Source organism: Mastigoproctus giganteus, chromosome 1, assembly GCF_048544385.1.
Source record: "Mastigoproctus giganteus isolate SK-2022 chromosome 1, ASM4854438v1, whole genome shotgun sequence".
NCBI classification, from domain to species: Eukaryota; Metazoa; Arthropoda; class Arachnida; order Uropygi; family Thelyphonidae; genus Mastigoproctus; species Mastigoproctus giganteus.
Window position 1 is genome coordinate 22,191,463 of NC_143575.1, and position 144,179 is coordinate 22,335,641.

A 144,179-nucleotide genomic window follows, 5' to 3' on the forward strand; every position below is an offset into this window, starting at 1 on the left:
ATTTTGATATTAAAAATATTTTACAGAATTTTAAAATCAAGAAACAATTATTTCAAAATCTGTTTCATGTTCTGTTCATTACAGAAGTCAACTTTGTGTAAATTAGTTTCTTTTTGCATTTATTAGGACACAGCCAGTCCACCATTCTTAAATCCATTTTGACGGTGTTCCCAGGGTCCGATTTTGTTGGATTTTGGATATGTTATTCAGCAATAATTCTTGAGCTGGAAACTGTTTAGAAAGCTTCTGAAGAAATTTTGTCCAGGTCTAAATGCAAAGAGCCTGGGCTATATCTTGTCTCTGCTGTCAAGCATGCATATTTTGAAGGAATGAAAATCTACCTTCATTTTCTTACTGCAAAAAAAAAAAAAAAAAAATGTAAATTTAGTTTGAATTAGACTGTAAACAAATGAATTCTAAACAGGTGGTACTTAAATTAAACACTGGCTGCCTTCTTTCAAGGTGGTGGGTAAAAATTAATTACCCCACAATTAGGATGCTTGTGTATCCTAATAGAATGATAAATTTGGCTTTGATCAAAGTAAACAGAAATTTATTAGAGTAGAGTGAGGAGGTGGGGAACATAGACACACAGGACGATCTCATAAGCAAATCAGTTTTTAGAAAGTAGACTGAAAAACAGACGAAAAAAGGCAATGCATCTAGTTGACGTGGGTGACGAGCGCAATGTTGAGTCAGTTTGGTGTGATATAGCACTAGGAAAACAAAATTGAGAGTAGGAGTGTTTTATAGGCCGAATGAGTGTGATGAGCATACCAAACAACAGCTATACATGGAAATATAGTTGGAAACAAATTGGAATCTCATAATGGGAGATTTTAACTTTCCAGATGTTAACTGGAATTTGTGTGTTAGCATTAGCAGCGGCATATGATATAAGAAAGCAAACTTATACAGCATTAGCTAAAAAAAAAAAAAAAAAAAAAAAAAAAAAATCCCATTTCATCCATTCATTCACTCTAAAAAGTCTGTCTACTTCTTTCAATTTATTTAAACTGTTGTTGTTGTTGTTGCTTGGGTTTTATGGGCGCATTAGCAACTAAGGCTAATTATTTACACTATCAACTTCCAGAACAACTGATGGTAGTTTGTTCGAGCAATCAACCACCTGCAGGCTAAAGGCAAATTTCTGCAATTTTCCATTCTACAACTGTCTTTCCTCAATTTGACTTTATGCCCCCTCAGGTGCGTAATCTGAGAAAGAGGACAAATCCCATCAGCACTGAGCTTTCTCAAACCATTCAAGGTCATATACACCTCAATCAGATCATCTCACAGGTACCTGGTCTCCAGACGTTGCAATTTGCAGAACTTAAGCCTTTCTTGGATGACTGTTTTCTATAGCAGCATGTTATAGAGGCAACAAGAGGAAGCAATACTCTTGATCTGGTTAGCAGCAGCAGTGATTCTCCATGCATAAATAATGTGCAGGTAAAAGACCTACTGGGGGCAGTAATCACAGTGTAGTAATGTGGAATTTAATTAAAGACATACCTAGTGTCAAGGGTAAAGGCTTTTGCTTTCATAAGGATGACTACAGAGGTCTCAGACAATTTTTAAATTATGTGCAGTGGGACCAATTATGATGTTACCAACAGCAAATTTTAAATGGGAAGTATTCAAAGAAACTACTATGATTTTCATACCAACAAAGAAATACTCTTGAAGGGTTGGAGCTATGTAGCATAGAAAAAAAGTACATGGGATGCATATAAATTATCAGGCGGTACAGAAGTCTATGGTAGATATAAATTAGTCTGTAATCAAGTCACAAAGGAGGTTAGGCAAGCTAAGGCAGATTATGAGAAGTGTTTGGCAAAGAAAGAAAAGAAAACAGCAAAGACTTCTATGCTTATATTAACAGTACAAGAAAGGAGATGAATTATATTGGGCCACTGGATGTCTATGGGTTAACTGTTGAGGACCCTGCTCAAGTTGCAACCAAATTGAATAGGTATTTTGCATCTACATTCACAAATGAGGAATTTTTAGGGAAGGGAATACTAGAGTTTTATCAAACCCTAATGAGGAGCTAAATGACTTTATGACAACTGAATGAAAGTCTCATCTAGGAGGAAAAATTGTTGAGGATGGACATAAAAAAGCACCTGTGGGAGATGGAATCTATCCAATTATATTAAGAGAAACAGCAAAGGGGGTAAGCAAACCCTTAGCCATGATTATGAGTGCATCCTTGGATTCAGGAAAGGCCCCTATGGACTGGAGAAGTATGAATATATCCCCAATTCATAAAGGGGATCAAAAGGAAACATGAGGTAATTACAGACCTGTTAGCTTAACATCTGTTCCAGGGAAAATAATGGAATCACTGGTTAAAGAAGTAATGCAGGACCATTTGGACAGGCATACAATTATAATGCAATCACAGCAATCTGACAGGTTACTATGATGCAGTGACCAAGGAACTGGATGCAAAAAATAATTTTGACCCCATGTACTTGGATTTCAGAAAGGCTTTTGATACTGTTGCACATAAAAGACGGTTGTACAAACTGGAGCAATGTGGCATTAAGGGCAAGTTACTGCTATTGATAAAGGAATGGTTAAGTGGAAAAAGACAGAGTGGTTATCAATGGGCACTGCTCTTTGTGGACTAATGTTATTAGTGTCATTCCCCAGGGTTCAGTGCTGGGTGGGTCCAATGCTGTTTTCAATATTTATCAATGGCACTGATGAAAGTATATCACACTTAATGTCTAAATTTGCAGATGATACAAAGGTTGGCAGGGTAGTTAATGACAGTTATCAGGGTGAGCTAAAGCAACAAGATCTAGGAAAATTGGGTCGATGGGCTGAGAAATGGCAGATGAAGTTTAATATTGACAAATGTAAGGTACTATACATGGGTAGCAGTAACCCCTCAAAAACTTATCAACTGTGTGGTACTACACTCAAAGTAGTAGAGAAAAGACCCAGGGGTAATTGTGCAGTCAGAAATGAAATTCTCTGAACAGTGCAGACATGCTGCCAGGACAGCACATAAGGTTTTGTCAAGATATACGGAAACTTTGCTAGCAGGGATAAGGAAGTGATTATCCCTTTGTATAAGGCCATGGTTAGGCCACATCTTGAGTACTGTATACAGGTCTGTGGGCCTTGCTTTAGGAAGGATGTAGATCTGTTGGAACAGGCACAGAGAAGGGCAATCAGATTGGTGAAGGGGACAAAAGGATGCTCTTATAAAAAACGGCTTCAGTTCTTACGAAGGCCACATCTTGAGTACTGCTTACAGGTTTTGAAGTTTCATTTTAAGAAAGATGCAGAGCTGCTGGAATGCGTACAGAGGACAAGATTAGTGAGGTAAAAAAGGGGTGCTCTTACCAAGAAAGGCTTCTGCAAATTGCAGTGTCTTGAGACCAGACACCTGCGGGAAGATCTGATTGAGGTGTTTAAAGCACTGAATGGATTGAGTAAGCTGAATGTTATTGGTAGTATTTTACTTGCTGAGGCTACACACGAGGGGGTCATAAATTGAATTTGAGGAAGGATGGTTGCAGGATAGATATACAGAAGTTGGCCTTCAGCCAGAGAGTGGTTGATTGTTGGAAAAGACTTCCATCTGTTGTTGTGGAAGTGGATTGGTTGAATAAATTGACAGAAGAACAAGACAAATTCTTGGAGGATACAGATGGGTGAACTGTGTTTTTTTTTTTTTTTTTTGCCTGATGGTATATAAGTTTGCTTTCTTGCATTATTTTCCATTACTACTAATATTAAAAAAAGTTATTTAACTCTATTTTATTAAATAAGGATATAAAATATTGGATCTTAATTAGTATGTTAGTATCTTAATTAGTATGAGACTTACCCATTCTGAAACTGCCAAATAAAGTTATATTTACTGATGTATCAACAATGAACAGTTGTTTGCATATAGTCCACAGATGCAAACCTTATGTAGGCTAAAACAGTTAAATCAACCTAACAAAAACTTTGTTTTTATAGCAATTTCAATTAACTACAAATAAAGCATGTGTTATGTTTTCTAAATATTACGTCAGCAGTGTACAGGTAACCCCTGTTCAATGTGGAGCACATTTTTACTGATAACCAACTGTGTTTGCTGGTTTTTATTTATTTATTTTTTTTTTTTTTGTTTGTTTGCAAAATCCAAAATAAAATATACCACTAGATTTAAAAAAAAAAAAAAAAAAAAAAATCACACATTCTGTATGTAGCAATTAAGCAAACTAGGTTTGCTACTTAGTACATTGATCTCATAATGTGGTAGCACTCAGCCATGAGTTGCCTCAGTATTTCACTGCTCTAAATGAAAAGCACTGCTCCAATGGAGAATTATATTGCTATTTATTTAATAGTGTAAGCCACAACCCAGACTGCCAGTTTTGATTCTGCTTAGTCTCACTGGCACGTGCAATCAGTATCAACCATATAGTGAAAGGAAGCCACAGGCTTCTGCTGTACTAGCCAAAAAAATAAATATATAGAAATAATAATAACTAAATAAAAATATATAAAATAAATAATAAAAATAAAAAATAAAAAGAAAACCTATGTTTCCTTCTCCATATAAGTAACTATCTAATGACTTTTGAATTTCTATAAGCTGTCTGCTGAACTACCCCGCAAAGGTAATTCGAATAATTAACTCCTCACTGGTTAAAAGAGTACTTCCTACAGGTATGGACTGTGAAGAGTAGAACAACTCAATGACTAGATATATCCACAACAGGTTTAGTGGCAAACCTAGTTTGCTAACTGCAGTGTATAGAATGAAGTTATGCCCTACTTGTATGTTTTATAAATCTTAGTAATACATCTAAATTCACTTAGTATAAATTCTTAATTTCTTAGTATAAATCTAAATTCCTTTGAGTTTATTTTACCTGTTGCATCACCTCACATATGTGGATATGTGACCTCACATATGTGGATATGTGAGGTCACATATCACATATCACTAGTCACTGAGTTGTTTAGGTCGCCACAGTATCCACCTGCACACCAATGAGATTCCAAGCAGAAATGAAACTGGCAATCTGGGTAGTGTCACATACCTCTCCATCAGAGCTACACTTTTTATTTAGGGTACTGCAAAACTAAAGCAAACGTGAAAACATATGACACTGATGCACTAAGTAACAAACCTAATCTGCTCACTGCTACATACAAAATTGGGCTATGTCCTACTTGCACAATCATGTTTAATAAAACTCACAGCATGAGGCCCTTGCCCTAAATTTACTTGAGTATCTTAGAAATATATAACACATTGTTTCCAAAGACCTCTGCATTACAATTGTGAACCTGCATGTCCCCCCCCCCCAGTTATTGTACAAAATGTGTCATTTTCATGCTTCTACCACAAATTCATGCACTGATTATGTAGGGAAAGTATCTCTTCAATAACTTTAATAGCCAAAATCCACATGGAAGCAGGCCCACACTTGTATTTTCTCAAAGTAACATGGAAATTAATTCCTGTAGTTCATTGCTGGTAAGGAATTCCCTGTGGGAGATTAGAAATTCCTCTACACATCCCATCACAGACTCCCTTGATCCCCGCTATGCGGTTCTGATATCTTAAATTTCATCAGGCAACTCATCTTCAAAACCAGGGAAGTCTTGTATAATTTCTGAGTACAGTTACTGCCAAATGGGGATATGTCACTTCAGGCCTCATCTATGTTATGCTGCCTTCACTATGTGGAAATTTTTTCATCAGTCCCACATGCTTTGTCTATCCTAGCCATCAGTAATGCTTTAACAATGAAACTATGTAGGAAAAATAATTTCCAGTTAGTGCAAGAGACAACCTCTTGACACATGAACTTGATAATGAAGCAAGAGGTGGTGATGGTGAATTTGTTGCACATCAAATGTATATGCCTAGCTTGGAGGGATTACACCCAACTATATACATCTATGGCTCCTGACAGATATGTTTTCACAAAAAAAAATATTTACTTTTAAATTATTAAAATATAAACTATTATAATGAACTAGTAATGGCTAGTAGCATGTTAAGCAGGGGTTACCTGTATTAAATAAGTGTTGTATTAGTATTGCTCAGATAGTGGGTATCTATTTCTCAGTGCAACTCTATAATCTAATATTTCCCCTGAGGAATCCAATTTATTTCTAGGATAAGAATTAAATTTATATTTTGTGTTTAAATTTCTTTTGCAACCAGAAACTTGAACATGAAGGATGCTAATAGAACAACAGATTAAGGGAATCAATATTGAAATGAATGAAAAATTTCAGTTATCAATCACAACTAATAAAATTATAGTAGAATCTCATAAATTTGGTAGCATTCAGGACATAGCCCTTTCCAGATTTTTGAGACCTAATACTGTATTGAATGGCTGGCACTAAAGTACCCAAAATTATTACCTATTCCAGAAAGATTATGCAACATTCTGACAGACTAGTAAAGTAACAATGACACTAGAACAATTATAAAGCATGGAGCTCACTCCAGGAAACTTTTCAGAGCATCACATTCAGCTTTATGTTAAAAAATAAACTGCTATATACTGGGTAACTGAAAATTATATATGACCATGGAAAACATGGCTGTAACCTTCCTGAAGCAGAGTCCCCCTCTGATATTAATTGAACCCCATGATATATATGGTTAAACAGTTCACTGATAATCAAAGGTAATTAACCTAATTATGACTAAAGCTATACAATATATCCTTATGGACTTTTTAAATAAAAATGGACTGTTGACAAAAATTATTTTCACAAAAAATGCATACATAAATTAAAAATTGTAAACTTTGTTCATATCTTTTATTCAATCATATAGACTGAACAATTTTTTTATTTTCCAGCAGGAAAGAACAGAAACAGTTGAATAACCTAGATATTAATAATAGCAAACACTTTTTCCCCCAAATTTTTACTAAGTAATTTATCTGCACTATTAGCAATGTCTATTCACAAAAAAAAAAAAAAAAAAAAAAAAAGAATTTTAGACAGGTATGATTAGACTGATTAGGAGCTGCCAGAGTATTATAAACAACTTTTAATTTTTACATACTGAATATAATTTCTGATGTAGATTTTGTAGTCAAACAATAATATTATTGGGCCCACTTCTCAAATTAAGCATCCACTTTGCTTATACAGGGCGTCCATAAATTATTGACCACATTACAAATGATTATTAAGTGCAAACTACAGCTAATGAATGAATAATGTTTGTCATTTGACAGAGCAGCTCAAAGAGTTTTATATAGCATTGTGTAGATTTGCTAGTGTTTTGTAAGTTGCACCTCACAATAACCTTTAAAATGGCAATGGAACAACAGAAAGCAATGCGTGTATTGTGGTTTGCAGAATTTAAATCTGCAGTTAATGCAAAGGCACTGTAACAGCGAGGTACCAATGAAAATGTGGAAGTGGGGTACTACCACGCAAGTCCATTAAATGATGGGTAGAATAGTTTAAGGGAACTGGCAATGTTCTGCATAAGAAGGGTGCAAGTCAGGCTGCAGTAGTGTTGAGAATGTTGAGTGCTTTGTGAAAGTTTTACATGCAGCTCAAGTAAATCTATCTATCATGCTAGCAGAGAACTATAAATATCCTGATTGACCATTCACAAAATTTTTTGCCACTGCCTGAAACTTCATGCATACAAAATCCAGTTTGTGCAAGCACTGAAACCAGATGATCCGCTATCCACAGCAAATGTTGGAGAACATTTGCTGTGGATATGCTCAATTGGATTGAAAACAATGATGACTCCCTGATCAAAGCTATCTTTAGTGCCAGGTCCACCTTCCACCTGTCCAGCAAGATCAACTGCCACAACTGCAGGATCTGGGGGAGCAAAACCCCTCATCTCTTTAGAGAGTGTGAATGGATTCCCCAATATTGAACATGTGACCCTTTCCTGTAATCAGATGATTGTCCTATTTTTCTTCGCTGAAACTATCGTAAACAGTAACAGTTACTTGGACATGCTAGAGCATTTTGTGATTCCAAAGGTTGCAGAACACCAACTGAACATGTTTCAGCAAGGTGGCACTCCTCCTCATTGGGCTTTGACTGTGCAACAATTTCTCAATGGACTTTTTTTTTCTTTGGGGGTTAGGTGAAGGACTGAGTGTATCATATTCCCACTGCAAATCTTGATGAAATTCGTGAGTGAATCAGCGACGCAACTGCTTTCACAACATCTGAAGTGTTAGAAAACACTTGGTGCTAAACAGTAAACCATTTGGATGTCCTATGTGCTATAAATGATGCCCATGTGAAAACATTAACTTTTTGAGTTGTCCTTTCCATTGAAAACATTTTTTTGCTGATATCGCTTGTAGTTCCTGTTATATAATAATTTCTAATGTGGTCAATAATTTATGGACGCCTAGTATAGCCCAACACAGAATTAATCCACAAAAGGGAATGTTAATTTTTTTAAAATTTTTTTTTATAAGGCATGCTGGAACATTTATTACCACCCAAATAGTGGAGTATTCATGAATACTTCTCATTTTTTCTGCTAGCAATTACACCTCTCTGAAACAGAACTGGGCCCAGGTGGGAACAGTTCTGTTTCAGAGAGAGAGAGAGAGAGAGAGGCATTTTCAGAACTGGCTCCACCTGGACCCAAAAAAATGAGAAGTATTCATAAATACTCCACTTTTTGGGTGGTAATAAATGTTCCAGCATGGCCAGTTCTGTTTCAGAGGGAGGTGTAATGGCTAGCAGGAAAAATGAGAAGTATTCATAATTGTTAAGAATATACATTATCATGAACAACTAGGAATTAAAATAATGCAGTCAATTTTTCTGAAGTATTTTATTTATTTATTATTATTTTTTAAATACCAGTATTAAATTTGTAATAAAAGTTGATATTACAATAAAGTATAAATCAATTCATACTCGTGCCTTTAAAGGATTTGTTTTCTTCATGAGTTATCTTTATGTGGTAATTAAACCATAATAAAATATGTATTTTATCAAGGTTTAATTATGCTTACAAGCACTAATTAAAACATGAAAATATTTTTATTTTACAGCATAATATTACACTTTTCAGGGCTTGGTTCATGCAAAGCAGAATGAGGACTGGTTTGAACAGCTTTTGGATAATGTAGATTATGTTACCTTTACCTTTCTTCTGCTATAATCTTTCTAGATTATGGCAGGAGAAAGACAGTTTGAAAATAATCCTCATTCTAGTATACATGTGACAAAGGTGCTGGAAAAAAGCACTTTAATTTCAAGTCTAATTTTTAAACTGATATTTGCCAAAAAAAAATCAGTGAAATTAAATAAAATAAAGGGACAAAAAGGATACTTATAAATCACAAGGATGAACAGATAACTCAAAAATACCAAAAACAAATTTTTAAGAAAAATCACCCCCCCCCATTAAATTTCAATTATATAACTGGGAAAGTTTTGATTTACTATAATTTTTTTCAATGGTACTTGTGTGCCTGAACTCAGAATATATATATATATAAAATAACACTATATATATATATATATATATATATATATATATAAAATAACACTGACTTTATTTATAGTTCATCTGTTCACTGCTTCATCTTTATTACTTTCTTTCAATGATTTAAAGATTCTATAAGATAAATAAATAATCTGTTACAACATTCTATAAATCAACTAACTATATTTAACAATGATAAAAATTAAATCAAATCTGAGATTTCTGTACCTTCCATTACATTTCAGTTTCACACAAAACCCTACCTGATCTTTATCATATTACTAAACAATCAAAGTGTAAATCTGATTTTAAATTAAGAATACTTTTTTTTTTTGATTATACACAAAACATTCATTTCAACCTTCAGTTTTAAGCCCATATGTGCTAATTGAGTGCAAGTTCAGTTGCAGAGAGCTTGATTCAGTTTTTAATACAAATATTTTATTCCAGAACGATTAGAATTAAAACAAATTTGCTAATTAGTTTTAAATATTTTCTAGGAATTTATAAAATCAGGAAAGAAAAGTCTCAGTTATTTTAATAAATATAATTTGAAAAATAAATATAAAAAAAAACTAAATTCTTGAGTTTATATTAAAAGTTGTCACGAACTAAGTTACACATTAACCAGTATTCTTACAGCCTATATGAAGGATCATGTTAATACTAATGTTAAATCAGTTTCAAATAGCATTTGTGGTTTTTGCAGCTATACTATAATGAAATTTAGGCATGGGAAAGTCTTATCATATTTAGAATTCTGTTTGTACAAATTACATGCACAAGGTAAGAAATTTTCTCTTGGGAGCTCAGCTTACAATAACACATTCATTACCAATACACAGGAATGAGTGACTGTTTATATTCCAGTTCTTTTTCTTAAATTTTTTTTGAAGTTTTTAAAAATGTATTTTAATTATCTAGCAAGTGTATCAAAATAGTTACACCAACAGGTGTGTTAGTGTATACTGGTAACCATTTAGCTTTACTGCCATAAAACGCAAAATGGAGCATTCCATAATTTTATTGTGATGCTATTATCGGACAATGGCTTCAAGGTAGATAATATAGTTGAATACTCATTAGAATATGGATTTTTAAGGTTATCTCCTGGTACTAGGCGAAGATTGAATATTACAGTAGAGATAGTACCTTTAAATCCAACAGATGACCAGAGTTTTGGAGATGAATTTTTTGGATATGATGATATATTAATTGACAACTTAAAAATGTAACTGGGAAAGAAGATAATGAAAAAACAATTATCTTCAGTAACAATCTTATTACTATTTAATAAATATATTTCATAGCTACCTCACTTTCAATGCATGCCAAAACACAGAGCAAGAGAAACCAATGTTGAGACCAAAACCTATGGAACATTAATACAGGAAAGAGCACACAGCACATTTTGTACATCACAGCCACAAAGTGTTTTTTTTTTTGGCTGTGATCAGCTACACATTTTCAATTAAAAATAATCAATGATGTAGAGCAAACTGAAAAGTGCACTGGAAATACTAAAAATCAACCTAACAATTCTGATCAGGAACTAAGTTTTCCTTTCATTTTTGATTGTTAAAATACTGTTAAAAACCCACTATATGGTTTAAGTAAGACAATAAGCAAATTTTCCTGACCTGTACTGACCAAAGAAAAAGAATTTTGACCTTGTCTGCAGCGTTACTGAAATATATATATATATATATATAACAAACATGCAACCAGTAACCATTAACAACAAAATGAAGAAAAGTCTTAACAGCACTAGTCTGATAACTGAATATGAAGTCAAAAATCAACAGCCTCACTATACATGAACTGAATGAAAAATTGGTGTAGATTCAGAGCTTAAAGCCAATGCATATTGGCTGAGGGAATTTAAATATAGATATAGGATTGGGCAGTTGCAAATTTCTAATAAGTTTGGTTAGCATCCCACTATATATAAAAAGTGAACTAGAGAAAAAATAATTAGGTCTGGTAACATATTCAGAATAATTTAAATTTACTCACCCACCTCATTTAACCTACACTGTTTCAGCATACCATAACTAATCAACATCCAGCAAAAGATTCTTAATGACCAGAATCAATACTAATTTCATGACTGCACTTTACGATACAAGGCAGGTCATCCCCAGTAATAACTATATCAGATAAAAATTTTTTTTTTTTTTTTTTCATCAGCATACTGGTAAACAAGGAGAATGTTAATAATCAGGCATTTTGCTAAAACTGTGTTTGCATATTTACTAACTTGCTGCATAAGCTAAAGTTTTTTTTTTTTTTTTTTTTGCTTATAATGAATACTTTAAAGTCATAGTACTTATGTCCATATTTTATTGGCAAATAATATAAAACAAAAGTCTGCTTACTGCACAGATCTCTTATATTATGGGGGCTATCACTACAAAATACCTTGGTGCAACATTAAATTAAAAAACATTAGAAAGTAAATTAGAAAACCACTACAACTTTTTATTTTGTTAAATCCCAAAAAGACAATCAAAGGTAGACTGCTTTATTTCAAATTATATTATACTGAATTTAAAATATTATATTTAATTAAATTTCAAGATTTTATCTTAATAAAAATGTTATCGAACAAACATTTTAATATTAAATTTTAAATTACAATTTATTTAATTGTGTAACATTATTAGCAAATCTTTATTTGGTGCAAACAAAAATACATAAATTCTTTTAGCAAACCAATAACAAAACAATGTCTCCATTTTTTTTCTTTCTTTTTCAAACCAGCAATCTTTATATATTCTGCATTTGCAACCCCACATTTGACTCACATGTTAAAAGGAAGCATATTCTAGAAATTTTCAACCATAACTACCAAAACATTTAAAGCTATAAAGCTCCTTCTTTCAGAAATACAATTTCTTTTACAGGCTGTTAGTTTACATATAGTTGTCAGTTTCCCTGAAGGGTGAGAATGCAAATACACAAAAGTAGATTCCATTAAAGTACCTTAAAAATCCCTAACAGTAATTATGAACGGTAAATATATGCCAGTAGAATAACATGCAAGTTTTTGATATTTGGAAAAATATTTTAAGGAAGGCTATGACAAAGAGAAAAAAAAAGGGGTAGAATTCTATAACCAAATGCCATATTCAGTCAAACATGACAAAATTTCTTTACATAAACTAGTTGTTGTTCAGCTATTACAAGAACAAAAATTAATCTTGTAAATGTGATGCAGATTCCACAAAAAAAAAAAAAAAAAAGGAATTGGTTCTAGTCTGGTTAATCATAGTTTGAGTATATAAGAAGCTGGTGAATTATCTATTTAACTGCTAAGGCCTAACTTCAAATTAATTTCATGGTGCTTCACAATAATGTTTTTTTTGTGGGATACTTGTGTAAATAATTTAAAGTCAGTTCAGTGCTTCTCAAAAATTCTGCCAGTTTAGTATTCAAATTAATACTGAGAAAATGATGCACCAGACAATAATAAATGAAAAGAAATGTAAAATGAAACAAAACTAAGTTAACTGCACTTTTTGCTTTAGACTCAATGACAACATCTTAAAAGGTTATTTGTTTTCATTCCGACACAAAGTTGCTATAGTGCAGTGATAAAGCTTTTTTGGATATCATTTAAGAACCAGCTGAATTATCTACCATATTATATTATATGCTGTTTGTTTGTCATTTGGTTTTTAGGAGCATTAGCAACTGAGGCCATATTGCTCCGGGAATATGCAGTGGTCATTCCCTTGACCTTTCCGCATCCTCCACATTTGGTGGTGATGGGCTCGAACCCCGGTCAAATCAAGAAGCGTGTGTTACGCACTGCTGCTCCTTCCCACCTGGCTACGGAGGTGCCAATATATATATATTATATGCAAAATGCAAGAAGTAAATTAATAAAATAAAAATAAAGTATATTTCATTTTCCAAGTTTTAGTGAACTTACATATCAGGTTTGCTTCCTAGGTAACTGTAGAGTTATGCTAACTTAGAGCTATATATATATATATATATATATATATATATATATATATATATATATATATATATATATAAACCTTGAAAATATACAAATAGATGTAACATAAAAAATCCTCATAATAAACAAACTGATCAATTGTTGCTCTCTAAATATATGTCTGCAATGCAAACATTAGTTACTTTAAAAGTAGTTTATCATTTTTAATATAGTCATATTTAAAAATAAGTTAATATTTTATTTATGAAAATTTTTAACGATTAAATTGTAATAATATGCACCATCAATACAGTAGGTTATATAAATATTACTTACACTACTGAAAAATGCATGCAAGGAAACAAGGAGTGTTTTGGTAAATTAAAGCAGTGAAATTCAAATTCTTAAAAAATAAGTAGTGTGATTTTATACTCCCACGACTGATTGCAAGGATCTCAATACTGCAGAAAACAAATTGAAAACGATTAATATATATATAATATACTTTTAATTACAGTATATGAAAATTAATGTTTATTTGCCCTTTAGTCTCTACATACTTTCAGAGAGAAAAGAAGACAGGATAACATCTCTTTTAGGCCCATGTATACCTATCCAAAAATAATGGCACATTTTTTTCATTGTTTTTCTTTCTCAATCCAGTAAAAGACAAATCTGTATGTAATTCTCTCTTCAGAATTAAGTGAACAGAAAATGCCTATTGGTCCATGTTAATTTTTACATCTTGTAAATAAATGCCACTAGACCACTTAAAAAATGCTAAACAATACTCATTAAAACACATTTCACAGTATAAGCAAATGCTGCAAATCCTAATATTACAGCTACATTGGTTAGTGCACTGCCTAAAACATGGCCTGGATCACGGTAAACAGGATAAGGCTGCTGTTTATCTTTCCCTTCAGTTGTTAATCCTTTTTCTGGAAGCATCTTTCTTTTTGCCAAAGTCTTTTTGCATTCCTAAAAAAAATTTAAAATTAAATAAAGAAAATATTAAATACAGAATGGATTTTTTTGAAAATATATCACTTAACTTATGTATTATTAAACTGTCTGTACTACTGCTGTTATTATGGTTATTAAATGTCTGTATGTATTACAGGTGATCCCCACTTAACGGAGTGCTAAGTGAATCTGCGCTAAGCGAGCGCCGCATTCCCATAAGGTAATATATGCATTTGTGAGTTGTGGTCGGTGCCATAGGATATTTCCTAGTCAATAATAAACGGTAGTGAAAAGATGCATAAATGTCGGTCAAAATATTTAATATTCAAATATTCGTACATATAAAATATTCTGCATTACATGTGGTAACTACTTACGTATCAAAAGTAATTACATGTGGTAACTACTTACGTATTATGTAGTAACTACTTACGTATCAAAATTAAAATTAAAATCATGAATTTAATTGATCTAAATTGATTTAATTTAATTAATGAATTTAATCATGAAAAATGTGTCGATTTTGGGTTGAACTTTGGCCCTCTTCCAAATAAACTAAAAGGGGTATTAATTTTAAATCCCCCCGCAGCGTTACCATACTACAATAAAGTCAACCGATCCTTCGCCGCTTTGAAACCTGGCATGCTTTTTTCTTCTTTCAATATGAAACTTCTTTTAGGCATTCGTTTCCACAAAAGTCCTGCTTCATCTATGTTAAAAACTTGTTGAGAAGTATAACACATAATATCCCTCTTCAATAATTTTAACAAGTTCTTTTTTGAAAGTTTCGGCTCCTTCTGTTCTATTCAATCTATTCAACCAGCCCTTACTAGTTTTAAATGGTTCCACATTTTTTTTTTTTTTTTTTTAGGTGAGTTTTCTTAAGATCATCATATTGGCTAATCTCTCTCTCTCTTTTTTTTTTATAATATTTAACTTAACTGAATTCTGCATTGGATATTATCTTCAATAAAATTAAAGTCTTTCCATTTCAATCCAATAGCTGGCCTAGCCCTAGTTGCTTGCAGTGGAACAGCTATCTTTCCCGCTGCTAAAATTAATTCTTTATTTTTTTTTATAATTGTTCTTACAGTTAAACCTGCAAGTCCTAAATTATGGCACACTTTGTCTTTGACCGGAATCGATTCGCTTCAAAACGTCTAATTTAATTTTCAGTCTTTTTCTTACATTTATAGTCTTCGTACTGCGCCCAGACGTTGTTGCTTTTTCATTCTTATCAGCCATTATTAACTCTTCTAAAACGTAACTGCGTTGGTTGCATTAATTACGATACAATGTTCAAGTAAACTGTCCGTTACACACGATGTCTAATACAGTACTGAGTGATGACTAGACTTCGGATAAATGCATATAACGCAAATATTACAAGCTATATATTTGGTTGTTTTTTTAAAATGTTGATCTCGGAACTACGTAACAAGTCACTGTACTGCAATTAAATTAGCGTGCGAGAAAATTTCTCAAGTCGGCTGTGGGAACATTTTAATTCTGTTTTGCTATTCATTTTCAAGCTATCGACACTATCAAATGAAACGATTTCGTTAAATATGCCAAAAATGCAATCTGTAAAAGAGCATTATAGTGATCTGTGACAGCGTTATAGTCAGATAGGAGTTATAATATAAGAACAGCGTTATAGCGAATCAGCGTAAAGCAAACCGCATTATAACGGGGGCCTGCTGTACTGTTATTAATGGAGTGAGTTGAATTGAATGCAGCAAGTAGCATGCAACTTACAGAAAAACAACTAACAGACCTATGCCTTTTCCACACAGCATCCATGCTACCATACAAGGAAGATAAGTGAGCAAAAGCTTGACCTATGCAAATTGAAGGGCAACTGTAGGAAGCAAGTCTTTACTAGCAAGAAAATGAATGAAGGGAATATTATTAGTCGAATACGTGTAGAAAGAAAGAAAAAAAAAAAAAAAAAAACCAAGTGTTTCTTTTTTGGTGTTGTTATTGTTATGCCAAACAACATACTACTGAACAGAAAAAGAACCATGCCATTACTTTGTCACTACACTGCATTAGAAACTTCACTATCCATACTCATTCATAACAATGAATTGAAAGAAAAAAAAAGTTGTTGCTCAATAAAAACTATTACCAGTTGTAACAACCCTAAGTTACTACATTTGCCAATACAAGCAAATAAAAAAAAATAATCTTTTATGGCAAGAATGAGGACCCACACACCCATTTGTGAAATGGTTAGTCACAGGGCATCTTCAAGTACAGATATACAGGCAAGTAGTATTCCCTGATCATTATGTTCCAAACCAGAACCAAGAAAGTGTGTTGTAATCACATACCAAACCAAATAGTGCCTTTTGGTCTGGAATTCATTTTCACCATTCCTGGATCATAATCTTCCTAATAATGGACAATCAACTCCTTCAATATGGAACACTACTTTGTCTGACCAGAGAATGTTGCTGAACAAATTGGAGTAATCCTCTTTCCATGATAAGATTTGTTAAGCAAATTCCAAGCACCTTCAAGCAATTTTTGGGCATAATAAGACTTCCAAGTGCTTTGAGTAATACAGTTCATTTTCCAATGCGATATTTCATTATATTCCACTTTCTCTTGCAGCCTGTCTATATAAAACTTTTAATACTGTGGTTAACGTGATTTTTAATAGCTGCAATATTTTCTGCTCATGATACTGAAAGCTTCTCACATTTTTTTCTCATCTGTGATTGAACCCATGTGGTCTTCATGTGATAATTCTTAAAATTATTTTGGTGACATAGAGTACTGGATGTCTTCTGTGTGAAGCTGATCATCTTTGAACTACAGTGACACACTGTCACTTCATATCTTCCTTGGATTTCCATACACTTCTAGATGTTTAAGGGTTCACATCAATTCAATAAAAATTCAATATCAAAGGGAAATTCAGTGCTCTGCCACAATAGATAGGTTGTAGGATGGAATCTAGCAGAAGAGTCCTGAAAGTAAATGGATGTTACCATACTTCTTTTTTATTTAGCTGTTGAATCCCATATTATTCTAGTAGCTTGGAAAAGTAGATTTCCAAGTTAAAAGTAGAAAAGTAGGTTGGAAAACCAGAAGAAACTTCTCAGACAAAATTAACACAGAGATCACAAAGTAAAGAAATAATTATTTTTTTTTTATGGTAAACTTTTGTTGTTAAAGTTTGTATTACTCTAACACGCAACTAAGGCCATGAAGCATCACAGTGCATCTGTAATCCCACACAGCCCAAATCATTCCCAGTATGATAAAAGCATCATACATAATTTCCTCTTATTCATACAAGCACTAAACTTTTTTTTTTAATGGGTAGTTTGTTCAAAATTGCTGTTGCAATATTCTAATGGTATTGACAGCCTGAGGGTGAAAAAGCCAGTAGAAATTAGGTGGCACTAGTCTAATAGCATGACTGGTTGAGAATGTGGTTGGGAAGGGTCTTCTAGAAATTTATTGACATACAGATCATTTCTGGTTACTTTGTCAACTAGTTTCTTTTTGCTTCTGAATGCAGGAAGCTACTATGTTATTAGCATACCACTAACTTTCACAGCTTTCCATAAAAAAAAAAGTATGATGCAGGCTACTAAATGGACATCTACACATATAATACAACTACTAGGCAACAGACCCTAAATTTCTTCAAAATTTTACTTCTGGTCCCTGTAACAACTTTCCTCCATATATGTTTCCTAAAAATTGCAAGCTACAGATATGTAAGACTTTTTTGAACAAGTTGTTTCTCAACCTTCAACCTATCTCTGGTACATTTTAGGGGTTGCCATAACAGAAAAGTAGACTTATTGTAAAATGGAGACAGTCCACTTGGCATAAAATATATCAAGGACCACACGACATTAACTAAATTTACTGTTTTACAGCACAGCACAATAAAAGCTATATTTTTGGTATAGAAGTACCATATATCAAATTCTCACACAGAATACAATAAACTGACATGATGCAATTTAAGCAGTTAGTTATTCTAAACTTGAAAAATACAAAACAACAATTAGTAAACTTTATATCAATAGCAGTACTGTTGTTATATCTCAATTGTTTGAAGAGTTATATTAAACTTCTGCAGTTTAATATAACTGCAGAAGTTTAATATATTTAATATATTGTTATATTATATGAAGAGTTATATTAACCATATTCCTGTCTGCTGGGGTATGTTCCAGCCCCAACTGAGTTCAGCAAGTTAATTCTACAATTTTTACTCTAATTACAGAGCTGAAACTAGCTATAGTTGGAGCCAGAACTGTTTTCTTGAATTTTCCCACTAAAATTTTCAAAACCTATTGAATTTCACGCAAATGACAAAAATGTGACATCAAGTATGCATTTCTTTAGACCTTTTCAATTAATTTTTATACCCCGCCCTAACCAGCCTAGAACTTATGAAACCTGACACTTGATTCGTTTCTTGGTGTAAAGCACCCGAATTTCTTTTTACAGTGAGTAGCAGTTCTGATAAACAACTCCGCCTGAATACGAGTGAAGCGTGGGAAGTATATGCCACGTGATCTCGTCTCCCGTACAGCTACATCGAGACGGGAAGGGAGAAGTGTAAATAAACAAAAGAGGAACGGGAGCTACTGTTTTTGACATAAGAAGCAATAAAGCAATACAGTTGCAATAACTGTTTAAGAAAGGTGAACAGATCGTATTTCCTATCTTCAACGTGTATTGCTCCTACGAACAGAAGATCAAGGAAATTCATCTGTTGGAAACAGGAAAAACTGGTGTAAAACTGATAACATTGCAATGCGCATTTGATAAAAAAAAAAAAAAAGTTTGTTTTATTGTAATTGTTTTTAGTAAACAATATCGGAACAGCAGTTTCCTGGGTTTGATCTTCTAACCAAATTTCGAGAAAATATTTCTATTTATAGCTGCGTTATGAACTTCGAAAACTGATGCATCAAAAGAAAGGAAAAAAAAAAATCATCCGCTATGAATAACGGGTTCTTTCTTGAAATGTGTATTGTTCACATGACTGCAATATTTCTAACAATACAAAGCTAACAGATTACAAATAACGGCTGCTCAAAAAGTATTGTTAGAAGATATTTGCTTGTTACGCTTTGATGTCATCGCAAAGGGAGAAATTCTGTTTCAGTTCAGAAGCCAAATAAATTCACTATCCACGGTCATAAAGCTGTTCTGAGCTGCAATAAACAGATAAACTCCGCTGACAAATAGACTTACTCCCCATCACTTTTATTGTTTTACTGTGGTTTTTGGCAGATGAGTCGGTGACTGCTAAATGCAGTGTGGTTTCTTGTATTCTCTCTCTCTCGGGATCTCTGACCGTGTGGTCATCACTGAATATAAACAGAAAGCTGCCCACCAATTATCAACTCTTTTACCAACCTTCTAATGTATGTTGTGTTCAAATAATCCACTTTGCGAAATTCGAAAGTGCTACATCAATTAGGAACAAAAACGGTTTCCCCCAACATAATGAATTACTTTATAGGTATAATCAGTGCTTTTTTTTTCTAAAAAAATAGGTGCCAGTACTCATTCTTTGCTATCAGAAAAAATTCCATGCCGGCATGGGTGACACGGCTAGCACGCAGTGGGTGTCAGCTGCTTCCGTCTGTTAAGGAGATCACGTGACACTGGGCGGAGTCAGCACCCGTCAATCACGGCCGTATCGATAGCAGTGGGAATGCTGTATCCGATACTGAATCTAGACCATTAATTTTATTAACACACAGTTCATTAAGCATAAATTTTTTATACAAGTATATAAAAAATAAGTCAAAGGTGAGTCTTATTTAATAAATAAAAAATAATAAGTAAAATGTAAAAATACAGTAAGTACCAAGTAAAAAAAATTTCATAATGAAGTTTTGGTCAAATTCAGAAACAGGTACCTCTTGCAGACTGCTAGCGATACGGCCGTGATTGACGGGTGCTGACTCTGCCCATTGTCACGTGATCTCCTTAATAGATGGAAGCAGCTGGCATGGCTGACATCCACTGCGTGCCAGCCTTGTCACCCACGCTGGCATGCTGTAAAAAAGGTGCCGGTACACCGTACCGTTGCGTACCGTCACAAAAAAAGCCCTGGGTATAATAAAGGAGGACTACTGATGTGATTTTACTGACTGGAAGGAAGTAGTAGCAGCAGTAGTAGTAGTAGTAGTAGTAGTAGTAGTAGTAGCAGTGGCATGTGATGCAAGAAAGCAAGTGTATGAGCTTATGCAGCATCAGCCAAAAAGAAAAAAAAAAAAAAAACACACCATTCCCTCCAAATGCCTGTCCAGTTCCTCCTTAAATTTATTCAACCTATCAACTTCCACAACGACAGATAGAAGTTTCTTCCAGCAATTAACCACCCGCTGGCTAAAGGCAAATTTCCGCACATCTATTCTACATCCGTCTTTTCTTAATTTGAATTTATGCCCCCTTAGGCTCGTAATCTGAACAAGTGGAAGAATCCCATCAGAATTCAGCGTGCTCAACCCATTCAAGGCCTTATATACCTCAATCAGATCACCGTGCAGGTGCCTAGTCTCCAGCCACTGCAATTTGCAGAACTTAAGCCTCTCTTGGTAAGAGGATCCCTTTATTCCCCTCACCAATCTTGTTGCCTTTCTCTGTACACGCTCAAGTAAATCTACATCCTTCCTAAAATGAGGCCTCCAGACCTGTACGCAGTACTCAAGGTGTGGCCTGACCATTGCCTTATACAGAGGGATAATCACCTCCTTTTCCCTGCTAACAAAATTCCTATATATCATTGACAAAACCCCATGACCTGCCCTGGCAGCCTGTCTGCATTACTCAGAAAACTTCATATCTGCAGAATTATTCCCAGGTCTTTTTCATTTTCTACCACCTTAAGTGTAGTACCACACAGTTGGTACGTTTCTCTGGGGTTACTTCTACCCATATGCAGTACTTTGCATTTGTCAAGGTTAAACTTCAGTTGCCACTTCAGTTTCCACTTCATTATTGTGGAAAGTGTCCACAATAAAACATCTGTACAAGGCGGAAACATGCAGTCACTCAAAGGATGAGCAATACAGCAATGTTTGAAATTTATAATGTAGTTCACTAGCTAATATTTCCAGAGGAGTTATTCTGGATTTTTTCTCAAATGAGCATCAGACCAAATTCGGACTAATTAGTAATTCTGTATTCTAGGATGAACTGACTAATTAATTCTGCATCCTAGGATGAACCGACTAATTAGAACTTCAGCATCTGTGATGAAACGTCGCGCACACCGATATCGTTGGCTACAGCAATAATGTAAAGAAACGAAGCAAAATATTGTAACAGAGCTATAATGCAAAATAATGTTAGAAAGTAAAAATGCAAAATATTGTTCTCTAAAACAATTGTAGTTTTGGCATCCTAGAATGAAGCTGACTTAGAGCTGCAATGCTGTTTTTTTATTATTATTATTTATTTTGTGTTTTTGTATGGGCGGCTCCTAGAACAAAAGTTCATCTCGGCCTCGTTGCTCTGTTCAGTTTTTACGCACTGTCAAGGTAAGGCCAGTGTGTGTCATGAAAAAAAAAAAAAATATCATAGGAATATCCCATGTTGCATGAAGACATGAAAAGGAAAGCAAGAGAGAGAGAAAAATTTTTCATCCCGCACGGGAGAAAGTGACAGGAAAGAAAAACTGTTTGTGAGCTTATGTGTGTGTTCTGTATTGTGATGTGTTTGGGCATTTTGGCTACCTGGAAGCAGTGATCACCTGGACGACTGCCTCCAGGTACTTGTTCCTAGCAGGAGGGCAAGGCCTCCCCTACTATCTGCACGCCCTCCTCCCTGGGAAACTCGTTCCCCAGGGAGGAAAGAAAAACTTGTATAAGATGAAGAGAGGGAAGAAGAAAAGAGAAGAACAATCTTGGCCTAGGAAAGCCCCAATCCAGGATGGATTGCTAGAACAACACAATAAAAAAAAATAATAAAAATAATAATAAAATAAAAAAAAATAAATAATAATAAATTTTAAAAAATAATAATAATAAATAAAATAAATGAAAGTTAGCTCTCTGGACCTTTGACAATCTCTTGGCCTTCTCCCCACCAAAAGGGTATTTTTTTTATTTCTCTCTCTCCCTCTAGGGTCGGACTAGAAAGGGTGGACTCCCTCCCCTAAGGAGTTTTTTCCCTCAAGTGATAGAAGGGAATTGGAAATTTCATGAAAATTAACCGTTTTAGTTCATTCGGTGAACGGCTACTCTGTCAGTGCAAGAGAAGTGACTTTATTACAGTCACAGCTTAGAATGGAATTCAAGCATTGAAACACATGACATTTTATGGTGAATTTTTCGGACATTGTGTGATAATGAAAATTCAATTTTTTTTCTTGAAATTTTTTTGATAGTATCAAATGCATATCAAGGAAATATTGAAGTATTCAATAACAATTACTTACAATTTCCCAATCCCTCACTACGAGTAACAGACTGTTCTCACAATCTGTTACTAGCAGCGCATTTTTTTTTTTTCTTCGTTTGTACACCAGGTGAGATGCATGTGAAGTTCCTTCACATAAGTTTTCAAAGTTTATAATGCAGCTATGAATAGAAATATTTTCTTGAAAGTTCGTAAGAAGATCAAATATACATCCATGAAACTGCTGTTCCAATTTAGTCCTCTAGAAACAATTACAATAAAGTGAACTTTTTTTTTTTTTTTTTTATGAAATGCGCATTGTAGTGATCAGTTTTACGACAATAATTTTTTTTTCTCTTTTATTTTCCTTCTGTTTCCAGTATGGCTTCCAATAGATGAATTTCCTTGATTTTTTGTTACTAGATACAATACATATTGAAGAAAGGAAATTCGATATTTTAGTTTTTCAAAATCAATTTGTTGCAATTCTTTTGTACAGCAATTATGAAAAGCAGTAAAGCAACTGTTGTGAGTGAGCCATGAAAATTAGTGTTTGCAAGTAATGATGCTCAACTGTTTGTTTTCCACGAAATTTGTTTACAGTTTCATTTTATCCTTGGATCACCTTGGTAACGCTAATGACGTAAGCTTGACCAGTCAATTATCTCTCCGCGTGTGTCGATTCGTTTTAGCTAGAGGCGCTGAGCTGAGGTGTGAATTTTTGAACTAATGATGTAACACGTTTTATTTTCAAAGCTTGGATCTTGTTTTGCCCACATCAAAACTTAATAAATTAAAATGTGATCGTACATTTTTGCTGTTTTAGAGTGAATTAATAGTTTTTTCTGAGCACTAAAGGTAGGAAATCAAAGAATATACTTCTGTTTATGTATATTGAGAGTTTCAATTTTGTAAATTGAGTAGAAATTATGGAAATTATTAGTTTTCTTCAGGAGGGACAACTTTCAAGTTAGGGTTAAAAATTTTAGAAAAAAAACAGGATGGACCTGGCTCGGGTTAAACTTCTGCAGAAGTTTAATATATTTAATATATTGTTATATTATATGAAGAGTTATATTAAACTTCTGCAATTATTGTATTGTATCGATATGAATATTTGAATTTTTCTGCCATAGTTTTAGTATTGATATAGGAGAGGCACTTGGGAAGTTTCCACATAGTTTTGTAGCAGTAGTAATCAGTATTAGAAGACTTATAAATTATGATTTACAGCAATACATACATGTTTTAATAACTTAACTTTATCACATAGTACGCAACATACAATATTTATATTTGTAGAGATTTTTATGTCGGTGATTTGGCATAAATATAGTATCGCGTAGCTGGTAGTATAGTGCATATTAATGGAATTGCAGGTTTTCATTGTGCTAAACAAGTACTCATAGGGCTCTAATCATGTAGGCTGACGTATATTTTTTTGTTTTAGCTAATAAACATGTTTGTTACTTACCGTTTAGGATTGCTTAAGAAACCACAGTTGACTTCTGCTGCCACAGTTTTGTATCGATAAGAACATTCAAATTTGACACCACTGTTATAGTATTGAGTATGTGGTAGGGGAATTCTGGTGTTTTACTTGTGGCAAATAGGTAGCTTGAAAGTTCGAATCATGTAAGTTGGTTTTAGATAAATTTATGATCTATTATAATTATCAAACACTAGACATGTGGTCTTAAAACTTACAAATGTAATGATATAGCATAATATATATATATAACGTAAACTTGATAGGAGATATGAAACAAATATACCATAAGCTCGATATCGCTATATATATATATATTTATATAGTATGAATCAGAGCTGTAATACTTAATATGTTCTACGTTGATAATAATATTCGTAAATTAATAAGAGGAGTTTACCTCAATATAGTACGTGGAACACTTCCGTATGATACCCTCCAGAAATTAAAACGGAAAAAACGAAAAAAATCGACAACTTACCGGTACATTAAAGTAAAATATAAATAATTAAATAATTAAAGTAAAATTAGACTAAGGCGCATTTAGGGCTAGAGCCTCAAGCTGCGAACAAATTTAGACTATGTATATAAAGTGCTTAGCATTGAACGTTACGTTGAACGTTAAGTATTTTGGCCTCGTTAAATAAAAAAGTATGTTTTTCGTTAATGGCATGAAAGGCTAATTCTGACGCTGCTGAACGAGAAGCACGAATTTTCTGTTTATTCAGAAATGGCTGTGTATTATGATGCTAAGCACTTTATATACATAGTTTAAAGTAAAATATAAATAATTAAATAATTAAAGTAAAATATAAATAATTAAATAATCAATTTAACACAATTCAAAATCAATTTAAAACAATTAAAATTCAAAATAACGCAATTAAAAGAATCTAACGAAAATATTCAAAACGATTTTCCTTCCTGAAGCTGACAATGCTTTTCGACCGACTGTCGTGATCACAGGAATGAAAATTACCGAATCAGGCTAAACCTGCTACTTAAATAGTGATTATATGTCTTCGCGCATGCGCGTAAAGGTCCACGCATCAGAGATCAAATATGGCCGCCGAACATTAACAGAATTGTTGTGTAATTTAATTTCAACGGTTTCTGCAATTAATAGTCGCGTATAATTACGTTGAACGTTAAGTATTTTGGCCTCGTTAAATAAAAAAGTATGTTTTTCGTTAATGGCATGAAAGGCTAATTCTGACGCTGCTGAACGAGAAGCACGAACTGAGGCTTCGTGTTGATTTACACGAATATTAAGAGAAAACCACGTCGAACCCTGGTAAGACGAGTCGCAATCACCGCAAGAAATGTTGTATACTAGATCATTAATTTGTGTTGCGAACGCGGAAAGAACCGAGCGATTGTTCAGTATAGTGTGTAACTTCCGTATAGGCCTAGCTATAATTTTAAAATCGGTATCTTTAAAGAATCTGTTAAGCTGTTTGTGCCACTGTTCAACATATGGGACAGAAATAAAGTATTTTTTGATATTACTATTGTTGATTGGTGTAGTATTTTGTATCCTATCCTTAGCTTGTACCCTAATTCGATTTATTGTGTTAATAGGATAACCCCTGTTCAAGAATCTGCTAGTTAATATTTGTATTTCTGAGTCCAAAGCAGAATCCGTCGTTGAATATTTATAGGCATTTAGAAATTGATTAAAGATAATCGATCTTTTGTAGGTGAACGGGTGGTAGCTATTATAATGTAGAAGCATACCAGTGTTTGTGGGTTTTCGATAGATGCTAAATTGTATTTTGTCCGAGTCCCGGGTAAGCGTGAAATTTAGAAAGTTTAATGACTTAGTATCCGTATCTTCCCTTTCCAATGTAAATTTGAGTCTAGAATGAATATTATTAAATGAATGTAAAATGTCTTGGATAGTACTACTATCGGTAATAACTAGAACATCGTCTAAATACCTCCCATAGTATGTGATACGGGGACGAAAAGGTGTCAAATGTATCTGCTCAATCGTTGAGAGATAGATCTCTGACATTAAGCCACTCAGGCTCAAACCCATTGGTAATCCAAAAATTTGTTTGTACACCTTGTCTCGAAAGGTGATGTAGTTAGCCTCAACTAATTGGATGGATTGATGGAATGGATTGAGCAATCTCAATGCTGATGGGATTCTTTCTCTTGCTCAGACTGTGCACATGAGGGGGCACAAATTCAAATTGAGGAAGGACAGTTGCAGAATAGATATACAGAAGTTTGCCTTTAGCCAGCAGGTGGTTGACTGTTGGAACAAAACAAACTTCCATCTGTTGTGGAAGTTGATAGCTTGAATAAATTCAAGGAAGAATTAGATAAACTGTTGGAGGGAATGAGAAGTGATTTTTTTTTGCTGATGCTGTATAAGCTTGCTTTCTTGCATAATTTGGCACTACTAATGCTAATACTAAATGAAAACCTGGAGTTATCAGAGACCCTGTACATATTTTTCACATAAAAATAATTTATGCACTTTAACAAAATATATTTTAATGCAAAAACTATAAAATAGTAACACACTGTAATTATTAACTGACAATTTTAATGTTATTGTGTTTAATATGTAATCAAAAATATACGCAACTTACCTCAACTACTTCAGGAAACAATTCACAAAACACTGAATCCTTTAAATTATAATCGAGACTTTGGAGGGCTAACTGTCGCTTCTATGGAAAGCAAGAAAGCAAATATTCTCACATAATGTATACAAACAGATGATATTCTGCATATACTTGAATAATTCTTATAGAAATATTTGTAGAGAGAGAGAGAGAGAGAGATTAAAAATATAAAAAGGTGTCATACATGTTTATTTTCATAATTTTTTTGTTTAACACAGAGAACTTAATTACTGCAAAACAATTTTTTCTATTCTCTCTCTCTCTCTCTCTCTCTCTCTCTCTCTCTCTCTCTCTCTCTCTCAGTGTACACGATAAATGCACAAACTTCTACTCACTGACTTATAATGTAAAACCTTCTAGGTATGCAAATTGCATTTGTGGAAATCTTAAACATACAGTCAGTCCTCGTATAACACATGTTTACATTACATGAATTCGATCATACACGATTTATAAATAGGGGAACGATATCTTATATAATACGAACCGAATTCACTTATGCACGATTCGCCTTTGTGTTTACAAGAAATGACAGTCGAATGCGAAATCACCCCAATTGAACGCAACACGATAGGAATGAAGAGAAGATTCTGAAAATGTATTTATGTGTTTTATATCAGTGAAGGGGAAACATATTTCACCATAATAACGTAAAAACCAACACAATTCCAGCTATCGGTATAATCGCAAATGCAATTAGATCGAGTTTACTACCAGTTTACAACAGATTCCGCTAGCAGAAACGCATCTGGAAATTGTTTTTATTGTTTTATGGTAGTAACCCCTAGAAATGTGCTTTAGTAAAATGTGAGGTGTTAATAGTATATCTCTGCCTTTACGGTGTTGTTTATTCAGCTGATACAGGCATCAGTTTTGTTTATGTGTGTGTGTGTGTGTGTGTCGAGTGTGCCTCCTCATTTTGTAATTGTGCTTTATTCCCTAAAAATAAGTAAAATACTTAAAAGGTGTGAAAAGGAAGTGTCCTGGTGAAGACACTGCAGATTCAGAGAGAAAAAGAAAAGCTATATCGATAAACAGAGGCGGACTGGGTCAAAAATTCTTACTCGGGAAAATTTGTACTGGCCTCATACTAGTGTTTATGGCCAAAATCACATTGGCCTCCGGGGTTTCCCCGGTAAGGCTTATGGCCAGTCCGCCTCTGTCGATAGAGAAAAAATATGAAATTGTGAAACACTTTGAGCGAAATGAAAGACCATGCGATATTGCACGTGCTACAGACCTAAATGAGGCAATGCCGAGAATTAGAAAGAATGCAGAGAAAATAAAAACAATTTTGATAGCAGGAACAACTCAAAGTGTAATTAAAATCCAATAGATCAAGACACAAAGAATTGGAAGAGATAGAACGGCTGTCATCTGTTTGGAAAGAAAATCAAACGAAAAACAAGTTTGCTTACGATAGAAGCAAAAGCATTACCAAGAATAAATTTTATTATGTAATAGTCGTAATAAAATATGTAAGTATTTTTTTACGATTATTTATTGTGTTTGGTAATGTTTTGGTTAAAAATGTGTGTTCAATCTTGGGTGGCCGGCACCTAACCCTATTTTTCCCATAGGGCCTGTTGTTTGTATTGCACGAGGGTTTCTAGGAACACAACTATCGTGCTATACGAGGAATGACTGTACTTGCCAACTTTTAGAAATCTGAACCTGGAAAACATTTAATACAGATCTCTCTCTTTCAGCCAAAATGTGTCAAAACAACTTGATCATAATGGCCTGCAGGGCAGTTACAACAACACAACAGTTCTTCTAAATTGTGTAGAAAAGGCTTCACTTCAAACCTTGTTGATACCATTAATGATCTTCTATATACAGGGTGTCCGGGCTAACAGTATCCAAAAATACACACATATCTCAGCATCTATAAGGTATATTAAAATATTTTTTTTGTTATTATACAGAGTAACTTACCAAGTTTTTATGACAGTTAGTAAAGTTCAATGTGGGCACCTTTTATAGCTCGACAGATGTCAAAACGATACTCAGGCTCTTGCCAAGTGTTTTCCAGCATCTAAGGCGTTATTAGAGCAACTGCTTCAACGATACGCTGTTCAAAATCATCCAAATCCCGAATTTTTCTCTGGTACACAAGTTTTAATAAAGTCCATGCAAAAAAGTCCAATGGAGTCATATCCGGAGATCTAGGCGGCCAGGCAGTTGGGCCTCCACTTCTGATCCAGCGTCCAGGAAAAGTGTTGTTCAAAAACATGGTAACATCTCGATGGAAGTGTGGTGGAGCACCACACTTCTGAAACCTGGGGGAATCTGCAGAACAGCAAATCTGTGGAACACCAACTTGTGGAAACCTAAAACCTGGGGGAATCTGTGGAACAGCAAAGATCTGCAGCATGTCAAGGTAAGTGTATCCCATCACTGTTGGCTCTATGAAAAAAAAAATGGACCAATGATGCCATTTTTGTGCACTCCTAACCCAGACATTGACTTTTGGTGTGTCCCTTTCATTTTCGATCACCTGGTGAGGATTCTCTGTACCCCAAATGCGGCAATTGTATCTGTCAACTTTCCTCCAAATGTGAAAGGTCGATTCATCACTGAATAACAACAGATCAAGATAATTGGGATTGTCATCGATACGGCTGATCATCTCAGCAGCGAAATCAGCTCTTAAGCGATGATCATCTGGCTTAAGGTGTTGAAGAAGTTGAAGTTTGTATGCATGCAAACAGATATGTTTGTGAACAATGTCGTGAACTGTTGAACGAGGAATCTGCAGTTCATTACTAGCCAGTCTAAATGACTTACATGGGCTCCTAGAGAATGACTCATGCACCGGATCCACAGTCTCCCAGTTTGTGAAACCAAACTTCTCGTCTCTTTTAGAGTCTCATCCCACTGAAGAATGGATCTGGATGTGGGAGGATCCACATTCCATTCCCTTCGTGCACGCCGCCGAACACGTGTAACTGATTGAAATTCAGCTAACCAAAGCATGCACTGTGCCATTCTTATGCCGTTTTTGTGCATGCGTGACGACTGGTAACGCACCTGCACTAGTGACCTTGATAGTGTGATGAAACAAATCTTGGAGAGATTTCCTATCGACTGCGCTTTCGTTTGAGAAAATATAATGAATGGTTCTTGCATTATAAGCCGTTATTTTTGGATACCTCTAGCCTGGACACCCTGTATATATATTTTTGAAAACATGTTTTGTTTAGTTACATAGTTCTTATAGAAAAAGATGTATTATCTTTCATTAAACAAAGAAAAAAACTGGAAAGATATGCACTATCCTCCAATTTGCATGGGGACATTAAATTAAAAAAAATATTTAATTATAAAAAATAAATTTTTAATGAGACACTTTATACAAGTGTCCTTTATAAAGTTTCCCTCCAATGGAACACTTTGTACAAGTTTTTGATGGGTGGACTGAAATCATATGCTCTACTCATGCCATGAGGCTGCAACTAATTCTCTGTTTGACTGGGAAATCCTATTCTAGTTCTGCAGTGATGTTCTGGAACAGCCAAAAGGTATTCACAACTGGATTTATTTATGGACAGTGAGCTATAAAAGGCAAGTTCCACACATTATTCCCTTCAAATCACCATTGTGCTGACCACGCTTTGTGAACTCGAGCATTGTCATGCTGATACAAATATAGCCCCTCTTCAAAGAATAATGTGGCTGCCATAAATTCACAATGTGGCTGCCATAACATGAACTAAATTCATGGTTTTTATTAATGACAACCAGTGGACCAAGTTAAAACCACATAAAACAGGCCCATACCATCACACTACCACCATCAATTTTATTGCTGGTACAACACAATCTTGGTGAAGCCATTCTTTGGGCATGCACCAACACCAGATGCATTTATCTGCTGCCTGGACCATGAAGTATGATCATCAATCCCATCATTCTCTACTGCTACGATAATGCTACCATCTCTGTCATCTGTACAAGATTTATCACGTTCTCAGTGATGAATTCTGAAACTGAATTTTTTTTTTTTTTTTTTTTTGTATAATTCTTACGTGCCATAAGGATGAAACGTCTCCACAGTGTGCCTACCCGATATGAGAAATTTATTTCATTTAATATTCTCTGCTGATGCATCACAATAGATGAACTTTTAATTACAGCCACCATAAGGTGGAGAAATGAAAGAAGATACTTGTTGACATTAGACTTGTTTCTGTAGATTGTAATTTTCAGGGAATACAAATGAAGGGAGGTTGTTCCAGAAAATAGAAGCGGAAGGAAGAAATGAGGAAGAAAAGCTAGTTCTCTGAGTTTGAATTGAACAGTAAAAGGGTGCTGACTAGTTGTGGTATGTGTTTGGACTGGTTTGGAAGAGGGCAGGAATTATAGAAGCCAATTCAGAAGAACAGTGCACATAGAAGTATCTATAGAAAAGGCATACAGAAGAAATAGAATGTCTATAAGACAGAGTGGAGAGACTCTGTTAGAAATGGATCATTAATTAACCTAACTGCCCTCTTTTGAATGGAATCTAGAAGTCTGAGAGAAGTTTCTGGGGCATTGCCCCAGATGTGGGAAGAATATTCCATGGTAGGGTGGATTTGAGATTTGTACAGAGTGAGCAGCTGTCTGTAAGAAAAGTAACACTGAGAGAAAAGAGAGAAAACAGTTTTTTAGTTGCAGAGGAAAACATTTGTGATGTGCTTATGCCAAGGAGGGGGGGGGGGAGAGAGAGAGAGAGAGAGAGATTAGCAGTCAGAATAATCCCTAATAGAGATATGTGTGTTCTTGTCTAGAAATCTGAGTGTCATCAAAGATTAGAATAGGAGCAGAAGAATCCTTTGTGAGATATAAGACAGGACTGAGTTTTAAAAGGATTGAAATCAACTAAGTTATCTTTTGTCCCACTGGAGAATTACCTGGAGATCAGCATTTAGGGTAGTGGATATTTGAGAAGCTGAAGCTGTTTGTGCAGGACAAAGTGGAATGCAATGCGCCATCATCAACAAAACTATGGATAAAATTTCTGGTCAATGGAAGAAGGTGATTAATATACGAGAAGAAAAGAATGGAAGAAACAACTGAAACTTGGGAAACACCTGCATTAGTGGAGAACTTAGAAAACAGAGTCGGCTACCATCACACATGAGCAGTCAGAGAGAAAACTGAATACCCAATTACAAAAAACAGTTTGCAAATCATAAGATGGAAGCTTATTTAGAAGACCTTTATGCCAAACATGATCAAAAGCCTTTGAAATGTCAGCAACTGCTTGAGTTAAGCCATCCAAGAACTGGTTACTTAGTGATCGATTGGTTTCTTATTTTTTTTTTCTTCCACTTTTTGGACAATAAATCTAAATATGTACAGGTCAATAGAAAATGTACTGGTACCTTGCTGAGCGAGTACCTACTTTTGCCATTTTATGTATATGATTAAGTTTACTAATAATATTATTTATTCGTATTTATTATTTCATTCCTTTCAACTGTCGGCTAAAACTTGAAAATGAGAAGAGTGGTTAAAATTTGGAAACAAGGGCATAACAAAACTGCTGAGTAATTACAGACAAAAATTTCTTCAAATAATATTTATTTAAAAATATAATAAAAAAAGTAAGTGCTGCTGATTATGGTTTGTGTATAACAACTACATTTGCTCACTTTCCTTGGTTGTGAGCTTCTCATTCCTATATTTTTACTCACAATATATTTTGCATACAGGAATAAAAGTTAGTCATGTAGAAAAATTTATAAAAAGCAGGTTGTCCCCTGCTAGTTGTCCCCTCTGTTGGCAGTTTATAAAACTGCCAACAGAGGGGACTACTAGCATGTTCTCAGTTTGCTTCTGCTCAGATCTTTCTAGTTATTTATTATAATAAATATATTAAGTTTATTTTAATAAATACAGTATCAATATACAGATTAATGACATGTTACATACTCACAAAATGAAAACTTTCTTAATCCCTGTGTAATATTGTACTGGCTTCAGATATAAATTTAGTAATTGTGGTGTGCGTCTACACTGTACACTCCACTATATAAGAATGAGAATATAGTACATCTGATGGTCAGAAGACTTTCAACTGTGTGCCCATAAAAATGGTAGCACTTACTTATGGCAGTCTAAAGTCTGTCAGTCACTAAACACAAAATGTACTCAAAATGTACATATTGGAAACAGCGAACTAAATGTTATTTAACTTTTAATTAAATATGATTATATAAAAAGAATCAGTTAAGCCATTCAACAGCATCACTGTGCGAACAAATCTTATGCTAGCCGTGGAGGGGGGGGAATCTATCTTAATGTCCGGTTTTATAAACAATCCAGTTTCTGATGTTCTATATATATATATATATATATATATAATTATTTTTTGAGATTGAGAAATCTTCATATATATATAATCCAATCATTTTCTCTAATAAAATTATATATGATGAATAAGTCTGTATATGATGGAATTAAATATATCGATATTTAATGATATTCTCTAAAGAGCACAACACCTTCAGTGTGTTTCATTTCCTGAACAAGTTTGAGCACCACTGGCATATAAAATGTATACAAGAGCATACAATAAGACACTTATCTGAAAGTGAGAAGGTGCCATGCAATTTATAAATCTGATTGAAGAAATATTACTTACTTCATAATCTGATGTCTCAATACTTCCTAGTGTGAAGTTCTTTTCAACCTAGGGGAGAGGAGTTAAAAACAAATCAATTTTTTTTGTTCAATCATTTTATTTTTATGATAAATTCTCATTGTAATTAATTTATTCTTGCTATGGCAATAATCATATAATCAAATTGAATCAAAGCATTCAAATTTAAAGGAAAACAACTGCCACTGAAAATACTATTATCAATCATTATTACAATATCTTATTTTAATAAAGCATTCTCACCATGAAACTTAGCAACCCTGTTAAAATTGTTGAAACAGACCATGCAGGATTCCAAGTATCAGGATGAAAGTCACTAATACTCAGACATAACCTAGTGTTACACTTGAATCTTCCACTAGGAGTAATCATATAAATACTTGGGGGTTTAAATGGAAATTCACTAGGAAATACAAATTTTCCATGATAAACTCCTCCTGAAAATAATTTAAAAAAATACAGTAAGAATATTTTATTTAAAAGTTAGAAAAAAAAAATTAAAAAAACAATGAATAAAAATTGCTTTCATTTTTTTTTCTTTCCATAAATATTTTTAAAGATATAGGGAAATATGTAGGAAACATGTTTAAAATATAACAATAGCAGTACACCAATTTTTTTTTACTTGATTACCCTTTTGTCCGTTGCCTTCCTCCTAGGAGATGACACTACTGGTAATCTTGGAGTTCACTTACAGTTATTCATTTATCATTATCTATCATTTCCTTCCCATAAATTTTTTACTGAGTTATTTACCAACCATTTAAGCTTGTTTCATCTGATTTTATTATTGTAATTTATCATTTCTAAAATATGTTATTCCAATGGATTTACATGTCACTATGACAGTAAAAATCAGTCCTGGATTATTGGCTTTCCATTCACTATTCTCCTCCACACTATCCTATTTCCTATTATATCTTTAGCACCTAACCAATGTAAGCACTCTTTCCTCTAATGCATCATTGACAGCACTGACCCATCTAATACCATTCATTTTTGTTTTGAATATCTGTTTAGCAAAATATCTCTTCTCCCCTTTCTACATGCCCATGCCACCTTAAGTTTGCTTCAATTACTTTCAATCGGGTATTTCTTCCCAAAATTTCTTAATGGCTAATTTCTTTTTTGATCCAAATGAATTTGTTTAAATGGTTTCTTTAACTTCCTGCTTTGCTTATTGTGCTGTTTATTTCAATGTACAGTTAAAGTTCTTTATATAACAACTCTGTAGGGGAATGAGAAAAACGGTTGTTATATCGATCGTTCATAAAATCAGCAACAAAACAAGTAAAACCTTGAAAATTTAATATAATGCTACTAATACAATATAGTACAGCCACTCGCCGATTAACGTAAGGGTTGTGTTCCGCAGAACTCTATGTAAGTCGGATTTTAAGTAAGTTGAATCAACCCCATGCCTGTGCAGCACTCGCTGAATTGATTGAATCAAAAAAAAATGTTCCACGAACATTTGAATAGAATTATTTACTGTATTTATTCCATTTTTTTATCTCATGCGCAGGAAAAATTACAAAAGCGTGCAATTTAAAAAATTTCAAAAAAAAAAGACAGGCATGACATCAGTAAGTTTTACCTCTCAAGCATCGTTGCCAGAATCGACATTTTCAGCAGATAAGTACGCCGCTGCAGAGGTTGAGGGCTGTGGAGATTTAGAAAAGTTCGGCTGCTCAACTTTACGAAAGAACATGTTAATGGATGACTAGACGGTGGCTTTTTTATTTTCTTCGTAGATTTCTTTGTAACAAGCAAGCATATCATTCACCCCTCTGTTAACTTTTAAGAGCTGTTCGCTGTCGGGATCCATCTTCTCAAACCTCGCCATTGCCGATGCAATTTCACGAAATTCTTTCTCTCTGGTGATGAAGCGTCTCGGCTCTTCATTTGGTTCATCTTGAGCTTTGTCAGCATTTTCTTCTTTCACTATCGCTGCCTGCAAGTCAATAAGTTCTTCGTTAGATAATTCCTTCTCTTCTTCCTCTGTTAACTCCTCCACGTATTTGACAACAACCTCCAACTGAAGTAGCTCTGTAACCTTTAATCTTATCTGTAATCTCTTCATATGATTTGTCTTTATCAAGCCCTTCGAAGCCTTTTATGTGCCATGGACATATTGTCTTCCATGCGCCTAGGCCTTATTAATGTTTAAGATGGCGTAGTAAATATTGTAAGATTTCCAAAAGTCTCTTAACATAAAATTTTTCTCACCATCTAAAGTATACTATTTAAATAGTATGCTTTTAAATTCAAAATAACACCCCGATCCATAGGTTGGATAAGTGAAATAAGTACTCTCACATTTGAATTGAAATCATCAAGAAGCATAGGATGTCCAGGAGCATTATCTAATAGAAGCAAAATCTTGAAAGGAATTGTTGTCTTTACAATATTTTTCAACTTCAGGAATGAAGCAGCATTTAAACCTAGACTCTAAGAGAGATACTGTTATCCGTGCTCTCTGGTTTGATCGGAAATGCACGGGTAGGGTGGCTTTATTTATGCCCTTAAATGCATGAGGATTTCCAGATTGGTATACAAGCAGTGGTATTAATCTGTAATCTCCCGGTATATTAGCCCCAAGCAAAAGAATGTTCCTATCTTTTGAAGCCTTGAAACCTGGCATTGTCTTTTCCTTTTTGGCAATGTATGTCTAATCTGGCATTTTTTTTCAATACAGAGCAGTTTGTCAATGTTAAAAATTTTCTGCTGCATTGAACAGCTGCCTTCATCAATAATTTTTTCCAACAGATCACAAAATTTCTCTGCAACTGCAGAATCGGCACTGGTGACTTCACCACATACTTTAATGTTTTGGAAACCGGTGCAATGCTTGAACCTACTGTTGTTGTTGTTGTTTTGGTTTTTAGGAGCATTAGCAACTAAGGCCATATTGCTCCGCCTTGAACCTATTAAACCACCTGTTGCTTGCCATGAACTTGGCTTAGGGTTCGCCGTACTTATCCTTAATATGTTCATAAATATTTCTTGCTTTTGCTTGAATGGCCATTGGACTCAAGGGCACTTGCTTCTGAATCTGAGTTTTCATCCATATTATTAATAGCTGTTCCATCTTTGATATAGCACCCGAACACTGTTTTGTGACCATTGCTGATCTTAAGTGCATTGATCCTTTGGCACGTTCTTTTATACACGTACTGTCCCTTAAAATAGTATTCACTGTTGAAGCAGCGAGACCTAATTCTGTGCAATAGATGACAAACTTTGTCCTGCTTCGTATTTCTTCATTAATCATCTTCATTTCTAAAAAAATGAATAGCAAATGCTTAGAAAACGGTACTCACCTTGTATAAATCTGCAATCAATTTTTTGGTAGATGGTGGCTAAATTTAGGTTGGAAGAAGCATTAAAAAGAACTAAGGTGGGGAATGGGGTGAAAATATTTTAAACAGATTTTAAAATGAGCGCAAGGAAGTAAATTTTAAAATCTGTTTAAAATATTTTCGCCCCATTCCCCGCCTTAGTTCTTTTTAATGCTTCTTCGAGCTAAATTTAGCCACCATCTACCAAAAAATTTATTGCAGATTTATAAAAGGTGAGTACCGTTTTCTAAGCATTTGCTATTCATTTTTTAGTCAGATTTATCACGGTATTATAAGATTACTATATAATATAGGTGTTTAGATACATCATAGACAACTCTTAAAAAACTACAAAGTAGTTATTGTGGGCATCATTTGCTCTTTCTCATATTGTGCTCTGCTGAGGTAGTGCAATATCATGGCAACTCGTCGTGAAGGCAGAGCACAATATGAGAAAGAGCAAGTGATGCCCACAACAACTACTTTGTAGTTTTTTAAGAGATGTCTATAGTGTATCTAAACACCAATATTATATAGATATTAAACTCTTAATGTATTATGCCTTGTGCATTTAATTATTTTAAATATTATCTTATACACCTTTTGGCATCTCTCATATTGTGTGATTAACTATACAACTGGGTCGTCATGTCTGCAATACTAGGGTACCTGCCCACCCACTGATGATAGGCCAATAGCCTTGAAACATGTCTGGGTGGTGGTACTCACTGAGAATAAGTAACAATAGTCTTCTCTATTAGTGAAGCGTTACTTATTTGAGGTAGTGCAATATCATGGCAACTCGTCGTGAAGGCAGAGCACAATATGAGAAAGAGCAAATGATGCCCACAACAACTACTTTGTAGTTTTTTAAGAGTTGTCTATGGTGTATCTAAACACCGATATTATATTATATAGATATTAAACTCTTAATGTATTATGCCTTGTGCATTTAATTATTTTAAATATAAGATTACTATAATTTCACTATTGTCATCTTCATTTCTAAATCAGTTTTGTTTCATTTCCTAGCACTGTCAGCACTTGCACTTTCCATTGGTCCCTTTCCCTTCACCATTGTAATAAGTAAATAGGAATGAAGAGAAGATTCTGAAAATTTATTTGTTTTTTATATGATTAAAGATTTCAGTGAAGGGGAACTCATTTCACCATAATACCATAACGTAAAAACCCACAGAATTCCAGTTATCGGTATTATAGCAAATGCAATAAGATCAAGTTTACTACCCATTTATAATCGATTCCGCTAACAGAAAAGCTCAATAAACCAGAAAGTGCAAATTGTTTTTATTGTTTTTTGGTAGTGATCTCCAGAAATGTGTTTAATAAAAATATCACAAAGGTGTTCAAAATTGATTCTTATAATGGAACATATGATAACAATGAAAGTATAGTGCAATTTCCATTATAAAAATGACCTTTTAAAGAGATAAATAGCTTAGTTATATAGCAAAATTTTCAACTTCCAAAGACTTGGAATGAATTACAAAAGAAAAAAAAAAAAAAAAACACAATATGTTATTGGGTTCAACGTTATGATATTTTCACAATATCCCTACAGATGCAAAATACATTTCCATATTTTTTTTTATTTTACACCAGCCGGCAAAAACTTACGTAAAGTCGAATTTCCGTAAGTTGGGGAGTTCCTGTGTAATCTTATTTATAATATTTACTACAGTATTAAACAAGAAAATTACGATTGTAGAGAGCAGTAAGGTTACAATTAAATTGTAAATTTCACTGCATAGGCTACATATCCTATAAAGACAAAAAAATTATAACGGCTATCCATGACCTTACCTTTACCTCCCCAAGAAGATTTTTCAAATAAAACTGGAAAATGTGATACCATAACTAATAGCAGCAACTTAGTTTCCTGCCAAGGACTAATCAGAGTTGCCTCCAATGTGATGACCCACATGTATTCATTAATTCATTTTTAGGCGCAACTTTAATTCTCAGTTTCATTTTCACTTTCCATGATATTTTAATAACATTTAAAAAGAATATGTAAAAAAAAAAAAAAAAAAAAGAAAGAAGCCATATATTTATCTGAAACTTGTATAAAACATTGAAATTATTTCTTCAATCCCTAAACACAGAGTAACCCCCTACAGCTATTGATTATGCTGCAACTCATGTTTAACATGGCTGAAAAAAAAAAAAAAAAAAAATCAACATACAAGTTCTAATTCAAGCAGAATAAAAATCAATTCAATAGCCAAGGAAAACCAATTTGATTCTTCTTGTTTGTGGGAAATTTGCAAGTAAGTTATCAGTTACTGTAAAATGCAGATTTTTGCATGACAACAGCTAAGAACATTAGGAATATTTAATTCGGTCATGTACTACATGGAAATTTTTTACCAATGGCCCAGGGTGATACTTTACACATTGAAGGAACAAAAGCTAAAATGTAGGTATCCTCTTAGGCTGTTGGCAAAAATTTGAGAACATTCAGTGCATATATAGAGGAAATATAACACATTCTATTTCTATTCCAAATTTTCAAAAATACAGTAACAAAGAATAACAAAATCCCTCCTATCACCTTTCTTACATTTTCATATTTTGTCTTTATTAAATCCCACTCCTCACTGAAATGGCATAACTGACCTTCCTCATATCTTCATAAAGCAATTTCTTATCAACTATTAATGCTCTCTAAGGACAGTACTTCAAAAGCAATATATTATTTTTTTAGGGATGCATTTCTCTTCATTAGCATGTGTGGTCCCATTGGCAGGCCACACATCCTAATGTTATTAATACTAATGGGCATAACTGTTTATTTTTTTTTGTTTTGTTATTTGGTTTTTAGGAGCATTAGCAACTAAGGCCATATTGCTCCGGGGATATGCGGTGGTCAATCCCTGACCTTTCCGCATCCTCCGTATTTGGTGGTCACGGGCTCGAACCCTGGTCTAACCAAGAAGCATGTGCTGCTCCTGCCCACCTGGCTACGGAGGTGCCGGGCATAACTGTGCAGTCAGATATGAAGCAGAGTAGTGCAGACAGCTCATGGGGTTTTGTCAACGATATACAAGAATTTTTCAAGCAGGAGTAGGAATGTGATTATCCCATTGTATAAAGATATGGTCAGGCCACATCTTGAGTACTGCATACAGGTTTGGAGGATTCATTTTAAGAAGGGTGCAGAGCTGCTGGAATGCATACAGAGGACAAAGAGATTGGTGAGGGGGAACAAAGGGGGTGCTCTTACCTGTACTGTAGCTAGAGCTTTTGCTGCCCCTCTCAATACACACCAAAAATACTACAAAAAGTCAAAACGACGTATAGGGAAATAAATTAAAACACTATGTTTATTTTTGAAGTAAAACTTTAATTCCAACGCTCTAAAATGTTATTTTTCTTGCTTTTCTGTTAATTAAGTAATAAAAATTACTAAGTTAACATAAATAAAAGAATCATCGAAAAATAAAATTGTGTCTCACGTGAAAAGTGCCGCCTGGGATGGATCACCCCCTCCGCCCTCCCCTAGCTACTCCACTGGCTCTTACCAAGATGTGCTCAAGTTCTGCAACATGCAGCATCTCTACTCATGCTAATTTTGCATTATAGTTTTTGGTGGTTCCAGTAATTTTTTAATAATAGCATCAGGAGTAGCAGATACCAGTTTATAGGCTGAGTCACCAGCTATCTCATATAATAAGTTAGATGCATAAATTTTTTTATAAATAATAAGAAGCTTTATTAGCAGTGGTAATAGTAAATTTATCTTGTATATCGTTTAGTTGTTAGCATTAGAATTAGTAGAGGCATATGATGCAAGAAAGCAAGCTTTCTTGGTGATTCTTTACCCCTCTCTCTCTCTCACAGGGTAATAGGGAAATTTTTTTTTGGCTGATGCAGCATAAGCCTCAGGCTTCCTTGCACATGGCTAATAATAATAATAACAATAGCATCCCTCAAAAAAAAAAAAAAAAAAAAAAAACCCCTTCCCATTATACCCATCCATTCACTTCAAAAGTATGTGTTCTTCCTTGAATTTATTTAAGCTATCAACTTCCCCGACCAATGGAAATTTGTTCCAGCAATCCATCACCCATTGGCAAAAGGCAAATTTCCGCACATCTATTCTAACAACTGTCTTTCCTCAATTTGAATTTATACCTCCTTGGGTGCATAATCTGAACAAGCGGAAGAATCCCATCACCATTGAGCCTGCTCAAACCATTCAAGACCTTATACACCTCAATCAGATCACCTTGCAGGTGCCTAGTCTCTAGATGCTGCGATTTGCAGAACTTAAGCCTGTCTTGGTAAGAGCAACCCTTTGTTCCCCCCACCAATCTCATTGCCCTTCTCTGTACTCATTCCAGCAGCCCTACGTCCTTCTTAAAATGATGCCTCCAGACCTGTATGCAGTACTCAAGGTGTAGTCTGACCTTATACAAGGGAATAATCACCTCATTCTTGATAGCAAAATTCCTGTATATCGTTGACAATACCCCACAAGCTGCTTTGGCAGCCTGTCTGCAAATCTTGTTCCTAATCTGTTTCGCATTAACCATCTCGGCTGGTTGTTACATGTTATAGAAGCCATAGCAATGCTTTATAATAGCATCATAAGTGAGAGTTATCCACATAGTAAAGGCCTCAAATGGGATATTATATTTATAAGCCCTCTATTTAGGCAGAACTGTAATAAGTCCATATACAACTGCTCATTAAAAACATTCAAGTAAATTTTAGAACAGGGCCTACACTTAAAACCATATGACAGCAATGCATTCAATTCACTATGCAATTCACGAAGTCCGGACGGTCTGTGACAGCCAAATCCTCTGCTTGCACCTTCACGATGGTGGGACTGTTAGTAATCCTGGGTATAACCTCCATGCACAAGTACACGGCGGGTGACCACCCAGATGTGAACCAACGTAAGCAGGGGTCGAGGTGTGGTGCCCACACCACATGGAGGAATGCCACCCCTCTATGTTACCAGGCAGTACTAGGTGGTAGATGACTCTCATCAACTGGTGCAATACCACCACTTTGCTTATTGGAGGCTTAAAGTGGTGAAGTCTCTAGAGCTAAGTTCCGGTCAACCCTTCCCTATCTCTTCCATCATGCAGTATGGCTGATGACTTTTGAGGTACTGATGAACATTGTGGCGAGATCCAATATTCCTTACATTTCGAAGGTACAGCTCTAAAACGGTGTTCGCAGGCTGGCCGTTAGTTAGTTAGTACACTGGACCGAACCGATTGGTAACTCTCTAGGAGGCTTCTGGATCAGCTAGTGTATAATCTTGCTACCTCTACTCTGCCAGATAGTGAGACTGGAGGGAGTCCGAGTAGTGTGTAGGCCACATTATGTCAAGGATCTGGATATATTCTTACCATGTGTATGCCATATTCAAAAATTTCATTACTTCATATAGCTTGTCCCACCCACTTTTTCTTACTATTGAATACACCATGAATTAGCATTAGTATTTAGTATTAGTAATGGCTGCATGGTGCAAGAAAGCCTACGGCTTATGCTGCACCAGCCCAGAAAAAAAAAAAAAAAAAACCTGAACAAAACAATGATAAAAACAAAAAAAAAAAAAAAAAAAAATCATAATAATAATAATTACTTAAAAAAAAGGAAATTAACCTATCATCCTATGTGCTTCCCTTACCCACAAGTACTATCCAGATGACCTTTGAATTTCCCCAAACTGTAGGCCTCTACCACCAACGAAGGCAACTTATTCCAGTAATTTATAACTCACTGGCTAAAATAAAACTTCCTGCAGTCCAATCTAAACATTTCCCCCCGTAACTTGAATTTATGTCCCCTAGTTCTAGCTTCATTTATAATCTTGAAAATTTCGTCCTCATTCATTTTACTGATGCCTCTCGGAGCCTTAAACACCTCAATCAAATCTCCTCTAAGGTGTCTAGTTTCCAAACTCTGCAACCCACATAATCGAAGTCTTTCTTCATAAGAACGCCCTTTTGCCGATCTCACCAGGCGAGTTACCCGTCTTTACACCCTTTCAAGAAGCTTGATGTCTTTCTTTAGGTGCGATCTCCATATTTGAACACAGTATTCCAAGTGTGGTCTAACATAAGCCTTATATAATGGGATTATCACGTCCCTATCTCTATTTGCAAAAGTTCGATAGGACACCATGGACCTTCCTTGCAACCTGTTTAGAATGCTCAGAGAATTTTATGTCTGACCGTATCGCTTGACCCAAGTCCCTTTCCTCCAGTACTGGTTTTAGTTGAACTCCACCAAGTGAATAAGTTATTTTGGGATTACTGTTTCCCATTGTTTGGATTTGTTTTTGTTGGATTAAAGCATAGCTGCCATTTTTCTGACCATTCCTGAAGTCTATCTAGGCCTCTCTGAAGAAGCTCAGCTTGACAGTGATCATTAGCATTAGTAGAGGCATTTGATGCAAGAAAGCAAGCTTATGCAGCATCAGCCAAAAAAAAAAAAAAAAAACCCACTTCACCCCTCTGTTCGTTCAAAATACCTGTCCAGCTGAGCCATAAACTTATTTAGGCTATCAACCTCCACTACAAGGGATGGAAGTCTGTTCCACCAACCAACCACCCGCTGGCCTAAAGGCAAATTTCCGCACATCTATCCTACATCTGTCTTTCCTCAATTTGAATTTATGCCCTCTCAGGTGATTATTCTGAGCTAGAGGAAGAATCCCATCAGCATTGAGCATGCTCAAACCATTCAAGGCTTTATACACCTCTATCAGATCACCTCGCTGGTGCCTACTCTCCAGACACTGTAATTTGCAAAACTTAAGCCTTTAAGAGCACCCCCTTTGTTCCATTCACTAATCTTGTTGCCCTTCTCTGTACTCTTTCCAGCAGCTCTACATCCTTCTTGAAATGAGGCCTCCAGACCTGTATACAGTACTCTAGGTGTGGCCTGACCATTGCCTTATACAAGGAAAAATTCCTGTATATCATTGACAATACTCCATGAGCTACTCTTGCAGCCTGTCTGCACTGCTCAGAGAACTTCATATCTGCCTGCACAACCACCCCCAAGTCCCTTTCATTCTCTACCACTGTCAGTGTAGTACCACAGAGTTGATACGTTGCTCTGGAGTTGCTGTTTCCCATGTGTAGTACTTTACATTTGTCAATGTTAAACTTCATTTGCCACCTCTCAGCCCATCTGCTCAACCTTTCCAGATCCTGTTGCAGCAGCATAGTGTCAGTAGTGTCCTTGACAACCCTGCCAACCTTTGTATCGTCTGCAAACTTGGACATTAAGCTTGATATACCATCATCAATATCATTTATAAATACAGAAAACAATAATGGACCCAACACTGAGCCCTGAGGGACTCCACTAATAACATTAGTCCACGATGAGCAGTGTCCATTGATTACCACTCTGTCTTCTCCCCCTCAACCACCCCTTTATCCATAGCAGCAATTTGCCTCCAATGTCACACTGCTCCAATTTGTGTAGCAGTCTTCCATGTGCAACAGTATCAAAAGCCTTTCTAAGATCCAAGTATATAATATCAAAGCTATTCCCTGCATCCAGTTCTTTTGTGACTGCATCATAGTATCCAATCAAATTGGTCAGGCAAGACTTCCCCTTAACAAAACCATGCTGTGTCCGAGCTATAACTGAAGTCTTGTCTAAATGATCCTGCAGTGCTTCTTTAACCAGTGCCTCCATTAATTTTCCTGGAACAGAAGTTAAGCTCCCAGGTCTATAATTACTTGTGTCAGCCTTTGATCCTCCTTTGTGAATTGGGGTCACATTTGCACATTTCCAGTCTATGGGTACCTCCCCTGAGTCCAAGGAAGTTCTCATAATTATGGCTAAGGGTTTGCTTACTTCCTTTGCTGCCTCCTTTAATATAACTGGATAGATCCCATCCACCCCGGGTGCCTTTCTTGTGTTTATCTTCAACAGTTTCTCCTCCACTTTACTCCCAATTATTTCAAGATTCTGTAGCTTACTGCTAGAGTTGAATACACCTCTGGCATTCCCCTCGCTGAATAACTCCTCATGTGTGAATGTCGATGCAAAATATTCATTTAGTTTGTTAGCTACCTGAGCAGGATCAACAGTTGACCCATCAATATCAAGTGGACCAATCTGATTCATCCCCTTCCTTCTAGAGTTTACATAAGTAAAGAACTCTTTGCTGTTTTTCTTTGCATCCCTTGCCAAAGATTTCTCGTAATCTGCCTTCGCCTGCCTAACCTCCTTTGTAACTTGGTTGCATATCAACTTGTATCTATCATAGGCTTCTGTGTCACGTGTTAATTTGTATGTATCCTATGCATTTTTCTTCTCTGCCATATGTCTCATTAGTTCATCTGACATCCATTTTGCATCATTAACTACTCTACCAATTTTAACATCATCTGAAAATTTAGACATCACGCCCTCTATCCCTTCATCAATGTTGTTTATGAAAATTAAAAACAACAGTGGTCCTAATACTGATCCTTGGGGAACCTCACTTCTTACATCAACCCAATCTGAGGAATAGCCATTTATCACAACCCTCTGCCTCCTGCCCTGAAGCCATCCTTCTATCCATCTAAGGATTTTCCCAGTGATTCCAACCTGTTCCAGCTTATAAAGCAACCGCTCATGTGGGACTGAGTCAAAATCTTTGCTGAAATCTAAATAAACAATGTCGAAATTATTCCCTAAATCCAGCTCATGAGTGACCCTTTCGAAATAGCGAACCAGATTTGTTAAACATGATTTTTCCTTTACAAAATGCTGAGTATCCTTGAGAATTTCAATTCGATCCAAATGATCCTGAATTCCACCCTTGATCATTGCCTCCATGATTTTCCCTACTACTGAAGTCAGACTGGCAGGTCGATAATTTCCAACTTCACTTTTAGAGCCACCCTTATGTATGGGAGATACATTTGCACTTTTCCAATCCAAGGGAATCTCCCCAGAATCTAGTGATGCTCGCATAATTAGCCTCAATGGTTCAATGCACTCGCTTGCCACCTCCCTTAAGATTATAGGGTATATTCCATCAACTCCAGGAGCCTTACTAGTCTGTAGGCTCGAAAGTTTTTTCATTAAATAAATTTGCGAAATTTCAATATCATTAATTATATATTTTTTTAACTTCGCTCCCACAATTTCCCATTGCCACAAAAGTCTTTTCATTTGTAAATATTGATGCAAAATAACTGTTGAGTTCATCTGCAACGGCAGCTGGTGTATCTATTACTATCCCCTTTCCCTTACGTAAAGGTCCGATCTGGTTTGTCCTGCTCTTCTTGGCATTTATATATGTGAATAATTCTTTATCCCCCCTCTTTGCTCTGTTTGCTAGTGATTTCTCATAAACTGCCTTTGTCTGTCTAACCTTTTCTGTGGCTCTATTACACATCACCTTGTAGCTGTTATAGGCTTCAATACTTTTTATTGCTCTGTAACCTTTCCATGCCACCTTTTTCTGCTCAAGTAATATGGCAACTTCACTATTCATCCAACTTGGAACCGTCCTCGTGGAGTATTTTTTTAATGGTATATACGCATTCAAGGCATCTGTGATTAATGTTTTAAAAGCGTACCACAGTTCAAATGTATTCATTTTCTGCACGATATCTACCCAGTTAATAGAGGCCATGTAGTACCTTAAGGCATCGTAATTTCCTTTTCTGAAATTAAAACCCATTCCTTTGCCTTTTACTTCTGCTACCTCTCTCGTCATCATCCACCGTAGAACTCTGTGATCACTTCCTGCTACTGGTTCCTCTGCTGTCAGCCCTGTTATGTCATCTGATTCATGTGTGATGATGAGTTCTAGGATATTCTTTTCTCTAGTACTTTCCCTGATATGTTGATACAAATAACAGTCATCTAGTTGATTTAAAAATTTTGTTCCCCATGTCGAGTTTCCTTCCCATTTACTCCAATCAATTAGAGGCAAATTGAAATCACCCATAATAAGGCACTGATGATGTCACCAACAGATTGTCAGATTTTAAAGGGGGTAAAGAGAATATTATTATTCATGTGGGGACTAATGATATTAAACGTACACGATCTGACGATTTGTTGGAAAAATACAGGACCATGCTGAGGAAATGTCGCGAGCTAGGCCATAATGTCTATGTGTCTGCAATTCTGCCCAGACACGATAGGAGGGATTATATGTTAAGAGCCTTGTAAATTAACTCAAGACTTGAAGGACTCTGCAAGGCTTTAGGGGGGAAATTTCTATCAGCATGGCCCACACTTGTAGGTAGAAGGAATTTGTTTTGTAGAGACGGGATACACTTAAACAAAAGTGGTGCAAAAGTTTTTGCCAGTATTATTGAGGATACCTTAAAGGTTCAGGGAAACTGCTAGTTAGGGGGGGGGGATGTGGGTAATACTGACACGCATTCATCTGATAATATTGGTCAAAGTAACTCTTGCACATACCTTAAGAGTTCTTATCTGTTACCCCAACTGGACGTATTATCTAGATGTTCTGGGGGCAGAAACGTTTCACGTGAGAGGGTAGCTAATATCAAGGAAGAGAGCCTAAAAAACTTCAAGGGTTGTGTTAGGGTTGTTAAATATACAAGAACAGTAAATCTTAATTGTTTGTACAGTAACGTTAGAAGTGTCGTCAATAAAATGAGCGAATTTGAACTGCTGGTTAAAACATAACGTGGACATAACAGGGCTTACAAAGACATGGTGCCACCCAGAAATTGGGGATGATGAGTTTAAGTACGGCTTGTATAATGTATTTAGGAAGGATAGGGTAGATAGAAGGGGTGATGGGGTAATGCTTCTTATCAGAAGCAGTCTGAGTGCGAAGATAGCTTACCCAGATTCAGACATTTCACATGCTAGTATAGAGTCTGTATGGTGCGAGATAGTTGGAAACAAAGGTATAATGCGAGTAGGAGTAATGTACAGACCAGGTGATTGTGAAGATTATGACAAAACCCTCTATTTGTCAAAGTAATAGAGCAAGCTTATCTGCAAAAAGATCTAAACCTCCCAAACACTTCCTAATTCATTTCACAAATATATGCGATCTCAATTCTAATCTCAACGATGTCCATTTCCACTTGCAGTCTGCCAAACCCCCATGTACTTTTTCTGACAGAATCTGTTATCAGTTGATTCAACCACTGCTCATCTTAGATGGCCAAATTATTTGCTGTATGATTCCTTTTGCCTCAAAGGTGGTACTTGTGAATATGTCTGTTCTGATATTCCCTGTCAGAGACTTGGCAATTTGGAATCTCTTCTCTTTGATCTTCTCTGGCTTAAAATCTCTACCTCATTGTGTCAAATTCATCTGTTGTCTCTACCGTTCTCCCAACTCCACTAATCACTTGGAGCTGTTTGACTTCCTCCAGTCCAACTGTCCTAACAGTGAGGTAATTTTCCTTGGTTATTTTAATGTTCACAACTCCAGATGGCTTCTGCTTTTTAGTCACATCAACCCAGCTGGTTGAGATGCTGAGGCTTTTGCAATTAATAATGACCTTGCACAGATTGTTCATTTACCCACAAGAATACTGAACAATCCTAATCATACGGCCAGCACGCTTGATCTTTTTCTCAGAAACCACCCTTCTACGTACATGGTCGAAGTGAGAGGTTCTTTAGGCACTTCAGATCACAACTTGGTGATTGTCTCTTCTCCAATGGAGCCTTTATCTCATGGCTATTCCCAACCTAGTGTTGTTTGGCATTACAAGAATGCAAAATGGGATGACCTGCGAGATTTCTTTTCTTCTTTTCCTCGGTCGGATTGCTGTTTCAAAACTTCTGATGTCAACGTTTGCTCAGATCGTGTCAGTGAAATTATTCTTGTAGGAATGGAATCCTTTATCCCACACTCCACTTTGAAATCTCATCCTTTATCTAAACCTTGTTTTTCCAATAAATGTGCTAAGGCTGTTCAAGAGAAGAATGTTGCATATCGTAATTGGCTTGTTTCTAATTCTTCAGTTTCATTCCCTGACTACACCAAAGCTCGCAACAATTGTAAAGCAGTTATTAATCAGTTCAAACTAGAGTTTGAACAGGTTAAGAGTAGAAAACTTGCTTCTTGCCCTAATGGTAGCCAAGCATTTTGGTCTCTTGCCAAATCTATTGGCTGCAACTTTTGCCCATCTCTGCTCTCACCTCTGTCCAAACCAGATGGTCCTGTTGTCACTTCAGCCAAGAATAAAGCTGACCTGTTAGCATCCCATTTTCCTTCCAACTCATGTAATAACGATCTTAGTAAAACGCATCTTAATTTTATCATTGAAATCAGCTATGTAGGATGGATGGCCAGGGGCATTATCAAGCAGTAATAAAATTTTGAAGGGTAAATTTTTAGACACACAATACCCTTTCATTTTCACCACAAAATAGTTTTTAAACTAGTCTTCAAACAGTTCCATTGTCATCCAAGACTTCCTATTAGATTTTCAGATAACCAGAAGGGATGACTTCGTCATTCCTTTTAAAACCCTTGGGTTTTCTGATAAATACACAAGCAAAGGTTTAAGTTTATAATCACTGGCTGCGTTACCACAAAGTAAAAGAGTTAGTCTTTCTTTTGCAACTTTACGTTCAGGCGCACATTTTTCCTCTCTAGAAATGTATGTTCTGAAAGGCATTTTTTTTTCCAGAAAAGTCCCATTTCGTCAACATTGAACACTTGATGAGCACTGTAACCACCTTCTACTATTATTTTTTCTAGCGCCTTCGGGAATTCACTTGCAGCTTGAGTATCTGCACTCGCCAATTCACCCTGAAGTCTTAAATTGTGCAAGTTAGCCCTCATTTTAAAATGTGAAAACTACCCAGGCTAGCTGAGAAACAGTCATTTGCATATTCAGGTCCAGCTCTTTTCTTCAAATCTTCAAATAAACTCCTAGCCTTCTCCTGAATAATTAATAAGCTGAGAGGCACATAATCATGTGTTTGCCTCTCAATCCACAAAATTAAGAGTTTTTCCATCTTCCCCGGGGGCTCACATCTGGTGAGTATGGGCTTGGCAAACCCAGGGTCCTGAGCTGGATATCATCATTTTTCTCTTTCTTGGTGATTCCTTTGTACTTCTCTCTCTCTCTCTCCCTTTCTCTCTTTCTCCTCCTCTCTCTTCTTTCTTTCTCAGCGGGTAACTCAGGATTTTTTTTTTTTTTGGCTGGTGCAGCATAAGCCTCAGGCTTCCTTGTACCATATGGCTAATAATAATAATAATAATAATAATAATAATAATCTCGTGCAACAAAAAAACTTCTATTTTTACTATTCTACTCATTAAAGCAGAAGTTGTTTCCTTAACTGCCTCCACAATTCTTTCTTTATCATTAATAATTGTTGCAATACTCAATCGGTTCAAACCATAATGACGATCTATGTCCACCTGCTTCTGACCTCTTTCTGTCCTTTTTATGATGTCTAGCTTAGTTTCTTAAAGAATACCGCATCTTTTATTACTACCGCTATCAGCACCAGCACTACTACTATTTCGATTTGTACCCATGATCGCTTAATTAAAAATATATTTTTAAGTCACCAAATGCAGAACTATACTTAACAGTGTCTATAAAATGATGATTCTATTATATTATAAAGCGGGAATCACTGATTTCTTTCTCATGAGAAAACATTCTACGTGGCGTGGCATGTAAACCAACGTTTTTTTTACTGGCTAGATTAGTTTTATTAACCGTTCAGTACAATTATCATATAATAATTTTCTGATAATTATTGTAATAAATACATTTAAAAGTTTATTTATTTAAATCTTACAATTATATTCACTATACGTTTGGCATTTCGTTTTATAAGGAATTCTATCTATTGACGACTTTAAGAAATTTTGAATGAATTGTGACGTTCATTATAGAGAATGTTAGTAAATCGAATGTTCGCAAACCGGGAGTTGCCTGTAAAGGAAAATATTACAAGAGATCCAGAAATTCAGGTTATAAGAGAAATATAAATGAATTCCATTCTAAAGGATTAGAATATTTCAGTTTTAAAGTATTCAACAGTAATTATTCAAATTACTGTTTACATTGAATTCAAAGTATTCAATGAAAATTTTGTTTTTTTAATTACTGAAATAATTTTTCTAGAATTCTATACAAGAACAAGGCAGGAACATCTTTATAAGAATTTCTCAACAAGATCAAATATTTTGGCATTTCAAGAAGTCACAATGACAGCATTAAAATTAAAAGTAGTCAATGTTTGTTACATTTTCATCTGTGTTTCTAAAGAACCACACAGGCTTAAAAAGTTTGTTAATATACAGGTGCATTACCTTCCAAGTGTGTCAGATTTTTATTTCTTAAATTATTTTTTCCCTCTTTCTGACAAACTGATTATCATGTTACAAATTAATTAGTAATTGATTAACTAATAATTAAAAAGTAATTGTGTGTACATCTTTTTGAGATGCTCTGTATATCTGTAGAAAAGTTTTTTTTTTTTTTTTTTTTACAAATAAGGATTTTGATTTTACAAGATAAAAAAAAAGTATTATTGCGCAACACAGTAAAATTTAAATGTCTAAAATTCGTACTTATTCTATTCATATTAATTAAATATATTGATTAATGCAAATCTGAAGATTTCAAAACTGCATAAAAAAGAAAAACAGAATTCTTACCTTCATATAATGTATCTTCTGGGCCTTGCACAACAAAATGCCTATATTTAAAAATAATTTGTTTTGTCATAACTCAGAAGATACATTATATGTATCTTCTGAGCTTTAGAGCTACATATGAAAATTTTAATTTTCATTAAGCAACGAACTTAAATAAGCACGATGAATACACATTAATATATATATAAAATTCAACAATTTTTTTTGACAAAAACCAAAGAGCAGAACTTTTTTCAACAAATATTTTGTGTGAAATGAATGCTATAAATGCTTGAATCTTTTCTTTTGTATGAGGCCACATCATAAATTGAGGCAATGCTAAATTTCTTTAGGTAATATCATATTAAAAAATCCTTTATTCTGAGGCTGAAATTGAAAGCTATACAGATGCAAGATAATAATCATTTCATAAAGTTCTAGCCTCAATTAATAGCAAGATAAGTGATCTTGCCCTCAAGAATAATAAACTAAAGCAAGGCAAGTGATCATGAATGGAATCAGTTATTGTAACTTATCTTGCTATTAATTGTTTAATAAGTTGAATCATTACTTATATAAGACTGCTTCATACAATGGAATTTTTATATGGTTAGAGTAGAGTTTCCACTTTTCTTGGTTTCACATGGCTTCCCTAAGTATGCATTTTGTCAGCGTGAGGCTTTTCACTGATATTCTTCCATGTATGACACTAGGACCTCCTACCTGGGAGTTTATAAAACATTGATATAACCGATATTGAGGTCCCATTTTTAAGTCCAAAGGACTAAATTTCAGGAAAGTCCAATAAACCTGCACCAGCCAAATCCCTTGCTGACACCTTCACAATGGTGAGAGTATTAGTAACCCTGGGTATACCTCCAGATGCAAGGTCAGGAACATAGCACCGAATATACTGGAGGTGTCAAAGGATTGGCTGACCCTCCGTGTCCCACAGATAATACTAGGTGGTAGACAACTCTCATCACTGGTGCAATCCTACCTCTTTGCTCATTGGAGACTTAAAGCGTTGCTGCTTTAAGTCTTTAAGTGCACAGTGATACCTATGTTTAATCTCCAGAACCAAGCTCTAGAAACTTCTCCCCAGCACCTCTGTCATGTAGTATAAATCATGTCTTTTGAGATTATGATGGGCATTGCGGCAAGGTACAATATTCCACTTTGGTAGCTTTGAAACTGTTTTCACAGGCCAGCCAGTAGACATTTAGATCAGTTAGTATATAATCTTGATGCCTATGCTCTGCCAGCTAGTAGTGATTGGAGGAGGTCTTAAAAAATAAAAAAATATGCAGCATGTGCTGTCAATGTCATATTATTTTAAGGAGCTGGGTATGTTCTTGCTATGTGTATGACATATACAAAAATTTTCATTAATTCACGTTTCCCACCCCATCTACTTTTACTTTATCAACTCCAAGTATCATGAACAGTCAAACTAATAGAACAAACTTACCTGCAAAAGATCTAAACCTCCCAAAAACTTCCTCATTCATTTCACAAAAATATCAGTTTCAATTCCAATCTCAATGATGTTATTTACACCTATAATCTGCCCAGCTCCACTTTTCTGAACAGCACTCCAGTTATCAGTTACTTGATATAGATGAAGGGTGCACTGTTGAGTCAGTTTGGTGTGACATAAGCACTGCGAAAGCAAAAATAAGAGTAGGAGTGTGTTATAGGCCTAATGACTCGAATGAGTACAATGAACAATTGTACAGAGAAATAGAGTGGGCTAGTAAATCAGAATGTCTTATAATGGGGGATTTTAACTTCCCAGATATTGACTGGAACTTGTGGGTTGGCCACTCATACATTAGCCAGATTTTTGTGGATTTATTGGATGATTGTTTTCTGCAGCAGCATATTCGAGAGGCAACCAGAGAGAGTAATACTCTTGATCTGGTTATCATCAGTGATCATTCGTGTATTAAGAATTTGCAGATAAAGGAACCACTAGGTGGCAGTGATCACAGTGTACTGATGTGGGATTTACTTAAAGAATTAATTACCATCAGGGGTAAAGGAAAGGGTTTTTGCTTCCGTAAAGGTGAGTACAGTGGTCCCAGACAGTTTTTAAATTCTGTACAGTGGGATCAACTGACAATGTTACCAACAGTAAATTCTAAGTGGGAAGCATTCAAGGAATTAATCGTGGATGCTACTAAAAGTTTCATACCTATTAAGAAATATTGTTCAAGGTTTAGGCCTAAATGGTTATCAAACGAACTAATGAGACTCGTAACAGAGAAGAAAACTGCATGGGATGCATATAAATTATCAAGCGACTCAGAAGCCTATGGCAGATATAAACTAGTCTGTAATCAGGTCACAAAGGAGGTTAGGCAGGAGAAGGCAGATTACGAGAAATCCTTGGCAACAGATGCTAAAAACAGCAAGGATTTCTTTACTTATATAAACTCTAAAAGGAAGGGGATGAATCTGATTGGTCCACTTGACATTGATGGTTAGACTGTTGATGATCCTGCTCAGATAGCAAACAAACTGAATGAGTATTTTGCATCTACATTCACACATGAGGAATTATTAAGGTTTGAAAATGGCAGAAGGTTATCAAATTATAGCAGGGTACTTAATAATTTTGTAATAACTGAGAGCAAAGTGGAGGAGAAATTGTTGAAGTTAAACATAAGAAAAGCACCTGGGGTGGATGGGATCTATCCAGATCTATTAACGGAGGCGGCAAAGCAACTAAGCAAACCCTTAGCCATAATTATGAGAGAATCCTTGGACTCAGGGGAGGTTCCCACGGACTGGAGATGTGCAAATGTATCCCCAATTCACAAAGGGGGATCGAAGGATGACATGAGTAATTAGAGACCAGTTAGTTTAACTTCTGTTCTGGGTAAAATAATGGAGTCACTGATTAAAGATGCATTGCAGGATCATCTAGACAAGACTGCAGCAATAATTCAGACACAGCATGGGTTTGTTAAGGGAAAGTCTTGTCTGACAAATTTGATTGGTTGTTATGATATGGTTACAAAGGAACTTCAGGAAAGCTTTTGACACTGTTGCGCATGGAAGACTATTGTACAAATTGGAGCAGAATGGTATTAAGGGTAAGTTGCTACAATGGATAAAAGGATGGTTAAGTACAAGAAGACAGAGGGTGGTAATCAATGGGTGCTGCTCTTCGTGGACTAATGTTATTAGTGGAGTCCCACAGGGTTCAGTGTTGGGTCCACTGTTGTTTTGTATATTTATCAATGATATTGATGAAGGTATATCAGGCTTAGTGTCGAAGCTTGCAGATGATACAAAGGTTGGCAGGGTTGTTAATGACAATAATGGCAGTGTGCTACTGCAACAGGATCTAGATAATTTGGGTAGATGGGCTAAGAAGTGGCAACTGAATTTTAACCTTGACAAATGGAAAGTACTGCATATGGGTAGAAGTAACCCGAGAGAAAAGTACCAACTATGGGGTATTACACTTAAGGTGGTACAAAATGAAAAAGACCTGGGAGTAATTGTGCAGTCAGATATGAAGTTTTCTGAGCAATGCAGACAGGCTGCCAGGGCAGGTCATGGGGTTTTGTCAATGATATATAGGAATTTTGCTAGCAGGGAAAAGGAGGTGATTGTTCCTCTGTATAAGGCAATGGTCAGGCCATGCCTTGAGTACTGCGTACAGGTCTGGAGGCCTCATTTTAGGAAGGATGTCAATTTGCTTGAGCATGTACAGAGAAGGGTAATAAGATTAGTGAGGGGAATGAAGGGATCCTCTTACCACGATAGCCTTAAATTCTGCAAATTGCAGTGGCTGGAGACTAGGCACCTGCGCGGTGATCTGATTGAGGTGTATAAGGCCTTGAATGGGTTGAGCACGCTGAATTCTGATGGGATCCTTCCACTTGTTCAGATTACGAACCTAAGGGGGCATAAATGCAAATTAAGAAAAGTCAGATGTAGAATAGATGTGTGGAAATTTGCCTTTAGCCAGCGGGTGGTTAATTGCTGGAACAAACTTCCATCTGTCATGGAAGTTGATAGGTTGAATAAATTTAAGGAGGAACGGGACAGGCATTTGTAGGGAATAGTGTGATTTTTTTTTTTTTGGCTGATGCTGCATAAGCTCATACACTTTCTTTCTTGCATCAGATGCCACTACTACTTGAACCACCACTCATCTCAGCTGCCCTAATCACTCTATGCTTACTTTCACCTCAAAGTGATGGTTGTGCATATGTCTGATCTGATATTTTTTGTCAGAAGCTTCCTAATTCGGCGCCTCCGTAGCCAGGAGCAGCAGTGCATAGCACACAATTCTTGATTAGACTGGGGTTTGAGCCTGTGACAACCAAATACGGAGGATGCAGAAAGGTCAGGGAATGACCACCGCATATCCCCGGAGCAATATGGCCTTAGTTGCTAATGCTCCTAAAAACCAAACAACAACAAAAACCTTCCTAATCTGGAATCTCCTCTGCTTAAAATCTCTTTCACACCATTCTGTAAAATTTGCCTGTTGCCTCTGTTGTTCTCCCAAATATACAAATCACTTAAGGTGGTAGAAAATGAAAGACCTGGGAGTAATTGTGCAGTCAGATATGAAGTTTTCTGAGCAATGCAGACAGGCTGCCAGGGCAGGTCATGGGGTTTTGTCAATGATATATAGGAATTTTGCTAGCATGTAAAAGGAGGTGATTGTCCCTCTGGACAATCACCTCCTTTTCCCTCCTTTTCCCTGACCATAAGGCAATGGTCAGGCCACACCTTGAGTACTGCGTACAGGTCTGGAGGCCTCATTTTAGGAAGGATGGGATATATCTTGCACTTATCCTGAACTTTTTGAACTCCTCCCTTTAAAATTTTACCTCTCTTCAACATAATTTTCCTAAGAATGAAGTAATTTCTCTTGATTTTAATATCCATAACTCAAACTAGGTTCAATTTTTTAGTTACATAGACCTGGCTGGTCAAGATGCTGAAGTTTTTGAAATTACTAACAACCTTGATCGACTTCTTCATTTGCCTACCAGAATAAGACAATCCTAACCACACACCCAATGCTCTCAATTTTTTCTTCACCCTTCAAAATACATGGTCAGTGTTTGTGGTTTTCTAGGTACCTAATAACTTGGTGATGTCTCTTCCCAATGGAGTCACCTCCCTCACTCCTCATGGTCATTTTCAGCTTCAAGTCATTTGGCATTATAAGGATGAGAAATGGGAAGCCCCTATGTGATTTATATTACTCATTTCATTTGTTGGATTGCTGTTTACATGTTCCAACACTAAGGCTTGCTCAGATCATGTCAGTGTAATTATTCTTGTAGAAATGAAATCCTTTACTCCGTATTCCACCCTATGTCATTTATCTAAATCGTATTCCACCTATTGTCATTTATCTAAATGTTGGTTTTCCAATAAAATGTGCTAAAGCTGTTCCATATAAGAATGTAGCACATTGCACTTGCTTATGCAGAAATCTACAGCTTCATTTTTTGTCTACACTTAAAGCTCACAACAATTATCAATTCAAACTCAATTTTTGAATAGGCTAGGAGTAGAAAGCTTGCTTCTTGTCCAAATGGTAGTTGAACCTTCTGATCTCTTGCCAAAACATCTGTTCATCTGTTTACATGTTCCAACACTAAGTGTTACAACTTATGACAGGTATTGCTCAGGTGTGGTAGTGTTGGAACCCAGCATGCATAAACATATCATATGCAAATTGCATGGAGAATACCGTGTGTGTGCTTCCTACTGATATTCTTAACATCTGCCAGTTTCTTTATTGTTTGTTATACAACCTTCTCTTTCAAAATTATAGAAGCAGTATTCACAGTTTCTGTGGTGATAGCAGTAGTTGGAGCTCCAGGACTGCCAATTTTTGTGACTGAATCACATCCATCTTTATGGAAGCATAGATTCACCATAAGCTTCTTTTAACATTTCATACGCTTCACATGATGTTTTCTTAAGACAGAAACAAAATTTGAGAGCAACATATTGTTCTTCCTCACATGTCACATCCACTGTTATGCCTGTTCAGTTTTGAGCAGGCATAATAACTTGGCAGCTGTGCAGTTGCTATGTGATGCAGCTTGGTTTGGTCTAAATTCTGCAGCTCAGCTAAAAATAGCAAGCAGTACAGTTCATGAAAAATTATGATCATTTTTACTGAACAGCCCTTGTAATTATTGCCCTTTACTAATGAAATTATAGCATCCTTGGTTTTGGGGAAAAGTCCCTATAGACTGAAGGTGTGCAAATGTCTCTCCATTTTGAAAAGCAGTTGGTGGGGGATTGTTGGGCAAGCAAGTAACTACAGACATGTAAGCTTGACCTCTGTTCCAGGGAAAACAATGGAGTCAGAGGTTAAAGAAATACTGAAGGATCAACCCAACAGGAAGGGAGTTATACAGCAATCACAAATTAGAGCAGTGTGGCATCAGGGGCATGTTATGGATAAAGGGATGGTTGAGTGGCAAGAGACAGAGTGATTATAAATGAGCACTGCCCTTCTTGGATTAATGTTATTAGTGGAGTCTCTCAGAATTCAGTGATGGACTCCTTACTTTTTAATATTTATTAATGATACTGATGAAGGAATTTCAATCTTGTCCAAGTATGCAGATGATAAAAAGGTTGAGAAGGTGATAACAGGGATTAGCATTTAGCATTAGCAGAGGCATTTGATGCAAGAAAGCAAGCTTATGCAGCATCAGCCAAAAAAAAAAAAAAAAAAAACCACTTCCACTTCACCCCTCTGTTCGTTCAAAATACCTGTCCAGCTGAGCCTTAAACTTATTTAGGCTATCAACCTCCACCACAAGGGATGGAAGTCTGTTCCACCAACCAACCACCCGCTGGCTAAAGGCAAATTTCCGCACGTCTATCCTACATCTATCTTTCCTCAATTTGAATTTATGCCCTCTCAGGTGATTTTTCTGAGCTAGAGGAAGAATCCCATCAGCATTGAGCATGCTTAAACCATTCAAGGCTTTATACACCTCTATCAGATCACCTCGCTGGTGCCTAGTCTCCAGACACTGTAATTTGCAAAACTTAAGCCTTTCTTCGTAAGAGCACCCCTTTGTTCCATTCACTAATCTTGTTGCCCTTCTCTGTACTCGTTCCAGCAGCTCTACATCCTTCTTGAAATGAGGCCTCCAGACCTGTATACAGTACTCTAGGTGTGGCCTGACCATCGCCTTATACAATGGAATAATCACCTCCTTATCCCTGCTGGAAAAATTCCTGTATATCATTGACAATACTCCATGAGCTACTCTTGCAGCCCGTCTGCACTGCTCAGAGAACTTCATATCTGCCTGCACAACCACCCCCAAGTCCCTTTCATTCTCTACCACTGTCAGTGTAGTACCACAGAGTTGATATGTTGCTCTGGAGTTGCTGTTTCCCATGTGTAGTACTTTACATTTGTCAATGTTAAACTTCATTTGCCACCTCTCAGCCCATCTGCTCAACCTTTCCAGATCCTGTTGCAGCAGCATAGTGTCAGTAGTGTCCTTGACAACCCTGCCAACCTTTGTGTCATCTGCAAATTTGGACATTAAGCCCGATATACCATCATCAATATCATTTATAAATACAGAAAACAATAATGGACCCAACACTGAGCCCTGAGGGACTCCACTAATAACATGAAAGGTGTGCCACACAAAAAAGACAGAGAAAAATTATACAGATGGACTGAGATAGTAACTGAGGTTTAACACTGATAAATGAAAGGTACTGCACATGTGGGCAGCAGTAATACCATACCAACTGGGTGATACCACAATCAAGGCAATGGAGAACAAAAGAGACCTAGAAGTAATTGTACAGTCTGACATAGAAGTTCTAGTCAGCCTACTAAGTCAGCTCAGCAGGTTCTGTCAATGACATGCACAAATTTTGTCAGTAGGGACAAAAAGTTCATTATCCTGTAATAAGGCAACTGTAAAGTGAATCTTGAGTATTTCATACAGGTCTGAGCCTCATTTTAAGAAAGATATGGATCCGCTGGAACAACTACACAGAAGGGCAACAAGATTAGTCAAGGATTAGTCAATTTCTGCAAACTGCAGTGCACAGAAACCAGGACATGAACTAAATATGAACATAAACAAAATTAGGACACTTCATCAGCATTTTGTTCATTGAAATATGAACTAAATGATGATGACATCCTTACTCTTTCTTGGAAGACACACACATATAAGGAGACAAACTTGAATTGATAAAGGACAGATGCAGAATAGATGGGTGAAAATTTGCTTTCAGCTAGAGAGTGAGTGACTGTTGGAACAAACTTCTGTCTGGTGTTGTAGAAGTGGAGAGTTTGAATAAATTTAAATGAGAATTAAACAAATTATTAGAGGAGATAGATGATGAGGTAGGTAGTGATTATTAGAGGGGATAGATGTTTTTTTTTTTTTTTGTTTTTTTTGTTTTTGACTGATGTGCCATAAGCTCGCTTCCTTGCATCATTTGCCACTACTAATACTAATTTCAAGAGACAATGAAAGGTTTAATTGCAGTTCCATACAACAGAAACATCAAAAAGTTTTCAATGACAAATTTATATTGAAAGGAAGCACATTGCAATCCACATGTACATTTAGAAAATGCAAATTGCTCTGGTGTACTTGGACATCTAGTAGCCAGTGCATCCAGTCAACACCACTCCTATGAACAAGGACACCCCTGCACTTCCAAGAAATGTTATCCTCAAGTGCACACCTGCTGCAATGTTTAAATTAATGCTGCAATGTTTAAACTTGTGTTGGTTACTTGTTGGCACTGTCCCCTTCAAAGCAGTCCCCTGCAGAGTTTATACACCAATAACAGTGCTGCTTCCACAGTTTGGAGTGCCTCTGGAACTCCTGTTTTGTGATGCTATCTACTTTCTGTGATTCAGCATGAATGTCTATGATGTCTTCAAATATTCATCCTTTTAACTGAATTTTCCTTTTGGGGAACAGGAAGAAGTTGCAGGGGGCCAGGTCAGGAAAACAGGGAGAGTGTGGGATCATTGTCATTTCGTTCGTGGGTAAAAAAAACACCGAACTAACAAAACTATCTGGACTGGCATGCTGTCATGATGCAGGAAGTTAATCCTGAGTGTGCCATTTGTCTGGGCATTTTCTCCTAACATCCTCCCTCAAATGCCTTAGGACCCAAATGTGGAACTGGTGATTTACAGTGTGGTGTAGCAGAAGGAGTCCGTGATGAACAATTTTCTCACTGTCAAAAAGAAAACAATCGGCATGCTCTTGATGTTTAATCTGACCTGCCTTGCCTTTTGTTGGGCATGGAGCTGATGGACCTTTCCACTGAGAGGACTGCTTTGTTTCTGGGTCATAACCTTAAACCAGCTTTATGATTATGATGTTATGACCTTGGAAAGGAAGTTTCTGTCCTTTTTTTTTAGCCTATACTTGCAGGTCCCTGTACACAGACAGCTGGTTGTTTTTCATTGCCCAGCAAGAAGGTCACAAATTTTGAAGCATCCACCTTGTGTTTAAATTTTCAGTTAAAATATAATAATAGTAATAGTCATAAGGAAGCCACTGGTGTTTGCTGCATTGGCAAAAAAAAAAAAAAAAAAAAGAGTAGATAAGAAAATACAAATTATTTGCTTCCCTCCTTACAAGGTGACTATACAATTGATCTTTGAATTTATTCAAACTCTCAGCCTCAACCATCTGTGAAAGCAACCGACTCACTGGCTAAAAGAAAACTTCCTACAATTTAGTCTAAACCTCTTTCCCTGTAATTTGAATTTATGGACCCTATTTCTGTAATTTTTTATAAAAGTGAAAAATCCGCCTTCATTCATTTTACTAACCCTTCTCAGTGGCTTATAAACCTTAATCAGGTCACTTCTGAGGTGGCTGGTGGCCAAGCTCTGTAGCCCGAATATTCAATCTTTCCTCGTATAGTTACCCTTTTGTCAATCTCGCCATGCGAGATGCCCATTTTTGAACCCTTTCAAGAAGCTCAATGTTTTTTTTCATACAAAGTCTCTAAATTGAACACAGCATTCCAAATGTGGTCTTACAACTGCCTTATACATAGTGTTGAGGGTAAAGTGCCACCAGTGGTTTCCCACATCTGCACCATCTGTTCTCTTGTGTTAAATATAGACTCTGTAGATGCCAGAAGTGTGAGTAAAGTGTGGTTCGTGTAGTGTAATGTTCTGTTGTTTTTCTGGCACTTTGCTGCAGGGCTTCTGATGAAATCCCACGTTACCATACACAGCCACGGGAAGGCGGCCAGGTCAGTAGGGATTGGCTCTGGCTAGCTACAGTCCGGGGTCACCTGAGCTTCCTGACAGAAACCAAGTAAAAAAAAAAAAAAAAAAAAAAAAAATTGTTAAAGAGAGGCACTAGGTAAGAGAAGAAAAGCAGTCAGAATGAGGGGGAAAATCATGGGTGGACAGATAGGAGGGATTTCCCACCCTAAATAGGCAAAATGTGGGTTTAGGTATGGGATGAAAAGCTACAGGGGACAGCTGCTACTGTATGAATGGCAGAGGCCAGAGCACTCTACATCCCACACTTGAGGGAGTGCCCAGCAATCCTGCACCATACAGTGTCAGCAGTATTCTACCTTTTGTGAGTTTGCAGCTGTATCCTGCACCAAGACGGTACCAGCAAATCCTACCCTATGTGGGTTAGAACATGGATAATCTAGCAGGGATTGTTTTTAGGGGTTATTTTGTTGTCCAGCGCTGACAAGTTTGTTCCTTCTGGAAGTAGACACTGCTTGCGTAAAGTTGGTTAGGGCCTTGTAGGTGTTCTCGTCGAGAAGAAGAAAGTACTCTTGATAGAGGGTTGCCTTGGATTTCTGTCATAAATTTGAGTCTGCTGTTGTCGTAGTCAGAGCACTCATACATGAGATGTGCCCACGATCCTTGTTTGCCACAATGGCAGAGGGTTCCCTTCGATCCCCAAAGCAGTCAGCTTCTGTTTGAAGAGTTTGTGGCCAGTGATTATGAAGGTGGCCTGCAGTCCAGCCGAGTACCAGACACACCCCTCTGGTACTCGTAGCAAAGTGTCGTTATTCCACAGAAAGTTCATGCTAATTCAGAAATTCTAGAAAAGAGGAATAAGAAACTTTGCTCATTTATTAACTCATCAGTGTGATTATTATTTTTTAAGGATAAAAAAAAAAAAGAACAGTTTACATAAAGGAGTGATTATATTCATTTAAAATGGTTACGGGGGAAAAAAAAAAAACACTTGTTGGAGTGAGTTTTGCATTTCTGAGCTCAGAGGGCCATTAGTCCTGGGTAAGATGTTGGTTCTGTGAGCATATTGCCCCTTGGGAGTTTGGAGTTGTTTCTTTTAACTTTCTTGGTATCCAAAATGTAACCAACCCAGAAATTATGAAGAATTATGAAATGCAAGCTGAAAGTTTCCAGACTGGCTGCATGGAGTACTAACCATATGTAGCATAGCAGCATGCCATTATATACCACTGAACTAATTCATTGTGAGTTAGTGTGGCAAGTTTTGTGCCAATAGGACATTGTGCTTTTGTGCAATTGGTGTTTAAGTGTGTTTCTGTTGGTTATTGACAACAAATTTTGTCATTAACTTTGAAAAACAGCTTTGAAGGCTTATGAAATGTTTAAACAAGCATTTGGTGATGATGCTATGGGTAGAACAAACTTTTAAATGGTATTTGTGTTTCCAAGGTGGCAAAACTTCAGTTGAGGATTTTGTGTGCTCAAATTATCCATCATGAAGTTGGATTGATGAAAATATTGAAAAAGTGCATTTGGTTATCCATGAGGACAAGAAGGCATATAATTAATGATCTTTGTGACATTCTAGGCTTAATTGTGTATAGTACATGCCAATGCACTTTCGTTGGCATGCACTATATTAGGTTTTCAGTTTGTTGATTGGACGTCAACCAGTGCACTTGATTGTAGACAAAGGCTATGCATTTTGGTACCATGTTGCAGGTAAGTTTTGAATAATTTTGAGGGTTTTTTTATACTAAACTGTAGTTAATATATAGTTTGAATTCATATAGTCACATAGGGGTTAGTTTATTTTTGTATTTAGTTAAGTATTTATAAAGCCAGATCTTAATATTCAGGAGGCCTTTGTTATCAATATTTTGGCAGGAACTTCATAAATTGTTTGGTAACTTAAATTTAACTTCGCTAGTGGCTAAAGTTTTGTTAATAGTTTAATTTCTATAATATTTTGTTAATTTTAACTTCTCTAGTGGTTAAAGCTTTGTCAAAAGTTACATTTCTGCAATATTTTGGTAATTTAAATTCTGTAATATATTGTAATCATTCTAAAGTTTAAATTTTACCTTAATAACGGTTACTACAAGATCCACTTACAATGGCAAAGTCCAAGGGCATTATGACCCAGACAGAAATGTTTGCGGGCATTTCCAGTGTGAGTTATAAGTTTGTCATTCGTATAGCCTATGGCATGCATTCTAAGGTTGGTCGAGTGGACAAACCCAGCTCAACTGACAATTCTTTTCTTTGCACCTGATGTAAGGAATGTACCAATCTCAAATTAGAACTTGGTGCATTACGAGAAGAATTTGAGAAACGAGTACTTGCCCTAGAAACAAATGTAACTGAGTACTCGTCAGGAACTCTATCTCTTGATATGTCAAGTGATTGATGTACTCCCAGTTCGGGTCCCAGATAAGAATAGCCAAGTGCATACCATTCTGGTTGAAAGTGATCTGCTTTTATTAGGTGACTCAATTGCCAGGGAAAAAGGGTAATATTTTTTGTAATAAAGATAGGTGGACCAGAACCAGGGTGTGTTTGCCAGGGGCAAGTGGTGATGTTAACAACAAAGTGTCAGAATTTAAGGGGGGTAAAGAGAGCATTATAATTCATATGATGACTAACAACATTAAATGAATATGACCTGACCATTTGTTGGATAAATATAGGACCAAGCTGTAAAATTGCCATGAGTTAGGTCAGAATGTGTGTGTGTCTGCAGTTCTGCCCAGAAATGATAGGGGAAATTATATGCTGAAAGCCTTGTGGATTAACTCAAGTGAGGGAATCTGTGTGGCACCGGGTGGAAATTTTTATCAGCACTTGTAGGTAGAAGGAATCGATTTGGTAGAGATGATATTCATTTGAATAAAGGTGGTGCAAGGATTTTTGCCAGTATCATTGAAGATACCTTAAGGGTTCAGGGACCTACCAGTTGTGGGATAATATATATCTGAATTTATCTGATATGGGTCAAAGTAATGCTTGCACTCACCTCAACAGTTCTTTTTTTGTTGCCACAGCAGCAAGGTGTTCTGAGGGTAGCAACATTTCAAATGAGCATAAAAATGGGGAAACAAGCCTAAATAACTTCAAGGGGTGTGTCATGGTTGTAAACACTAGAAGAATACTTAGTCTTAACTGTGTCTACAGTAATATAAGGAGTGTTGTCAATAAAATGGCTGAATTTGAACAACTAATGCTGCCATAATAGTTTAGAACAACTAATGCTGACATAATAGGGCTAACAGAAACTAAGTGCCACTCAGAAATTGGGGATGATGAGTTCCACTATGGTATGTATAATGTATTTATAAAAGATAGAGAAGACAGAATGGTGGTGGTGGTGTCATACTTATCAAAACCAGCCTGAGTGCGAAAAGAGCTTTTGCTGAGTCTGAAGTTAAGTCTGCCAGCATAGAATTTGTGTAGTGTGAGTTAGTTGGAATCAAAGTAATCTACAGACCAGAAGATTGTGAAGAATATGATGGAATTCACTACATGTAGATGGAATAGGCAAGCAAGCATGAATATCTTATTATGGGAGACCACAATCTGCTCCAGATTGATTGGAATAAGTGGGAGGAAAGCTCACCTTGGGAAAAAAAATTTTTAAATAAAATAAATGATTATTATTTGTACTCAACATGTTAGAGAAAATACTAGGGATGAGAATTTTCTTGACCTCATCATTACTCATGAATTAGATAACATCACAGGTCTTAAAATACGGGAACTGTTGGCATGTAGCGCTCACACCATTGTCAGTTGGAAGATGATGTTGCAGTAGTCAAAGTCCCCTCTTCTGATTTAATATCAGAAGAGGGGACTTTCATAGTTTAAGGCATTATATAGCATCCATTAATTCGGTGGATTGCAGAGTGAGGGCGAATCCATTTGAATTATGGATAAAGAAAAAATCACAGAAGCCATGAATACATACCATTAAGAAAATATTGCAGGAGGAGGTTGCCAAAATGGATGAATGTGGAATTGGCCAGTCAAATAGAGCAGAAAATGATAGCATGGGATGTTACAAAGTGATGAAAAGTACTGAAGCCGACAACAGCTACAAGTTGATTTGTAATAGTACCACAGATAAGATTAGAGAGGCCAAGGCTGTGATGAGAAAGCACTGGCTAGGAGAGCAAAGAATGGAGAAAGGAATTTTTCATGTATGTGAATATAAGGAAGAAAAAAGTGAACCGATCAGATCCTTGTTCACTGGGTGTGAGAAAGTGTCAGACAACCCAGCTAATGTTGCAGATGAACTGTGAACAGATACTTTTCATCTGGCATTACTGAAGAGAGATGCTTCATGCTGAGAAGAGGCTGTGTGAATGCAATGGAGTCATATGAAATTAGTGATTTCAATATTTACAGATGACTGTTTATTCGAAAAACTTTTGAGCATAAAGGCACGCACAGCTCCTGGAGTTGATGGCATACACCCAGTAATTTTGACGTTGGTCACCCTGTATTGTATCGAACCATTGAAATTAATTATGAGGCCAACTCTGAAGAAATTTCTCTGCATTGGAGAAGTGTCAACACATCATCAATACATAATGGGAGTTCTAAGAGCCAAGTTAGTAACTACAGATTGGTTAGTCTGACTTCAGTGTAGGAAAAATCTTAGAGGCAATGATTAAGACTGCAATCCAAGGACATTTAGATAGATATGGCATTCTGAATAACACACATGGTTTTGTTAAGGGAATATCATGTTTAACTAACTTAGCTATTTTGATACAGTCACTCATGAGCTGGATGTATGGAACAATTTCAACATAGTTTATTTGAATTTAGCAAGGCATTTGACTCAGTTCCTTATGGGAAGTTACTGTATAAGCTGGAACATGTTGGTATTACTGGTATTACTAGAAAAATTCTAAGATAGATTTGCTGAGTGCCTGCAAAAGGCAGAGGGTTGTGATTAATGGATATTCTTCAGATTGGTGTAAAGTCAGAAGTGGAGTCACCCAAGGATCAGTTCTTGGACCACTATTGTTTCTGATTTTCATAAATGATATCAAAAAAGGGACAGAAAGTGTGATGACAAAATTTACTGTCCATGTAAAGATTGGTAGAGTAGATAATGATAAGTACCAAGCAGCACTCCTTCAGGATGACTTGAACTGGTTTCAAGAATGGCCAGAAAAGTGGCAACTGTGTTTTAATGCAGCAAAATGTAAGGTCTTCCAGTGGAATAATAACCCCAAAATAAATTATACAATTGGTGGGGTTGAATTAAAAACATTAGAGAAAGAAAGGGGTCTGGGAGTTATAATTCAGCCAGATATGTAGTTTTCTGAGCAGTGTAAACAGGCAGCGAGGAAAGCCCGTGGTATCGTAGTCCCACTTGTATACAGCAGTTGCCTTCTGTTATACCTCTAGGGCTATTCTCCCGGCTGAAGAAAGGAATCCCAACACAGTTGCCTGACCTACAGCTGGACCTAACAAACAACCCAAGACAGGAAAGAAGACTAATTACAAACCACCTTCTTGAACTATGGCAACAAGCATGTGAAACAACACCCAAGGGTGAGATCACAAGGTGCTTCCTCCCACAAGTAAATATGAGGCACCCCAAAGCCCCTTTGCTACATGTAAAAAAAATTATTAACCTGGTTGTAGTGTCAAGTTACCTGACAGGTGACTGACCATGGTCTTTGCAATTATTTGGCATTTTGCTTGAAGAGTGGTGTGATAGCAGGAAAGCACCAACACTGTTTATAGATTCAGGTTACTTGTTTTTCTTCTCCCATTAAGTCAATAACCATCTCTGAGTGCCTACCCTAGTTGTTTATAAAAGGCTTATTATTCCTTTCACATAGTAATGATGGGAAAACAAAACCCAATATTCTCTCAAGCCTACTCCGTTGTGGGAAACAAGATGTATAGATTCAAGTTTCATGTTCTGTGAAGCATGACAAATTCTAAATAAATTTTGAAATAAACCTGGAAAAGAAAGTAACTAATAATATTGCATACATCTAAAACATGCTTTTTAAATTTCTTCAATAATATTTATATAAATAATAAACAGAAATATATGCACACGCACATGTTTAAAATTTAGTGTGCACTTAACAGTTTTTCAAACTGGAAAATGGAAGAAAATGAGGGCGATGGTTCTATTTTATGTCTAAAAATTTTTTTTAACCTTTTTTTAGCAGAATTAATTTTATTTTTGTTTCTATCTAAAAATAAAGGGTGTAAACCAGAGCACATTTTAAAATTTTCAATTTTCCATTAAAACTGAAAAAAGTACACACAATTTAAGTACTGCAATTTGAATAACTAATTTAAATTTAAAATTTGGAATAAAATAATCTCCTCATGTTATGATTTCTTGTTCCCAAATTCTTTGCCAAAGGGAAAACAACACAAAAATTATGATTGCAGGGCTGTAAATCAGCCTTGCCAAAAGCATAAGTTTATCTTACGTGCATGTATAATTAGAATTTATTCAAATAATTTATTTATTCAATAATTAAATAATAAAATGGATTAATTTAATGGTTAATAAAATTTCAGGATTAAATAAATTTAAATTTAATTAGTTTTACTTAATTAAATTAATCTGTGCATGTTTAGATCCAACGAAAACAGAAATTTTTGACGTAATGCTGTTTCATTCTAAATTTTCAATGAAAATCAGACATGAATTACAGTTGAAGCTCTTTATAGCAACCCTCTTTTTAACATCCCAACACATTATAACATTCTATGTGGTTGTCCTGGCCAATTTCTCATTAAACTAATGCTATTATTTTACATTCAGTATAACAACATTAAAAATAAAAGGATTTCTCTACAACTATAAATTTCTACCTCTTAATCTGAATTTTTACTTTTTTATTACAATATTCGCATTTAAAATGACAGAACACTTGAAATACATTGAAGTAATTGCAGCCTGACCATGAGATATCATCTGTTCTTTTTTGCAATACAGTAATGAAATGAAATGAACATCGGCTAGAAGTTACTTTCATTACTTAGTGTATGTTTATTAGTATGGCTCCAAGAAAGTGGATAGCTTTACCAATCGCAGATAAAATTAGGATTTTGCAAGCGGCAGATAATGGTGTGCATTCTAAGAATAACATCACCAAGCTTGAATGGTGTAATGGTGTATCATATATAGTGTATGATACTACGCTATAAGAATTCACCTTCTGTTCAAATTTATCAATTTCTTTTACTGTTTTTAAGTTAATGCATTGTTAAAATGGAGAAGACAAAGCACAGAACTTGCATCAATCACCGAAACAACTTCTGCTATGTTTGTGGACACTTAACCCCAAAAACTCAGACGAAGAAAATATACAATGTCACAAAAGTTGTACATTCATTGTACTTTGGCTGCAAGATCGGTGACTAAGAAAAAAATTGGGCTCCACATATCTGTTGTATTACTTGTACAACAAACTTAAGGCTACGGTTATATGGCAAGCTGAGAGCATTACCTTTTGCCGTCCCTATGGTGTGGTGTGGTGTGGTGTGAGCCCAAGAATCATTTTGACAACTGCTATTTCTGCATGACAAAAATAAAAGGTATTTCCAAAAAAGAGCAAGCACTGCATCAAATATCCAAATATCTCATCAGCAATTAGGCCAGTGCCACACGGTAAAGAACTGCCAGTACCTGTGCCACCAAAATCTTGGGGTACTGGAAGTAGTGATGGAGGTACAGAAGAAATCGTTTTACCAGATGTTGCGGAACCATGTACTTCACATGATTTGGACTATGGGCTAGAAAAAGAAAAGGCCCCACATTACACTGAACAAGAAGAATTAAGCAACTTGATCTGAGACTTGGGCTTACCCAAAGAGAAGGCTGAATTACTCGGATCCAGACTACAACAGTGGAACTTATTCGCCAAAGGTACAAACATTACAATATACCATACACAAAATAAAGAGTTTTCAAGATATTCTGCAATGGAAAACAACATGTGTCTGCAAAGACGTTGTTAGTCTTATGCACAAACTGAACATTGATCACAATACCTCTGAATGGTGTTTGTTCATTGATGTGTCAAAGCTAAGTTTGAAAGCAGTATTGCTTCATAATGGAAATACTTAACCATCAATTCCTCTTGTTCATGCTGCTGGCCTGAAAGAAACTTACGACAGTATGTCCCAGATTCTTGCTGCTATAAATTACAATGACTATGGTTGAAATATTTATGGTGATCTCAAAGTGATTGGGCTGGTTGTTGGGTTTCAAGATGGTTTCACTAAATACTGTTGTTTCCTGTGTTTGTGGGATAGTCATGCAACAGCCAAACACTGGAACAAGAGAGATTAATATACTCCCGACAAAAGCAATGTAAAGTATGTTCCATTGGTTGATCCACAAAAGATTCTTCTTCTCCCTTTACACATTAAGCTTGGACTGATTAAGAATTTCACTAAGGCACTGGATAAAGAAAGCAGAGGATTCGCATATTTACTGAACATGTTTCCAAATTTATCTCATGCAAAGCTGAATGAAGGAATTTTCATAGGTCCTCAAAGAAGAAAACTCCTAAAAGATGAAGAATTTAAACCTGAATGATGTCGAACTGGCTACATGGAGATCTTTCAAGGCTGTGGTATACGGATTCCTTGGAAAGAGAAAAAAAGAGAACTATGAGCAACTGGTGACAAACTTGCTGAAATTTTACAAGAACATGGGGTTCTGAATGTCATTGAAAATGCATTTCCTTCATTCCCATCTGGATTTCTTTCCTGAAAACTTAGCAGTCAGTGATGAACAAGGAGAGCGATTCCACCAGGCCATATCTGCAATGGAAAAACGATACCAAAGTCGCTGGGACTCTGCCATAATGGGAGATTACCATTGGTTCCTTAAACGGGTAAGCATTCTGGAGTATAAAAGGGAATCGTTGAGTGGGAAACATGTCTAAGTAACATATATTGTGTGTAATAATTACAACCATGTATGCTGATATTGTATAAAAATAAGGAATTTAAAAAATGCATATATCTTTTAATGTAGATGTGACAGAAGTAAAAGATTGATATTTTCATAATCAGGACATTAATTTTGTTCAGAATAACCAACTTTTGTTCCAGAGGTATGACGGAAAAAAACTTTTGTCGGATAGTGTAATTAAAAGGGAAATCACTGACACCTTTTCCGATGACCCTGTATTATACTATATTGTATTAGTAGAATTACATAAAATGTTCAAGCTTTTACTTGTTTTGTTGCTGATTTTATGAATGATTGATATGTCCTTCCGATTTTTCTCATTCCCCTGGGGGGGTCGTTATATAGAGCTTCAACTGTAATATAGAGCTTCAACTTCCATTCGTTCCACTGTTTAAGTTACAAGTATCTGCAACATAAAGAATGCCTTTCACATCTACATTAGAAATACAAACTTTTCTTTCCATTCCATGAACAAATATACATTAAAAAAAAAAAAGGGTTTTTTTTTTTTTTTTGACTATGCCTCATTTATCTACCACTCTGTAAAAAATATTCCAAAAAACAAGTACTGAGGCTTAAAAAAAGTGGAATGAAAAGCTGGTATAATCCCTTATATTTTATACTTACCATTCTAATATATTCGTAGGCAATGGATGTGCTTTTACATAAGGCACTGGATCTTTCATTATCCTTATATAGTCTTGCTTTAACCTCTGTGTTGCCATATTTCCCCTTCTGCTCATTTTTGTATTACAGTGCTCCTATCAGAAAAATAAATACACTTAAAACAATTTTCTACAAACTCGTTTTGCAATTATAACAAACTAGAACTGATATTCTAGAGAAATCTATTCAAAGAAGTGGTATGTTCATGCATTACTGGCATGAACATACCACTTTGCCTACTTGAAGGCTTGAAGTAGTGAAAGCCATATTTAGTCCCCGGAGTAAAGTTTCTGGCATCCCCTCCAACTAATGCATGGTAACAGTACTAATACTAACCAGCCGCTAAAAATATAATATAACACCACTAATATAATAGTAGTATAATACTAATACTAGGTGGTAGATGACCTTATCAACTAGTGCAATACTACCACTTTGATTAATGGAGGCTTGAAGTGGTGAAACTCATGTTTAGTCTCCAGAGCAATTCTAGAATCCTCCCCATCTCCTTCAACCCACATAAAATACTAAGTATATACTTTTTTGATACTTTTCATGTTTGTGATTTTCATTAAAAAAAATCAGTACTATTATCCTTTTATGTTAATACATAAAATTTTGTTTTTGCAACCTTTCTCTAATCTGATTTTCACATCAGTCAGCTATAAGGAAAACTTATAGCTGTGGATGACTATTCTTATAAATAAAGAAATGAGGTTGTATAAGTAATGTACTTGAATATACCACAATGCCTGGGTGCGAGGTTAGCCTGTGCAGACATTGCTCCTTAAAGCTCTTCAAACAGAGAAGTTTTTCCTGATTTATTTTCTGCTTTATTAGTTTAAATTGTCATATTAACTTATTTTCTAGAGTAGCTTTATATTCCTAGTTACGATACTTAGTTTAAAGTTTAACTTAGACAGAGATTTCGTAGATATTACTTAGTATCGGTAACGGTATCAAATCCACGTGTCACAAATTGAACGAGAGGTCTTTTAACCAAATTTAGTCGATTTATTAACCAATTGTTATATCAAATTATCTTCTATAAGTAGATTATAGACCTAGTCAGGATCCTTAGTTTATTCTAAATTGAGATAGCGAGATTTCGAAGCTAATCAATACTTACGAGTCCGTAGAAATACCGTTCGTGAATTCCTGCCATTTTTACACGATAGCATAAGCTTAGTGTAGTATACTGCATAATATAATATTGTCAATTAATCAGTAAATCTATTAATCTTGATAAACTTTATTGTCAATTAAATTGTATTTTTAACTCTATAAATATATATAACGACTTAATCGTAACAAATAATTAATACATAACTATAGTGGTACACGTGATACGGAAGTTGTATAAAGGGAACACTAGATACCGAAAAAAAAAAATATATATATATATATATATAACATAACTGTTTTGGGATATAACTTAAGGATTTAATTTTTGTTTTAAATTTTATTGAATTAAATTGGAATCATGACTCTGACCAGAGCAGCAAAGCAAAAGGCTCAAGCTAATGGGAGTGCTGTGGTTCAGGGGAGAACTGAGGGGGGCAGTTGCCCTCTGAATCACAGTCTATTAAAATGCACTGTTTGCTTGATGTTTGCGGAGCAGTCGGGTACGGGACATGATACTGCCAAGGGGGATGTCTTTGTGTGTGCACGATGTAAGGAGTGCAAGGAAATCAGGCGACAACTCAGCGTTGTTATGGGCCTTTATGAGACCTTGAAGGACAGGGTGGATGCCCTCGAAGGAAATAAATTGAGGGGCCCATCAAGCTCTCAGCTGCCCACATCAACGCCAGAGCTTGCACTTGGTCATCAGGCAAAACAGGGGCAGCCCCCTAGGCAGAATGCACTGGTCCCACAGGAACTAGTAGTTGTTGGTGACTCTATTGTCAGGGAAACGGGGAACATGCTTTGTAAAAAGGATAGGTGGAATAGGACCAGGGTATGTCTGCCAGGGGCAAAGGTTGATGACGTTGTAGAGCGGATATCATCTTTTAAGGGCACAAAAGGTGATATAGTTGTACACGTTGGCACTAATGATATTAAGAGTAGGAGACCGGCGGAATTACTTAGCAAGTACAGGTCACTGTTGAAAAAAAGCCGTGAATTAGGGTTGAACTTGAAAGTGTCTGCAATTCTGCCCAGACACGATAGGAGGGAGTATATGATGAGAGCCTTGTCGATCAATTCGGCCCTGGAGGGATTGTGCAAGGCTCAAGGGGTAGAATTTTTTTCAGCCTGGACTGTACTTGTTAACAGGAGAGATTGCTTCTACAGGGATGGGATACACTTAAATAGAAAGGGTGCAAGAATTTTTGCTGATGCTGTCGAGGCAGTGTTAGGTGGGTCGGAAAACTGCTAGTTGGGGGGGATACAAGGACTAATAGATTAACAGTAGCCACTGGCAGAGGTGGAAGTGATTCTTGCACTGCTTCTATTCAAATGAGCAGAAGTCTGAAAAACAAGATGCAGGATATTTCAGAGACTGCTGGTAGTCATTGCGTTACAAGTAAACACATGGGTTGTGTTAGGGTAGCTAAGAATAGAAACAGGTGCATGTATACCTGCGTGTACACCAATGCTAGGAGTTTGGTAAATAAATTTGATGAATTTGAGGTATTGCTCAGAACATCAAGGGAAGATATTGTTGGGATATCAGAGACGTGGTGTCACACAGATATAAGTAATGCGGAACTGGAATTTGGGGAATACAATGTATATAGAAAGGATAGACAGAACAGGAGGGGAGGAGAGGTTATGCTATTAATTAAGAAACACATAAAGTCAAAGGAAGTGAAGCCAGATGACATCGATGGACAGGGCAGTGTCGAGTCAGTTTGGTGTGACATAAGCATAGGGAAATCAAAATTGAGAGTAGGAGTGTGCTATAGGCCTAATGACTCTGATGAGTATAATAATATATTGTACAGGGAAATAGAGTGGGCCAGTAAATCAGAGAGTCTTATAATGGGGGATTTTAATTTCCCAGATATTGACTGGAATTTGTGGGTTGGTCACTCGCACACTAGCAAGGCTTTTGTGGATTTATTGGATGATTGTTTTCTACATCAGCATGTTCGTGAGGCAACAAGAGGGAGCAATACTCTTGATCTGATTATCAGTAGTGATTCTTCATGCATTAAGAACCTGCAGATAAATGAACCACTAGGTGGCAGTGATCACAGTGTGTTGAAGTGGGATTTACTCAAGGAGGTAACTACCATCAGAGGTAAAGGGAAGGGTTTTTGTTTTCGTAAAGGCGACTATGATGGTCTGAGACAGTATTTAAATTCTATACAGTGGGACCAACTGATGATGTTACCAACAGCAAACTCAAAATGGGAAGCATTCAAGGAACTAATCTTGGTGGCTACCAGGCTTTACATACCAACTAAGAAATATTGTTCAAGGTTTAGGCCTAAATGGTTGTCAGATGGACTAATGAGACATGTGGCAGAGAAGAAAAATGCATGGGATACATACAAATTAATGGGTGACATGGAAGCCTATGATAGATATAAGTTGGTCTGTAACCAAGTCACAAAGGAGATTAGGCAGGCAAAGGCAGACTACGAAAAATCCTTGGCAAAGGATGCAAATAAAAACAGAAAGGAGTTCTTTACATACTTGAACTCGAGAAGGAAAGGGATGAATCAGATTGGTCCACTGGATATTGATGGTTCAACAGTTGAGGATCCTGCTCAGGTGGCTAACAATCTAAACGAGTATTTTGCATCTACATTCACGCATGAGGAGTTATTCAGGAAGGAGAATGATGTAGGTAAAGTAAACATTGGCAGTGAGCTGGATGATTTTGTAATAACTGAGAGGAAAGTGGAGGAGAGATTGTTGAGGATAAACATAAAAAAGGCACCTGGGGTGGATGGGATCTATCCAGTTATATTAAAGGAGGCAGCAAAGGAAGTATGCAAACCCCTAGCCATAATTATAAGAGCTTCTTTGGACTCAGGGGAGGTACCCATAGACTGGAGATGTGCAAATGTAACCCCAATTCACAAAGGAGGATCAAAGGCTGACACAAGTAATTATAGACCTGTTAGTTTAACTTCTGTTCCAGGTAAATTAATGGAGGCACTGGTTAAAGAAGCACTGCAGGCTCATCTAGACAAGAATTCAGTTATAGCTCAGACGCAGCATGGTTTTGTTAAGGGCAGGTCTTGCCTGACCAATTTGATTGGATACTATGATGTAGTCACAAAAGAACTGGATGCAGGGAATAACTTTGATATTATATATTTGGATCTTAGAAAGGCTTTTGATACTGTTGCACATGGAAGACTGCTGCACAAATTGGAGCAGTGTGGCATTGGAGGCAAATTGCTGCTATGGATAAGGGGATGGTTGAGTGGCAGAAGACAGAGTGGTAATCAATGGACACTGCTCAACGTGGACTAATGTTATTAGTGGAGTTCCTCAAGGTTCAGTGTTGGGTCCATTGTTGTTTTCGGTGTTTATGAATGATATTGATGATGGGATATCAAGTTTAATGTCTAAGTTTGCAGATGATACAAAGGTTGGCAGGGTCGTTAAGGACACTACTGACGCTATGCTGCTGCAACAGGATCTGGAAAGGTTGAACAGATGGGCTGAGAAGTGGCAAATGAAGTTTAACATTGACAAATGTAAAGTACTACATATGGGTAACAGTAACCCCAGAGCAATGTATCAACTCTGCGGTACTACACTGACAGTGGTGGAGAATGAAAAGGACCTGGGGGTAATTGTGCAGGCAGATATGAAGTTCTCTGAGCAGTGCAGACGAGCTGCAAGAGTAGCTCATTGTTGTTGTTATTTGGTTTTTAGGAGCATTAGCAACTAAGGCCATATTGCTCCGGGATATACGGTGGTCATTCCATGACCTTTCCGCATTCTCCATATTTGGTGGTGACGGGCTCGAACCCCGGTCTAATCAAGAAGCGTGTGCTACGCACTGCTGCTCCTTCCCACCTGGCAAGAGTAGCTCATGGTGTCTTGTCAATGATATACAGGAATTTTTCTAGCAGGGATAAGGAGGTGATTATTCCCTTGTATAAGGCAATGGTTAGGCCACATCTTGAGTACTGTATACAGGTCTGGAGGCCTCATTTCAAGAAGGATGTAGAGCTGCTGGAACGGGTACAGAGAAGGGCAACAAGATTAGTAAATGGAACAAAGGGTTGCTCTTACGAAGAAAGGCTTAAGTTTTGCAAATTACAGAGTCTGGAGACTAGGCACCGGCGAGGTGATCTGATAGAGGTGTATAAGGCTTTGAATGGTTTGAGCATGCTCAATGCCAATGGGATTCTTCATCTTTCTCAGAATAATCACCTCAGAGGGCATAAATTCAAATTGAGGAAGGACGGATGTCGGATAGATGTGCGGAAATTTGCCTTTGGCCAGCGGGTGGTTGGTTGGTGGAACCGACTTCCATCACTTGTTGTTGAAGTTGATAGCCTAAACAAATTTAAAGCTCAACTGGACAGGTATTTCGAACGAACGGAGGGGTGAAATGGGAGAGGGTTTTTTTTTTTTTTTTTTTTTTTTGGCTGATGCTGAATAAGCTTGCTTTCTTGCATCATATGCCTCTACTAATGCTAATGCTAATGCCAGACAAACCGATAGCAATTTACCAATTTCAACCTTTTTTTTTTTTTTTCTCACTCAAAAATAAGTGTAATTTTTTAATGAAAAAAGAGGCTGTGAGCACTATCAAATTCATATTTTTAGCTGATACTGACTGAAGAAAATGGAGATTTTGGTGAAAATATAAAAATTCAGTCATGCATTAATAATATACTAATGGACAAAATAACAGCAACTATTGCTGTTAATTACTTTGATTTTCTCTTAAACCTGTAGGAAATCAGTGGGGACAGTTAATAAGCATCAGTCACATTCCATAAATTTAATGCTCTGAAAAGTGGTAGTCAACTGAATTGTATTGCACTGGGAGTAATCATTTGGCAGAGGGAACTTATAATTTTGCTGTTGTGATTCAGTCCTTCAAAAGTTGCAAAAATAGGGGATGGGGAAGTAATATTACTCCTAGGATGGTATTAAATTTAACTCTGAAGATATGCGAGGAAAACAGTACAATTGCCAAATTTGTTGGCATACAAATCAACAGTTCAGTACAAATTAAAGAAATAGCAAAACTGGGAAAGAATCACAATGGAAGAATTCACAAATATGGAAAAAACATGTCAACTCTAAGAACAGAAAATCACCTTCCAAATTCACTGCATCTACACTCGAGACGCTGACTGGGCTAGCTGGGTGGGTAAAGTACCTGCCTAGCAACCCAAAGGTCGCGGGTTCGAATCCCGCCTCGGGCTTGGATCAAAGTACTGCAAAAACCTTGGGAGGTGCATTATGGCCACAGAAGCTGATGCGCCAACTACCAAAAAAAACAAACCACCACTCGAGACAATGTCTGTTGTAGATAATTTAGCTCTTCAAAAGTTGTAAAAATAGGGGAAAAAATTATATTATTCTTACAAAGGTACTAAAATTAATTCTGAAGGGAAAAAAAATTAATTCTAAAATTAATTCTGAAGGCGAAAAAAAAAAAAAAAAAATCACCAAAATTGTGGGCATACAAATCAAGAGTTTAATAGCAATTAAAAAAAATGTTGGAAGAAGTTGGCAAATATAGAAAAAACATGTGAAGAGTAGATAATCACCTTCCACATTTATTGCAACTGCACTCAAATTTGATTGTTCTGAAAGTCTTGACAAACAGTTGAAAGAAAAACTGGGATAGTAATAACAGCAGAAATGCAAGAAGGTTGAGGGTAGCTGTTCTAAAATCATGTTATCCAATTAAGAAGCCAATATTCACCAAATAATAGTGAGTGACAAGTATGCATAATGTGGGTTAAACAACAACAGCATGGGTCTGAAGTAGCAGAAATGTTTGTTTGGTGATGAAACAAAAATTAATTTGAAAGGCAGAAGTGGAGATTTTTGCAGTAAATTTCTGCATGCTTCAGCAACAGTTCATACAGACTTAAGTTTTTCTGCAGTATGATGGGCTGTGTTAGAATACTGTATCATGAAATACTACAAGAAACATTAAATAACTTTGTTATTCATGCCCATACATTGCAAAGCTACTATACATTCTCTTGGATATCCAAGAAAATATACTTGCATGTACACTAATTCTAGAAGTATAGTAAATAAAATTGATGAATTTGAAGTGCTGATCAAGACATCAAAGGCAGATGTTGTTGGGATATCAGAGACATGGTGTCACACAGATATAAGCAGTGCAGAATTGGAATTTGGGGAGTACAAAGTGCACAGAAAGGAGAGACAGGGTAGGAAGGGAGGAGGGGTTATGCTGTTAATTAAGAAACACAAAATCTAAGGAAGTGCATCCAGTTGACATGGATAAACAATGCAATGTTGAGTCTGTTTGGTGCGACAAACACTGGGAAAGGAAAAAATGAGAGTAGGAGTATGTTATAGTCCTAATGACACTGATGAATACAATGAACAGTTGTGCAGAGAAATAGAATGGGCCAGTAAATCAGAATGTCTTGTAATGGAGGATTTTAACTTTCCAGATATTGACTGGAACTTGATCTGATTATCAGCAGTGATGACACATGCATTAGGAATTTGCAAATAAAGGAACCACTACGCGACAGTGATCACAGTGTACTGATGTTGGATTTACTTAAAGAGGTAACTACCATCTAGGGTAAAGGGAAGGGTTTTTGTTTTCGTAAAGGTAACTACAGAGGTCTCAGACAGTTTTTAAATTCTAAGAGTGGAATCAACTGCTGATGTTATCAACAGTGAATTCTAAATGGGAAGCCTTCAGGGACTTAATTTTGGAGGATACCAGGCTTTTCATACCAACTAAGAAATATTGTTCAAGGTTCAGGCCTAAATGGATGTCAGATGAATTAATGAGCCTCGTGGCAGAGAAGAAAAATGCAGATAAATTATCAGGTGAGACAGAAGCCTACAACAGATATAAGCTAGTCTATAATCAAGTCACATAGGAGGTTAGGTAGGCGATGGCAGATTACGAGAAATCTTTGGCAAAGAACACAAAGAGTTCTTTACTTATGTAAACTCTAGAAGGAAGGGGGTGAATCAGATTGGTCCACTTAATGGTTCGACTATTGGTGGTCCTACTCAAGTAACTGATAAACTGAATGAGTATTTTGCATCTGCATTCACATGAGGAGTTATTCAAGGAGGAGAATGCCAGAAGTTTATCAAACTAACAGGGAGCTAAGTGATTTTGTGATAACTGAGAGCAAAGTGGAGGAGAAATTGTTGAAGTTAAATATAAAAAAGGAACCTGGGGCAGATTTTTCTTTTCTTTTCTTTTTTTTGTTAGTTGTTGGCACATCGGCTTCTGTGGCCATATTGCACCTCCCAAATGTTTTGCATTTTCTACTCTGATCCAAGCCCAAGGTGGGATTTGAACCCACGACCTTTGAGTTGCCAGGCAGGCACTTTACCCACCCGGCTAGCCCGGTCGGCACCCGGGGCAGATGGAATCTATCCAGCAAACCCTTAGCCATAATTATGAGAGCATCCTTAAAGTCAGGGGAGGTCGTTATGGACTGGAGATGTGCAAATGTATTCCCAATTCACAAAGGGGCTTCAACGGGTGACACAAATAATTATAAACCTGTTAGTTTAACTTCTGTTCCGGGGAAAATAATGGAGTTATTGGTAAAATAGAAAAAACTGCTGCTGTCTTGTCTAGGTGATACAGGATCACCTAGACAAGACAGCAGCAATAGTTCAGACACAGCATGGGTTTGTTACGGGGAAGTCTTGTCTGACCAATTTGATTGGATACTATGATGTGGTCACAAAGAAACTGGATGCTAAAAATAATTTTGATATCATATACTTGGATTTCAGGAAAGCTTTTGATACAGTTGCACATGGAAGACTGCTATACAAATTGGAGCAGTATGGCATTAAGGGCAAGTTGCTGCAATGGATAAAGGGATGGTTAAGTGGAAGACGGCAGAGAGTGGTAATAAATGGACACTGCTCTACGTAGAATAATGTTATTAGCAGAGTCCCGCAGGGTTCGGTGCTGGGCCCATTGTTGTTTTGTATATTTATCAATGATATCGATAAAGGTATATCAGGCTTAATGTTCAAGTTTGCAGATGATACAAAGGGTCGTTAATGACACTAAAGACAGTATGCTACTGCAACAGGATCTAGAAAAGTTAGGCAGATGGGCTGAGAAGTGGCAACTGAAGTTTAACATTGACAAATGCAAAGTACTGCATATGGATAGTAACCCAAGAGAAACGTTCCAACTCTGTGGTACTACACTCAGGGAGGTGGAGAATGAAAAAGACCTGGGGGTAATTGTGCAGTCAGATATGAAGTTCTCTGAGCAGTGCAGACTGGCTGCCAGAGCAGGCATGGAATTTTGTCAATGATATATAGGAATTTTGCTAGCAGAGACAAGAGGTGATTATCCCTTTGTATAAGGCAATGGTCAGGCCACACCTTGAGTACTGTATACAGGTCTGGAGGCCTCATTTTAAGAAGGATGTAGAGTTGCTAGAACAAGTACAGAGAAGGGCAACAAGGTTGGTGAGAGGAACCAAAGGGGTGCATTTATGAAGAAAGGTTAAGTTCTGCAAGTTGCAGCATCTGGAGAATAGGCACCTGCGAGGTGATCTGATTGAGGTGTATAGGGCCTTGAATGGTTGGTTGGTTATTGGGAGTTTAATGGTGCATCAGCATCTAAGGCTATTGTGTACCAAGTCTAAGGTAATAAAATATAAATATGTAAAAATATAAAATAACATATCTAGTTAATATATTATAAACAAAAATATGGCATAAAACATTTATAATATATTAAACATTAGAGAAATCTAAATAAAACTATGTAGATTAATCAGTTGTAAAAACCTGAATACATCTGACACATGTCATCATCTGATAAAATCTCCGTGAGTGTATAAGGCTCAGACAGATGGTTAAAACATAAATGCCATTCATTACTAAAATATGTGGCCTTGAATGGTTTGGGCAGGCTCAATGCTGACAGGATACTTCCATTTGATCAGACTAACAACCTGGGGGGGCATAGATTCAAAGTGAGGAAAGACAGTTGTAGAACAGACATGGAGAAGTTTGCCTTTAGCCAACAGGTAGTTGATTGCTGGAACAGACTTCCATCTGTTATTGTGGAAGTTGATAACTTAAATAAATTTAAGGCTGAACTAGCCAAAACTTGGAGTGACCAGATGGGTGAAATAGGAAGGGGGTTTTTTTTGTTTTTTTTTGGTTGATGCTGTATAAGCTTGCTTTCTTGCATCGTATGCCTCAACTAATGCTAAAATATTAATTGGGATTTTATGTGAATAATAATACAAAAAAAATTGCCATTAGTTATTGCTCTTTTTATTATTATTATTAGCCATGTGGTACAAGGAAGCATGAGGCTTATGCTGCACCAGCCAAAGAAAATTTCTGAGTTACCGTGTGTGTGTGTGTGTGTGTGTGTGTGTGTGTGTGTGTGTGTGTGTGTGTGTGTGTGAGAGAGAGAGAGAGAGAGAGAGAGAGAGAATCACCAAGAAAGAGAAGAATGATGATATCCAGCTGAGGACCCTGGGTGTGCCAAGCCCATACTCACCAGATGTGAGCCCCTTGGGGTGTCCATATATATATGGTGTTTCAGTGAAACTAGTAAGATAGACCCCTGGTAGCTTTTAAATGTGTGTGTCCTGATTTTGAATTTAATGTTAAAATGGGACTGCTACCAATCAGATTTTACAATTTCTAAATTTAAATTTTGTCTAATCAGCTGCTTTTTTTCTTAATGGGAAAGTCAATCCTTGTTACTGAGTTGGTCTGAAAGCATCAGTTGACATAGATCTGAAATAAACACAAAGAAACTTATTTGGAGTAAAAAAAAAAAAAATAAAATAATGGTTTTATAGGACTGTTCGCTCTTCTGCACGTTTAGCTACAGAAATGCAGTTGTGCTACATCTCCTCTTGCTGTAACTGTTGTATTATTATTATTTTTACTTTTTTTTTAGATATAAAATTGGTTTACTTTCATTTCAGAAGTATGTTAATGATGTTTTTAGACTAAACCAAGAACAGGGAACAATTTTCCCACTGAGCTAAAGAGCAGCTAATCTAGCAAAATTAGAAATTGTAATATCTAATGGTAACACTTAGTCAAATTTTAACATCAAACTCAGAATTTTAACCATAAATATAACAAAAAAGGTCTAGACAGCAAACAGCTTAAAAGCGAAAATAAGCAAGATGGACCCTGCTGCCTTTCTTGGAAACAAAACACCCTATATACACCTGAAATGGGTCCAATTTTTTTTTAAACGAAATCAGTTATTTTATTGATTCACACTAAGAATGTGGATTACGTAGTGCCCAACGTTTTTTGCTCATAAAAAACTTTAAACATTATTTTTGATGTTGATATTGAAAAGTTTCTATTAATTTGTCTGGTGTTGTACTTCTGTAAGTTTAGCATTACATTAAAATATAGCATCTACTGTATATCACATTGCATATTATTTAACCTTCATTCAAAAAAACTAATGCCAGTGGGCATACTGTACAGTATTCAATCAGGTGTTTCGGAATAAACAAAGAAACAGTTGAAAATGCGGAACCTTAAAATTTTATACTCAAATCTCACGCCACTGGATAATAAGATCACAAAATACCTTGAGAATCAATTAAAAAAATAAACAATAAGACTTAAAAAAAAAAAAAAAAACCTTGAACTCAAATTTGTAGTTCAGGTTTCATAGTTAATGAATATGCCACTTTTTTTTTTTTATAGCTATATGTTCATAATTAAAAAAAAAAATTATGCAAAGTCAACACTGTTTAGAGGCAAATATTATAATTCAGGAATATTAAAACATATTTCTTTTCCAAAAATTCATGGAAAATTTGCAAAAGGTTTTGTCAACATTCTCTCTGCCCAACACACCCACTCAGGAGTTAGAGGTTTGTACAGCATAAATTTATTAACTATATTACAAATATAAACACATTAACTGAATTATACAATTCAGTTAATGTGTTTAAGCATGCACTGAGACCCTAAATGAAAAAACATCTAGTTAGAAAAAAGGAATTTTAATACCTTTAATGATATCAATAATTCTCCAGGAAGCCTTCCTACAAGTGTTTAGTTTATGGAGAATTGGAATCTTGCCCTACTCATTCCATAAAGCTGATGCTAGTTCTCTGCTTGAAAACTGTTCTCTAATGTTGTTCATAAACATCCCAAAGGCATTCATAGTAAACAGTTGAATTCAGATCTCACCCATGGGCTAGAAATAGCAGATTTACCATTATTCTTGTCATGCCACTGATTTACTGGCTATGCTTTATGAACAGATAAAAATGTACTGTACCCCAGAAATATAAAATATTTTTGAAAGAATGCAATCAATCTTTCTCTCTCTCAAAGAACTGATATAAAAATATAAGACAAAACTATCCAGAATGTTCCAACAGATAGTATTTGACAATCGGTGGACGAAGTCCAAACCATGGTTCTCTAATGTTGTTTGAAACGTCCAAAGATGTTCGCAATTTAATTCGAATCTGACCCAGAGGCTGGAAATAGCAAATTCACCATTATTCTTGTCATACCACTGCTTTACTGGCTATGCTTTGTGAACAGAGTACTGTCATGGACACAAATGTAATGTACCCCAGAAATATAGGAAATATTTCTGAAAGAATGCAATCTCTCTCTCTCTCTCTCAAAGAACTGAGATAAAAATAAGTAAAGCAACACTGTTCGGAATGTTACAACAGAGATACTCGACATCCACTGAACCAAGTCCAAACCATGTAAAAAAATGGGTTATGTCATCATAATACCACCACTGAACTGGTGGCACAAAATCTGGATGAAACTATTCTTTCAACATACACCAACACTGATGTGTATCCACCTATTGTTTGTTGTTGGTGGTTGTTAGGTGCATCAGTGGAGCAATATGGCCTTAGTTGCTAATGCTCCTAAAAACCAAATAACAAACAACAGGTGCATCAGCGACTTAGGCCATATTGCACCACATTCAATGCCTAGAATATGTAGCATTTTATTACCACCCCCCCCACATCATGTTTTGCCACTTGTAATGTCCAATGCTCCTGTTCTTTGAACCAGCATAGCTGATAGGTATTGCCAGAAGTCAGCTTTGGCTAACAAGCAGCTGCATGACCTTTGAGACCTTCTATGAAGTGTTTTTATAATGGCTGTTAGGACTACACCTATTCCCATTTTCATAATCGACCTCAAGCCACCTCATTAAGGGTGCCTTTTCAATTTTATTTCACTGTCAACAAGTTTTGGTGTTTATTAATGGTGGTATACCCTGCTTGGGATGAACAGTGGAATTGCATTCTGTCTTCTATTGGCATGTTTTTAACAGTTAATTTTGAGTGCCACACTCATGCTATCTAGCAAATGAACATGCCAACTATGTGGCAACCTACCATTACACTTTTTGTAAAGGAATTTAGATCCTTTTCTGTTTTCTGTTCTGCCTACCTCCCATTGAGCGTGGATATCTTTTATATTACATTTTTATCTAGTAACTCTGCCAACTAACTCGTGTGACATATGAACTTAACCATTACTTCTTAGGTAGGAGATGTCAAGTACACAATGGAGGAGAGTATGCATAACTATCTAAGGCCTACAAATGTTGGGAATTGTTATCAGTCCTTTAAATTTCAGTTTGGCAATTAAAGTTTTTGAAATTAAGCAGAGGTCTGAAATTGAACTGAAATATAACAGTAAAATACACTGATTTTAACTTCAGGTTTGCTGTTTTTATCATTCAGTTCTGTTCATGAAGAAATAAAATTATCATAATCAAGTCTTTTTTTTGCTGTTTGATTTATCCCCAAAATCTTGGAAAAAGCCATACTCCCTGCTTTCACCCATCACATGTTCGGCCACAAACCTCCATAGTGTACTACCTGGACGTTCTATGCTCACCAACCTCTTGGACACACTGTTCAGAATTGAAAGTACCTTAAGCAACAAAGAGCAACTGGATATTGTGTTCCTCGACATTAAGGCGGCCTTTGACAATCTGTCCACCCATGCATTATGTACCATACTGTGCAACTACTTCAAAATCTCTGGCAACATCCTAGTTCTCCTTAGGAAACTCCTTCAGTCCAGGACCCTATGGATCAGAAATCAAAACCATAATCACCACATTCTCTGCTCCAGAGGGCTCCTCCAAGGGGGCGTTCTCTCTTCCGCCCTCTTCGCTGCATCTTTAGAACCCTTCCTATCAAACCGTACTAATTTTACCACCTACGCAGATGATATTAAGTTCTTCATCATCACAAAATGCCCCCAGTCTCTCCAGTCTATTACTGTGAGCTCCAACCGACAGCTACATGAACTGGAAAACTACCTTCATGCGATTAGGCTCTCCATTAGTAAAGAGAAAACTGTACAACTCTCTATCACCAAGAAGAAAAATATCAATGATGTGAACATCATTACTGAAAACTCTCAAGTTAAAAAAGTCGCCCAACATAAAGATTTGGGTGTCATCTGGGACAAAGATCTCACCTTCTTGCCTCACTTTAATGTCATTCGAACGAAAACATATTCGGCTTTATGGGCAGTAAAACAAGAGATCTCCAACTTCCATAACCCAGACCTTATCATCAAATACATTCTTCGTTGCATTTTCCCAATTCCATTATATCTCGACTATATGGTCCTCAGCACCCTCATCATACCAAGCCAGGTTCCTCTCCCTGGAATTCTGGATCTTGAAATGGCTAAATAGGGTTGCCGGGCTAACACCTACAATCTCAAAATCTGTTCTGGTCACCAATCTTAATACGCTTCCTTGGAGGTATCTCATCATCTCTAGGAACCTTCTTACCCTCTCTCAGCTTCTATCCGGAAAACTGAGCTCACCCGATACATGGGATATCATCGCCAGACCGTCCAACAGGAGAAGATGCCAGTCCAACACCTCTCCATACAGATCGAAGCTGCGTAGCATGTCCTCCCTGGATAACATGTCTCCACATAACTTCTTCCAAATATTTAATAGATTAGCTATAGACGCTGAGAAACACTGCAAGGACAGAACCTACAGAGCCTCCATTCTTGCAGACATGTATGCCTTAGTCATGCTCTAGGTGGACTCTCTGTGATGCCGCACTATCCACGCTCCGATGTATCCGTATGCACTTTTATTTGTTGTAACTTTATGTTTTTGTATCTTCACCAGTGGCTGTTTAAGGCCGTATATTGTTTCTGGCTCTGTATACAATGCATTTGTCTGTATTTTATGTTTTATCTCTGTATGTAACTCACATCCTCTAGCTGCATAGTTGTAAAGGGACATTTCTTCAGAAATAAATTGATAATAATAATAATACTGGTTAATGATACATTTCAGAATATAACAAAGTACACCAAGAAAGGTGATAAGCTGTTGTTATTAATTAAAAAAAGAAAAAATTGTTCCTGTACAGCCTACAAGAGTGAATTACTACATTTGTAGTTACAGAAAAGCACATTAACTTCAGGATATGAACTATTAAATACTGAAACAAATGTGCTTTATAGGTTAATTTACAGATAACATTCCACAATATTATCACATCCACAAATTATTAAATATTACCATGACTGCTAATTGAGTCTCTCAGAAGAGCAACTGGTTCACAACCCTAGAACTTGCTTGATGTTGGCTGGAACTGAGTTTGAAATTATTCATTAAAAACGCTACATGAAGAAGAGGGAGAAAACCATAGTCTGGACCAGATTTGTGTCACCTGGTGAAAGAATCCAACCCAACCATATAATTCCCAAGTCTCCGCGGACACACTACTAATCGAAAAACTGGTGCTGGTCATGTGGCATTACAAACAAATTTACTGACAGTTTCGAACTTTGACCAATAAAGGCAAACAGTCGCAAATGTCGTCGACTAAAGTGTTTTTCCCGTAACGCAAACCATGTGAATTCCACCAGTAACATATTAGAGTGCATTAATTCTTTCACTTATTTTCCTAAAATGTCAAAAAGAATAAGACTAATTAAAACAGTTTTTTTTTAATTTTTTTGATTGATAGAAAAAGTGAAAATGCTAGTAATGCTTAATAATTTGTCAATTATTAAACAACCCATAAAGGCAATGTATTCAAATTAACTACAGCAGCGCGAACAGTTTAAACACTTAAACAAATATATATATTTGAAATGCACGCTGCATAAAGCTAAGAACCGAATATTATTTAACCTCTTTAATTCTAAAAGAATAGAACTACAGCTTTTTACTGTTCAATTCTGTACCACTGTACTTAGCAGTGATACAGTGTAGAGTACTATATAGTGGCTGGGTAATCTGAAGCCTCAAAAGGAAGTAAACTAGTTTCTGTTTCCATCAACAAGTGGTTACACATCCTTCACTATTCTCCTTTACATCATTCATCCATAAGCTATTCTGCAACTTTTATAACATCATGTTATCGCAATGATTTATAAATAAAAATTAAAAAAATAAAGTACCAGAAAGCTGACGTCAGGGGTACGTGCAAGCGAACGGAAATATTGAAAGTGGATTAACTCTAGCCATAATCTGAATTACTTTTAATATGCAAAATCCTCATACAACTTAAAATTTATCACAGATATAGTACAGAATTCGTTGTATTTATCTCTGAGAAAATTAATTTAAATTTACTTACAAGAATCGTGTGCGGATTTATAATTACCTGACTAACAACAAATACGAGTAAATCAAGATTTCCGCTATGCTGAGGCAGCAACTCTAACCAAATCTTCACAATGTTCACCTTTAACAAGCAAAATAAATTAACATGCGTGTTTGGCTAAATAAATAAAAACAAGAACAGAATAACTTTGTAATACGGAAAACACAACAGAGCACAGGAACGATCAACTTCACGGTTACGCCAAACGTAAACCATACAGTCAATAAATGATATAAACATGATAGAGGGCGGGCGATTTGACATCACTGAAGAATTAATAATAATTTAAAAAAACAGGAACATAGGTTGAAGAATTATATTTTATTTATATTTGCTTGGCCTTTATTTACGCGTTCTCGAACACTAAATTTTAAACATGCATTGCATGGGCCTACCTAAAATGTAGTGCATGCTTAGTTATACTTATATATGCACTCAGTGATCACTGAATTATGACCAACATCCCAATGGATTACAACCCACAGCTCGCAGCAATACCTCGTCAATTTCGTACGCAAGAGCAGTGGTAATTAGCATTTGGTCGTGAAAGTTAAAGCAGCAGTTATGGGAGGTAATGAAGATATCCCAGAGTTTCAAAATAGCATGATTATGGGATCTCGTAAGTCAGGGATCATATATCGGAAATGGCAATCTTGAAAATTGCTCGCTTGATTAAGGTGTACAAACAGAGGGGGAATGGCCATAAGACATCAGGGAAACCCCGGTAGGCCAGAGTCCGGTGTGATTTTGGTCATAAACACCAGTATAAGGCCAAACTATTATTTTTAGGCCACCCAAATAATTAAATTCATCTACCCTGTTGTGTCTTATGGTGGAAAAGGCCTCGGTTCGAATCCCGCCGATGATGCGAGGAATTTCAGTCAGCTTTTTTAACTCAGTGGCTGAGTTAGTTGGTCTCAGGCGTAGATAGCAAGGCTTTTTCTTCCCCAGAAACTGGGGGTTTTTTGTCCGGCAAACAGGCAAATCGACCAGAGAACGCACGAAATTTACAGACAAAATAAATATATCGGTAGATGTAATCATTTACCGGGGACCCTAATATCATTTTTTTTTTTTTTTTTTTTTGTGTCTTGTCTGTTAATTGCGTGTGTTTTACGGTCGATCTGTTTGTTTTACTGGACGAAAAACCCTAGTTTCTGGGAGGAAACCTTGCTCTCCACCCCTGAGACCGACTAACACAGCCACGGAGTGAAAAAAGCCCATTACAGTTCCTCGCGTCATCGACGGCATTCGAACCCGGGCCTTTTCCACCCGGTGTGCGGAGGATGGTGACGATACCACTCAGCTACCCGTGCAGACAATAGTATGAGACCGCTACAAGTTTTCCCCGGTAAGAATTTTAGAACCAGTCCTCCTCTGTTTACAAATAATGGTGTCGAACGAGTCAAAGCATCTCCCGCCGACAGATTTGTAAAGGATTACACATTGTGCAAGTTCGTGGTGAGCGAAGGGTGCAGCTGCTTATACTAGCTCAATGGCAGGCCACTGTGCGACAGCTGACATCGCAATACCATAATGATAATGCAAGAACAATGTCCCAAATAACAATGAGCCGCCCACACAAACGTATGTAGTTCAAGCGGACGAACCAAGAGACACTCCTCTCCTCACCGCTGATCATCGTCGACAACAAATGATGTGGCGTCAACGACGCGCTAGTTGGACATTGGAGAACTGGAAATGAGTGTGCTGATCCGATGAGTACACACATCAGATATACCTGCAGCAACACGCTGACGGATACCTTCTTGTGCGGCGAAAGCAACAGGAGTCCAGAGGCCCATCGTACATGGTGATCACTCTCCAGACAGATGGCGGTGGTTTCTTACAATGTGGCATGTTTTGCTGGAAGGAACTTGAATCTGCAGTGCATATAGACCAACGTATAACTGGTGAAGTACACCGGTAGCTCTTAGGTGACCGTGTGCGCCTTGCAACGTTGCCTTTTCTCTCGGACAAAAAGTAAACTTCGTATTTTATTAGGGTCATCAAGAAAGTCACTTCAACTACCCATTTGTGTCTGTCAATTGGTGTGTTCTCTGGTCGATTCGCAGTTTGCTGGACAAAAAATTCAGATTTTCCAGGGGAAACGTTGCTATCTACGCCTGAAATCGACTAACTCAGCCACTGAATGAAAAGAGCCCATAAAAGTTTCAGGCGTCATCAACACGATTGGAGCCGGGTCTTTTTCACTCTGTGTGGGGAGGACAGTGACTAAACCACTGTGATACGCGCCCAGACATTTTCTGTCGGAAAATGTCTGCGCGCATAGCACAGTTACATTACGAAAACTATTACATTACGGGCGCCTGGTAAGTTATTATTACATATATCCGTGTGTATTGTGTCTGTAAATTGCATGTGTTCTCTGGCCGATTTGCATGTTTTGCTGGAAGAAAAACCCCAGTTTCAGGGGGAAAACCTTGCTATTTATGCCTGAGATCGATTAACTAAGCAAAACGTCCATAAAGGTTCCTCACGGCATTCGAATCCGGGCCTTTTCCACCTAGTGTTAGTAGGACAGTGAGGATACTCCTGTGCTACCGCACAGACTGTTTCTCTCGGACAGAAATGAGATTAGAAATCGATCTACCACGTTACAGAGCCGCATATTATGCAAATTGTTCATGCCTATAAACACACTGGTTCGATAATATCACTTCATTCCGTTTTTCGGCTAGCTCAGTGAGAGAGCCACGTCTTTAGTACTCAGGCTGGCAAGTCACCGTCGTTTTCATTATTCTTTGAGATGGCGGAGCATTGGAGGACATGCAGCCGAGCGGTCGCAGGCAGAGGTGGCAAGTTGGCTTGATGTATCAGGCAGTGTCGTCTCGGCACAATGGAAAGAGTTTCAGGAGACAGAAAGCATTACAAGAAGAGCTGGTCAAGGTCGCCCAAGGGCAACGTCAAACAGAACTCACCGCTATCTGGCTCTAACAGCAAGACTGAATGGTCTGAACCCTATGATATCCTGTCGTCAACTGTTTCTTGAGGTTGCTGCGGGTACAAAAGAAAGCATTTCCAAGCGGACTGTGTTAAGAAAGCTCAATTCAAGTGGACTCTATGCATGGAAGCCAGTGATTTTTATCCCATTAACCCCGTCTGCGCGGTAGCACAGTGTTAACATCAGCGTCCTCCCCACACTGGGTGGAAAAAGCCCGGATTCGAATCCCGTTGATAGCGCGAAGAACTTTAATAGCTTTTCTTACTCCGTGGTTGAGTTAGTTCGTCTCAGGCATAGATAGCAAGGTTACTTCACCCAGAAACTGGGTTTTTTTCTTCCAGCAAAACGGGAAAATGCACGAGAGAACACATGCAATTTACAGGCACAATACATATACAGGTATTTAGATGAAATTCTAGGTGACTCTAATAAAAAATATTTTGAATTTGAAATCCCATTAACTCCGAGGTTTCCAGCTTGTCTGGACACATCAGTAAGTGTTGTCTGGATAGAGAGCCTGCCTAGATGCCTCCATGTGACTTTGGTCAGGGGGAAGAGACCCCATTGTTCCCTGCACCCTGGCTGTCATATGGCAGGTGCTTGCACAAAATACTCAGCAGAACACATTCTACCAAAAAAAAAAAAAAAAAAAATCAAATGAAATTATTATATTAGGATTACCCGTAAATGATTACATAAGCCCATATTTGTGTCTGTAAATTGCGGGTGTTCTCTGGTCGATTTGCCTGTTTCGCTGAACGAAAAAAAAAAAAAAAAATCGTTTCTGGTGAAATAACTCAGCCACGAAGTGAAAAAAATAGGGGTACCCTGACTGAGCAGAGGTACCGAAAATAGATCCTCGAACCCTATGTGCGACATTTTAGGAGTACGGTTGGTAAAGACTTTCTTTTCATGCACGACAAGGCCACTTCACATAAAGCTCAAGTGGTGCAGATATGTACTGAAAGTGAAGACATCCAATGACAGCCTTATTTAATTTTGGTGATTCTGCTGGTAGCCAGCACAATCACCAGAATTAAATCCAATCGCACACGAATCGCATTTCGTGCCGACAGCCAACTCCCCGCTCGCATGTTGAGCTAAGGTCTGTGCGGGTGCAAGAATGGGACTTGTTGCCACAGAATCTTATAGATAACCTTATATTGAGCATGGTTGTTTTTGTTGTTATTTGGTTTTAGGAGCATTAGCGACTAAGGCCATATTGCTCCAAAAAAACTGTCTGTAAATTGCCTGTGTTCTATGATCGATTTTCTGTTTGCTGGACGATAAACCTCAGTTTCCGGAAGGAAAAACGATGGTAGACCGCCTAAATCGACTAACTCAGTCACGTTTTGAAAAAGCCCCATAAAAATTCCTCTCGTCATCGACGGTACGGAACCCACCCAGGTCTTTTCTCTCCGTTGTGGGGGGCACGGTGATTCTACCAACGGTGCTAACTACTAGGTTACCGAGCATGGTCCAACTGCATGTTTGTTTAGCCGTTGGAGGGGATTACACGGCATACTGATGTCATGTGATCATATTATCGAGTATCTTATATCGACTTCTATAATGTGAACTTTTTGGTAATTCTTATGCAACCTCTAAAATGTCCCATATACCTTCCACAAGTTTCTCGCTGGCTTCTTATTTCATACTTATTCTATTTTACACCACCATAGCAGATTTTGTCAGTCTTCATCGCAAGCTGCACGAATTACATCACGTTTTTACGTATTCTGTTAATTTTGTCGGGCAGTATATAATGTGCCATAGCCTTGGGCCCACACTGTGCACGAGTGGTTTGGTAAACGAACACAGGGAAGATATTACCCACCTTGATTGGTCTCCAAATTTGCCTGACTGCAGATCCCTACGAACGTTATTTGACATCGAGTGGAGTCAAAGCCTAGGCGATCAACGGCTGTCATCCGGTCAAATGGTGACTTAACATATTAGGTAAAAAAAAAAAAAAAAACTGCAGCCCTTATCAATCCACTACAGGATGGAAGCCTCCTCAACAATTCTTATTGAGGGAAATGGACCATAATCTCGATCAATTCGGCCATGGAAAAATTGTGCAAGGCTCAAAGGGTAGAATTTTTTTCAGCCTGGACTGTACTTGTTAACAGGAGAGATTGCTTCTACAGGGATGGGATACACTTAAATAGAAAGGGTGCAAGAATATTTGCTGATGCTATCGAGGCAGTGTTAGGTGTGTCGGAAAACTGCTAGGTTGGGGTGAGACAAAGACGAATAGATTAACAGTAGCACTGGCAGAGGTGAAAGAGATTCTTGCACTGCTTCTATTGCAATGAGCAGAAGCCTGAAAAACAAGATGCAGGATATTTCAGAGACTGCTGGGAGTCATTGCGATACAAGTAAACACATGGGTTGTGTTAGGGTAGTAAGAATAGAAATAGGTGCATGTATACTTGCGTGTACACCAGTGCTAGGAGTTTAGTAAATAAATTTGATCAATTTGAGGTATTGCTCAAAACATCAAAGGCAGATATTGTTGGGATATCAGAAACGTGGTGTCACACAGATATAAGGAATGCGGAACTGGAATTTGGGGAGTACAACGTCTACAGAAAGGATAGACTGGATAGGAAGGGTGGAGGGGTTATGCTATTAGTTAAGAAATACATAAAATCCAAGGAAGTGAAGCCAGTGGACATCGCTGGACAGTGCAGTGTCGAGTCAGTTTGGTGTGACATAAGCATTGGGAGATCAAAATTGAGAGTAGGAGTGTGCTATAGGCCTAATGACACTGATGAGTACAATAAGAAACTGTACAGGGAAATAGAGTGGGCCAGTAAATCAGAGAGTCTTATAATGGGAGATTTTAATTTCCCAGATATTGACTGGAATTTGGGGGCTGGTCACTCACACACTAGCAAGGCTTTTGTGGATTTATTGGATGATTGTTTTCTACATCAGCATGTTCGGGAGGCAACTAGAGGGAGGAATACTCTTGATTTGATTATCAGCAGTGATTCTTCATGCATTAAGAATCTGCAGATAAATGAACCACTAGGTGGCAGTGATCACAGTGTGCTGAAGTGGGATTTACTGAAAGAGGTAACTACCATTAGGGGTAAAGGAAAGGGTTATTGCTTTCGTAAAGGCGACTACAATGGACTGAGACAGTATTTAAATTCTATACAGTGGGATCAACTGATGATATTGTCAACTGCTAATTCAAAATGGGAAGCATTCAAAGAACTTATCTTGGAAGCTACTAGGCTTTACATACCAACTAAAAAATATTGTTCAAGGTTTAGGCCTAAGTGGATGTCGGATGAACTAATGAGACATATGGCAGAGAAGAAAAATGCATAGAATACATACAAATTAACACGTGACACAGAAGCCTATGATAGATACAAGTTGATCTGTAACCAAGTTACAAAGGAGGTTAGGCAGGCGAAGGCAGATTACGAGAAATCTTTGGCAAGGGATGCAAAGAAAAACAGCAAAGAGTTCTTTACTTATGTAAACTCTAGAAGGAAAGGGATGAATCAGATTGGTCCACTTGATATCGATGGGTCAACTGTTGATGATCCTGCTCAGGTAGCTAACAAACTAAATGAATATTTTGCATCGACATTCACACATGAGGAGTTATTTAGCGAGGGGAAAGCCAGAGGTGTATTCAACTCTAGCAGTAAGCTAGAGAATCTTGTAATAACTGAGAGTAAAGTGGAGGAGAAATTGTTGAAGATAAACACAAGAAAGGCACCCGGGGTGGATGGGATCTATTCAGTTATATTAAAGGAGGCAGCAGAGGAAGTCAGAAAACCTTAAGCCATAATTATGAGGGCTTCCTTGGACTCAGGGGAGGTACCCACTGACTGGAGATGTGCAAATGTGACCCCAATTCACAAAGGAGGATCAAAGGCTGACACAAGTAATTATAAACCTTTGTGTTTAACTTCTGTTCCAGGAAAATTAATGGAGGCACTAGTTAAAGAGGCACTGCAGGATCATTTGGACAAGACTTCAGTTATAGCTCGGACACAGCATGGTTTTGTTAAGGGGAAGTCTTGCCTGACCAATTTGAATGGATACTATGATGCAGTCACAAGGGAACTGGATGCAGGGAATAACTTTGATATTATATACTTGGATCTTAGAAAGGCTTTTGATACTGTTGCACATGGAAGCCTGCTGCACAAATTGGAGCAGTGTGACATTGGAGGCAAATTGCTGCTGTGGATAAAGGGGTGGCTGAGGGGTAGAAGACAGAGTGTGGTTATCAATGGACACTGCTCGTCGTGGGCTAATGTTATTAGTGGAGTCCCTCAGGGCTCAGTGTTGGGTACATTATTGGTTTCTGTATTCATAAATGATATTGATGATGGTATATCATGCTTAATGTCCAAGTTTGCAGACGATACAAATGTAGGCAGGGTTGTCAAGGGCACTACTGTCACTATGCTGCTGCCACAGGATCTGGAAAGGTTGAGCAGATGGGCTGAGAGGTGGCAAATGAAGTTTAACATTGACAAACGTAAAGTACTACACATGGGAAACAGCAACTCCAGAGCAACGTATCAACTCTGTGGTACTACACTGACAGTGGTAGAGAATGAAAGGGACTTGGGGGTGGTTGTGCAAGCAGATATGAAGTTCTCTGAGAAGTGCAGATGGGCTGCAAGAGTAGCTCATGGTGTATTGTCAATGATATATAGCAATTTTTCTAGCAGGGATAAGGAGGTGATTATTCCCTTGTATAAGGCAATGGTCAGGCCACACCTAGACTACTGTATACAGGTCTGGAGGCCTAATTTCAAGAAGGATATAGAGCTGCTGGAACGAGTACAGAGAAGGGCAACAAGATTAGTGAATGGAACAAAGGGATGCTCTTACGAAGCATAAATTCAAATTGAGGAAAGACAGATGTAGGATAGACGTGCGGAAATTTGCCTTTAGCCAGCGGGTGGTTGGTTGGTGAAACAGACTTCCATCCCTTGTCGTGGAAGTTGATAGCCTAAATAAGTTTAAGGCTCAGCTGGACAGGTATTTTGAACGAACAGAGGGGTGAAGTAATGTTTTTTTTTTTTTTTTTTTGGCTGATGCTGCATAAGCTTGCTTTCTTGCATCAAATGCCTCTACTAATGCTAATGCTAATATGCCACGGTGGTCCAGTGCGGCTTGACAGATCAACCGTATTTAGCAGTCAGAGGTTTGAACCCCGGTCTACTCAAGGAGTGTATGCTACTGCATTCCCGTTCCTGACCACTCGGCTACGAAGGCACTTAGGTAGTGGTCATAATTCAGTGATCATTTAATGTACACACCCACAGAGTACACTGGCTGTATATTAGCAAGACCTACCTAATACTGTGTGGAGTTGTCACTTGGCCATAACACAAATGCATGCACCTCTTAGCATGGACTCTACAAGGTGTTGAAAGATATCCTGTGGCAGTGCTACCGAAACTTTGCACAATGCGTTCGGTAATGCCTACACTCTCTCAGGTGGATGCTCGTAAATAGAATGTGCTCAATTGGGTGGAGATCGGCAAAGTTTGGCAGCCATGGGAGTACGGAGAATTCGTTGCTATTTTCCTTAAATCAATTAGAAATCTACCAAGGCTTGTGAAATGGAGCGTTGCCAAAGGCAGAGCTCCCTGGGTACAGTGTTATTATGAAGGGGTATTTTGCTTGGCGGCGATAGAATGGTAGGCGTGTCCATCTGCCCGTTGATTGTTGTTTGTTTGTGTTTGTTATTTGGTTTTTAGGAGCATTAGCAACTAAGGCCATATTTCTCCGGGGATATGCGTTGGTCATTCTCTAACCTTTCCGTATTTGGTGGTCAGGGCCCGAACCCTGGTCTAATCAAGAAGCGTGTGCTAAGCACTGCTGCTCCTGCCAACCTGGCTAGGGAGGCGCCGTGCCCATTGATTAAAAGTAATCAGAGGATACATGACCAGACGATAGATTTCCACATTTCGCTGACCTAGTGTTTGTGCTGAAGTGCGCATGTAAGATGCCGTTTCTTGTTTGTCGAAGCAAACAAGGGTACCCGTGAATTCTTTCCAACTCCTTAGCCTATATGAATGAATGTCTAGCGAATAATTCATGTGGATAGGCTGAGCTAATATCTGCAGCCCATCCCATGAAGCGAGGAGTTTTCTGCCCTTTTTTATTTGGTGGCTCATTCAGTCTCAAGAGAAAACAGCAAGCCCCCCCCCCCCCCCCCGGAAACTCTAGTTTTTTTTTCCAATTCAGACAGGCAAAACTCTGTCAGAGAACAGTATGCAATCTACGGCCCATATTAGACACGGAGCAAATGAGTTGGTTCTCACATGGCTCAAATATGAGTTTAATTAAATGAAAAGTCCATGTAGATTTGTCTTGCTATTCTTACTTTGTAGTATGCAATTAACTGGGCCAGTGTTCTGTCTTACGAGCCGAGACAAAAAAAAAAAAAAAAAACTATTATATTTAGGCCACCCGAATATTTAAACTCATCTTCCGTGCTGTGTCTTATGTCTGATAATTGCATGTTCTATAGTCGATTTGTTTGTTTTGCTGGACGAAAAACCCCGGATTCTGGGGGTAAAGACCTTGCTGTTACTGGAGTATCTAGAAAAGTTGAGCAGATGGGCTGAGAGGTGGCAACTGAAGTTTAACATTGACAAATGTAAAGTACTGCATATGGGCAGCAGTAACCCCAGAGTAACATATCAACTGTGTGGTACTACACTGACAGTGGTTGAGAGTGAAAAGGATCTGGGGGTAATTGTGCAGTCGGATATGAAGTTTTTGAGCAATGCGACAGTCTGCGGGAGTAGCTCATGGTGTCTTGTCAATGATATATAGGAATTTTTGTAGCAGGGATAGGGAAGTGATTATCCTATTGTATAAGGCAATGGTCAGGCCACACCTTGAGTACTGTATGCAGGTCTGGAGGCCTCATTGTTGGAAGGATGTAGAGTTGCTGGAATGAGTACAGAGAAAGGTAACAAGATTGGTAAATGGAACAATGGATTGCTCTTACGAAGAAAGGCTTAAGTTTAGCAAATTGCAGTGTCTGGAGACTAGGCACCTGCGAGGTGAATCTGATTGAGGTGTATAAGGCCTTGAATAGTCTGAGCATGCTTAATGCTGATGGGATTCTTCCTCTTGCCCTGATTAATCGCTTGAGGGGATATAAATTCAAATTGAGGAAAATCAGTTGTAGAATAGATATGCGGAAATTTGCCTTTTGTCAGCTGGTGGTTGATTGTTAGAACAAATTTGAATCTGTCGTTGTGGAAGTTGACAGCTTAAATAAATTCAAGGCAAAACTAGACAAACATTTGGAGCAAATGGATGGGTGAAATGGAAAAGTTTTTTTTTTTTTTGGCCGATGCTGTATAAGCTTTCTTTCTTGCATCATATGCCTCTACTAATGCTAATGCCTATAACTGCATGTATCTCTCACAGAATTGTTGGTGTTGCTGCTAGTTATTGAAAGCGAGTAAAACTTCCTATATTTCTCATTTTTAATTCATTATGTTTACGAAATGGACGAGGAGATCAGCTCATACAGTTCTGTCAAGAGGAGAAAATGATAATAGCAAAGTGATGGTTTAAACTTCCCGCCAGATTTCTCTATACTCGGAATTCCCCCCAAGGCAAACTAGGACTATAGTTAGAAATTCAATTGACTTCATACTGATAAATAAGCACTTTCGGAATAGTCTCAAAGGAGCCAAAACACCTACCCTAGTGTGGATGCTGATTCTGATCATAACTTATTAACAGCTACTATCAAAACAAGGTTGATAACCATTATGAAAGGAAATAAGACAAGCAGATTAAATTGTGAAAAACTCAAGGTCTGAACTGTGTAAGAAAAACTTAGTAAAGAGCTGAACATGAAATTATACAACAGAGTGAGAGCTAAAGAAGTAAATGATGAATGGAAGCAGTTTGGTAAGATCAGTACTGGAAAGGAAATTCTAAATGATGAAAAACAACCTGCAAAAAAACAGTGGATAAGAGAAGAGATCTTAAACCTAATGGATGAATAAGGAAGTTCAAAAATGGTGCTCCAACTAAATACCAACAGATTAAAAAATTGATAAAGAGGAAAATTAAGGAAGCAAAAGAAGAGTGGATACTAGAAAAATTAACAGAGATATAAGAATTAGAAAGAAGGCATGATAATTTCTATTTATATAAGAAGCTAAAAGAATTAACATTAAATACAAACAGAAGGATGCCATACACAATAAAAAATGCCCATAATCAATTAGTTTTGAGAGGTGATGACAGAAAGATGTGAGAAACTTACATCAAGATGGTTTTTGATGATGCCAGGCAGGATGTAAATGTTGAAATACCTATGGAGGAAGGCCTTGAAATTCTACAGCCTGAAGTAAAATATGCTCTGGGGATGGCAAAAAACTGGCAGGGCAGTCCACCCAGATCAAATTCCAATTAAAATAGTGAAACTTCTAGATGAAGAAAATCTGAAATATCTAACCAAAATGTTCAATAAAATATATCTAAATGGAACATTACCTAACGATTGGTTGAGGTCCTTGTTCATCCCTCTTCCAAAGAAGAACATCACTTCATGCAACGATTTTAGTCTTATTAGTCTGATGAGCCACATGTTGAAGCTGCCTATGGATAATCCAAAACAGAATTTACAACAAATTTGAATCAGTAATCTCTGACACCCAATTTGGATTCTGAAGCAGACTAGGCACAAGGGAAGCTCTCCTAGGTATGAACATGTTGTTAGAAAAATGTAGAGAACACCAGAAGACAGTGTCCATGTGCTTCATAGACTTTGAAAGGCTTTCAATCAGGTACAACATGTAAAGCTTATAGAAGCACTTAAAAAATTAAATCTTGATGGACGGGACATCAGACTCATCAAAGAAATCTACTGGAATTAAACAGCCACTGTAAGTGTCGAAAATGGTGAAACTGATGAGATCAATATAAAAAGAAGATAAGGCAGGGTTGCATTCTCTTGCCCATGCTATTTAACATCTATTCTGAAGTTATTTTCCAAAATGCATTGTGGGAAAGGAAAGAAGGAATTAAAATAAATGGTCAGCTGATAAATAATATACGATACTGCTATATCACAGAAAATATAGAAGTCGTTCAATTGCTTTTGTACTGTATTAACAACAAATGTAATGATATGGGTTTAAGAATCAATGTCAACACGACTGTGAATAAATCTCCAGTAAGCTAAGTCCAGCTATTATTGAATGGAGTTCCAATAGACAGAGTGGCTCATTTTAAATACCTTGGTAGTTGACTAAATGCTGATCTAGATCCAGAAGCAGAAATAAAAGCAAGAACAGAGGTTGTGAGAAATACCTAAAAAAAAAAAAAAAAAAAAACAATTCTGTGTCACAAAACTCCAGATCTGTCAGTCAGATTGAAATTCATTAGATGCTATGTGTGGTCCATACTATTATATGGAGTTGAAAGCATCAAGCATGAACAAAATAAAGGCCTTTGAAATGTGGATCTACAGGTGCATGCTAAAAATGTCTTGGTTAGACAGAATCACCAACATTGAAGTCTTGGAAAGAGCAGGAAGAAAAAGTGAATTGTTGAGTTTAGTGAAGATAAGGAAAACTACCTATCTGGGACACATCCTTACAAATGAGAAATATAAATTGCTTCAAGTAATAATAGAGGGGAAAGAGAAGAGTGGGGAGGAGGAAACTTTCATGACTGAAAAATGTCTGCAACTGGATTGGCAGATCAGCTGAGGATCTTTTTTCATCTTGCCCAAGCCAACCTCCTACTGGAGGTTGATTTGGGCACCATCAAAAGAAGAAGAAATTCATTATAGTTCTTTGTTATTCTTTTTATTAATGTGGAATTGTTTCTTGTTTTTTTTTTTTAAATAATTGCTTTATTTGTAAAGTCTGACATGAAGTGTTCTGGGCAGTGCAGACAGGCTGCTAGGAGTGTTTGTAGGATTCTGTTGACGCTATGCAAGAATTTTGCCAGCAGGAACAAGGAAGTTATTGTCCTTTTGTATAAGGCAATAGTTAGGCTGCATCCTGAGCTGCATACAGGTCTGGAAGCTCCCTTTTAGGAAGGATGCGAATCCTTTCAAATGGGTGCAGAGAAGAGCAACAAGATTAGTCGGGACACAAAAGGGTATTCTTACCAAGAAAGACTTCATTTTTATAAATTGCAGTGTCTGGAAACTGGGCACATGCAAGGAGACTTGATTGAGGTGTTCAATGCCTTAAATGGATCAAGTAAATTAAATGCAGATGACATCCTAACTTTTGCTCAGACAACACACACATAAGGGGATAGAATTTAAATTGAAAAAGGATAGATGATTGAAGAAAATTTGCTTTCAGTCAGAATGACTGATTGGTGGAACAACCTACCATCTGGTTATATGGAGGTGGGTCATTTGAATAAATTTAAGAAAAAATTAGACATTGTTAGTGGATGGACAAATGAAGTGGGTAGTTTTTTTGTTTTTTTTTGGCTGATGCTATATAAGGATGCTTCCTTTTGCCACTTCTAGTGCTAATACTATTTTTCGTTTGTTCTGTTGATGTTTTAAAATATATAAATAAATAGCCACAATTTTTTCCTTCATGATGCTTGCACACCATAATAAATTACTCTTGTTTCGCATATGTGTGCTTGCCATATCCTTGGCTGTGTGCCTGCAATTATCAATAAAAGTTAATGTTCTATTTGTCCACTTTAATTGACATGGCTAATAATAACAATAACTAATCATTCCTAGATACATCAGGAACTGAATCAATGCCGAGTAGTATTTAAATGATTCACATATAGTTTAATAAAAAAATAATTTTTTGAAAATTGCTGAATCATCAGTTTAAAAACTGCACAGCAAATTATTGAAAGACATAAATGAAGTTCAGATGTTCTTTTAGCAGTATTGTGTGCAGGTAAATCAAGAAATGTAAATTAGCGAGAAAATAAGCACTTCAATCTGTATGGAATGTAATTTGTCTTTAATTTCATAAAGGGTTTTAAATTATTCTCAGTCATTTTATGGTACTTCTTGTACCACTTCTTCAGTGAATGCTTGAATTTTTTTTTTTATGAAACCCCAAACACAAAAGGTATCAAAACTTATAGTACTTAGTACCATGCATAGGTTGAAGGAGAGGATGCTGGTTGTTGCTGTTGTTATTTGGTTTTTAGGAGCATTAGCAACTAAGGCCATATTGCTTCGGGAATATGTGGTGGACATTCCCTGACCTTTCCGCATCCTCCGTATTTGGTGGTGATGGGCTCGAACCCCAGTCTAATCAAGAAGTGTGTGCTACGCACTGCTGCTCCTTCCCACCTGGCTACGGAGGCACCAGAAGATGCTGGAAACTTTGCTCTGGAGACTAAACATGGGTTTCACCACTTCAAGCCTCCAATAAGCAAAGTGGTGGTATTGCACCAGTTGATGAGAAATATCCACCACCTAGTGTTAGTATTAGTATTATAGTACAATTATATTAAAGTATTATATTATTAGCATTAAGTTATATTAGTATTAGTAGTGGTACTGGTTAGTATTGGTATCAGCACTAGTAGTACTGTGCATGGGTTGAAGGAAATCGGGTTTGGGGGGGATGACGGAAATTACAAGAACTGTATTTTTTATTTTATTTATTATTATTTTTTTAATCTAATGCACAATGTAGTGTTTTCTGTGTGACACAAGTTTTGCATGTGTATATATATATATATATATATTAATTTACTATTATATAGGTTAGCTTATTTTTGATATTATCTTTCAGAGTCAATAGCTAGCTATATGAATGGGACTTGTTATATGTACAGATGGTCATATCCTTAGTTATTATATATGCCTTAGAGTCATAGAATCAATGCACCCACATGGCTAGGGTCATGTCCATATTTTACTTTCTTAATTTTATACTGTCTTAAATTTTACTTTCGTTAATTTGGAGCTCACATTTTTAATTTTTCTTAAAAATTTATACACACAAAATCGGCCGTTTTAATATATTCATTAAAAAGGCCTCCGGAGTCAGGAACTCGATCATTCATTTTAATGCACTAAACACTGACTCAAACAAAATGAAACAGAGCTTTAATATAGAATGGATCTGTACAATGAAATATAAACTGGGGTTGGAGTAAAGTATGGTGGAGTAGAAGTGTGGTTGGGGACGCTGTACAACGGTGGCTTTCAGCAGCGGCGGCTGCCTTCATCAGCCATAATGGTTGCGGGTATATATATTGTTTGGTAAAAAAAAAAGGTCAGCCATTATCAACCCACTGCAGGATGGAAGCCTTCTCAACAATTCATGTTGAGGGAAATGGACCATAATCTGCCACACTGGTCCAGTGCGGGTTGGCAGATCGACCGTATTCAGCAGTCAGGAGCTTGAACCCCGGTCTACTCAAAGAGCGTGTGCTACTGCACTCCCGCTCCTGACCACTCGGCTATGGAGGCACTTATATATATATATTGTTTGAATAACCTGTAACCGTTGCAGCTGATGAAGGCGGCTGCTACTGAGGACTATTGTTGTGTAGTGGTTTTGATCTTTTTAGCACTTTTAACTGCGCTTTTGTTTTATTGTATTTTATTTTGTTTTAACCTTGGTTTATGTTTTGTTGTACAGATTTGTTTTGTGTTGGGGCTTTGTTTTGTTTTGTTTGAGTCAGTGTGTTTAGCGTTTTAATATATTATCAACTTATGCTTTAAATTTCACCTACCTGGACTAAAATAGTATGGGAGCAACTAGTCTGCATAGTGGTAACTTTGAAAGCCATTCTTGTTTTTTTGGTTTGGCTATGAAACAGTAACAGTGGTATAAATATCATAATTGGGTTACTATTTGTCAGACCAATGGTCCCTTTATACCAGTTTGTAGCAAAATTTTGCACCTCCCTAATGTTAATATCATATTAATATTTTATTTTAATATACATGGTATATTTCCCCTCTTCTTTAGATGTTATTCACTATATTTTACCATCATGTAAAACTGGTATGGAGCTCATAGAAATAGATAGTAATGTTGTACTTGTGTACTGATAGGTGTTGGAACCTGTTGAGTGTCTATCATTGTATACATTAATTAGTACTTATTTAGTATTTTATTTAATGCCTTTAGCTTCAGTTCTCAGCCTAATTAATATCATTTCACAGCTCACTTTTGCACAGCACGTCATTAGTTACTGGTTGATGATACTTGGGTAATTAAGGACATATAGCATTTTAGTGAAATTGTACAAATATATATATTTTTTTAAATTCATTTTGAGTATACACTTTTTTTTTTTGCAAGCAAAGAAACAGGGATAGTGACATTTTATACTTAATGCTGCATTTTTCTTATTTGAGTGATGACTAATGAAAATGTGTGGAATTTTCAGAAATGCAGTGTACATTAATAGGTCACATCAGTTCAGCATATACGGTAATGAATACAGATCTGTTATAAAGTTTGTAGTACTGCCCTACCTTACCATTATTGTTGGCTGTAACCATGTTCACTTATGTTCAAGGAAAAACTTTAATTGAAAGGTATTGGGAGTATCAGCTGTATAGATTGAGTAGGAGAAGAGCATGAAATCACTGAGAGTTGTTGGGGTTGCAAAGATCCAAGTTCAGGGTTAAAGGAAACACAGACTGTGCATGACTGACCATGATGTATACATCCCTCTCCTATATCTCATCATAAAAATATGTTGAATGTACTTGGGTGTTAATTATAATAACAAAATTTTAGTAAAAGTTATTAAAGCAGTTTTGATAAAATACTAACATTAATGAAAGAGTATGCCCACAGAGGGAGTGAAATAGGCATGCCCACACCTTACTGCCACTTCTTTTTATAATTTTATTATACATTTAATTTTTTTTTAATAATTAAATGTATGTAGAATCAAAAATTGGATCATTATTGTATATTCATTACTTTTACTATTATATAGTAGCAGAATCTACAAGAATTTCTAAATAAACTAAAGGTTGTAAATAATTTGGTGTAACAATTAGTTGCACAAACATTATGAAACTTGAGAAAAAAAAGGAAAACTTAGAATGTGAACTAAATAACCAAAAATTGTAATAAACTTGTAATTTTTTTAGGAACAGTCTTTAATGAAGATGGAAGATTCGCATAAATAGGCTATTAGCATAACAATATTTTGAAATATGGCATTAGAAATAAAAAAAGGGTGGGATAAGAAATAAAAAATTAGAATCTTTTGAAATGACTTAAGAAAAATAAATGAAACCAACCTATGGAAGCAATGGCAAGGCTATATTAATAAATAATCTTCGGATAAATAATATTCACTCCAAGGTACACAGAGTTACATAAATCTACCTTCTTCCTAGTTTAACCAAATATTCAAAGAAAAATCAATCTGTGATAGGCTTAGAAGCACAGTAAAAGGAAAGCATGTGATATTAGAACTGGGAAAGCAAAAATAAGAGTAGGAGTGTGTAATAGGCCTAATGACTTTAATGAGTACAACAAACAATTGTACAGAGAAATAGTGGGCTAGTAAATCAGAATGCCTTATAATGGGGGATTTTAACTTCTCAGATATTGACTGGAACTTGTGGGTTGGTCACTCGCAAGACTTTTGTCGATTTATTGGATGACTGTTTTCTGCAGCAGCATATTAGAGAGGCAACCAGAGAGGGTAATACTCTTGATCTGGTTATCAGCAGTGATTATTCGTGTATTAAGAATTTGCAGATAAAGGAACCACTAGGTGGCAGTGATCATAGTGTACTGATGTGGGATTTACTTAAAGATATAATTACCATCAGGGGTAAAGGGAAGGGTTATCGCTTTTGTAAAGGTGACTACAGTGGTCTCAGACAGTTTTTAATTCTGTACAGTGAGATCAACTGATGATGTTACCAACAGCAAATTGTAAGTGGGAAGCATTCCAGGAAGTAATCATGGAGGCTACTAGACTTTTCATACATATTAAGAAATATTGTTCAAGGTTTAGGCCTAAATGGCTGTCAAATGAACTAATGAGACTTGTGGAAGAGAAGATTTTTCATTTTATAGTTTATTTTATTCTTCCTTCTGGTCTCTGTAGGGTCGGCTATGATGTATACACATACCATTTACGTGTACATCATAACAGAAACAGAGACCTGGACTATTGTTGTGGCTCCTACGATTTTGCTGCCGACCCTTTTGAAGAAGTAGTTAAAGTCCTAGGTCCCACAGCTTTTGGTCCTTACAATTATTATGTCCTTATTAATTGCATTTTATTCCAGGTAAATTGATTTATTACTTACAGGTTCTCCCTATTTTTCCATGGTTACTACACCTTATAGCTCAACTCCCCTACCATGTGCACAAATATGCTGATTTTTACCTTTTTTGTCTATTATTCATTATGGTTGCCAGTCCTTTCTGTGTCTACCATAGTTCCTGGATCCATAATCCGGTCTTATATACATTTTATAAATTTTGCATAAACTCTTACAGCCCATTCCTGTTTGATAAGACTTTCATAATTTCATTTCATCTTTATCTTTTTATATATTTTATTTTAAAATTTTATTTAAAAAAAAAATATATATATATATATATATATACAGGGTGTTTCAGTTAAACGTTTCAGAACTTCTAAGAGGGGTAGGGTACATCCTGACAACTCGAAATCATATAGCAATGTGGGGTCGGAAATGCTTTCCTGAAGCGGTGTTGTACACAGAAGCACCATAAAGAAAAGAGACCGTAAGTGAGAAATCGTTTTAATAATACATGAAAAGAAGCAAAAGGTACATGGATTAAAGTAAGTGTTCGAAGTTTCTTCCACGGGCTACAATGCACGCCTCACATCTCCGACGCATGGACATCCGAACATTCTGGAATACTCCAGGCGAATTTCGAATTTCTTCGGCAGCTACTGCGATTCTTGCAACCAGCTCCTCAGCATTGTCAACAGGGGTGTCATAAACTAGCGATTTCATATGACCCCAGAAATAAAAATCAAGACATGATAGGTCGGGTGACCGAGCAGGCCAACGCACGGGACCACCACGTCCAATCCACTGTTGACCAAATGTGACATCCAGGTAGTTACGAACATCTCCGCTATAATGGGCAGGGGCTCCATCGTGTTGGAACCATATTGTCTGTTGCGTCGATGCAGAAATCTGTTCATCTCTCAAAAGTTGTCACCCGACCTATCATGTCTTGATTTTTATTTCTGGGGTCATATGAAATCGCTAGTTTATGACACCCCTGTTGACAATGCTGAGGAGCTGGTTGCAAGAATCGCAGTAGCTGCCGAAGAAATTCGAAATTCGCCTGGAGTATTCCAGAATGTTCGGATGTCCATGCGTCGGAGATGTGAGGCGTGCATTGTAGCCCGTGGAAGAAACTTCGAACACTTACTTTAATCCATGTACCTTTTGCTTCTTTTCATGTATTATTAAAACGATTTCTCACTTACGGTCTCTTTTCTTTATGGTGCTTCTGTGTACAACACCGCTTCAGGAAAGCATTTCCGACCCGACATTGCTATATGATTTCGAGTTGTCAGGATGTACCCTACCCCTCTTAGAAGTTCTGAAACGTTTAACTGAAACACCCTGTATATATATATATATACTGTATATATATATTTTTTTTCACTTACTCATTCATCTCTTTCTCACACACCAGCAGGGGGGATGCAATGGTGTAATGTAATTACTCACTAATGCTTACTAATTAAACTAAATAAGAAAGGATATAAAAGATTAAAACTAGGGTTAGTGCGTACTTAACTGTAAACATTTATGGTTTGTGTTCTTTTTCTCACACACTTCTGGCTTTCATTTCATTTGTTCAGCTCTTGCTTTCAGCACTGCACTCTCTAGGCACTCAACTCACTGTTATTCTTCAGTTGTGGTCCAGGCCTGGCCACAAGTTTTTTGCAGGCCACAGGAGAATGCAGTGTTTGTATTGTTAGTGAATGTTTGTTAGTATATATAAAGTGGTGTGAGTTCTTATTAACTTTATATTCTTTAAGCCAATTACATTTGCTCTTCCACTCATTCCCATTCACCACAACACTCATTCACTCTCTTTCTTTCACCAAAAGTGACATTTATTCCCTTTTTCCATAATTCCTAATTCACTCTTGCACTCAGTGACAAGCCTATTCATTCTGTCTTTCATTTTTCTCTCATTCTACATGGCATCCCCTTGCTACCAGCTTACTGATATTTTTCAGCCAATCTGCTTCCCTGGCTGCCTGTACATCTCCCTCCCCCACATGGTTACTTATTTGGTGTGGGGCCCAAATTTCCTACACATGGTAGGGTAGTCCTGGGGGATACCCAGGTCAATCCGGTTTTGTCATGTCAGGGCACAGAATACTGCTGTCCTGACAGTTATATAGGCGCCTCCGTAGCCAGGTGGGAAGGAGCAGCAGTGCGTAGCACACGCTTCTTGATTAGACCGGGGTTCGAGCCCGTCACCACCAAATACGGAGGATGCGGAAAGGTCAGGAATGACCACCGCATATTCACGGAGCAATATGGCCTTAGTTGCTAATGCCCCTAAAAACCAAATAACCTGACAGTTATTAGGTCATTGTTTGGGCGTGGTGGTGGACATGGGCAATTTTAACTATTCATTATTGTTTAATTGCTGGGAGGCTGAATTGCCATTCTTTGGATAGTTCTGCATATTTCGAATACTTTCTGTGTGAAAGATGTAAAGGCTTTATAATTTTCCTCTTTTATGATGAATAGATGTTCTTCTCCCCTTGGAAGGGGCCCAATCTGTGCTATTAGCTCTGTTCTGGGGGTGACATAAATTATACATTCATATAGAATGTGTGCCCAGTCTTCACTCTTGCCACAGGTGCAATTTGGGTCATCAGTCAGTCCTAAGGAGGTTAGTTTTGCCTTTAGGGAGCCATGACCTGTCAATATGAATGTTGTAAAAAGTCCAGGGGCATACCACTTAGGCGGCTTTGGGTTGACCATTGCCACCTGTGGCAGAAACCTTTTGGTAACTAGACCTCTGGTTTCCTGCTCCCATTTTGTTTGCCATAGCTCATGGAGCTTTGTGGTTATTCTTTTTCTTTTAGCATTGAAGGTGTTGGCTGTATCAAGGGCTATCCCCAGATATTCTGTGGGTATGCCCTTTTTAAGTCTATAATACAATCCTCTTTTGGCTACTTCCAGTTAAAGTGGGAAAGCACTGGCCAGAAACTGTAGCACAGGTGTGCTAACTGTGCGACATGCTCTGGTAAGGATGAAAAATATTGTCCTTTTTTTATCGATTCTAATTTATTCCTTTTTCTTACTATGGCCAAGCGATTGAACCACGCACCAGTTCCATAGGTAATAACAATTAGGAACATTGCACAGTACATGATTGCCAGGGCCCCTGTCTGCCCGACTGATCCTGGCAATCATACCTGCATAATTTCTCTTTCTTTGTCAAGTAGGTCAAATGGGAATAAAAAGTTAATTTTTAATCGAAGGCTATCCCAAGATATTTTAGTTCTGTTACCATTTTTATAGTGGTTGTCTTAATTTTGATTTGTGGATGTCTTCTTATGTCCAAATTCCCTTTTAGAAGTATTTGTTTGGTTTTGTCAGGCTATTGCCTGACTCAATGAGTATGTGCATTTGCACCCATTCCTGCAACTGCAAGAGGGCGGCATTTGATCTTTGCTCAACAACCACTCGTGTGTTACCTTTTACAAGGAAAATCATGTCGTCTGCAAAGGCTAGGCTATCCAGGATCCAAGGCTAGAAATTCATCCAGAACAATGTTCCAGAAGAAAGGGCCAAGGATTGAACCCTGCAGGCAGCCTTCATTCACAGGGTGTGTCAGTTCCTGGAACCTTGTGCGTACTGAGACACTTCTGTCTGTAAGGTAGCTGTTTATTACCTTATAGAGGTTTTGTGGGAAATTTGCCTAGCAAAGCCTCCTAAGGACACTAGACCACCAGAGTGAGTCAAATTCCCCAGCAAAGTCAATAGAGATTATTAGCATATATTTCTCCTCTGAGGTTTTAACTGTTGTCAGTAGGTGGTGCATGGCATCCTCCGTAGAGTTGCCCTGCTTAAATCCATACTGATTGTTGGAATGTAAACCTGTTTCTGTGTAGCATTGAGCTAATCTGCTATGCGTTAGTCTTTCATATATTTTCCCTAGTACAAGTAGGGCTACTGGTCTATATGATTTGGGATCAGTACGGGTTTTTGAGAATTAATCTTAACACAGCTTTTTTCTATATCTTTGGGAATATACCTTCCGTTATCATACAGTTATTATATAGTGCTATTAATTTGTCTGATGCTATTTTCCTGCTAATTTTTTGAAAATCTCAATCTCTAAGAGATCAAAACCTAGGCATTTATTGATTTTGGTTTTAGATAGTGCTATTTCTAGGTCTTGTACAGTAAACAGAGATTCAGTATTGGCATTGTCATATTCAGTGTTTTCTTTTATAATGTCTAGCTGTGTGGGGGAATGATCCCCAGCTTCAGTCTGAATAATACTGTCTAGGATTCTAGGATGTTATTTACAGAATCTGCCAAACATAGAGTTGGGGTTCCATCTGGTTTGACAGTAGTTTCTAAGACATCCCCTCTTGGCATCTTGTTAGTCACTATTATTATTATTATTAGCCATATGGTGCAAGGAAGCCTGAGGTTATGCTGCACCAGCCAAAAAAAAATTATCGAGTTACCCTGAGAGAGAAAGAGAGAGGAATCACCAAGAGAAAGAAGAATGATGATATCCAGCTCAGTACCCTGGGTGTGCCAAGCCCATACTCACCGGATATGAGCCCCTGGGGATATATTCTGTAGACAACTTTCCAAGGGTTATTGTTTCCAGTAGTTCCCACCAAGTGCCTCCAGCATTCCTTTTTCTTGTCTCTTATGCGGGCTGTATACTGATTCCTGAGAATTCTATAAGAATCTCTCAGTGCATCCACCTCATTTTGTGGCCAAGATGTTTTGTTCTGGTTCTTTGGAAATTTCTCCTCATCTGGTACACCCTTCTCCTGAGTATGGTCAGTTCAAGGCACCACCAGGGGACTACCTGCTTCCTCGGTTTTTTCCGTGGGATAGACAGATTTGCTGTTTTTATTAAAATGTTTGTCATAATCAGTGCTTGATCGTTTGGGCTAGTTTCCTGATCTAGACCACTCATTTTCCTGTTTTTGCAGCTCAGCTGGTGTATGTTCTGCGAAAATCTGCCAGTTTGCCTTTTTAAGATTATACCTTTTGATATCCAACAAAGAGTGTTTGGTTGTTTGTAATTGCCTGTTTAGTATGATGGTGATGGCTTTATGATCTGACATAGTAGAGCCTGCCTGGACACACCAGTCTGTGATTTTATAAGCTATTGAATTGGTGGCAAGAGTAACATCAATGTCACTCTCCCACATGGTACTGCTAAAAGTTGGTTGTTAGTTATTAGGTTGATTTATCACTTGAAATCTGATAATATCTGGCCATTGTGTGTGCCTGCTCTGTCTTCTGTACGGCTATGCCATAAGGCTGACTGGCAGTTGACATCAGCACATACTATGATATTTGCAGTAGGTAACAAATTTATGACTGCTTGTAAGTAATCTACAGTAAAGTTTGTCTTTACCTGGTCTTGCATAAAGAGATATAATATAGAACTGTCCAATTGCAATGGTGATATGGGCACATACTTCCACTGGAGAGCAGAGGTGACCCACCTTTGTGACTGTAAGGTCAGTATTTTTAACTACTATTGCTATAGAAGAGACACCTGAGGTGTATTCTATTATTTTATAGCCTCTTGGGTTATCCTTGAACCCTACCCATATGTTTGTATGGTTCTTGGAGTACCAAGAACCATACAAACATATTGTTCTTCTAATTTGAGTTTGATCTGATCAACAACAACTCTTGCTCTTTGAACATTCAACTGGACAAGATTTAGAGCCCTAGTCCCATTTATGTTATCAATCTGGCCCATAATTGGTCCTAGATTGTATAAGTTTTATAATTTTTTTTTATAACAGGGACATTTATTATCCCTGATACTGTGGCCATAGTCAGTCAGCCGTGCTGCCTTACAGGTAGCACATTTCAGCTGTTGATTTTTGTTTTGGCTGTTCTTGTAGTTATGGCCAGTAACTGTGCAGCGACCACAGACAGGGGTTTTCTGACTGCAGTCCTTGGCAGTATGACCATGTTTTTTATTTGGTTTTTAGGAGCATTAGCAACTAAGGCTATATTGTTCCGGGATATACGGTCGTCATTCCCTGACCCTTCCGCATCTTCCGTATTTGGTGACGACGGGCTCGAACCCCGGTCAAGAAGCTTGTGCTACGCACTGCTGCTCATTCCCACCTGGCTATGGAGGCGCCTATATGACCATATCTATGACAATTAAAGCACTTTTGTACAGGGAAGTGCTCCCTGAATCTATGACTAGTCCAGTCAGCACAGATTCTTTGCTGTCTTTGTAGGTGCTTCCAAATTTTGATATTTATGATATTTAACTGGCCATTTTTTCGGCTTTTTGTAGCCCTTTTAAGTTGAAACTGTTCAGCAAACTCAACTATACTCATTATTTCTTGGAAGTTTTTATGGTATATATCTGTCATTAATAAATAAATAAATTTTCTTTTTATACTCCGGGATGACCACACGGTCAGAGGACAAGGTAGAGAGACTACCTCACTGACTGCCTCACTAGATTTGTAGACTGAGTCAGGTTTTGCTTTTAAAATAACTATACAAAGGGTACTAGGAAAGTTTTGCAATACAGCTTTGTTTATTTAATTTTTTCAAAGTAATTTCCTCTACATTCAATACACCTCTCCATCCTCCGAAACCAATCTTTAAACCAGTTCTGCCAAGTTTCACTAGGGAGTAAAGCACACTCGTTGTCCCAAGCCCGTAGAAGGTCCTCATCACTGGAAAACCGCCTCCCTTTTATCTTCATTTTCACATGCGGGAACAGTGCAAAGTCGCAGGGAGCAAGGTCTGGACTGTAGGGAGGGTGCTCGAGAAGTTTCAGTCCTGTCGTAGTCAAATATTCGGTGCAGACTTTGGCGCGGTGAACTGGAGCATTATCGTGATGGAGGTACCAGGTGTCCATTCTTGACTTTGGCCGCAGGTTCTTCATAGATCCAATGACTTTAGGCAGGCATTGTTCAGTATACCACTTAGCTGTGACTGTCTTCTGCGTGTCCAAAACGACACGTTCCACAATTCCACTCGATTTGAAAAATACAGCTATCATTTTCTTCTTTACAGATCGGGATTTTCTGACAATTACGGGTGTGTCATCATCATCAAAGACCCAAACTTTGTTTTGAGCCTTGGTCGGCAGATCGTAATAGTACAGCCAAGTCTCGTCACCTGTCACGATGTTGTTCACATACCGAGATTGTCCCTTATCAAACTTTTTTAACATCTCCCGGCACCAAGTCACACGTCGTGTCATCTGCTCTTCAGTCAGTTGATGCGGCACCCAGAGAGAACAAAGTTTCTTCACGTGCAAATGATCTTGCAGAATCGAACGAATTGCTGGTGCATTTAGGCCCAAAGTATCCTCTATCTGTTGGTAGGTCACTCGCCTGTTTTCATCAAGCATTTTCCTCACAGCAGTAACGTTTTCCTCCGTAACTGACGTTCGTGGCCTTCCCGGCCTCTCAGAATCCTCCAGAATGAAATTTCCCCTTTGGAATTCTCTATACCACCTGAATATCGTTGTACGATGTGGACAATCATCATCTAGTGCAAGAGTCATTTCTTCTAAGCACTGGTCTATGGTTAAACCACGCACGGAATTATACCGCAAAACTGTCCTTATCTCATTTCGTGACCACGATGCCATCGCAAGCACTTTACACTCTCACTACTAATGAATAACTGAGCCCATCGACTTGGCGCGGCGGCTACTATGCACGTATGAACATGTCTCAACATGCAGCAACAAGCAGCTTCCTGTGATTCATTGTTGCGTCATATTGCAAAACTTTCCTAGTACCCTTTGTATTAGCATCTTCACTCCTGGGTGTTTCCTTAGATTTTTTAAGTTGTTTGGTTATACTCTGTTTTGCCTGCTCTTGCTACTTGAGCATAACTTAGGGTATTTATTTCTTTATAATTGTTTCTTTCCTCTGTCACATTTTCTATTTTAGATCTTAATACTCTATTTTCTGTGTTTAGTTCTATAACTCTTTGCTCCAAGACTGTCCAGCAACTAACTATTTGCAGTCAAGTTACAGATGTTATTCTGTTCGTCTGGTTGTGGAGGAAGTCTTCTAAGTACAGTTTAACTCTTTTATTTGTTTAATTGGGTCTTCCATCTCATTTTTCACCTGAAACCTTTTTTCCTCTTCTGTTTTGTTATCAATCAGTTCTCTATTTTCTTTCTCTTTACTCTCTCTATTTTCAACTAGGTTCATCCCTTTTTTTGCCCTTTTCACACTAAGGAGGCCCGGAAGACATGTATCCATGTCTTCATTATTTATTTCATCATTGTTGTTGGGAGTCCTTTCGCTTAATACTCTTACTTCAGAGTCTGGGATAATCTCTGTGTTTAAGTCATGATTTCCATATTTTTGCTTTTTATCGTTCAGATTGTTCTTTTTCAGTCATTTTATTAATTTTTATTGTCCCTTACATTGAGGGGAGTAATTTAACATGCTTATTTTCAGTCTACACCTATTATAACTCAAGATTCGCCCTTTTTTTTCAGTTTTGGCGGGAAAACTGCCAAGAACAAAGAAAACTATCTCAAATTCCAAAGATACGTTAAAACTACTGTTAGAATCGAGTTCCCCATCCAAAATAAGTTTAGTGTAAGTGGTTTTAACTTTAATATACAATTGTGCTCCCGTATCTGCTGATTCAGTTATGCGGGGTTAACCACGGAAAAAAAATGAAAAAAGCTTAACACATACTACTCACGTGTCCAATACAATGCATCCCTTTATTTTTTATGATGTCGATTTTAAATCAAATAGCTTCCCTTTATTTTTTAAAAAGTCTTGTATGGTTTGGTCACCAACATTATATATACACTGTTTTCAAACTTTTGAATAATTTCAAGTTTTTGTTTAATTTGAAAGCACAACTATTGCATTTGCCCATCATTTTCACGATTTCTAAACAAAAGAAAAAAAAATATAAAAATTTCAACATCCCTGACAAATAACGAAACAAAATTTGTCCCTTCTGCTGCAACAGAACACAACAATCGATGCAATGCACTAAATCAAACTAAACATTTCTTTTTTTTTCGTTTTGAGCAGTGGGTGTGAAGACAGCGGGGTTTGCAAGATAATAGGTACACTAATCTCCAAATGATGACTTATAACGCCCGGTTCTTGCCGCTTATTTATGACTTGCAAAATATCTGTTTATACCCAGTGATGAGCTATAGTGGGTTCGCGAGAGCCCACTGTTGAGACGATCATTTATTTTACAAATGAAATCCTGGATGCAATTATTGAGTATCCACAGCCGATACTACGGTGGGGCGAGCGGGGGCCCCATTCCCAGCATTTTAATGGCGCAATCGATCGGTTATGTATTTTAAAATTGCTTCATTTTTGATTTAATTACAATCGGACATCTGTTTAACCAACTTCTTTATACCAAATTTTTTAAAATTCCCCTTGGTAATTACATTTAAAATACAGTAGTTTCCGTAGAACGAAAATAATTTCCATGTAACGAACAGATTAGGAGAGACAACTTGGTATGCATTGTTCTCACCTCTGGCCTTTAGGTAATTAGAAATCATGAATTAAGGGTGAAAGGATTACCGTTCCACAACATTAGTGGTGTTCGTAAAACTCATGCAACCACATTCCGAGTAGTCATGCTCGTCAATCTGCTTTCCATAGCCAGTCTGAGAATTAAGAAGATTCCAGACACGGATAATAACCTCTGGTCAACCTGTGTTGTGGTTCCCCTTTACTCCGACAAACGGGCGTATGTTTTTCGGAGAAGTGAGTGATCCATGCGTTTCAGTAAATTTCTCCGTCTATGTTTACATGGTCACAGTAGCTGAATATCTGAGTGATTCCGATATTTTGCACAGTATTCAAAGAACTAATGACAGTAGCAACGTAGGGGGAGGGATTGAGGCAACTAAGATATTATATAAACTTTATGAAGATGAAATGTTGGCAGATGTTGAAATTTCGTCAAAGCTTTCACTATGTAGAAAATAATGTTCTAAAATATAATGGCATAAGGGCAATAATAAAAAAACATGTATCCATTATATCACCAAACTCCAAAAAACCAGCACGAATTAAAGATGATTGCTAAAGAACTTCATGTGGAAACTACAAAGATCGGTCATATGTTCGAGCTACGAAGAGCAGCTTGTAACTTGCGGATGGTAATTGCGGGTTAAGGGAATTATTCCGCTTTGTGCAAACATTTTGAATCAGAAGTTAAATATTCGGGATTGTTAAATCGACTTTTAAATCTGGAATTTCTTAACCATTTACCACTAATGATCGACATCCTGCAGGAGCTCTCTTACCTTTCAGAAGCTTTACAGATTCACTATGGTAAAAACAGATAAATTAATTATTCAAACTATCGCTAATTTGAAAAATTCTGAAGGAAATTATGAAGCTAAAATTGAGAGCGTGTTGAAGTGGAAAGAATTTGAAGGAATCAAAATCGAAAGTAAGAACAGTAAAATTACCTCGTGACAAGTTATTAAATGCATTGTTTTATCCTTAAAGGATAAGTTATTAATGCAACAGAGTGATTTTAAATTAAATAAAGAAAATAATGATACCATTGAAAGAAATTTTAAACATATTCTACCAGAAATCGTTGAATTTGAAAGAACTTTCGTCTCAGTGGCAAGACTGTGAAAACCGAATAAGAAATTTGTTTTCTGATAAAATATGAACTAAAAATTAATGATTTTAGAGATTTTGCAAAGACAGTTTATCTTTGAAATCGAGTGAAATTCCCTTTACAATTCAGAAAGCCAGAAAAATCTTTGAAACCATTGCGATTAGCAGTGCTGAAGCTGAGCGAGCTTTCAGCGTAATGAATAATATTGTGTGAATGAATGAATGAATAATGTTGACAATTAAACACGTTACAGATTATGATGATCATACATCTAAATGGAAAATCATTGCTTCAATTTGATCCTGATCATTATGTCAAATCATTCCTCCGTAATAATAGTTCAGCTATTGATCAATGAAGAAGATCGAAAACAAATATTAATAAAGCAGTAAATTGCATATGGCAATTTTTAGAATAACATTTTATTGAATATTTGTGCAATATTTTTTTCATGTAATCTGTGATTTTTGTGTACCTTTTCTAGAACAGTTTGTTTTTTATGTAATATTTGTTTTTATATTCTAGAATGTTTTGTGATAATTCATTATTTGTAATATGGGAAATATTTTTGTAATTTTTTGTTCTCAATATTAAAATTTTATCATGAAAAAAAAAAATTTATCCATTATATTTCCCTAGTTGTAAAAAAAGAGAATAAAAAATTTGCATGTCTGCCGAGCACGCCCAGCAGATGGTTTTATGTGAAACATCCTTTGCGGATGTGACGTCATACTATTCAAAAATTCCAAAAAGTTAGTACTTGAGATATCGTACTGGTCACAAAAAATGCGTCATGCGCTCTAATCTTAGAGTGTCACACGCTCTAAGTGTTCCACACAGACTAGGGATCTGAGCGTGGGAAGCGCCTCTGGCAGATGCTGCCACCGATCAGATTTACTCGGTGGGTACCCCCCCTCCAAGGATATTTCAAAAATCAGCAAAAGTGCAAGCCCATTGTTAAAATATTCACAGCTCACCACTGTTTATATCCATTCTAGTTATTACCTGAATTTTATTTCTAGTTGATTTTTTTAAATTTTTTTTTTAATTTGGAGTCTTGAAGTGTCCCGGTTAATCCAATCCCGGTAAATCGAGTCTGCTGTACTTTATTATTACGTATTTAATGTTGGTAATGTCTTACTGTGTGTTTAATTTATCAATTAAACTTTATTATACGTATGTATGTACAAGAAAATCACATTATATATGGGGTCAGCAGGTGTTCGCTTATATCCGTGGTTTCAGCCATCCACGGTAGGTCTTGGAATGTATCCCCCATGGATACGGCTTACTGAACTCAAAATCTCTGAGTTTTTGAGGTGCAAGCAATCCAGTTACAGTTAAACAAAGGTTATATGTTGAATTTTCCTGTAAATATGTATCTGTCAACTTTCATAAATTAGATTTCATAAAATTTTTTAAAACAGATTACCTCTTTACTGCAATGCACTAGAATATTTCTTCCAAATTACCAATAATTAATGTATCATACAATTCAATAGGAAAAACATATGCCATTACAAAATGCAAGGAACCATATTTTGGGAACTTATATCATATAAATAGAAGTAACACGTTCTTTATAAGTTCCAAAGGGGTTTTAGTATTAGAATTGGCAACGTGATGCAAGGAAGCAAAGCTTATATAGCACCAACCCACCTCCATCCAAAAAACCAGTTAATTTCAACATTTCTTCAACCTCTCCCCATTTTGTATAATTATGTAATACTGGATACCTAATGCTACTACTTACAAAACCAATGATAAATGTGATTACAGAATCATAAAAGATAGGTCTTTATTAAAATTTCTCCAATATAAACAAATCTTACTGAAAGACAATCAGTCAAAACATATATAAAATATCAGATGCATTTCTGCATTTACTGACTTGATGTGAATCCTTTTAAAGCAGTAGCCTTTCGACTTTTTCTCCTGAAAAAAAATTGAAAAGCTATTACTTTTTATGCATTTTAAACCAAATGGATTCATGTTTTATTTGACATGATCTGAATTATATTCTGTTCTTCTGACCAGACTGAAAACATGTACATACTCTATGTTAATGAGTAACACAAAGATAGAAAAAAAACAATTTTAGATAGGCTATCATACTCCAAAATTCCATCATCTCCATGAAATAGCTAACTCAGCCTCTTTTGCATCAGAACTATCTTCTACTGAACTAATGGCTCAATCACAATTCATCTGACATGTTGTGAACTTCCATCCATGGCTATCTCTCTCTTTTCACCACCCTTCACAAGCAGGATGAAGGGAAACAATTTCCACAAAGCAGTAAACAGAATGGGGGAGAAAAAAAACCGTGTGTACCCCATAAGCACAAAAGATGTTTTATATGAAAACATCTTTGGCGGCACCTACTAAATGTCTGTCCGACAGCCAGTGTTCGACCCGTTAGTAAAAATGTGAAATGGAAATGATGCAAAACAAGTCACTTCCTGTTTGTTTGTTATTTGGTTTTTAGGAGCATTAGCAACTAAGGCCATATTGCTCCGAGATATGCGGTGGTCATTCCCTGACCTTTCCGCATCCTCCGTATTTGGTGGTGATGGGCTCGAACCCCGGTCTAATCAAGAAGCGTGTGCTACGCACTGCTGCTCCTTCCCACCTGGCTACGAAGGCACCAAGTCACTTCCTAAATGATACTAATGTAGTCACTAACATTGATTCAGTAGAGTAAGTAGCAGGCGTGGGCATAAAATGTTACGTCGTTATTTCGGACTGAAATAAAACCGATTGGTAATGAAAATGTGAGACGGAAATGATGTCACACTGCCCGAAATTTAGTCAAAGATGTTTTCACATCAAGAATCAACATTAGTGACTGCATTAATGATGCAAATTGCGACGCAGAAATGACACAATTTGCATAATTTCCGTGTTGCATTTTCTGACAAATTGGTTTTACTTCAGTACGAAATTTAGTAGGTACCACCAAAGGTTTTCACATCAAAAACTTTCATTTTTTGCATTTTTCATCTGGATTTTTCAAAAATTACCATGCCTACTAGGCATGGTAATTTTTCCAATAGGTTTTCTTTTAACTGATGATACATGTATAACTTTCTGCAATAGAGAGAGAGAAGTTGGAAGGATGGAAATGGGCCAACCACATGTAGAAATCTATAGGTTCTTCAATGTCCGCAAAAGTGCCATCTCAAGGATATGAAAAACAGTTTGGGAGGTAGCTGCAGCTACTCATGGGAAATGTGAAAGCTGTTCACAAGCAACAATCTGCCAATGGCTTTCCTTAGCCAAATTAACAGAAAAATGTGAGGACATCAATTTGCACCACAGTTTTGATTAGCAATAGGTGTCTCACTTTAAACAATGGGGAGTCAGAAAAAGCTTAATTTGTATTCCTCGAACTCAATTTCACAAGGCAGCCCAGTTTACCACAGAGTATGAAGTGGAGCAACTGAGATACTGAAATTTACTTGAATACAGAGTAATAATGCAGTTTAATATTAAGGCAATATTTCACTTTCTGTGACTACATTAAAGCAACTATGTGTGCATTAAACACCTGATGTGAACTATTCTTACTTGCTACTTTAGTGAAGTATTTTTACACAAAAAACATGAGGGAAGTGCTGTTTACGACATACGGAGTGAGAATGGCTGTTAATTTAGGGCCCAATGAAAAAGGCTGGCTGGCAATAAGCATTATGCATCTCATGTTGAATAATTTACATTGGCTTATTTGTGCTTCATAATTAATAAGTCTGTTTTAAGTGTATTGAAGAAATGCAAAAAGTTCCAATCAAGAAATGGTGATAATTGCTGTTTATTTGCAGAGAAGATACAGGCTTCAATTATAGTAATAAAATTAATAAAGGTACATAATGTGCTTCAATTAAGCTCAGTTAAAGGTAAACAGAAACAAAGATAAAAAAAAAGTTTTATTTATTTACTTTGGTGATGTGTAATTTTCATAAGAGAAAGGTTATTTGGCCTGATGAGGAATCCTATCTGTTCTAAGACAGATCTGCTTACATCGGAAAAAAACCCCAAAAACACTAACTCATCTGCCGCCACCCCCCCCAATAATAATCTGCCTACTTCTTCCTTAAATTTATTCAAGCTACCCACCTCCACAACACCAGATAGGATTTTGTTCCAACAACCAGTCACTCTCTGGCTGAAAGCAAGTTTCTACACATCTATCCTAAAACCACCCCTTTTTCACTTTAAATTTATACCTTCTTATGTGTGTGATTTGAGCAAGGATTAGGATGCCATCCATATTTAACTTACTCAATCCATTTAAAGCCTTAAACACTTTGTAAAATTCTCTTCACAGGTGCCTAGTTTCCAGAGAGTGCAATTTGTAGAACTGAAGTTTTTTTGTCTTTGACTAATCTTGTTGCTTTTCTCTGCACCCATATCAACAGATCCACAATCTTTCTAAAATGAGGTTTCCAGACCTGTATGCAGAATTCAAGGTGCAGCTTAACCACTGCCTTATACAATGAGATAATCACATCCTTTTTCTCGTTGGCAAAAGTCCTGTATATAACTGACAAAATCTCATTAGCTATCCTAGCAGCCTGTTTACACTGATCAAAGGAAACTTCACATCAGACTGTAAAATTACCCCTAGGTTTTTTTTTTCTTTTCCACTATTATGAGTGCAGTACCACCCAATCAGTATTTTATTCTAGAATTACTGCTTCCCATATGCAATACCCTGCATTTTTCAACATTAAATCTCAATTGTTACTTCTCAGAGCTTATTTGGCTATTTCTGTTAATGACAGAAACAAAAACCTTCAACCAGAAATTAACAATCTTAGTATCATCTGCAAACTTAGATGTTAAACTTGGTGTGTCTTCATCATTATTGTTAATAAATATTGAAAACAATAATGGGCTCAGCAGCGAACCCTGAGGGACTCCACTAATACCATTAATTCAAGAAGAGCAGTGTCCATTTATAATTGAACTGCAAGAGCAGTGTCCATCCTCTGTCTCCTGATGCTCAACCATCCCTTTATCTGTAGTATTAACTTGTCTGTGCCACATTTCTCTGATTTGTACATCAGTCTTTCATGTGGAACAGTCAAAAGATTTACTGAAATCTAAGTACAGTCATCCCCGATTTGTGCGGGGGTTACATTTGGGGAAAACACCGCGCAGTCCAAATCCGTGCAATGCAAAACATAGTTTATATGACATAATGGGGATTCTATACCTGTACACACAAAAAAAAAAAAAAAAAAAAAAAAAAAGTGAAAAAAAAATTAAATCAAAAAAAAAATTGTCTTCTTTTGGTAAGAACAAAATTAGAAACATGTCCATAAAATTAATCTCGCTAATACTTACCTCTAGATTTTTAATCTAAATTCATTGCTTCTTCGTCGCTGTTTTCCTGTAATAAACTTGCAACAGTATCTGGCACTTTTTGAAAAAAATTAGTTAAAACTGTTTCCTTAGAAACACGCTGTTTTTCTCTATAAATTTCTTCATAAGGAACTAAAGCTAATGTAGTAAAGTTCTGTGAAAATTTAAACTCCTCTTCAAATTAAGATCCATATCCAGAGCTCCTTGGCTAAGCTGATTTGCAAGTCTTAAAAACTCAGCTAGTCTCTTCGTGGTCAAATTTTTGTGTGCATCTTCTTCATTTTTATCATCTTCACATTGCAAAAAAATATCGTCCACTGATATTCTCTATGAGATTCAAAGACCTCTGTGATATCTGCTGGTTCCAGTTCTTCAAATCCCTCTCTGCTAATCATTTTGCCAATTCTCACAATCTCAACCAACTCCACCATTTCGTCAGTGGCTTCTTTTGTGCAGCTTTGTGGCCACAGCTTTTTCTACACTGCATTCATTGTTGAGTTCTTAACTTCACCCCACACGAACTCAATATTTTTTACAGCATCAAGAATGTTATAAATCTGCCAATAATCTCGAATTGAAAGACTGCCAATTCCATCATTAGCTTCTACCAATTGTAAAAAAAGATCTTCTTAGATAATAAAGTTTAAAGGAAGCTATAACACCTTGGCCCATCGGCTGAATTAATGAACTTTTATTTGCTGGAAGAAAGGTAACCTTCACATTTGGGTGCAGATCAGACAAATGTGCAGGATGACTGGGCACATTGTCAAGAATGAGCAAGATTTTGAATGCTATGTTCTTCTTTGGTCCTTGAGGTTGTCACAGACATTCTCTCAGATATGCCAGACAAGCTGTTCTTGCTACCTGGGAGTCTAAAACGCTGATGGAACTGATATTCGGGTGACACTCAAGTCAAGTGGACCCAATTTCGGCGAAGTCCGGACGGTCTATGACAGCCAAATCCTCTGCTTGCACCTTCACGATGGTGTGACTGTTAGTAATCCTGAGTATAACCTTCATGCACAAGTACATGGTGGGTGACCACCCAGGTGTGAACCAATGTAAGCAGGGGTCAAGGTGTGGCGCCCACACCACATGGAGGAACGCTGCCCCTCTATGTTACCAGGCAGTACTAGGTGGTAGATGACTCTCATCAACCGGTGAAATACCACCACTTTGCTTATTGGAGGCTTGAAGTGGTGGAACCCATGTTTAGTCTAGAGCTAAGTTCCGGCCAACCCTTCCCTATCTCTTCCATCATGCAGTATGATTGATGATTTTTGAGGTTATGATGAATGTTGTGGCGAGATCCAATATTCCTTACATTTCGAGGGTACAGCTCTAAAACGGTGTTCGCAGGCCGGCCGCTAAATAGTACACCGGACCAAACCTATTGGTAACTCTCTAGGAGGCTTCCGGATCAGCTAATGTATAATCTTGCTACCTCTACTCTGCCAGATAGTGACTGGAGAGAGTCCGAGTAGTGTGTATGCGGGGAGCATTGTCGAGGCCACGTTATGTCAAGGATCTGGGTATATTCTTACCACATGTACGCAATATCCAAAAATTTCATTACTTCATACAGCATGTCCCACCCACTTTTTCTTACTATTGAATACACCATGAATTGTCAAAATAATAGAGCAAGCTTATCTGCGAAAAGATCTAAACCTCCCAAGGACTTCCTAATTCATTTCACAAATATACGTGGTCTCAATTCCAATCTCAACGATGTCCATTTCCACTTGCAGTCTTCCAAACCCCATGTACTTTTTCTGACTGAATCTCAGTTATCAGTTGATTCAACTACTGCTCATCGCAGATGTCCAAATTATTTGCTGTATGATTCCTTTCGCCTCAAAGGTAGTACTTGCGCATATGTCCGTTCTGATATTCCCTGTCAGAGACTTGGCAATTTGGAATCTCCTCTCTTTGATCTTCTCTGGCTTAAAATCTCTCTACCTCATTGTGTAAAATTCATCTGTTGTCTCTACCGTTCTTCCAACTCCACTAATCACTTGGAGCTCTTTGACTTCCTCTCTTTGCAACTTGACTTTCTCCAGTCCAGCTTTCCTAACAGTGAGGTAATTTTCCTTGGTGATTTTAACATTCACAACTCCAGCTGGCTTCCGTTTTCTAGTCACACCGACCCAGCAGGTCGAGATGCTGAGGCTTTTGCAATTACTAATGACCTAGCACAGATTGTTCATTTACCTACAAGAATACTGGACAATCCTAATCATACAGCCAATACGCTTGATCTTTTTCTCACAAACAACCCTTCTAAGTACAAGGTTGAAGTGAGAGGTCCTTTAGGCACTTCAGATCACAACTTGGTGATTGTCTCTTCTCCAATGGAACCTTTATCTCATGGCTATTCCCAACCTCATATTGTTTGGCATTACAAGAATGCAAAATGGGATGACCTGCGAGACTTCTTTTCCTTGGTCTGATTACTGTTTCAAAACTTCTGATGTCAACGTTTGCTCAGATTGTGTCAGTGAAATTATTCTTGCAGGAATGGAATCCTTTATCCCACACTCCACTTTAAAATCTTGTCCTTTATCTAAACCTTGGTTTTCCAATAAATGTGCTAAGGCTGTCCAAGAGAAGAATGTTGCATATCGTAATTGGCTTGTTTCTAATTCTTCAGTTTCATTTTCTGCCTACACCAAAGCTCGCAACAATTGTAAAGCAGTTATTAATCAGTCCAAACTAGAGTTTGAACAGGCTAAGAGTAGAAAACTTGCTTCTTGCCCTAATGGTAGCCGAGCATTCTGGTCTCTTGCCAAAGCTATTGGCCGCAACTTTTGCCCATCTCTGCTCCCACCTCTGTCCAAACCAGATGGTTCTGTTGTCACTTCAGCCAAGGATAAAGCTGACCTGCTAGCATCCCATTTTTCTTCGAGCTCATGTATTAATGATCTTGGTAAAACACCACCCACCATTCCTAACACGCTCCATTCAATGCCTCCTGTGGTTTTCGTCAAAAGGATATCAGAAGGATTTTGATGAATCTTGATGCTAAGAAAGCTCCAGGTCCTGATGGTATTTCTCCACTTGTTCTCAAAACCTGTGCTCCTGAACTTACTCCTATTCTTTGCTGCCTTTTTTCACTTTCTTATTCCAAAGGTGTTTTTCCTTCTGCTTGGAAATTTGCTCATATCCAGCCAGTTCCTAAAAAGGGTGACAAATCCCTCCCATCCAATTATCGTCCCATTGCAATTACTTCTACTCTTTCTAAAGTAATGGAGAAATCAATTAACCGCCAACTCTTAAACTACCTAGAAACCTTCCGTCTGATCAACGATCGCCAGTATGGATTCCGCCAGTGTCGATCCACTGGTGATATTCTGGCTTATGTTACCCATTTATGGACTAATTCAATGGAAAGATTCGGTGAAATACAAGTAGTTGCTCTTGACATCTCAAAGGCTTTTGATCGTGTTTGGCATAAAGGTCTTCTAAACAAGCTTCCATCTTATGGTTTGCCAACTGTTTTAGTAATTGGTTATCCAGTTTTCTCTCTGATCGCTCACTGAGGGTGATGGTAGATGTTGTTGTTGTTGTTGTTGTTGTTGTTGTTGTTATTTGGTTTTTAGGAGCATTAGCAACTAAGGCCATATTGCTCCAGGGTGATGGTAGATGGCTCTGTCTTCTAACTTCTCCACTAATGCTGGTGTCCCCCAAGGTTCAGTTCTTTCCCCCACTCTTTTCCTCTTGAATATCAATGACCTTCTTCCATTGACTGGAAATCCTATCCATAGTTTTGCCGATGATAGCACATTGCATTCAACTTTCCATTTTGAGAAACCTTGTCCAGCTCAATCAGCTTCAAGTTCTCGAAAATCTGCTGCCAATTCCTTAAATGCCAATCTTCAGGTAATTCTCCAGTGGGGCAAAGACAACTTAGTTGATTTCAACCCTTCTAAAACTCAGTCTTGTCTTATATCTCGCAAAAAGGATTCTTCTGCTCCTGTGCTTATCTTTAGTGACACTCCGATTTCTGGGCAAAATGATATATCTCTTTTGGGGATTACCCTGACTTCTAATCTCTCTTGGCACAAGCACATTACAAATATTGCTTCCTCTGCATCTAAAAAACTTGGTTTTCTCTTTCGCTCTCGGCGTTACTTTTCTTCCAAACAGCTGCTCACTCTGTATAAATCGCAAATCCGCCCTGCCATGGAATATTGTTCACACATCTGGGGTGGTGCCCCCAAAACCTCTCTCAGGCTTCTTGATTCCATTCAGAAGAGGGCAGTTAGGTTAATTAATGATTCATCTCTAACAGAGTCTCTCCACTCGCTTTCTCATAGACGCACTGTTTCTGCTGCATGCCTCTTCTACAGATACTTCCATGGGCACTGTTCTTCTGAATTGGCTTCTATAATTCCAGCTCTCTCTTTCAAAACAGTCCGAACACGTGCCGCCACCAGCCAACATCCATTTACTGTCCAACTTCAAACCCACAGAACCAACTTTTCATCTTCCTCATTTATTCATTCAACTGCCGTTTTCTGGAACAACCTTCCTTCATACGTATTTCCTGAAAATTACAATCTAGAGAAGTTCAAGTCCAATATCAACAAATATCTTCTTTCGTCTTCTCAACCTCCAGCCCAAGCACGGTACTAAGTACTATAGGTTCTAATACCTCTCGTGTTTGGGGTTCTCATAAAAAAAAAAAAAAAAAAGGCAATAGCTTTTTGTTTCGACGCAAAAGCAATTTAAAAACCAATCCTCAAAGATTTTAAAAGCCTGTCAATCAGGCTTTTTTGCTCGGTTTCCAATGGTCAGGTGCTTTTTGATATTCTTTTAAAAGCAAGAGGGTTTTCTGACGTATAAATTAGAAGCGGTTTACACTTAGTGTCACTTTCTGCATTGCCACATAACAAAAGTGTTAACCTATCTTTTGCAGCTTTAAAACCTAGGATGGTTTTCTCTTCTTTTGAAATGAATATTCAGCTTGGCATATGTTTCCAAAATAAGCCAGTCTCATCAGCATTAAACACTTGACTCACTAGATAGCCCTCAGTCACAATAACATCCTTAAAATTTTCGGACACAAAGCAGCTTCGCCCGTTAATTTTAGATTTTGAAGACTGATGTTTGTTAAAATTTTCAAACCAACCCTTACTGGCCTGAAAGATGACTGCATTGGATTGACACCGGCTTCTTGTTGTTAGCAATTAAAAATTTTCAGAGCTTTGGCACGAATAATATCTGAACTAAGAGGCATTCTTTTTTGATTAAGATCTTCTATCCAGAAAGAAAGTAATTTTTCAGTTTTCTCTATTATAGGATCTCTCTTACCACTGCTAAACTTGGGAGTGCCTTCCCTGTAGCTCCCATACTTTTACCTGTCACCCCCCAAGCCTTCAATCTCTCCCCCCACTCTAACTTTTGTAACCATGTATGTCAGCCTCGGACTAAATTTAACTTGAATCCAAAATTCAATTAATCTTTAATCCTTTTGGAATAGCATTACTAAAGCGATAAGCCCCACACAACTTTTTTTTCTTTTTTTTTTAAGGCCCCAGCCACTGAAATCTTCGGAAAATAGGTGGCAGGGCCTGCCAGAGTGTTGAATATAAAGCTACTGGGTACCCTGACCTGCCTCCACGGGGAAAGTGTGGGCAATGGGAGGGGGGGGTCCCACCAGCTAAATGGTCAGGGATACAACATACCATGACACTATACAACAGGACACTGCCCATATATTTTTTATAAATCTCTGGCTTTCACAGGCCTCTGTGTTATACCTACAATGCATACAACACAGAGATGTGGAAAACCCCTGGTGCTGTTGTTGTTATTTGGTTTTTAGGAGCATTAGCAACTAAGGCTATATTGCTCCGGGATATGCGGTGGTCATTCCCTGACCTTTCCGCATCCTCCGTATTTGGTGGTGACGGGCTCGAACCCCGGTCTAATCAAGAAGCGTGTGCTATGCACTGCTGCTCCTTCCTACCTGGCTACAGAGGCACCTACCCCTGGTGCCATTAGACATCAAATACTTTACACTTTATAGGCTTTCACATTTTTGTAGTGCTTTTATCAGCCAATGATGCGGCACAGATAACTGAACTTTTAATTTTCTCAGCATTTTCGCCTAATTTGTCGTATGCTAGATTCATTTATGCTATATTTCTTGGTCAATTTTCTAACTCCTTAAAGATTTTTTATTTTTCCTCTAAATTTAAAATTTTTTTTGTTGTAGCTTTCTTAATTTTAGGCATTAATTAAACATACATGTTATACAGACAAGAAATATTAAATCAACAAAAGCAATGCTCACCAATGAAAACACTTTATGATGCGTGAACCAGAAAAAGATTCTGTCTGAACAGCTAACGTAGGATAACTGATGAAGGGGGTCCCGAATGAGTAAGTTGTTTCAAAAATAACCACACAAACACACCACCTTTTATTGCTGTTTGGTTATAAGAATCAGTTTTGAAAGCCTTTGTGATATTTTTCTAAAGCACATTTCTGGGGGTCACGACCATAAAACAATAAAAACAATTTGCACTTTCTGGTTTATTGGGCTTTTCTTTCTGTTAAGTGCAATCTAATTATAAACAGGTAGTAAACTTGATCTTATTGCATTTGCAATAATACCGACAGCTGGAATTCTGTGGGATTTTACGTTATTATAGTGAAATGTGTTTCTACTTCAATGAAATCTTCAAGCACGTAAAAAACAAATAAAATTTCAAAATCTGCTCTTCATTCCTATTTTTGAAGCTTCGTAAACAAAAATTGCACAGGTAGTGAAACTGACTGCGCAATCTAAAATTTTGGTAGTAAATACCTGACCACAGAATAAAAAACTGCGCAAATCGAGAGATGGCTGTACATGTAATTTTTTTTTTTTTTTTACATCTAGTAACCTCTATTACTGCATCATATTACTCTATCAGATTAGTTAGAAAAGATCTCCCTTAACAAATCCATGCTGTGATTGCTGTATAATTCCATTCCTGTCAAGATGATCACACAATACTTCTTTAAAAACATTGACCCCATTATTTTCCCTGGAACAGCGATCAAGCTTACAGATCTGTAATTACTCACTTTGCCCTTCGATTTCCCCCCACCTTTGTAAATATATGTTTGCACATTTCCAGTTCATAGGACCTTTCCTGAATCCAATGATGCTCTCATAATTATAATCAAAAGTTTATTTATCTCTTTTGCTGCTTCTTTTAATGGAACTGGATAGATTCTAACAGTTCAGGTACCTTATTCAACTTTTAGTCTTAAAAATTCATCTTCCACTTTCCTCTCAGTATTACCAAACCATTTAACTCCCAGTTATCATTTGGTATAATTGGCGCCTCCGTAGCCAGGTGGGAAGGAGCAGCAGTGCGTAGCACACGCTTCTTGATTAGACCGGGGTTCGAGCCCGTCACCACCAAATACGGAGGATGCGGAAAGGTCAGGGTATGACCACCGCATATCCTGGAGCAATATGGCCTTAGTTGCTAATGCTCCTAAAAACCAAACAACAACAACTGGTATAATTTTTGTAAGCCTATCCCTAAACATTTGTGAATTTGGATGCAATACATTTATTTTTACTAGCAACCAGAACAAATCATCAAAAAGTTACACCATTCACGTATAGTGGGTCAATATGGCTCATTCTAGTGTTAACATAAAGAAAATTCTCTGTTCCCTTTTCAGCACATTCTTGCCATAGGTTTCTTGTATTTTGCCTTAGTCTGCCTAAATCCCTCTTTGGCTTGATTGTAGACTAGTCTGTACTAACTGTATGTTTCTGTGTCCTCTGATAAATTATAATCGTTCCATGCATTTTTCTTTTCTGTCACTAGTCACATCAGTTCACTTGACAACCATTTAGGTCTAACCCCCCCACTATAAGACATGTTGATTTACTGGTCCACTATTCGTCTGTATAGCTATTCATTATACTTATCGCAGCCAAATGGCTGCGATAAGTATAATGATGCTGCAAACAAGAGAAAATTATCTCAATTTCCATTTCATGATATTCAGAATTATATGCTTTGCTCACAGTTATTTTAAAGAAGTTAGTTCAAATTAAGTGAATGACAAGCCTGTATGAGACAGGGAAAAACTGTAACTTTATGGAAAATCTCAGAATATAGTTATATTTTAAACAAAGTATTTGTTTTGTAAATACAATTTGTGAACATGGTATAAATGGGATACCCTAAATGGAAATTTAATTATATGGCTTTCCTGTGGATTATTATATAAAAACCAAAACTTTAGAGAACTGGACAGCACAAAGGACTCTGATAGTATCAGATTTTGAAGCTCACCTACATGGCTGTTCCACTCTTTTAAGGTATTTGCATATAGTAAGTCATTTTAACACAATCATGTTAGTGTTATTGTATTTGCTTGCTGATATTGTGTTAAGTGTAGGAACAAAGAACAAACATTAAATTTTGTTTCAAGTTGAGAAAAATGTGAATAAAACTTGTAATTTGCTAAAAAAAAGTATATGGTGATGATACTGTATGTTATGTATTTTTACTGGTCTGAAAGATTTTTGCAAGGGATTTGAAAGTCAACGAGCATTGTGGATATCTAACAAAGCTTCAAACCACACAATAGTTCAAAAAGTTTGAAAACTGATAGCATAAAGATGGAAGAACATCACATTAACAAAGTAACAAGCTGTCCAATTCTGAGAAATTTGGGCAGACAGAAGATTTGCAATAAGTTCATTCCACACTGCATGATTGTTGCTGTTGTTATTCATATAGCACAGTAACATCTAAGGCCATATGGACCAGTTTGCATGCTGTGTGGACAAAAAACTAAATAACTCATGTCGAAAAGCGCTTTTTTCACTCTGCCTGATATCATCTGATTCTCAATTGAAGAGAATGTGTAAGAATTCCTCCAGTCTATGAGATTATTGAGCCCATCTCCAAATGAGTGACAAGCAGCAAAACTGCTATACTGTCACAGGGGATCACTGATTGATGAACAAAAACTGCTAAGACAAAGTATGCATGGAGCATATCTAACCTGTCAATGATCCCTTCTAGCTACATTGACTATAACAAGTTGTGGTGTTCCTATTACAACCCACAAAGAGGCAAAGAATAAAATGGCAATCAAAATACATTAAAATTTTTAAAAATTAATTTTAAAAAATCAAATTGATGTTGAACACTTTCATTGCAAGGGAATTCATTCAATCATTTACAAGGACTTGGTTACAGCAGGTAAGACAGTGGAATAAGGATCCATACACTTTTGTATTGTTTAGTTAAAAGAATTCTCTCAGTAAAGTCAGTTTCAACATAAATGGAACTGGTTCCTACTATTTGCAAGTGTGAGATTGTGAAGCTCCCTCCCCCACTACTGATTTATCTTCTCCAGATTTACTTCTTGTTCTCCAAAACCAAACCAATTTTGAAATTATGGCAATTTCATTATGTAGAAAGCATTAAAGGAATTAGTGAAAATAATCCATTCAAATCAATTAAAAAATGTTTCGTAATTAGTGAACTCACAAACGTGTAAATTGAAGGTGGTTCCTTTAAAAAACATTAAACACTTTTTCATTTTAACATTTGGTTTTCTTTAAACTGACTCAATCCTGAAACTTATGTTAAGATAATTATGTTAAACCTTGTATTTCATTTGTTTCTGTATATATTACATCTGCAAATATTTGTATGTTTCATATATCCTTACTGTATAATGGTTGCATTATATCACTTAATGATTTTCTATTTGCTGATGGTTAAATCTCGTAGACTTTTACATACCTTGACAAGCTTTTCTCAATATATTTTCTTGATAGTTTTACTTCTCGATTTTATGTATTTCTATACACTCATGGGATGTTACTTTTATATCATTAAATAGCAATGACTATAACTTTATCAATTAAAGAGAATGGCAAATAAATGTTATGAGTCATTAACCTTGATACCCCATAAGCTGATTTTTAAAGAATGTTTTCATAAGAAGCATTTCTAAGTACCATACCTTGATTTCTTTAATACACCTTGTTAAAATTTTTACTCTTAATTGTTAACAAACAGCTGAAAACCCATCCATGCCCAAAACATGAAAAAAAGAATAACAGGCACTGTCACTGGAACGAGGAGACAATAATAAACAATTCCATCTTCTGAAAAGTCCATCATTCTGAATGAAATGGTTATGACACCAAGCCTGAAAAAATAAATAAATGGATTGTTTAGAGTTTAATGTTTAATATCCACATATATTTTGAATACATTATAATCATTTTTTTATTTTATAAAATAAGTGTGATTGTTGTTTTTTGTGGCTTGTTGATTTCAATTCTCATCCTTAACTTGGCATATTTCTGAAAATCAAAGTAATATTGTAAACTATTAATTTATGCAAGGTCAATGCAATGCATAAGGGTTCTGTTATATGTGATTTATGTTTTATGACTTATAGCCAGACTATCTGCTAGCAGTATGCATCTGAATACTGATTTGTTAAAAAATGCCCTAGGTAATATAAAAAAAAAATCATTTAAAGCTTAAAGGAAATAAATATTAAAGTATACTATGTATGGTTCTTTGTTGTTAGTAACTAATGTTTATAAAAAAAAAAAAAAAATCTAATAATACCCTGAAAATTTCTTTACAGCAATACTTCTAATCTAATAATTTAATCTGAATATCAAAGATTAAAGCATTCGCAACTTTTGATAGAATGGTTATTATGCTTCCCACCCGCTGTTATAAAATCTCTGGATCAAAATTCAAAGATGTCCTCATTAAATGATTTATAAATTTTAAAACAAGCATAATTTAGCTAGATTGAGGTGGCCAGGCATTCTGATTTTGGCGAGGAAGTTTTGATTCTTGTGGATCCATCTCTACATCAATTTTGTCTCAATTTTTACTATTTTTGTCATGTTAAGATCATATATCATGATTAAATCAAATTTTTGAAAATATGTGAGCCATCTGTTGAAAAAAATTAAAACAAAGTGAGCTGATAGTTAGGAGCAATGAAGTATGCTTTACAATCATTAAGTGTTCACTGGGTGTCTTTAACAAATCTAAAAGAATGAAATAAACTAAAAAAACTAGAGCTGATAGTTAGGAGTGATGAAGTATGCTTTACAATCATTAAGTGTTCAAATCTAAAAGAATGAAATAAACTAAAGAGAGAACCAATAATAAAGTATTCTCACTTTCTATTGATGGCACAGATGCCTATTAGCACTAAAGATGAATATCCTTTGCATTCCATTCCAGGGTTCAATAGTTTTGTTCCTTATGTATTTAGACTTCTCTGTCACAGTAGTTATTAAGTAAGTGTATGCCGACACAAAGCATATTTTATTTTGTGAAAAAAGTCTCTTTGTAAACTTAAAACAGCATAGTTTGCTGAGAAATATTTAGTTATTTTCTGATTATTATTTAAAACAGTTTCTAATGATAATAAATAAAGTTAATTTTTTTTTATCTTCACTATGTTACTGGTGTTCCAACTGCACACTTTAGAACTGAACTTCTCAGAGTAAAGCAGTCACGAAGTGTTCAAGTTTGGGATACTTTACATTACATCAAATTTGAAAAAGTAATATAATCTAATCTTACCTTAGAAAAGTAAGGTTAGACGATTATGTTACTTTAGATTATGTCACGTAATATCACAGCTAATGGAGAAAGCAAATAAATATAAAACATCATTATGCCTGGCATTTGCGGATTATGAAAAGGCATTTGACTCCATACAGCATAAGGCAATGTTTCAGGCACTGGAAAGACAAGGCATAGATACACCAAACATTATGATTTTGAAGAAAATATATGAGAATGCTACCTCCTTTATTAGACTAGACAAAGACAGCAGCAAATTTAAAATCGAGAAAGGAGTTCGACATGGAGACACTATCTCTGAAGCTGTTTACTGCTGCCCTTGAAGCTTTCAGAAGATTAGACTGGTCGCAGAAAGGAGTCAATGTGAATTAAGAGTACTCTAATGCATTAAGGGCTTAAGCCTCAAGCTGTGAAAGAGATTAGACTGTGTATTTTAGTGCAATTGCATCATTTATACACAGCTAATTATAGATTAGCAAATTTGCAATAGCGGCATCGTTTAAGTTACATCTCATATTGTGAATACCTTCACGATGAGTTGCCATGACATTGCACTACTTCGAATACGTAACGCTTCACCCGAATATCAAGAAGCATGTACTACGCACTGCTGCTCCTGCCCACCTGGCTATGGAGGCGCCACTTATGGAAGTGAAACTTGAGCACTCACAAAAAGAATGGAAGAGAAGCTGAGAACTACACAGCGAAGAATGGAGCGAATTATATTGGGAATCAGACTGTTAAATAAGAAGAGAAACACATGGATTAGGCAGCGAACTCAAGTAAAGGACATTATTATCAAAACTAAAGAACTAAAATGGTCTTGGGCAGGACACATACCTCTAAGACATGATGACAGATGGACTAAGAAAATAACAGAATGGTACCCAAGAGGAGCTAGAAGAAAACCTGGAAGACAACGGCAGAGATGGATAGATTAAATTCATGAGTTTGTGGGTAGTAAATGGATGGCTATTGCACAAAACAGAAGGAACTGGAAAGTTGCTGGAGAGGCCTTCATCCTGCAGTGGATTGAAAATGGCTGATGATGATGTTACTTTACATTAATATGCAAACATCAGTATTTACATTGGTATTATTATGACAAAGTATCATTGACAAACAGCTGCGCACACACTCCCACAGATTAATTGTTATAATTTGAATGTTATTGTTAATACCACCAACAGTATGCTATTCTGTGGTAAAAATTGGGTTGCCAGTATTTGACTTTTAAGTTAAAGCTGTCACTAAATATGAATTAATGTAAAAGTGTACACAGCCAGTGGTTGATCTGAAAGTATAGCTGTTTTATTTTATTTGATTTTTGATGTATTTTTGCAAATCCATAAAGTGCATACTGTCTTTACTACAGCTATCTGTCTGCATATAACTTGATTCCCAGTGGAAAAATTTCCATAAATTGTTATATTTGGGCCTTTTAGAAAGATTGGTCTAGTCATCTCAAATTTCATTAAAATCAGGCCAATAGAAATTTCTAGTTATCTCTGTACATAAATGCAAGTACATTTAGGATGTTTGAAGGCATTACTAAATAAAAAAGTTAGATCAACAGCAAATTTTTGGTATACGTTCTGCTATATCGTGGGAATGTTTTGGGATCAATCAATCATGATGACATCCCCTCCTCCCCACACTAACCTACGTTACTTTTGGCACTACTCCAGAAGGAAAAGTTCGATTGGCATCAAAATTTTAGGGCCATACTCCAGTTTACAGTACCTCTCGTGTTACACTACAAGACGAACAGAAGGTTGTGTGAAGGATGTGAACTGAGAAAAATAGTTGTAATTAAAAAAAAAAAAAAGACACTCATAAGAGGGGACATGTTTTTAATTTACTTTCATTTTTGTTTAGTGAAAAATGGTTGTTTTTATGCGACTTCGGGAGGGATTCAAGCAAAAACCCGTTGTTGGCTACAGCCAGGGGATAATGCAAACTGGAGTTTTACCAATTTTGGTTTGTTTCTTTGGTCCTTGGGAAGCTTTTTTATTATATTTCTATAGCCCTTTCCCCACAAAGAAATCTATATAAATAAATGGAAGCTAGTTATAGTTGTAGAGAAATTATATATGTAACAAATTTTGTCAGCATACTCTAACATGTGATAACATTGAAATGTTCTGGTTCATGTGAATCATTAGTTAATGGGACAAAATGATATGCATCAAAATAAAAATGAGAGTGAAGATAGATTCAATTACACTCTGCACACTGACAGTTGTTTTCTAGCTACAGATGGAGCTGGCCATTTTAAAGCCAGCATCTATCAACATGCAAAAATGAATAATTAGAAAAGTACTAAGGAGGTATATTTCGGGAAAAGTTAGATCGATATAAAATTTTCAGTGTGTATTTATTGTACCTGGGAGTTTTTGGGTTCAATTCCAATTTTATAGTCCATCCCCACAGAACTGCTGCTACTGAAGGTAGCAACTTCGATACTTTTTTAAAATTTCAGACCTCGATATAAAATTTTCGGTGTGTATTTATTGTACCTGGGAGCTTTTGGGTTCAGTTCCGATTTTATAGTCCATACCCACAGAACTGCTGCTACTGAGGGTAGCAACTTCGATACTTTTTTAAAATTTCAGACCTTATTTAGAATATTTTTAGGACCTTTTTTTTTTTTTTTTGTTTTGGTAGTTATTGGCACATCGGCTTCTGTGGCCATAATGCACCTACCAAGGTTTTTGCAGTACTTTGATCCAAGCCCGAGGCGGGATTCGAACCCGCGACCATTGGGTTGCCCACCCGGCTAGGACCTTTTGTACCGAATGGCATGTTAATTGGTTAGCCCGCATCCCCAGTCATCGCTATTCTCTCTCTCCCAGGGTAACTCAGGGAATTTTTTTTTTTTTTGGCTGGTGCAGCATAAGCCTCAGGCTTCCTTGCATCATATGGCTAATAATAATAATAAATAATATTAATAATATATAAAAAAAAAAGGCCACTCCTGCTACAAGTACCCAGCCATCACGAGAACTTCAAGTGGCGAGGTTTTGATAAATACTTCTTGAGTACAGTATAGAAGTTTCTAACCCTTCAGGCACGTTATTTGATAATTCGAACGCTCCTGAAATGTAAAAGAATGCGTACGTTACCTGACTTGTTTCAAATTACAATCGCAATGTTTGTACTTCAACCGGTTCAATTACGCTGTTCACCATTCCCAGAAAAGACCCTTCGAGGGTCTCGTCAAGTCACAAATTTCTGAAATGAAATATCTAAGCGGATAGCTATCCAACTGGATTTACATTCTATTATATTATTCCAATAAGATGGTATAAAACGATTTCAATATGGAAAGTACTTTCATAGTAACAACACTCATATCTATTACTACATTTCCAACACAATGACATATGCGAGCTCTGGTGGTAACTATAATGAACTGTATAATATTGATATTCAACTATGACACAAAGTACCGTACTGTATACGCATCAGCTTTGATTAAATATTATAATGTGTAATATCATTGATAACTAGAAGACGGATTTTTGATGTGAAATTTTTTTAGGCGCGCTCCGAGCAAGTTACTCCCATCTGAAAACTGCCCGGATAGTTTTCAGATGGGAGTAACTTGAGTTCGTGGATTGGCAAAAAAACGCAACGGAAATGTCACCGCTGCCTTAAGCAGATACATTACCCGCAACAGACAACTATCGTACTAAACTAAACTAAATGCCTCGGTTCTCGTGAAATCAACGAAGTTTAAGCAGCGTTAGGACGGGTTAATAATTTAGAGGGTGGCCACATGGGAATACCAGGTATATCTTTCTTTTGTTAACCAGTGGAAAATATTCTTCCGATTTTCACATATCATTCAATTTTGTTAATGGGTAAGTTAATAAAGTGTAAATCTGTGCATCTCCCCAGAAATGTTCGGATGAATTTGGAAGAAGGAGTTATGGAAGTTAATACTGCAAATGAATACGATGAAGGTTCCTCGAACCCCAGTCGTAAACGAAAAGTGAAGAAGAGAAAACCGGCTCCCAGAAGTACTCCATCAAATCGTTCAACACGTAGCGGACTTAATACACAGCAGGAGGAGCATCCGGATTTTAAGAAACACCGAAGCATCCATGCACCGTTTAAATGTAGATTCCTGGATAATGATTTCAGTTCAGTGTGTGATCGGGTTTGGTTCAGGAACGATGTTGAGATCTTCTTCAAACAGCATTTCCATATGACTGTGTAAGTGAAATGTCGTCCTGTAACAGGGGTCGTGGCTCTCTCAAGAACAAAGTGATTCCGACTCTATCGAAGACAAATGGTTTTAAATATCATCCGCTGCCACAGCACTTGCCGAAACTAGATTTGGGAACGGAACTTCTCAGATCTCCGATGCTCGCATTCATGCAGAATCGCCGCCTGCGACATTCATACGGTCAATACGGGATCCTCGGTCAAGCGATAAATGCTCGCCTAAAGAACTTTCACTTAATTTCCACTATGCGTGCTCGGCACACACACACACACACACACACACACACACACTTTTTTTCCCATATTGTGAAATAATGTGGCTTGCTATACCGAAATGCTTGCCACCGGGCCTATCCGTATGCCAAGGGGGAGGGGAGAATTGGTTCGGCATATTTAAACAGCGCGGTGTGGGGAGAACAGACAGAATTTGTAGATTCGTTACTGTTATAAAAGTTTTCGCCAAGGGTTACGACCATTTTTATGGAACAAAAATTCTAGTGTTTAATCGATTGACTGCTGATCTGAAATAGAATTCAAATCTCCTGTTTAAAACTGGAGCACTCATGTAATTAAAAAGTGGTGGTTCCAACAACTTGTGTTGTGATTATCTATAATTGTTATTAAAATTAATGATTTGCTTTTAGTTTAAAACTAAAGTATATTCATAAAGCTGCTATAATCACATAATTCTGCTCTTGTTTCGTCCACGGGAAGGCATAACAACACGACTAAAAAAACATTCACTGGGTCACCGAGTTTCAGTGGTGAGCAACTTCGATTACGAATAGTGGGCAGTTAACATAAAGAAAGAACATAATAATTATTACATTAAAAATGAAAATATTATTATACATCTTGGGGTAATAAATATGTTCCTTTGCCTTGGGTAACAACATTTTCTGGGATGAAAATCGGAACAAAATGAATTTTGGAAATGAAAAGTACAGGACAAAAACACACATTGGATTTTAAAAAAATTTGGACATTTCCCGAACCCATCTTTAAAATCTGGATGATGTAATTCCAAGGGGCGGCTCGTCCATAGGCACTGCAGCACCCCCAGCTATTTAAATCTAGATATAAAGTGAACGGAGTTATGCACTAGAGTGCAAAACTTAAGGAAAAACACTATTTCTATAGGTTACAACCACAAAATCAAACGAAACAGCATGTGGCAATTTGCATAACTGTGGTCGTTCAGTAGAAAGCTGGTGCATATGCCAAAATTTAAATCGTGTGAGAGGGCTGAAATAAACAGATAAAAGCAACAGTTCAGCAATTATGTGCAATTTACCGAATATTCAGCACGATTGTTACAGGCGTTCGATTGGTTTCATACAGTGCTACAAACAACGAAATGGCCAGTAGACAACATCTGGCTAACTTTACCCGGGGTCGAATAATTGGGAAGGTCGAAGTGCGAGAAGTGTGGCTGCAGAGTCCGGTTTCGCCCATAGCACCGTCTCACGTGCGTGGTCAGCCTTCAGAACGACAGGTTTAAAGGACCAGTGGTGGTCGTCCACGATGATGACCGCTATATACTGCAGGCCAAGAAGGACCGACACCAGACAGCGGAATCCATTGCAAACCAGCTGAACAGGACGCAGAATATCGCGGTTTACTGTGGCCAGGCGACTCCAAAAAGGTGTACTGTTTGAACGACGGCCAGTACGCTGTGTCTATTTAACACCTGCCCATCGGAGACACCGTTTGCAGTGGTGCATCGAACACAAGGACTGGACAGCGGCGCAATGGGTTAAGGTACTCTATACTAATGAGAGTAGATTCAGTCTCAGTAGCGATTCTGGACGTCAGCAAATCCGGCAAGAGGTTCACAGACTGTATCAACCAGTAAACATCACAGAAAGGGATCGTTGTGGCAATCGCGTTGTTTTCGTCTGGGGAGACGTTATCTTGGATGGACGTTTTCTGGTGGGTGTGGACGTACTAGTAGTAGCGGCATGTGATGCAAGAAAGCAAGTGTAGGAGCTTTTGCAGAATTAGCCAAAAAAAAAAAAAATCACACCATCCCTCCAAATGCCTGTCCAGTTCCTCCTTAAATTTATTCAACCTATCAACTTCCACAATGGCAGATGGAAGTTTGTTCCAGCAATTAACCACCCGTTGGCTAAAGGCAAATTTCCGCACATCTATTTTACATCTGTCTTTTCTGAATTTGAATTCATGCCCCCTTAGGTTCGTAATCTAAACAAGTGGAAGGATCCCATCAGAATTCAGCGTGCTCAACCCATTCAAGGCCTTATACACCTCAATCAGATCACCGCGCAGGTGCCTAGTCTCCAGCCACTGCAATTTGCAGAACTTAAGCTTCTCTTGGTAAGAGGATCCCTTCATTCCCCTCACCAATCTTGTTGCCCTTCTCTGTACACGCCCAAGAAAATCTACATCTTTCCAAAAATGAGGCCACTAGTCCAGTACGCAGTACTCAAGGCGTGGCCTGACCATTGCTTTATACAGAGGGACAATCACCTCCTTTTCCCTGCTAGCAAAATTCCTATATAACATTGACAAAACCCCATGACCGCCCTGGCAGCCTGTCTGCATTGCTCAGAAAACTTCATATCTGACTGCACAATTACTCCCAGGTCTTTTTCATTTACTACCACCTTAAGTGTAGTACCACACAAGTTACTTCTCCCCATATGCAGTACTTTGCATTTCTCAAGGTTAAACTTCAGTGGCCACTTCTTAGCCGATCTTCTCAAATTATCTAGATCCTGTTGCAGTAGTACACTGCCATTAATGTCATTAACAACCCTGCCAACCTTTGTATCATCTGCAAATTTTGACACTAAGCCTGATATACCTTGATCAATATCATTGATAAATATACAAAACAACAGAGGACCCAACACCGAACCCGGTGGGACTCCACTAATAACATTACTCCACGAAGAGCAGCACCCATTAATTACCACTGGCTGTCTTCTCTCACTCAACCATGCTTTTATCCACTGTAGCAACTTACCCTTAATACCATTCTGCTCCAATTTGTACAATAGTCTTCCGTGCACAACAGTGTCAAAAGCTTTCCTGAAATCCAAATATATGATATAAAAATTATTTTTTGCCTCCAGCTCCTTTGAAACCACATCAAAATAACCTATCAAATTTGTCAGACAAGACATTCCCTTAACAAACCCATGCTGTGTCTGAATTATTGCTGCAGTCTTGTCTAGATGATCCTGCAATGCATCTTTAACCAGTGACTCCATTATTTTACCCGGAACAGAAGTTAAACTAACAGGTCTGTAATTACTCGTGTCACCCTTCCATACCCCTTTGTGAATTGTGGATACATTTCCACATCCCCTGAGACAAAGGATGCTCTCATAATTAATGCTAAGGGTTTGCTTAGTTGCTTTGCCGCCTCCCTTAATATAGCTGGATAGATCCCATCCACCCCAGGTGCCTTTCTTAGGTTTAACTTCAACAATTTCTCCTCCACTTTGCTCTCAGTTATTACAAAATTATTAAGTATCCTGCTACAATTTGATAACCTTCTGCCATTTTCAAACCTTAATAACTCCTCATGTGTGAATGTAGAGGCAAAATACTCATTCAGTTTGTTTGCTATCTGAGCAGGGTCATTAACAGTGGAACCATCGATATCAAGTGGACCAATCAGATTCATCCCCTTCCTTTTACAGTTTATATAAGTAAAGAAATCCTTAATGTTTTTCTTAGCAACTTTTGCCAAAGATTTCTCGTAATCTGCCTTTCACCTGCCTAACCTCTTTTGTGACTTGATTACAGACTAGCTTATATCTGCAATAGGCGTCTGAGTCGCTTAATAATTTATATGCATTCCATGCATTTTTTTTCTCTGTCCGGAGTCTCATTAGTTCATTTGATAACCATTTAGGCCTAAACCTTGTACAATATTGCTTAGTAGGTATGAAACATTTAGCAGCATCCACGATAAATTGCTTGAATGCTTCCCACTTAGAATTTACTGTTGGTAACATCGTCAAGCGATCCCACTGTACAGAATTTAAAAACTGTCTGAGACAACTGTACTCACCTTTACTGAAGCAAAAAGCCTTTCCTTTACCCTTGATGGTAATTATAACTTTAATTAAACCCCACATCGATACACTGTGATCACAGCCACCTAGTGGTTCCTTTATCTGCAAATTCTTAATACACGAATAATCACTGCTGATAACCAGATCAAGAATATTACCTTCTCTGGTTGCCTCTCGAACATGCTGCCAGAAAACAATCATCCAATAAATCCACACAAGTCTTACTAGTGTATGAGTGACCAACCCAAAGTTCCAGTCAATATCTGGGAAGTTAAAATCCCCCATTATAAGACATTCTGATTTACCAGCCCCCTCTATTTCTCTGTGCAATTGTTCATTGTACTCATTCGAGTCATTAGGCCTATAACACACTCCTGCTCATATTTTTGTTTTCACAGTGCTTATGTCACACCAAACTGACTCAACACTGCACTGTTCATCTATATCAACTGGATGCATTTCTTTTGATTTTATGTTTTTCTTAATTAACAGCATAACACCTCCTCCCTTCCTACCCTGTCTATCCTTTCTGTACACATTGTACTCCCCAAATTCCATTTCTGCATTCCTAATTTCAGTGTGACACCACGTCTCTGATATCCCAACAATATCCGCCTTTGATGCCTTGACGAACACCTCAAATTCATCAAATTTATTTACTACACTTCTAGCATTGGTATACATGCAAGCATACATGCACCTATTCCTAGTTACCCTAACACATCCCGTATACCCATCTGTTTCACGATGACTGCCATCAGTCCCTGAAACCCCGAGCACCCTTTGCTCCAGATCGCTACTTATTCTAATAGAAGTTGTGCAAGAAACACCTTCCCCTCTGCCTGCTACTTTTGACCTTTTAGTCTGTGAATCCCCCCAAACTAGCAGTTTTCCGACCCACCTAACACTGCATCGATAGCATCAGCAAATATTCTTGCACCCTTTCTATTTAAGTGTATCCCATCCCTGTAGAAGTAGTCTCTCCTGTTAACAAGCACAGACCACGCTGAAAAAAATTTACTCCTTGAGCCTTGCACATATCCTGAAGGGCCGAATTCATTGACAAGGCTCTCCTCATGTAATCCCTCCTATTTTGTCTAGGCAGAATTGCAGACACTTTCAAATTTAATCCTATTCCAGATTTTTTGCAACATTGACCTGTACTTGTTAAGTAAATCTGCAGATCTCCTACTCTTAATGTCATTGGTGCCAACATGCACAACAATATCACCTTTTGTGCCCTTAAAAGATGAAATAAGCTTTTAAACGTCATCAACTTTTGCCCCTGGCAGACATACCCTGGTTCTGTTCCATCTATCCTTTTTACACAATTTAACCCCCGTCTCCCTGACAATAGAGTCACCAACAATAACTAGTTCCTTTGGGACCAGCGCATTCTGCCTTGGAGATTGTCGCTGTGTTGCCTGATGGCCAGGAGTGAGCTCTGGCGTTGAGTTGGGCAGGTGAGCGCTTGACGGGCCCCTCATATCAATTTCTTCGAGGGCATCAACCCTACACCTCAAGCTCTCATAGACGCCCAGTAGAACGCTGAGTGGATGCCTAATTTAATTTCTAGACACTCTCTGCACCTGGCACACACAAAGACATCCTCCTTGGCTAGATCATGTTCTGTTCCAGAAGCCCGGCAAACATTTTACAAGTTGCACACATTTTTTTATGCTGTGATGCGTTCGAGAATTTCCCCCTCAGTTCTCCCCCTAGTCACAGCACTCCTCCCACTTTGCGCCCGTTGCTTCGTGCTCTGGTCTGGGGCATGATATTTTAAATTAATAAGTTCAATAAACTTAATTATTAATTGTCAATACTACGCTATCTAATAGAATCCTAAATACAGTGATGCGTATTAAGCTATATAATTATACGTAAGAGCTGCCTAGTTATCACAATTAAAAATTTGAAT

General features: G+C 37.0%; 1 protein-coding gene across 1 annotated transcript; it reads right to left on the reverse strand.

Moving 5' to 3' along the window:
- Window positions 1-14,177: 14,177 nt before the first annotated feature.
- Window positions 14,178-88,306, reverse strand: LOC150090630 (ubiquitin-conjugating enzyme E2 J2-like). Its single transcript, XM_090379235.1, has 7 exons — window positions 88,202-88,306; window positions 71,376-71,509; window positions 51,550-51,590; window positions 33,814-34,007; window positions 33,553-33,600; window positions 26,883-26,963; window positions 14,178-14,411 (listed from the first exon to the last, which is right to left on the reverse strand). The coding sequence occupies exons 2-7, from the start codon at window positions 71,489-71,491 to the stop codon at window positions 14,211-14,213; spliced, it is 681 nt and encodes a 226-aa protein (XP_090235361.1). The 5' UTR covers window positions 71,492-71,509; window positions 88,202-88,306; the 3' UTR covers window positions 14,178-14,210.
- Between the last annotated feature and the right edge of the window lie 55,873 nt (window positions 88,307-144,179).

What these genes read in the sequence shown, in the direction of transcription:
- LOC150090630 (XM_090379235.1), bottom strand. Translation starts at nt 71,491, where the DNA reads ATGAGCAGAAGGGGAAATATGGCAACACAGAGGTTAAAGCAAGACTAT. An exon ending in AGAAGATACATTATATGAAG is followed by an intron (nt 34,008 to 51,549) that starts GTAAGAATTCTG and finishes AATTATTTTCAG; the next exon opens with GAGGAGTTTATCATGGAAAA. An exon ending in TGTTTCCTGAAGTAGTTGAG is followed by an intron (nt 14,412 to 26,882) that starts GTAAGTTGCGTA and finishes AATTTTTTTTAG; the next exon opens with GAATGCAAAAAGACTTTGGC.